Source organism: Phasianus colchicus, chromosome 2 (genome assembly GCF_987193195.1).
Source record: "Phasianus colchicus chromosome 2, bPhaCol1.hap1.1, whole genome shotgun sequence".
Lineage (NCBI taxonomy): Eukaryota > Metazoa > Chordata > Aves > Galliformes > Phasianidae > Phasianus > Phasianus colchicus.
Window position 1 is genome coordinate 76048703 of NC_143437.1, and position 127277 is coordinate 76175979.

At 40.6% G+C, this 127277-nt stretch overlaps 5 protein-coding genes across 9 annotated transcripts in view; 2 read left to right on the forward strand and 3 right to left on the reverse strand.

Moving 5' to 3' along the window:
- The window catches only part of AKIRIN2 (akirin 2), a 16404-nt gene extending 3818 nt beyond the window's left edge, over window positions 1-12586 (forward strand). Inside the window, exons 2-5 of the mRNA XM_031610897.2 lie at window positions 7405-7548; window positions 8025-8174; window positions 11829-11900; window positions 12214-12586. Coding sequence (XP_031466757.1) covers window positions 7405-7548; window positions 8025-8174; window positions 11829-11900; window positions 12214-12224 — 377 coding nt within the window. The 3' untranslated portion in view covers window positions 12225-12586. The remainder of the gene's footprint in view (window positions 1-7404; window positions 7549-8024; window positions 8175-11828; window positions 11901-12213) is intronic.
- Window positions 12587-17348: 4762 nt separating this feature from the next.
- Window positions 17349-55306, reverse strand: ORC3 (origin recognition complex subunit 3). Of its 3 annotated transcripts, none has more exons than XM_031610894.2 (20): window positions 55191-55306; window positions 52870-52924; window positions 50151-50248; window positions 46530-46674; window positions 45118-45222; window positions 44301-44455; window positions 42844-42977; window positions 40942-41101; window positions 40031-40144; window positions 38192-38325; window positions 37661-37724; window positions 33067-33183; window positions 32126-32205; window positions 28139-28272; window positions 25157-25236; window positions 24574-24671; window positions 23417-23558; window positions 19791-19907; window positions 18600-18679; window positions 17349-17496 (listed from the first exon to the last, which is right to left on the reverse strand). In XM_031610894.2, exons 1-20 carry the CDS (start codon window positions 55212-55214, stop codon window positions 17391-17393), a joined length of 2142 nt encoding a protein of 713 aa, XP_031466754.2. In that variant the 5' UTR covers window positions 55215-55306; the 3' UTR covers window positions 17349-17390. The 3 variants fall into 3 exon arrangements, with proteins under 3 accessions (XP_031466754.2, XP_031466753.2, XP_089992155.1); XM_031610893.2 differs by having other exon boundaries at window positions 25157-25239; XM_090136029.1 differs by lacking the exon at window positions 55191-55306 and adding an exon at window positions 53518-53588 and having other exon boundaries at window positions 25157-25239.
- Window positions 55307-55310: 4 nt separating this feature from the next.
- On the forward strand, window positions 55311-87244 carry RARS2 (arginyl-tRNA synthetase 2, mitochondrial). The gene is made up of 20 exons (XM_031610895.2): window positions 55311-55440; window positions 55556-55629; window positions 56196-56301; window positions 58822-58905; window positions 62154-62251; window positions 63477-63532; window positions 65042-65125; window positions 68707-68783; window positions 71617-71772; window positions 73319-73425; window positions 73976-74071; window positions 75359-75419; window positions 78143-78219; window positions 79186-79310; window positions 81538-81605; window positions 81705-81814; window positions 82822-82917; window positions 83983-84057; window positions 85813-85876; window positions 87055-87244. Exons 1-20 carry the CDS (start codon window positions 55402-55404, stop codon window positions 87139-87141), a joined length of 1740 nt encoding a protein of 579 aa, XP_031466755.2. The 5' UTR covers window positions 55311-55401; the 3' UTR covers window positions 87142-87244.
- A 198-nt stretch (window positions 87245-87442) lies between these two features.
- Window positions 87443-104322, reverse strand: SLC35A1 (solute carrier family 35 member A1). Its single transcript, XM_031610896.2, has 8 exons — window positions 104292-104322; window positions 102452-102629; window positions 95935-96094; window positions 95433-95585; window positions 94318-94384; window positions 90785-90961; window positions 90258-90392; window positions 87443-88957 (listed from the first exon to the last, which is right to left on the reverse strand). Exons 1-8 carry the CDS (start codon window positions 104305-104307, stop codon window positions 88827-88829), a joined length of 1017 nt encoding a protein of 338 aa, XP_031466756.1. The 5' UTR covers window positions 104308-104322; the 3' UTR covers window positions 87443-88826.
- Window positions 104323-104629: 307 nt separating this feature from the next.
- Window positions 104630-117765, reverse strand: CFAP206 (cilia and flagella associated protein 206). 3 transcript variants are annotated; one of them, XM_031611077.2, is made up of 13 exons: window positions 117638-117765; window positions 117368-117476; window positions 116862-116945; window positions 116474-116564; window positions 115224-115412; window positions 114827-114985; window positions 113582-113790; window positions 112667-112786; window positions 110483-110681; window positions 109901-110038; window positions 107723-107916; window positions 106664-106807; window positions 104630-105553 (listed from the first exon to the last, which is right to left on the reverse strand). In XM_031611077.2, the coding sequence occupies exons 2-13, from the start codon at window positions 117473-117475 to the stop codon at window positions 105323-105325; spliced, it is 1866 nt and encodes a 621-aa protein (XP_031466937.2). In that variant the 5' UTR covers window position 117476; window positions 117638-117765; the 3' UTR covers window positions 104630-105322. The 3 variants fall into 3 exon arrangements, with proteins under 3 accessions (XP_031466937.2, XP_031466939.2, XP_031466938.2); XM_031611079.2 differs by having other exon boundaries at window positions 117643-117717; XM_031611078.2 differs by lacking the exon at window positions 117638-117765 and having other exon boundaries at window positions 117368-117623.
- Between the last annotated feature and the right edge of the window lie 9512 nt (window positions 117766-127277).

Sequence of the window (127277 nt, forward strand, 5' to 3'; positions counted from 1 at the left end):
CTGTTAGATCACTTCCAGTTTCTCAATGAATTTGGCAGCCAAACTATAATTGTGGCTTCACCGTCTATATTTTCTGTGGAGTTGACCTTCCAATTACTTGAGCATACTTTGTGAGTGTGTTTGGTAATTCTGGATACTGTTGTTTGCATCTAGAATTATCTGCTTAAAAGCACATTCACGTAGGATACAGCTGCCTGATGTAAGGTGGCTCTAGCTCTGAGAAGTTTCCTACTGCTGAGACAGTACCTGAGAGTACTACTTGGTTGTCAGTTCTTGCTTGCAGTAAGGCTGATCTGTGTGTTCTGAGTAGCTCTATTGGTTAGAGCCCTACAACTGATGATGGCTGGAATGGCGGAGATGGGAAGGTAGTTAGAAACATCTGCAAGTCACCAGGCACACACTGTGCTGTGGCTGAAATATGGCCCAGCGGGTGGACTGTGTGAGAAGGGGCTGGAGAGCTGCATGGCTGCATGGGTCATGTGCTATGTGTGTTCCCTTTCCTCAGCCGTCCTCAGGGTGCTGTCTTGTTTTTAAGCTATTACATACATTTTTGAGTCTGGAAGGAAGAAGTGGCAGTGTTTCTTGTATTCTCTGCTGAATGAATTTTGCATTCTCTGCTGGAGAACCATTACTTGCAGTTTTACCTTGATGAAAGGTCACGTTTTGGGCAAGAGAATGTGGAATGTATTGCACTCTAGTCGTTTGCTGAATTCAAGGGCATGTCAGTGCTAGGAAGCCCACATGTCTGAATGCTTGAGGCTGAGGTCCCAGCAGGAGGTGCAGTCCAAAAAACCAACTGGCAGGGGCTGAGGGGGGTGTGTTGGCAGGGTCCTTGGCTATGGCATAGTAACTGAGAAAACAAACCCGATGGGTAGCTTTCTTCCACACTTCCATTTCAGAATCAGAGGATAAGCTGCAGCTAGAACTTAGCAGAATCCAAAAGAATGTTGTATTTAAAAATAGTTTGTGAAATCCCTTAAAAATCCCCAAGCAAACTGTGCAGTTCTTCTCTCCATCAGAAGACATCCGTGTACTCAGACATTCCCCCAGTGGTGTCGCAAACCAGAAATGGGAGTGGGTGGGGTTATGGAGAACAGCTTCACCTCGGGTCACTGGTTGGGATCCAAGCGGGGATAATGTCGAAAATCAGACGGCGTATGGAAACTATTGAATTGATGTGCTCTTTGGTAATGGGTATGCACAATTAGTATTTGCTGCTTCAGTGGCGGTCTGACGGCAAATGGCTGTAGTCAGAGATGGCAAACAGAGTCGGTTGTGAGACGCCGTCTTCTGAGAGATGAATAAATAGAAAACAGTTTAATTTCTTAAATATATGCTCTTCCCTTTCACAGAGTAATCTGAAAAATTGAGTCTAATTACCAAAAATGTTGAAAGTTATGCAAGAAAATGACTTTGACCTTTCTGAGTAGGAAGAGCTGCAAGTCTTCCCCGTAGGCTGTCCTCCTGTGACCTTTCGGTTGTCCTCTTGAGCAAACAGAGAGCCGCGTCTCTCCGCAAGCTCTGCTCGGGCTGCAGCCAAGGCCAGCTCTGCATTTCCAGCGCACAAAACGCAGTGGGTTTGGAATGCGTTGGTACCACCGCATCTCCTTCTGCCTAATTTCTGTTTTGTTAACTTTTATTGGCTTGTGTATTTATTGCTAAATTGCTTTGGCACGGTGCCAGGCTTCTTATTGTGCTCCAGTATGGCAGAAATCATTAGGATTTTAAAAACAAAACATTCCCAGCCCTTAAAAAAAATAGAACAAAACCCAGAAAAAGCGCATAATGACGGCATCTGGATGCTATAATTTAATCTGTATGAGAAGTTTCTGTATAGATTCCTGTGGTGACTATAAATATTAAATGCCTTTGGTCTTCGATGTCATAAAATATCGAAGCAAATTTTTTGTTTCAGTGGCAAGTCTGATAGATGCACTGTGACGTTTTTGTGTGTGCGAAGAGAAAGATCTAATTGCTGTATCTAATACATTTTGCATCGCTTGATTTATTTTTCATCACTCAACCCCTTGATCGGGAGCGCTGGGATTTCCTGAAAGAACACATTTGCAGAATGAGCTAATGCATGTATGAGCATCGGGCATGTCACGGGAGAAGCAGAACCTTCATCAGGCTGAGGCGTCAAGTAATTGAATCTCCTGAGGTAGCCAGTTCTGGGCTGCAGGATCCGTGACGAGCTGCTTCTGGAGCTGCAGGCACTGCTGCCAAGTGTCAGCGCCGTACCCTTCCTGCTTTCTGTCTTAGAGCCTGCTCCTCTGAGATGAGCGTGCTTTCCTAAAGTATACATTCTGTTACTGAAGTCTAATGCAGCATGCCTAATTAAGAAACTTAACTGGAGTGATTGATGTCTGTGACCAAAGCAAGAAGAGGAATATCTGGACCGTTTTAATTTGTCTTGTGTCTGTGGAGTCCCTGTTTATGTAGATTAAAAAAAAAAAAAAAACAACCAACAAATGGGGAATATTGTTAATCCATTGCTTTGCTGCAGTGCTGTCCTTTCCAGAGGAGATGCCAGCATCCTAACATTGATTTTGTGTGTCTGGAGAGATCCAAATTTGGACTGTGGTAACACCTTCAACTAAATGTTGAGTAAGGGTGAAAAGCCTGAACTAGAACAGTGGAACAGATTGGGCTCAAAAGGAGCTTCGAGCCATTGAGATGCGTGCTGCTGGCATCACGAGAGCACTCCATTGATTCACTTAGACAAAATCTCAGGTGTGGCTGAGGTTTGGATGCATATGTTGAATGGTGACATTGCAAACTGAAACCTGAACTATAGCTTCCATTTCAGGCCAGGAAAAAGTGCTACTCTGATTTCAGCCTATTGAGTCACCTTCCTACTTATTTTGCCAATGTTTCCTTCAGCTAAATGGGAGAAGTCGGGAACTGAGATGTGAAATTGCTGGTTTGAAAATCAAGCCAAAAAGAAAAATCCTTCAGGGGAAACAATCGGCATCTTCATGGTTGATAAGAGGTTATTAAAATGGAGAAAATAATTGCTTGCCTTGTTACCTTTTCAGATGGAACGACTGTTGCCCTTGTACGTAATTTCTAGGCAATTACAGGTCAGGATGAAGTAATTAGATGACAGAATGATGAAAAAGAACAATTTCTTGTCTCTTATCGTGAGTTGAAGGAAGTAGGCATCACTCCTTGGGAGTAAATATTTGGCTTTGTAATGCATTAGCGTGACATATCGTATTTCAGATCCCAGGCTTGAATTCTGGTTTGCCCCTTCAGGTTTCATTCTCTTAGTTGATTGTGAAAGCAACATTAAGTGTGTAATTCTGCTTCCCTCATCTTCCCTCATCTCAGATTCAGAAGGAGGACTGGGGTGAATGCTGTCCTTGCTTGATTGCAGTGTTAAACAAACAAATATATTTAACGTCATGATCGTAACAGCACTCTAGATGAAAAACAATCCATGCATGTCATTGTGTTCAGATCTATTCAGCTGACTCCCCCTCGTGCTGACAGCAGCCCCCTTTTCTATTCTTTATGCTGGCCTGGAACCTGGCCCTTTTAAATAAGGATGGAGAAGGGGACACGTGGCACATAGTCTGTGCCCAGCATCCATGGTCATTTCTGAATTGGAAATGTCACCTGAGAAGTCCTCATGCGTTGCAACATGGTGGCAGTGTGGGTTTTTCTTGCTACTGCCCCAGATGGAGCAGGCCCAGTTCTCATGCTCAGCACCTCAGCCTGGTGTTTCCTGGCAGCCAGCTGTGTGCCTCCAGATATATCTGCAGCCAATGGGAAGTGAAGTTAAAATGGAACAGAGGGTAGGCTGCAGAGAAAGATTGGTTGTATGGAACACACCACCTCTTACCATCGTACATAAGATTGCTGCCTGAAGTACAGTGTCTGCTTGAACTTTGGCACCAATAAAGATGGCAGCGAGTCCAATTTAAAATAGCTAACAAATTCTGATGTATGGGATTCGTGTTCTCACTTTATAGTCTTAGAGGCTTAGTTAATTTGGGTTTTCTTTAATGAGTACACCTCCAGATTCTAGATTTTAATGTCTGAAGTAATTCATTAAATGAAATAACTGCCATTGTCGGAAAAGGCAGTTTGGGCCTCCTTATTTAAGGAACACAAAAGGAACATGTCCTGTGTTTGACACCAGATGAACGCCCGTTTTAATTCAGTCGTCAGCTGCAGAGAGAATAGCTAGAGTTAATTGGAAGTGAAGGAAATTAAGAACTAACTTGAAAAGGCAAGAAGGCTTTCTGGAAGCAGAAGCATTATTAAAAATAAGGGATGTGAATAAATGTGCCTGTATTCCTTCAGTGAATTTGGATGCACTCCAGCTGTTTTATGCTTTCCTGAAAATAATACAGTAAGTTATCCCTTAATAGTTGAGTGAAATGTTTTTACAAAGAGGTGTCATTCAAATCAGATCCAGATCAGTCTTAATCAGGCGTTGGTTCAGTGACATCAAATTATCATTCAGGCTTGCATGTAAAACCAATCGTGAAGACAAGTGGTAGATTTTATGTTGCTGTATGTCAACTAAAATAGACCTACTCAGTCTTGGGTGCTGCCTGTTTAATTTCAGATATTCCAAGTCCAGTTACTCACTTGCAAAGTCATTGAATAGTTTGGTGCTGTGTTAAACGAGCGAGTTTCACTTATTAATCTTCATTTTACGAGTGGAGGGCATTAGGAGGTGAATCATTGGCACAGCCAGGTTGCGTGCTGCTGGCAGTGCAGTGTCGAGCACCCCCACCTGTGGGCCAGTTGTGTGCTCACCAACGCTGCTTCACATCTCCTGAATCAGTCTGTATGTAGGAATTCTGTTAGCCAGCACAGGCTAACTGCGTGCCCGAGTCTTCTGGCAGGACTTCAGGTTCCAGGCTTTTTTCTGTCTTCTTTTTCTTACCTGGTGGCAGTTTGCAATGCAGACAGTGCGCTGCTGTCGTTTCTGCTCCCTACTGTGTTTGTTTAGCTGCAGAGCTTTCCCTGAAGGTAGTGTTGCTGTGCAAGCTGTCAAAGGAGCTTTTATGGGAGGTGATGTTGCAGTAGATCTGTCCATAGCTTTTTTCTTATGATTTATGATTGTCAGAGCAATACTAGAAGACAGCAAATTAGAAGTAGATGAAGCTACTGTAATATTGATATATTTGTGTATTCCTTGGTGCATGGAACTTTACTTTCTGTTCCAGTTGTACTGTTTGTTCCCAGAGTCAGTACATGCTTATTTTTTCCCCTTTTATCTTGCTAGTGCTCCTTCTGTTCTGGTTGGGTTTTATGCATTCTCTCTGAGTATTTTCTGTGTAATTTGCAGACGTGGTTAGGGCTGGAAGAAATCTGCCTGATGGCTGTTGGTTTAAAACCGTTGATTGGAGTCTGTTCAGATTTTTTCTTAACATTTTTGAAGGTTAATCTGGTTTGAAAATATTGCTACGTATAGGTAATATTAAAGAGAGCTATAGAGAAGACTTAGCAAAGTTGTTATACTCCAAATTTGGCTGATATTTTTGCAGTTCATACAGAGTTTGTAAAGCAAAACGTGGCCAAGACCACGTAGTTGCAGTGGAGAATCCATATATATGGTTATGTTCACCAGGTAACATAAATACCTGGTATGTACCCTTACAGTCAGGTTTCTTAGAGCATAGATGGTGTTTCTTGGAGCTTTAGGACAGGTGTGACTTTATCAGCTAACTGGGTTCCCACTCAGAGGCGAGCAGTGTCCCTGGAGCCAGAACAGCACTTGATTCTGAGGAAGAGGATTGTTTTGCTGCCCTAGTGCTGTTGAGTTGAAATGTTGCAACACCACCTCCCAACATCTGGTACCGCACCTATGTGACAAGTTCTACCTGGGATTCTACTTCAGTTTGGAAGCCTGAGTCTTTAACCTGATTTGTATATTTCTGTACCTCAGTGGAGTATAGTTCGTAGTTTGTCCTACAACAGTAGGAATCCTCCAGCCTCCACCTTCCTCAGTTTCCTTAATTTCCCTACTGTGCTCCTTATATTATCTGCAGTTGCTGCTTCTTTGAACCAAGTTACCATAAGAACTGTACAAGCACTGTGGGCATAGGATTGAAAAGGTATAAATTGCAGAGCGCTCTTGGTCCAGGAGCAACATCCATACAAGCTCCTTGGAGAAGGTGCTGATACTTCTGTTGGCTGGAAGTGATTTCCTTGCCCGTGAATGGGAAGCCCCTAGATTGACTCGTGCAACTAAAAATCAGCCACCACCTCTGAACCAGAAATTGACAAATGTTTGCTTCTGCTTGATCTGGCACAGGCTTCAGCCACTTACTGAAACAGCTTTTTGCTGAAGTTAACTTGCTTCATATGGGTGCTTACTAGGAAATGTTCAATTGCAGTACCTCAAGAACATTTGGTTCACAAACACTGAAAACTGATGTAGAAGGTTTTATGGTGAACAGAAACAGGAAGGAACTGAGTTGGAGCTTTTTGCAACCCTGACACAATCAGAGCGACGTGTGTGTATGTGAGCCTTGAAAGGCCATCTCTGCCTTAAGTCTAGAAGCTTAATGTCGGGGAAGCAGACAGTTTAGGGAAACGCAGTTTTGTTTGGTTTATAAGTAGGTTTGAGCATTTAAAAGAATTGTTGTAGAAAGGGAGTCTTTGGAGTTCTCTTTGTTTGAAGGTCTCCTGGAGGAGTAGGGGGGAAGGAGTTTTCTCCAAAGGATGTCCATTTTGGGGCGGTGATGTTCCCGAGAGCTTTTTGTTGCGTGGAATTTCAGAGAGGAAGCGCCACAGGGTTGGTCATCTTGTTGCAGGGCTTGCTGTTTTCCTTGGGAGTTCTCATCTCAACAGAGATGAGATTATTAGAAGCACCTGCTATATTACCCAGTGCTGGTCAAATGCTGACTTACCTATTGCCATATTCTCTTAAGAGAGGCTATTGATCCATCCACGGGGTTTATTTGGATAGATCTGAGGCTGTGAAGTGTTGTGGAAGGCATTTGTTTTTGTCTGTTGGTTTCCATTTCTTGGAGGGTTTAAGCAGTAGCTGCTTTATGAATACTTGGTTAGAATTGCTTCCTTCTCTACTTTGCTGCTTAACTTAATTTTTATTTGTGTGTATCATCCAGTTTTTGGTTCTTACTTTTCAAAATTAGACTGTTTATTGTTGTTAGCTGTACCCCAGCACTGACACTTGACCTTAACAAATAATTTGCTCATATGTTTTCTTGTGAAAATGCTCTGGACTTAACGCTTCTCAGTTAGTTTCATTATTTGCTTTGTGTCCTGGGTATAATGTGTTACCATTTGGGGGGGACTTACGTGTTTAGTTGTTAGCATCTCTTGATCATCTACAGTTGATGCTCTAGTGGAAATAAAGTTAAGTGAAATGCTGAAATGTAATTTTAGGTTTAATTCTTTTTACTGTTTTTCTTCTAGAACAAATTCTGTACAACATAAAACAGGAGTACAAACGCATGCAAAAGAGGAGACACTTAGAAAATAGTTTCCAGCAGACAGATCCTTGTTGTTCTACTGATGCACAGCCACATGCATTTCTTCTTACTGGACCAGCTTTGCCAGGTAACCAGAGCATTCTGTGTAATTTTGATGTGTGTTCTCAGATTCTGAGGAAATCATTTTCCGTTGTTGCTGCCTGTGTTATTTCTCTCCAGTTTCTGTTTCTTTTCCAGGGGGGCAATAATAGCATTAATCTGGAAGTTTACCAGGTTTTCTTCTTTCCCTGCCACTGATCTTGTAATAGGCTGTTATAAAGCAGCTGTCTTTGCAAAAATACATTGTAGTTTTAATATAAAATAGAAGGTTGAGTTTGTAAATGGCAACTGTCATTTGTGCTACACTGTGTAATGCTCCTAGTTTTTGTTATAGATGTCCTCCTTTTACAGCTAAGATTCCCTTTAATTTGAAGTATTCAAGTGGCACAGAAGCTCTTTGTAAAATTCCTTTAATGTAAAAGATGTGAGGAAAACTGATTATAATACTGGTTCTGAATTCCTTGCAAGCAGGACGTGGGTTATGCCCCAATATTTTTGTCTTAGGTACTTCATCTGCAGCATCATCACCATTGAAAAAAGAACAGCCTCTGTTTACTCTCAGACAAGTTGGAATGATCTGTGAACGTTTGCTGAAAGAACGTGAAGAGAAAATCCGTGAAGAGTATGAAGAAATTTTGACCACAAAACTTGCAGGTATGTTAGTAGTTCAAAATAATGTGCTAGCATGAATTCAAAAGCTTTCTTTTTTCTTCTTCTCATTTTTGTATTATGCTGTGGTGTTCTTTTTCCTGAGCTAGTCTGATTAAGGAATGAGATTGCATACAGGGCAGATAAAGCTGTGTAGACTCTTTGATAAGATTTTCTGTTCTGCACTGTCTTGGAGAGAAACTGTGACTCCTGGGTATTACTAATCAATGGAAACAGAGGTTTTATTTCACACAGAACTTTCTCTCGCTGCCGTGTTGGAATTGATCATTTCCTCTTCATTTTTTTTTTGCCAGAAAGACTTTCTATTTTACTTCTTTAAAAGCTCTTTGTGAAGGATTTTTTTTTTCCTGCTTGGAAACTGACTTCCTTTTTTTGGAATTTGGCAAGAAGACACAGTACCTAAGACTTCCCTTTCTCTTCCCAGTACTTACATTGCACTGCTGCCAGCGGTGTTGGGTAGCTGCTTCCGTGTCAGTAATTTAGCTGCATTTCTGTTCCCCTGTGTTGAATTCTTGCATTTTCTACCAATCAGCCTTGTGTCAGCTTAGCTTTTGATAAGGATCTTGTTAATGCTAGCATTGTGAAAAGGACTTTTCTTCAGTTGTCAGTGTCTTCTACTTCTAAGTGCTTTGCTAATGTCTGAGGACCTAATTTTGGTGTGTTCAGAGGTAGGTGTCTTCACAATATGATGTGGTATCTAATGCGTAGTATGATTGTAATGAGCATTTCAGGTCACACTTTGGCAGTGAGTTTGCTTTTGAATACCTGTTGCTGTTGTGTCCCACCTGAAAACACATCAAATTAAAGTTAGCCAATCTCTGGATTCAGGAGCCAGCCCTTCTGTGGGCGTTGTCCATGCAAAATGTCACCAGGCTTGTGTCAGACTGCTGGGTTGCACATGACAGTGTTGTGTCTGCACCTGAGTCTGTGTTCATGTTCTGTGCTTTCTGATCTGCCATCCTGAAGTCTGTGTTTTTTTAATGTATAACTAGCCCTATATACTTAGTTTTCTTTGGACCTAATATTTCGTTTCTAGATTTTTCTTTTTTAACCTGATTCAGGCTGATTAATTGAAACTAGTCTTTTTTTTCTTCTAATTTATGTATGTTAGGAATGGAGTCCTTTCTTACATTCTTAAATGCATTTCAGTTAGCAGTGATGATGATAACCCACTGAAGACCAGATATGCTCGTTGATTTGTCTCAGACGGTCTTTGAGTCCAACTTGCAGTTCTTTACAGCAGGAACCTCTGGCACTGTGTGTTCTTGCATCAGACTGAAAGGGAACTTCTGGGAAGGGGAACAGTGCCTTCTCCTAGGGCCTGAGGGCAGCGTACAGTGAGATGAGATGAGGTTTATTTCCTCATAGGGTAATCTCCAGAAGAACTAGTTATTGCATCCCATATATCGTACCAGTAGTGAATTCTTAGTATTACACAGGAGTTGAGATAGAAGAATTGAGCATAATTCCTTCCACAGAAGACCACTTGCATCTTTCTGCTGACAGAGTGATTATATCCTTAACTCTGTACAGTGAGGTGAAAACTCATTCTTACAGACTAGTGAAATTAATGGAAATGTAACTGGAAATTGTGTAACAAATATTGACTTGCTTCTTTCAAGTGACTGAACGGAATGTTTGGATCTTGGATATTTTCTTCATTCCTTTCCTGAATCATGCTTTTCTTGGAGGTAGTTAGCCAGATACTGCCTTTTTTGTTTTCCTCTGCCATGTTCTTTGTGAGCGGAATTGCCTTTCATGCAGTGTGAGTGATGGAGTGATGAATGGAAAGCTGAGGTCTCTGTGATGCCCCGATTTCCCCTCCTGTCTCTGTTATTTGAAACCTCTGTGTTAGCATAAACTTGGGTTTGCAAAATCCTTTGCAGATTTGAGAACCAGGGGGAAAACTGCAAGGGGCTAAGTGAAACTTCAGCTTGAAAGTAGTTCTAGAACCTGCTTGTGAAAAAGAACTCTGTTACTGCAGTTTGAGTTATGTATTCATAGTAACAGTGCTTGTATTTGTGGCATTTAGCCATCTTTTGACTTGAAATAGCTAAAACTTGTCATAGGGGATTCCATTGGTGCAAGTATCTTTACAGGTGTTCATTTCAGTTTTCATCAGTTCACTATAGATCACTTTTACCTTCGGATTCCTTAACTTCCTTATGCTGAATGCCACAAACAGGGGTTTTTCAGTAAGTGTGGATTCTCAAAATTACCAAAACCAGATTTTTAACAGAGACGGTGCTACGAAGTGGCTGTGTGTGTGGACTTAAACCTGTGAAGAAGAAAGCTCGTAGCTTTGGTTCTGGACTTTAATACATTCTTTCAGGAAAAGTTCCAGTTGCTGTTGTTTTTGGAAATGGTTTCTGGGCATCAAAATCCTTCAGTCTGCTCTTTGTGTTATTTGTTGTTTGGCTAAGATCCTCACGTGGCTGCTGAAAAGCCATCGGTCAGAACTGCAGTGAAACAGAGGTTCTGCTTGTGGGCACAGGGGAACTGGCTGCCACGGTTCTGGGCCCGCTCGCTCAAGGATGAATGTCCTTAGATGGCCGGGCTTTGGGCTGCTGCTGCACTGCTTGCTGATTACTGATACGCTGTTTACTTCAAAGGTGAAGCTCCTCCCTGCAAGAGGATGGGGACTTTAATGGGGCAAACCTGTGGGACTAGGAACTACTCCAAATCTAACTGCATTTTTGGTTGAAGATTGCCTTCTTTGACCTTGCCCTTTTCTCAGAACACCCCACATTGCTGCACATGTATTTTTCCACAAGGGAGGAAGGGGAATGGAGAGGAGCGGCATCTGGTAGATATTACTCTCCTTGTTCAATTTCTTAGTTCTGAAAGGTGATATCCTGCTGATGAGTGCACTATTAATACTGAACAAAATATCGTGAATGTATGGATGTGTGCATAGAAATGATAGTAGTTCTGGGAAATAATGCTTAGTTCAAAGCCAAGTAAATACGTTTGATATCTCAGTTCCATTTCAGATCGCTCAGTGGCTCTTCTCATGAAGTTCAGAGTCAGCTGCATCTCCCCTGTTGTGGCTGCTTTTGTGACTAGAATTAGTCAAGCATTAGCCACTTCACATCTCATGCTTTTAGTTTGTCTGTGCTTTTTGATTTCCTGGCAGAAAGTATTTCTAACTCGTTAGCAAATCCTTTTCCCATACTTCTTTGTTTCCATATCATTAAATTAATTTTCTTGCATCTGGTAGTGATAAGAGCAGTGAGAAGTTACACTTCCAATGCTAGCACTGACCATAATACCATGTTTGCTTAACTACTTTGCCCCTGATAGGCATCTGTGAAACGGGTGCATTCAGTTACTTCAAAACATTCTGACACTTAGCAGGTACTAGGTATATTGAGATCTTTGTGTACATGTGATGCACTTATCTGGGAGAGTATTACTGCTTTTCTATGGGAAATCCTTTTAATTAACGGGACGTACTGCAGTGTTGTTCTTTGGAAATGGAGAAGAATGGCAGCTGTGAGCTGTGTGAAGGCACGTGAAATTACTCTTAGTGGATGTGTGTTTAATTGCTGTGATCTGTATGGTATGAAAAGTAGCCTTAAATATTTCTCAGCCTGAGTTAATCTTAATACTCATACTTGTAATGCTTTATGCTTGCAGAACAATACGACGCGTTTGTGAAGTTCACGCATGATCAAATCATGCGACGATATGGAGAACAGCCTGCCAGTTGTGAGTATCTATTTCTTCCGCTTCCTGCAGCAGCATTAGGTTACTGACCTTGCAGTAGCTTAAATGGCCATTGTTTGATGCTAGGCTTCAGCTAGGCCCTGAGGTAAAAATGCTTGATGTTGACAGTATGGAGAACCAAGGTTGAAAGGAAGATGTATGATAAAATGCAGCTCTCACTTAACACACGGAGCTGTCTCCCATTACACGCTGATTTTTGAAATAACTTTGGGTATTGCCATAGCAGATTTGCATAGACCCTGCTTTTGTTAACTTCGTTATTAATTCCTCTTTTTTTTTTTTTTCCTCTTTGCAGACGTTTCATGAATCACATTTTCTGCATATGTGGGCTGCCCTATCCACCCCGTTTTATTGTTGCAAGCTGTCCCAGTAATGACTTGCAGCAATGCCATATTTTTTCCCCCTGTGAACACAGGTTATTTCAAGCTTTTGTCAGTGGCAACCACTCTTATGCAGCAACTGGTTTTGGAGTGCTCCCTGATGTCAGTACCACCTGGATGTGGACCTTTGCTACCTGTAATAATACCAGTGGCCTCATTTGCTGTATCATTACAATTTGGCTTCTTATGTTAATAAGTTTGAAAAAGTAAAGGATTAAAGCTGATGTTCTAGAAGTTGCCCTTCACTGGTTGTGTAAATAAAAATGTAGAATGACACTTCTGACTGAAGTTAGTGTGGTTTTCATAACTGTGCACTACAACAAAGCTGTAATCACAGTTAAATTAGAATGTAATCCCAGGACAATTTTAAGCAAATAGCCCACAGTACTGCCTGTGAAATAGTGAAGGAGGGCATTTCTGTATTCCATGACTTTTTTGGGGGTTAAGAATGGGTTTATATGATTTCTCATTTTTGTAGTTTTTATTTATTCTCTCAGTCTTTAACAAATGTTTATTGCTGCAATTTTTCAGTGTATCATTGTTTTACTGCCCTTGTAGTACTGGAATTTAGTTGGAAGAATAAAACATTTACTTCTAATCTGTTTGTTTTTAATACGCAGGTGGAACTTTTGCCATATATGAATAAACTTAAATCTGAGTGTTTAAATGAAAACTTTATTCACCAGCAGCAGTGGGTGGGTCAGAATTTTTAGACAAGGAAAAAAGTGGATGCAAATGTTACATAAGTCTTCAGAGGCTGTGAAATGTGTTGGGTTGGATGCGGTCTGTAGTTACGGAGGCATGTTTGTTATACAACTGACAGTGCTGCTTTAACTGACTGCCGCTGACTCAACAGCTGTGCTCATCTTCCTTCAGTTTTGAATGACACATCAGAGGAGATGTGCTCACGAGATAGAGCGGCTGCTTGCACCACAAGCTGCAACTACCCAGGTGCTGGAAGAGCTGGAGGTGTGCAATCTCTGTGTGCTGGTCCAGGAGTTTGTTCTTAGATACGCTCAGCTGTTTCCAAACTGCTGTATCAGGGGTGGCTGCTCTTGTCTGTGCAATTCTGAGTCACTGTAAATGACTGAAATGTTGTTGCTACATGGTGATTCCAGATCTCTGTGCTATGGGTACAAGTATTGCTCATCACATTACTTGGATTATCTGTTTCTGGGACTCAGGAGCTTTTTTGAAGTAATCTCTTGGTTAAACTGTTCTCTGCATTAACTTACTGTCAGCCTCTGCTTAAGTGGAAGCCTGTATGCCTCCACTTCAAATTAATGGGGAAAAGTTGTAGTTGAAATGTAATTGCAACTTCAGCTGGTAGATCTACACAGTCATAGGGATCCAGAAAAGCTGTGTGAGTTCTGGCTCTATGAATTTTATTTCCTTTAGTAGTGACATAGGTGCAGAGCTATGCACAAAGCCGCAATATCTATTTTCTGCATGCTTTCCCAAAGCCTATTTGACTTTATCTGACCTCTAGAAAGAATATTTTCTTTTTAACTGTATTTCAGAATGGTCGAAATAAGAACTCTGTCACTTTTGGGTCTTCCATTGCTGAATGTAATAACAAAACTGTTGGGGGGCTGTCACTTCTGTTTTCTGTCTTGGGGTTCTCAGCCCCTTCCTTGCCGCTCCTCAGGTCTCCACGTGTTCACCTTGTCTAGGTGAGGAAAGCTATGGCTCCCAGATGACCAGCGCACAATTCCAGCAGCCTCATGCACCTCCTTTATCACCTGTGTTCCAAAGGTCCTTGCTCTGGCTTGATAGAAAACAGTATGTGCCTGAGAATTGGTGGTAGAATTAAAATAACAGCTGTTGTGATTGTGTCTCAGCTTATCTTAATTATCTTAACGTTCAGGACATTAAGAGCCATTAGAAACAAGAAGTGATGTCATACTAGCACCCAGTTATTCCTGTGCTGCCCCACATTCATGCATAGTAAACAGCCTGCTGGCAGAAGAATGCCACGCGGGTGCCTGTTCATCATAGCTGCGGTATGCTTCATCTGAGCCTGTTTGGAAAATAAGGTTGCATTCTTTGAAGTCTTTTTTTCTCCTGCTGCTTGGATGGGCTCCTTTCTCTAAGCTCAGTGATTGATAGCTGATGTGATGACTGTCACACAACAGGCTTGCAATAGGTAGCATGCTCATCGTTGGGAAAATGGTTGGCTGCTTTTTTACTATGGTTATGTGATGGGATCTGGTGGTGCTTAAAGGACACATCTGCTTTGGAGGCTTTTCAGAGGTGTTGTGGAGGGCTTAGAGATACATTAGAAAGGGGTAAGAGTAACTTTTTTTTTTCTTCCCTACTTGTATGTATCTGCAGTCTGAAAGCAAAGCAAATAGAAGGCTTTGCAGCGTTGAAGATCTTGGTTAACCTGTTTTTAAGATAGTGATGCTTAAAGTCTTTCCAGACAGATCCTTGTTACTGTAAAGTGAGAAAGCAGCATGCGCGTTCTGTGTGTTGATTTTTGTCTAGATAAGGAAGCACATAACCATAAAGATTCTTCAGCATTTTTCAAGGCTGAAAGGGAAGGAGATACATGCAGTCTTGTGCTGGTGCTCGAGACCTGCTATTTGTCTTACACAGCAGGACTGTTACCGCAGTGTGGGTAGGAGCTGTGCTGTGAAGCTCACTCTGGTCATGAGCTGGTTGTTGGGAAGGATTTACCTGTGTGATTCCACAACCGGTTTGTGCTCTCATTGTGAAGCGTTGCTCATGTCTTTGCAGAGAAGTAATTCTCAGATGAAAAATGTGAGGATGAACATTTGGCTTTGGCAGTGGTTTGTTCTGCCTTAGTGTTGCAATAGGATCTTTCACTGTTTACCTTCTCAAGTTTCTTGTGTTGGAAATCAGCAAAGAGGTTAGCATGGAACAGCAAAAACCTTCAAATGTTACAGCAGAGAAAAAAAGTAAATTCTTCCAACAGTGAATGTTCAGGGTTGAGGTTTCTACAGTATTGCTGAAAGCTCTGGGCATTGAATACAGTACGTGTCAGGTAAGGTAAGCAAGGATGAGTTCTGAGTATTCACAAGAAACAGTAGTAAAAATGTTGAGAGAAGAAAAATGCATTCTACATGGGCACATCATGTACTGTTAAAGATTGCTTCCCTTTATTACTAAATATTTGAGCTCTTTAGGTCTGAAAGTGAGCTGTTGGGGCCCAGTCTTGGGTTTGGCTACATAAGGTGGCAGGTTGCAGGCAGTGTGAGGTGCGCTTGGCTGCACGTCCTGCTGAGCAGTCAGATGTTGGGCTGTTCTGCTGCTCACTTCCAGTGTTCAAGTGTACTTGCAAGATAAATAGGTCAGGTTGAGAACACAAAATGCTTACACAGCATTCCACAACTACTGAAATTTCCTTTCTACGTGGAAATCTCACTAGTACAAAGGCCACAGAGCATGGCTGGTGCCCCCAGCTTGGGCTCTGAGTTGATTTGGCGGGAGAGAGCGAGGGAATTTCAATTGCTCCATGAGATCCTAGAAGTTCTTGCTTTGAGTTTTTGTTGAGGTGTTTCCCACATTGCAGGATTAGGATTATAAAGGCTGATGACTCCTGCTCAGCCATTTAATTTTTCTTGACACCATTCAGAACGTATGTACAGCAGGAAGCATTACTTGTGTCTCTGCAGTTAGAAAAACTCAAAAATATGTGGCTCTTGTTCTTTCTCAGGATACTTTAACATAAACTATTTCCCAGGAGCGGATAGAAGTTAAGTAAGTTCTAGGTTTTTGTGACAGGACTTACCTAAATAGAGTAGATCAGTTGATACCTGAACAGTGCCATGTGCCCCAGGTACAGGGCATGCCTGTGGGCACCCTCCCCAGTGGGCCTCTGTATAGTGCTCATCCACTCTTGCACAGCTGTATTTTACTCATGTGATTCAAACTTCAGAGCTCTGTGCTATTGTTCCCAATTGCTGTGAGAATGAAGAAGGCTGAAGTACAGTGCAGCCAAAGGGGAAGCATCAGGATTCCAGTGACAGCTGAATGTCAGCACCCAGTGCAGCACTTACATACCTCCAGCCAAAGGAAAGCAGAGGCACTCAGCTGAGAGTCTGGAAGGTGTTCTTTGGTGAAATAGTCTTTTGCAATAAGCTGAGTAATTACCATTCAGCTTAGCACAGTCTAAATTTTTCTAACAATGCAGCCCTTTGCTAGGTGATAAAGGCTGAGCTGAAGGCTCCTCTCATACAGCTGAACTCCTGCAGCCTGGGGACCAGTTTATCATGCATAGCAGACATTCACCCTGCATTCACCCTGTTCTGAAGGAAAAAGCAGCTTTTTCCTTGTTCAATTGGAAGAGTTTTTCCATGATTGGAAAATGGGACAATGACATCAACATGAACACATTTGCTGCCCAAATTTGAGTGAGTAGAGTTAAAGCTTGACATGTAAGATGTGCAGCATAGCTGGTGCATGGCAAAGAAAAAAGGGGTCACTTGGGCAGTGCCAGGGCTCCTGCTCAGATGTCACAAATTCCTGACAGCAAATCAGCTAGTGCTGGTCAGCTTGCTTTTCTTTGCAGAGAACAAACACCTGTATTCTCATAATTCCATCCCTTCCTCTTCTTCCTGATCAAGTTCTTCAAGGTGCTATGATGACTTCTGGGTTGAAGGACACAGAGCAGCTGCTGAGGGTGGGAGCTTGGTGTCTTTTTTTTTAATGTACTGAGTTTAAATGTATAGTTCAGGGATCTGGAATGCATTTTATAATGATGATTCAATTACTATCAGATCATGAGCAAGTTAATGCTGCTGCTTCATCACTGCTGCAGCTGACACATCCACTGTTCTCATTTTGGCTTGGTAGCCTGAATTATATCAGTATAGCATTAACTATCATACATCAAAGATGATTAAAAGGAGTGCAACGCTGCAGTACTTGGATCATGAGCAGTACATTACAGTATGGAGGCAGCAGTTTAAAAACAAAATGGTTACTGAAGTTCCTCCGAGCACTCAGAACACAACTCAGCATTCAGTCATCCCCAACATTGACTCAATTACACAAAGACTGGTTTAGTGGGAGCACAGCCATTGCACCAGGTTACAAAGAACAGCTTTATTAAGGTTGTGGTGGCACATTAACAGCCTCCCCAGGTCAGCCGTGCCACGTGATCAGTTTTCTGCTTGCTGGGCTTTATGAAGCCCAGGAGTTCCAGTTCAGAAACAGCTCGAATAAAACGAGCGCTGGACATGTCTGTAAAGGAAGCTCTTCTTATGGCAGTAATTGACAGAGAAACCATTATGTTACAGAGAGAAAGACTTCTAAGTGACAGTATGCATGTATGACACAAAACATTGTATTGGACGCTAAAAGTGTTGGAAATGAGGACAGAGCACTGCCAGCCTATAGAAGCACAAATATTCAACCAGTATTTCTTCTTGCCACCTGAATACAATGTGATAACAAAGGAAGAGTTCCTTTTCACGCTGCTAAGAAAAGCATAAAACCTACAAAGATATTAATTCTCTCAGAAGAATGTCCCTTGACAAGAAAAGGGGAAGATAAGTAATTATAGATTTTTTTTTGGTGGTTTCATAAAAGAGAATCAGCTTTTCTTTACTCGCTATTCCTTATATCCTCACTGCATCATTCCTGACACAGCTATATGACTGTGAGATAAACAGAACTTAGTTTTGTGTGAACTACCTGAAGGAAGGACAGGTGTAGCATTACAGCATATGTATGTTCTCCCTGTAGTTAGATCTCCTCTTATACAACTGTTCATCCCTGTGGCAGCACTACTTGCAACCAGCAGTTTTGGTTCTAATGCTCATTCTTCAGATATTCTGCAGTCTTTGCTTCAGAATCAGGACTAAGTGAGAAACAGAATGAACGTTTCACATGAACTAAAATTCCCAGCTTTGAGGTACAGAGTTTCTGCAGAGATAATACTGTGTAAGCATTTCCTTTGCTACTGCTTCCATTTTCCTCATAACAACCTGCCATCTCTTCACCTCCCCTCCAGGGCATCTTCTCCTCAGTAATGCTCTCCCCGCACATGCAGATGTACCAACTCTCAGATGATTTAACTCAATAGAGTAGCTTCATCTTGTAAGGTCTGTTGCTTCCCTTTCAGATCCAAAATGCTCCATCGGTCAAAAGCTGCTCTTACCTCACAGCCTCCAGCCCAGGTACCTCAGGTGATCCATTTCTGTGACATTTTCATTACATTAAGACTGCCTAAATTAGTTGTCTTGTTTTTTTCCTGCAGCTGCATTTCAAAAATCTTACACTAATCCTGTAAGCGGTTGAAAGCCAAATTTGAGACAGAAATGAGAAAGGATACTGTATAACATCATCCACCTGGTCTGAGGAAGCTACATCTGCAGTCGGTCCCTCAGCTGCCGTCACCACAGTGGAGAAAGCCTAGAAAGGGAAAAGCAGCACAGAGCTAACCAACAGCTCATCAACAGATAGAGCTTCATTTAAAAGAATGAGCTTTGAGCTAAGCACTGGTCACTTGGGAGGAATGAGATCTTGGAATAGTAGCTCCATAAGAATGTCATCTTTACAGCAATCCAAACAGCAAGTGAGGTTACATGTTACCATCACAGAAATACAGAAGGAAAGAATGTCACCCCATGAACTCACATGCTTATATTTTAAATTCTAGTTCCTGTCCTGTTCTGAGTAAAAAAAAAAATACAGAAAACAAGACAGTTTAAACAATCTGGAAAGATTAACTTGGCTGTAGAGAGATCTATAAAAGTCAGTGACACGAGGAGGCTTGATAGGGAGCTGATGTCTGCATCCTCTTCAAATACCCAAACAAGGCAGCAGCAAATGAAGCAAGCACATTCAGAACATGGAAAAGGAATGGTGTGGGCCTGTGGGCTGCAGGTGCCCACAAGATATGGTTGCTAAAAACGCATGGAAACCAGTTGGACTTCCAGAATACAGAGAAACACTGGAAATAAGGTTGTAAGGGAGTAATAGAGAATATATAATTTATGCACATTCTCTTTTTATATTTTCCAGTTTGGGTATGAAACAGGGTTTCGAGCTTGAAGCTTTGGTCTTCCCTCGCATAAGCATTCTGCCCCCAGAGCACACACTTCAATGGCAGCACTTGCTCATTTCCATGAAAATATCCCAAAATACTTCAAGAGGGGAAAAGGTAGCTTTGTGAATTATAACATCTCATCTGCACCAAACATAAAAGAAAGCAGAAGAATTTCCTCACAGAGTAATAATGCTGGAAATGAAAGATTCACAGTAGGCAGAGGACCTGCCCATAGCAGAGGGGCTGAAACTAGGTGATCTTTATGGTCCTTTTCAACCCAGGCCATTCTATGATTCTATGAAAACTCTCCAGGCCAGTGACCTGGAGACTGTGTGTTCTTGCACAGGGGAAAACTGAGGCATTCAGTGAGCTCAGCTGTCAAACGAGGCATTAAACAAGAGCAGATGAGCAGCAGAAAGGTAAATCAGCAGAATACTGCAAGCAGGCACAGGCACAGTTTGCACTGTTACATACCTCTAACCAATCCACAAGGTTAATCAATCTGCCACACTCCAAATGAAGCTTGTAGGCAATGCATATGTCAGGGGCTTTGTTAGAAATGCTTCCTCCATCACTTTTCAGTGCTTCACTCTGATGAAAACCAAAGACAGTGATTTTGGTCAGTCTTTAATCTTCAACAATCTCTAGTGCTAACTACAACATTATTTCAGGAAACGCACATGGTGGGTATTTTAACCAAATGTTTGCTGCTTATGTGTTCAGTGAGAAGTTGATGGTGGAAAGAAGAAAAAACAGGAAAAAAAGAAACATTAAAACAAGCCCCCTCCCCCCGAGCTACTCCTTCATTCTCTGTTTGAACGCTTATCTGATCTGGCTTTTCTTATTTTTCTTCCTAGTTCTGTTCATGTACCCCAGAGACATGGCCTGCTCTATGGATTCAGGGAGAGAAACGTGTCACTTTTTAGCTCAGACTTTTACCATGTAGTAATTAAAAAGGTGTCACATCTCCCCCCATGCCCACTCCAGAAAGAAAAGAGAAAGTCATAACACAGATCACACAGACTAAAAAGCAAAATTGCTTTCCTCATCTCAGAGCTTTATCTTTGAAATGTCACAGTCATTTCTCTCTGGCTTTAAACTCAAGACCTATAAAAGCAGAAGTTTGATGTCTCACAAACTGTTCTGTATGTCGGGAAATCCAGGTCATCAGCACTGAACCATTTATAAGTAAAAGAGCCACTTGAGCTAGAAGAAAAAGTCTGTGCATGGCTGCAGGATATTTCATCTCAGTTGGTAATTTTTGTTCAATTTTTAGTTTCACATACAGTAAGAAGCCAACTCCCTTAATAAAACAATTACTGATTATTCCTTTCCCAGAAATTTTTTGTTAAAATGCTTTTATACACTAATAAAACATGGCAGCAAATATGCCAGAGTTGGGAAGTCCGTACAGCCCTAGCAAGGATCCCGTCATAAATCAAAGCTTTTCAAGATAGGAAAGGCAGCTGGGCAAAAACCACAGCTTTGCTCAAGAATCTCCAGTTTACATTTTACACATCAGAGTTCTGCAATTTTTGAGACTCAGATTGCGTATGGATTCCAATTTTTCTGAGGCATTTCACAATGATCAGAATATCTAACAATTTCCCAGTTTATTTTGTTTTATTTTACAGAGAACACAAAAGCTGCTGACGTTAGCTAAGATGGCATCCAAATAAATCCAACGCTGCAGCTAAAACCTCAAAATGCGACGGTACAGTGCAGTTCAGAAGTATGCTGCTCTAGTTCCCAACACTGCTGTGTTACCAACTGGCACAGCAAAGCTCCACTTCGAGGCGACCTGAAGGCTCAGCAGTGCCCAGAGGGGCAGCTCTGCACCTCCTTTCCCCTCCGCTACCTCTCCCAACTCTGCCTTCCCACCACTCACCCCTTGTGCTGACTCTGGCACTGCTGGACACTTTGCATTCATTTTCTAATCTTGCACAAATGCCCGCTGTTAGGGCTTTTGTTTTGTTTTCAATACCAGCTTGATAGCTGGTAAAAACCCTAAGTGGCTTAGCAAAGCACCCAGCAAGCATTACAGCAAATCTGTGGGGAAGAAAGACCCTGAGGTGTCCCTGCAGGGCACCACCAGAACAACAAGCAGGAAGCTGCTCAAAGAGGAGCAGTCAGCTGTGAACCCTGCTATGGAGCTCAGAGGTGCTGCTTCAGAAAGTGAAGACCATCAGATGGGAACAACCCAGCTCACTCTTGGGGTTTTCTCATGTTGTTCTGGGGGACCCCGCCCCAGAACATCCAGACAGAACATCCTCACCTTTGCTCTGGATACAGCATTGTCACATTTCATAAAGTGCAAATGCTTGTATTCCCTTTTCCTGTACAAGTGTTTAATTGCAACTCAAGGATTTCTGTTTTAAGTAGGGCTTCTTCCTTGAGATCAAGGTGAAAAATTGTCCTTTTCGCACCAGGTCAAGAACAAAACTTCCAAGATCATCTAAACACTAGAATTATCCAAAAATGACATTTTCTTGTGCTGATATAATTCTAAGCAGTGAGCTGCTGATACTCCAAGTTACAACTTGCTGGATTTTCAAGGGATCAATGAAAACAGAATGACACTTGATTTTGTGCGTGCTTCTTCTCAGAATAAATCTGACCTCTGGTTCACATTTAGCGAAATAAATCACTGGACTGGACTCCTGTAAGAAATGCATCACATCGTTAATCATTTGCTGGTACTCCAGTGAAGCAGATCCTTTTCTGTCCTGGCCTTCTGGTAGGAACAGCTCTAAAGAACTTCGCTGTGGTCACATCCCAGGAAAGAACAAGCCATGTGGAAGTTGTGAATACAATTCAGAAAAATAGTTCCCGTGACTCACACGGATTAAAATGCTAAGCAAGGCACTTGGTGAATAGTGCTGCTACTAGAAACTATACCAAAACTTTCACAATTTCCTCAAACGTCAAAAACATGTTAAAGTACATCAAAGAATGAAGTGCAGGACAATAGAGAACTTTACATCTTGTCAATTCATCAAAGAGAATACTTATTAAACACATTAGTAGCCAGATTTTGCTAGCTCTCCTAATCATTACATGTTTTAGAGAACCATTACTGACGTTTATATTCAAGGTCTCTTTTAGGGTAAGCCCACTTGCTACCAGCTTCACCAAAAAGGTCTTCAAGGTGATTTTAGTAAGACTCTGCACACAGCAAAACTGACAACTCTTTTTCAGAAAGAAGTGCAGTGCCAACAAACCCAAAGCAAACTGTGCTGTAGATTTAAAAGATTGATCTTTTTCTTTTTGGTTTCTGATAATTAAGTGTTGACTTCAACTTAAGAAACAAATAAGCACCTGGATACAGATAAAACAGTGTCGTCTTTAACTTTTTAAGAGGAACGTCAGGACATGAGGATAACTCTGTGTATCATCTCCAATCAAGGATAAAACAGATAAATAAACATTTACTCCTTCTCCAAATCCTGTGCTATTCCTTCCATCGTGTGAATTTGATGTAAGAAAGAAGAGGGAAAAGGGCTTTTTTTCTCCTCTAGATAAAGGTCAGCTTAACTAACAGAATCCATAACAATCCTTTTCTTGGGCTCAGAGTAGACAGGATATCAATTTACAGCAAATATTAAAGTAAACGTAAAACAAAACAAACTCAATTAAATCCACTTTGTAATTTTCATCACATCTATTGTAAATTTCCTCAGTACACTGAGCAGAGCCTGTGCCTTACAGCACATCTGCAAGTCTATGCAGTGAGGACTATGACCAACCCTGCAAAGGACTCCCTCTGGAAAAAGCCATAGACACTATTTTTCCCCCCATGGATGCAGTCCTCCTATTCAGAACAACTATAAAAGAGAAGATGATAACTAGAACAGGCTTTGGAAAACAGCTTTCCCATATAAAACTCTTTCCATAATCTGCTTCTTTATTTCAGCCAGACAGATTCCCCAGCTCGTAGCGAAGCTCCCAGTTGCTTATCATTGCTGACGCGTTGGCCCTCTACAAAACAGCTGGCCGTGTGCCAAACTACATGAAACAGCAAAACTAAGTCTTTAACATCATCCTCGTGTACAGTCTTGAGAAAGTATTCCAGTACTGCAAACAACCCCCTTGTTTCTTACCTTCAGGTAAGAGTACGGGTTATTCAAAGCTGTGTGCAGTGCAATCCTTGGGGCAGCATTCAAGTGCTCACGGAGAACACTGGCTGTGTTGAAATACACAATCTCATGCAGAGTCTTGTGGTCTGCTGGAACAAGGTAACGTCTGAAAAAACAACATGAGGTATGGGGCGAGGAGGTGAGAAATGAGCTTTACCTTAAGGGAAAACAGAACTCTACTGCAGTCGGAGACTACAATAATGTATTATGACCAATACTGACAGATCTCAAAAAACAAGATGAATGGAGACAAAATGAATTTCAAAGCAAAGAATGATTATCAACTCTACATCATATAATCAAAGAATCACCAAGGATGGAAAAGACCTCTAAGATCCTCCAGTGCAACCATCCCCCTACCACCAATACTTCCCACTACACCATGTCCCTCAGTACAACATCTAAAGGTTTCTTGATCTAATGAATTTAGTCTAATGGTTTTAATTTAGAATTCTAGCTGGGCCAGAGATAAATTCAAAAACAAGGGCATAAATGCTACCACCAGTCATGTAACTCTACTCCACAGATCTTACTTATCCATCCTGATGAGTCTTTGCCCAACTCTACCTTCAAATATGAAGTTCTTTTTCTTTTTTCTTGGCTCATTCATACTTCTATTAGCTTCTCTATTCCCACCCATGCCACCACACACTTTCAGCCCACAACTTCCCTTTACTAAAGCTATACAGTAATAAGTGCCTTCATCTCTTAGCCCAGGTCTTTCAAATTTTCTGATACCTTACTGCCTCCAAGATTCTATTTGCTATGCCTTCCTTGCTAAACAGTTCCCAAAATGGCATCTATGGAGTTTCATGAACAGATCAGCAAAAATTAGAATGAAAACTCCTGGCTTAATTTTCATCATGTACACCCAGTCCTCCCCTCAACTTTATTCTCCAAAATAAGTTTCTCAGTTCATGTGCCAATTACTTTTACTAATCTACTGAAAATAAATGGTTGGAAGAGTGCTCATGAAAGAAAGTTGGGGGGGGGAAAGCTTCATACCACAGGGACCAAGAGACAATTTTGACAAGACTTATTCCCATGCTAACTTGTTAGCAAAATTTCTCTTTTAGCATATAGTGCAAACCAATGCAGAAATATCAAACAGGAAAGCTCACCTTACAAGACTGTCTATATAGTCAACAACTTCAAAACGAAGCATTTCAAACTTGGTCAGTTTCTTAGACCGCCTTGATTCCTTCAACTCCAACAAAGTCTTTAAAAAAAAGCAGAGCATAAAACTACATGGGAGGTAGTTACTCTCTGGAGAACACAATCCATGTGTTGAACGTGTATAATTAATTTTTGCTGGCATGTCTTCATCGATGATGTTAAGAAATGTGATCGTACAGTTATGTTTATTTAGGCCAGTGTATCCAGTTCTCAAACTGGTAGGAGTTACGAAAATTCTTCAAGGCCTGAAGCTTGAAGAAATGTGGGTTAGGCAGAAGCATAATTTACAAGTCAAATACAAAGGTATCTCCTAATTTGCATATTAAGACAGATATTTTCTATCATTTTCTACACATCAGGTAGTCCTGACACACACAGTTGGTATTATTACTTCATTTTTCAGAAGAATTACTTATACACAACCTTTCCTCAGAGCTCCAGCAAGCAGGAAAGACATAACCATGGACAAATACATCTAAATAAACATTCAGTTAAAGAACTAGTGAGTAAAGTCAATGCAGGCCTAACCTTCTGAAGATTATAAAGATTTGTCTTCTTCTGGAGCTCTTTTTGTGGCGATACAGACTCATCTCGTTCTTGGTAAGTTTCTGCTACGGGAATAAAACTCATGTTTATTATGTGGAGGTAAACTCTTCCTCCATACCTATATTAACCTCCTAACCCAAGCAATTTGAGAAGCGTTCAGAATTACCTGTTCACAGACCTAACACAGGCAGCTTTTGAGTCTTGCCCTTGTAAGAAATTGTTAAAAAGCAGGCAGCAGTGCAGCTTGCCCAAGAGTTATGAAGTGAAGCAATGCGTTCCTGAGAAAAGATCCAGCACAAGCCTTGCACATCACTTGAAATCCACTTAGGTCATTCTAGGTCATAATCTCAGCATTTGTAAACTGGATAGATTAGTGCAATATCGATGCTTAATGAACATTCAAGAAGTTATACACTGCATTTCTTTTCCTTTACATTTACAACAAATACCAAATAGGAAATAAGCCCACCCACTAAATGTAAAAACAGCAACCAGAGTAGCAAACTGAAAGCCTGCTTATGTATTTCACTGTCCAGATCTACTTTCATCTTAATTTATAAGCAAATTTTATTTTCATAGTCATATAGTTAATTGATCAATTCCATCATTAATTAGGGTGGTTTTTTTTTAGGTTGAAAGCAAACAAGCAAAACCTCTGACAGAACAATCAAGGCCACACTGAACAATAAAGGTTACATCCTAATCATAATGTAACTAGCCTTCTTGCCTTACTCATGGACAAAGATGTTACCAAGACAGAGATTTCCACCTACCAATCACAGGTAAAGCTCCCATCAGCAATAACAATCATTGTATACAAAGCTTGTTGATGACCTACATAGAATGAATTGGTGTTTTCTAGTGCCCTGCAGAAAGGTGTCAACAAAATCATTACTGCAGTTTCCCTCAGAAAAGGTCTAATAGAAAACAAAAAAATTATCTTCTACAGTTGGCGCTTCAAAACACACCAGTAAAGAGAGCAGGATTGCAGACTGCTGTCTAGTTTCAATGTTACAGAATCCAATCCAATAAATATCTTGCAGTGCTGATTATAGCAATTCTTAGTTCTTGAGAAAAAAAAAAGCTGGCTAGCTGTCTAAAACTAACTAATGACTTCAATTTTTATTGAAAGCTATTAAAATGTTCTGGTCCGCAATATCAAATAACTGTACTCTAAAGAATTGATCATTAAAATGCATATTTAAAAGAAACATCATCTTTTCTTCCTCCAGTTCAATGTTAACAGCACGTGTATGCATATCCATGCATTTCTCAGTACATTCTTTCTTGTGAAAAAGTTAAAAAAGAAAAAAAAAAGTGATGTTATCAGCCCCATTAGAAAATTGCTATCAGAGCAATTCCAAAGCCGAAAGGCTTTTAAAAGACCCCCTTATCAATGAATGGCAAAAAATGTATTATTTTGGAATTTTGGGATAAATAAAATTTTATCTGATGTTTGTATTTTTAATTAATCCTTCTGTCAAAATAGACCCAACATAAAGGTATTTTCTTTCCTCAAGATTCAAGTTTTGATTTCTTCCAATTCATTAGGCAGTCTTGGAAAGAACGAGAAAGAACAAGAAAACCATTCGGAATCATTTGGAACCATGCTTTCACTGGGGCTTTGAGGGAGATCCAGGTACATAACATTTTTTGAAAGATCAGCTAAAGATCAGCATGACCACAGAAACTTACAGGAAGTCACCTAACTCAGCAACCTACTACTCATTTAAGGCTTATTTTAATTTCCCCCTCTCACTTCATAGCTTAAATCCTCTTTGAAAGCAAACTAAGATAATTCATGGACTCGTTAGATCTTTCTTGTTTTAAAAATTTCTTCAAATCATCATCTAAAATAAATACTGACTTTTCATCTCACAGTTCCATGTGTTGCTGTATTCTCATTTGTTTCATCTTGTTTTTCTGTATCCCCCCCAAGGTAAAAATCCAACTATTTGACTGAATATTTCTGGAAATTTTACATTTTAAAGTGCTTTAATTTTAATTTTCCAAACTAGATCAACCATTAGGATTTCCAGTGTAGTTCAGGATCTTCAGTGCCAGCATCTTCAGTGAAACACACATTTATTTTTAAAGCAATCACCTTGTTCCTGTACCACAGCCCTGACATTGCTGCATCTTTCCACAATTACAAGGTACAGAAAAAGAAAAAAAAAAACCACAATTTTTCTTCTAACCAAGCCAAGCTTAGCCTACTTGTCCAAACAGAGTGTTGCAGCTCCTACTGACAATGACCTCCATTTAAGACACATAGAAGAGGTAAGATGGTAGCCACTTTATATTCAAAAGAGAAACAGGAGCGAGCACTTCTTTACAGTTCAAAGAAAAGAACCAAATTCCAATTCCAGACAAATGCTGGAATACATCAGTTCCTGTTTCTGATGGAATATGGCACTTTTTGTTAACTTGTCTCTGAAAGATGGAAAACTGCTGTTCATTCGCATTCCTAGTTTCCATAATGTCCCCCTACCAGGAGTAACCAGCTAGAGGGGGCAAGATAAGTTACAGTATGTCAACACTGGTCTAGTTTTCATGTGAATCCAACCGAAGGTTAGTGCAATAACTTTATATACATTTGGACTGAATACCACGTCAGAAGGAAATCTGCTTCTGTTTATCTTTCAAAAACTGTTTTGTTAAATATTTTTAGTAATTGCAACATCTGGTAAAATGTTCAGAATACACATGACAGATTTAGTGAGTAATGTTTGCTGATCTGTCCAATTTCTTATCTTACATCACTCTTCTGCCTTAGAAAAGCATGAACCGCAAACCAATAAAGCATATAAACATGTCCTAATTGTGTCTTGTATTTAAAAACAATCTTGAAATATCTGACAACTTGATGCAATGAGAGAATATGACCAGGAAAAATACCATTTGTCCAATTATAGAACAGTTTCAGTTTAATCTGCAAGGGAACGTATGACGATGCACACCCACCTTCTAGTTTCTGAAACTGGGTCAAGAACTCCTTCAGCCTCTCTACTATCTCATCAAACTCCCTTCCAGGAGATGACACAAGAATTTCCACACACTTTTGAAGCATGGTTACCAAATCAGACTTATTCAACATCCTAAAAGACACAATTAAGGAGACAGAATGATGAAACATCTTTCAATGTTCTTAACTGAAAAAAAAAAAAAAAAAAAAAAAGTTAAAAATAAGTAGAAAAAAAATCCTTTTAAAAGAGAAAACCTCCATAAAGACAAGTTCTTTCCTTTTTTGACATTAAGAGAGATCAAACAAATGCAAAGAAACAAACAAAATTGCTTTGGACAGATGTACTTACCATTTTTCTACAGGACTGATGAGGAAACTTCTTTCTAATACTCTACACAAAAAAACCTCAGTGGATATATAGTTATAAGTTTTGAGAATCTGTAATTTTTGAAACTATGAACCCCATTACAAAAATATAGTAGGGTTTAAAACTGATTCCAAAGAAGATGGTATATTATGAAATCAGAATGCCTTAGTTTTAGCTGGGACAGGGCAATATACATTCATCCATGCAAGGAGTAGATTACTCTCTGTGATTCAAAATGAGAACTAAACTGGAATTACTGCTTTCTGTATTTAATTGGTACCACCCAACCACTCCTAGAATCACAGAATCATTTAGGTTGAAAGGGACCTCTTGAAGTCATCTAGTCCAAGTTTCAGCCTAGTATTTACTTAGCTTTATTTATATATTAGGGCATTTTATAAACGTCACCAAGCACTTCTCAGTTTCACAATCTTCATTCAAAAGATAAAAAAGCAAGTCCTTGCAAATATCCATAAATGAGCTCCAGAATTAAGTCACCGCATCCAACCAGTACCTTTACACGTGCATGGCTCTTTTTTCATGTGGTGCAAGAGATTCCAATTGCCAAACACCACAGTTCTGAATAATCACACATTTGTAATAGCTATTTTTTCTGAGAGCTCTACTCAGCCTATTCGTATGGTTTTGCTTCCTCTTTATGAAGTACAAAACAAAGATGTTAACAGTTAAAGGACTCCAGAAGACAGAAAAGACATGGATACATGAAAAAAGGATGACAACAAGTCCATGAAATGGTGGCCATCAGTGTGTCAGGTAGTGAGTCTCCATGTGAGTTAGCTAAACATTGTCTAACAGGGATTTAAGGAGGCGTTCAGATGAGGCTGAAGTAGCTTTGTCAATGTCTGAAAGGGAAAATGGAATTCAAGCTCAAGTTTCTGATTAGCACTTGTTGTTTATCTGATTTATGGTTATGGATTTTTGCGAGGCAACAGCTGCTTTTACATACATTCATTCTGTACAGAAAAACAGCAGGAACTAACAAAAGGAAGGCGACCTTGACCACACAAAGGGTACACAAAACATCTACTGTTTTTCAGAGAATAATGGATGAACAAGGTGGCCTTGTTCCAGGCATGAGAAAACATTGCAAAAGTTAAAGAAGTAAAATGACGAGAGGATGACAAGATGTATAAATATGCAAATGGAAAATATGTTCTTTTCCATTCATTTATATTAGTATTTTTTTTCCAAGTTCTAGAAGTATCCCAGACATGAGAACCTAGAGAAGAACTTGTTTACAAAGCTAATAAGGCTAGGAGGCCCAAACAACAAGCAAAAGTATTGTTACTGCACACTGGGAAACAGTAATAGATCTTTTCCAGCCTTTTGGACCTGAGACTTCTGCAAGGTATTCCAGGGATCAGAAAATCTCACATCATCCAGATACATCCAATAAATAGCTCTTATTACTCAGACATGTATATGTCACATGTCATATGAAAGAAAAGAAAGGAAGCCAGGATGAAACCCAGAGAAACTCTTTCAGAATGCTGAAGGGAGGATTGCCTGAAGAACTGATAAGACAGGTGAACAACACAGTGATGTAAAATGGCCGGACTGTGATAAGCAGCATGTGACCAATGACATCAGCGATCAGCAGCCAAAAACACAGTACAGTATCCAGACAGATGGAAGACTGTCCTTAAAATGTTTTGCCACCTAAATTTTGACCAGAAGCCCAAGCCAGTTAGCTCTCCATAATCAGTGAAGAGAGACATGCTCCTACATCTCTCGATTCTCTCTCTTCTTACTGGACTGATTAGCTGTTAAACCTCACATTCTCTCCCTCTCTTCTCTAATTTTAACTTCTTTAACACGAGGTAAAAAAAAAAAAAAGATGACTCCAGAAAATGTTGAAAAAGAAGAATGGAAGGGTGAGCGCAAGGAATATCAATGTGATACAGCCCCTAGGAAAGCAGAGAGATTAAAGAACAGTCAATACATTCCACAGTGAAGCAAAGGGGGAAAAGAAAAGAAAACTCAGTGGAAGGGCAAAGATCACATTTTGCCACTTCCTTCTGAAACACTGCAGCAAGATCCCATGCAGAAATATCAGAGACAGTAAATATTTGTTAAAAGGGACAAGGGAGATAAAGAAAAAGCTGAAAAATATAATATAATCCCAGTCAGACTTTCAAATGTTAAAAGGAACTCACATTGAAGAAGTTAGAAAAAATGATGGAATTTCTGGATTTAAAACAATAAACAAAAAAATCAAGCAAAAAAAAAACAAAAAAAAACCAACAACAAAAAACATCCATCATCTATGAAAGCAATAACCCTGATTACTGATATTTCTATTCTACTCTGATCAGTGTTATTTCTAACAGAAATTCCATGTAGTGGTTGCCAGGTTTAGAGAAAAAAAACGAGAAATGAACAAAAAAAGAATAAAGAGGGAATAAGCCAGAATCTGATGGCAGCATCACCCAGAAAGCAAATGAATTCAGAGTGGAGGTAAGCAAATTAAACATAGGAGGAAAAAAAAGGAGAGGTAAAAATGGCCGAGTCACTGGATATTACAGAACAGACAGAACTGAAAAGCGCAGTGACACATTTGTGACAAAGGGCAGATAAGCGATTAAACACCATCAAGAGAGTCAGAAAAGAATTGACTGCAGACATGACAACTCAAGCAAGCAATCCTTCCAATGGGATGAGGGTAAAAATACAGCAAAGTGGTGCTGTGGGAAAATGCAGTGTGGTAAGGGGACAGTATGGAGAGAATGGTACATGAGCCCAGTGATCCTCTACACACCACAGACCTGGCTTTTCTATTCAACTTCCTTGTTAAGACATTAAACCTCACAATGGCAGAGACTCTCAACATGGAAGTTACGGTAACAGTGTTGTATCAGCTCCTTGAGCAACATAAATAATGTATTGTTTGAATGAATGCACTTATCAGGAAACAGGTACTCGACAGAAGAAAGCTTAAAAGTCTGTGTTGCAGCATGGCAATTTAAAGGTTTTCCATTATGGAAATTGTCTTAGATGACTTTTCAATTTTAAACACTGATAGACAATACAAACACAGCTCTCCTGAAGTTCAGTAACAATTAGCACAATCCCTGTACAAACTCAAAGAGAAGTTTATAGGGAAAAAAAAAAAAAAAAAAAAGGACAGCAAAATAAGAAATAAAGGCCACAGTTGCCATTTGGAACAGATTCTGATTTTTCAGATTTTTCAGAATGGATCACAGTTTAGGCCAACTGAAACTAATAACTTGGTTGATCCACAGTTAATAAAAAAGTTTTCAAAAATATAGCATAACAACACGTTCACTGAAGGAATACTGAAAGAGTATCTAACAATTATACAGCTGATGATCTCATTTACATAAATACTTCTCAATGTCTTCAGCATATTTACACTGGGCATAAGAAATATTAGATTCTGGCTGAGTTTCATAGGAAACAGTAGGAATACAAAATGAAGAAAGCAGTCAATTGTACTTGCAGACAATCCTACCATCTGCAGATCTTCAACACAGGTAGCAGCTTTAAGTTCCAAAATAACAGACAACTGATATTCTACATGTGTACAGTGGTATTAAACAGAATAAAAAAGGGATAAAAAGAAGGATTAAAAAGTCACCTTGCTAACTGAAGTGATGACTCATACTCCTCTGTCTCCCACACTCGGTTTTCCAAACATGCACAGTGCAGTTCCCTGATCTGTTATGCAGAAAGCGAGGAAAGAATAAAACGCTTTTACAAGCAGAGCACTGAAGAACTCTTACAACAAGCTTTTTAAAGAAACATGTAATTCCTTTAGAGCTCCTTTCTCAAATACACAGAATGACTGCGGCATAAATCGAGAGCTTTCAGTACCTTATACAACTAATTTCCCTGCATTGCTGGAGTCTGTGTGCTGCTCTGTACCAGGTTTAAAACAACCAGCTGAAGGTAACTGCACAGATCAGTGCAGAGGGACTAACTAAACAACTCTTAAATCTCAAATACTGAGATTCCTCAATTTTGTAGTTAGGGATGGACTCTAAAAACAGCAGATTGAGAACAGATAAACACACATGCACAGAATATGTTGTTCTTTTAGTGGAAGAAGGAGTTGCTTACTGTGAGAATCACTGACATTAGAGCAATATGGCTATTAGGAGCAATTATCATTGTTCCCTTACTATCATTTTATTTTACACAGAAAATTGCTAAAACTCAGCTACTCAGATTCCCAAAATGAGACTATTTGACTCTTCTAGGTGGTAGAAGAGTATACACTGTTTGCACTTCATACAGAGAATTTGAGGTGTGGGAAAAATCAACTTGCCAATTCATTTGCTGATCTGTACATTTGCCTCCTTCTACAAACACATTCCTGCTGACTGACGAGCTATCATCCCTGCCAGCAGAGAAACCACATGCTGTTCCTCTCTTCCCATGGCAAGAAAGCATCTGTCTCCGTTAGAGAAGTAGGGGGCAAAACAGCAGAACAGTAAATAAAATGAATAAATACTAATTCAGATGTCCTACTGGGAAATCAATCAAATGTTTGATTGAAACAGAGTAAGAGTACTTCACCTGCTTGCCCAAAGGATACTTTGGAAGAGAAGACGTGAAAACATGAAGACATCTCAGAATGGGAAAATAATTTTCATGGTAAACATTCAAGTCCTCTAGCAGCTTCCGCACTGCTTCCTACAGTGACAGAATAATGAAACAATTAGGAGTCATTCTGACATTAGTTTGTTTAAAACCTTCACAAAGTTCTTAAAATGACTCTGAGGTTTTGATGCTCTGGTGTTCTGTGACTTAAATCCTCAATTTTCACTTAAGATTTATGTAAAAATGATTTATTTTAACAGTTCACTGCAATCACACCGCGTATTTTAAACTTTTTTCTTCCATCTCACTGGAGAGTTGTTATTGATTAGCATAAGTATCATTTTCAACAATATTTAACTGTTGTGATATGTCCTAAAACCAAGACAATAGATGTAATAGGTACTGAGAAATTACACAGCTACATTTATTCAAGTCTTTATTAATTGCTTTATTTTTTATCACAAGCACTTTTAAAACTCTCTTGCATCTATGGGTGGCTCCTGCTTTTATTACGGAGATATACATAAAAGGATCAGATCACTGAAAAGTATTCTAGAGCTGCGGCTCCTATGTGCTTTTAATTCAACTTGTTTATTTATGGATTCAGGTTTTCAGAAACAAGAAAAAACAAGCAAACAGAAAATCACGTATCAGGAAAAAGAAATTAGGAACTGCTGCTAGGGAATTTCCCAGCTCGCACCTCATCATCACTGGCTTCCATGGAAGAATCTGTAATGCTTCTGGAACATCCCACTAGAAATTTCTGCTGGCTGTATTTAAGCATTTTAGGCTCACTACAAATAAGTTTATGACTGAGAAGATCTTCTCTCCCCTGATTGTAGTTAAAGGTCAAAACAGAATAACAGAATTTTCTACATTTTTACTGCCCTTTTACTCAGCTCTGAGAGAGCAACTCTAAATAGAAAAAATAATAAATGAAACAAAACAAACCACTGAAGTTCTCTAAAGTTAAGCTACAGATCAGATTAAAAATAAAAATGAATCCTTCTCTGCAGGCAATATAAGGCAAACTAATACGTGGAAAATGCAAGTATCATACTGCAGGCTGAAATCAACAAAGACTTGGTGTTGTAAAGAATTTTATGAAATTAAGAAAACCTTTGAGATTATAAAAACCATTAAGACGTTTCTCCTTGTGGACTTATCATTTAAAATTTAAATGTCACTAGTTTAACAATTACTAAAATGACTTCGAAGACCCTAAGATATGGGACTTCAAAGGCCCTTCCTTGTGGAAGGAAGGGATGCCATTCAGAGGAAACTCAACAGACTTGAAAGATTGGCCCAGATGAACCTAACGAAGTTCAGCACAGAAAAGTGCAAGGTTTTGCACTTGGGCCAGAGGAATCCCAGCCATCCATACAGACTGGAAGGAGCGATCCCTTGAGAGCAGCCCTGCAGAGAAGAACCTCAGGATCCTGATAGATGAAAAGCTTAACATGAGCCAGCAGTGTGCTCTTGCAGCTTGGAAAGCAAATGGTATCCTGGGCTCCATCAGAAGAGGGGTGGCCAGCAGGGACAGGGACGTGATTGTCCCCCTCTACTCTGCTCTTGTGAGGCCCCATCTGGAGTACTGCGTTCAGGTCTGGAGCCCCCAGTACAAGAAAGACAGGAAGATGTTGGAGAGGGTCCAGAGGAGGGCCACAATGATGATGAGGGGGCTGGAGCACCTCCCCTATGAAGACAGGCCGAGGGAGCTGGGCTGCAGGGTGACCTAATTGCAGTCTTTTGGTACCTAAAGGGAGCCTATAAACAGGAGGGGAGTCAACTCTTTGAATGGATAGATAACAGCAGGACAAGGGGAAACAGTTTTAAGTTGAGGGAGGGAAGATTTAGGTTGGATGTCAGGGGGAAATTCTTTACAGAGAGAGTGGTGAGGTACTGGAACAGGCTGCCCAGAGAGATTGTGGATGCCCCGTCCCTGGAGGTGTTCAAGGCCAGATTGGATGGGGCCCTGGGCAGCCTGGTCTAGTATTAAATGGGGAGGTTGGTGGCCCTGCCTGTGGCAGGGGGTTGGAGATTCATGATCCTTGAGGTCCCTTCCAACCCTGGCCATTCTGTGATTCTGTGAAGATGGACGCTGCTAGGTTTGTATTTTAATGCTAAGAAGAATCATTTAAAAAGAGTAATCATCACCACAAAAAAACTGGGATGTTGCTACATCAATCTTACTCCCCCAAACTGAGAGCATTCTAGCATTTGTATTTCCCCTATCAGGTTTCTCAGATCAAGATTGATGCAGTTACATAAATGGAAATGCAGTTTGTATTTTGCCAAATAACAGAGTGGGAAGGCATATTCTGTTTCTCTCCTTTCTGTTTTAGTAGATTGAAGACATGATTAGAAGATGATGCAACATTATTTCAATAAATACAGATGAACTCACTTACATAATTTCAAATGAAATTTGTCAAAAAAACTTTCAGACAAGGTCAAAATCAATTAAGATGAAGAGAAAATGCATTTAAATCCTAATTACTCTAAATAAGTGGAACTCCTCCCATAGATTAAAAACAAAAAAAAACAAAAAAAAACAAAAAAGGACCAACACAGATGCCAGATAGCAACTGAGAAAGGATACTGCAAATTTAGTTGGTAAGATTGAATGGCAGGTTTACCTGGTCCCAGAAGCGAGCCGTAAATTTTTTAAGAAGTACTACTACCATAACATCCTTTAAAGTATTTCCCAAGTTAGGAACGGTACTGTAGGTCAGGAAGGCATACAGAAGAAATAGCAGCTCATTAATGCTGAAGTGGGGCATTTTCTCCACAACCAGGTAACGCTGCCAGCTTGGCAATGCAATCATACTCCTACTGCTATTGCAGAGATCACAACTATGCCTTATGGTAAGATTTATCAGAAGCATCAGATGCACACAGACACAAGAGTCCTGGCGGTTTCTTTTCCAGACTTTCAGGGTAGGGATGGGCTTATGAAATAAGGAGTGTATTGTACTTATTAAACCTACTGATGAATATTCAACTTTTAAAGCAGCAGCCCATTAAGCAGTGTTTAAACAAAGAAGCAGTCACTGCCGCTCATTCCCACTCCTTCCTTCCTTCCTGCTGTTTTAACAGAAGCATTTATGCACCTGCAGAGAGAACAGGTTGAGGAAATTATTCTGCAGAAACAAGCCAGCAGAAAAACTCCATGGCTTTTTGGTTTTGGTCAGGTTATTTAAGTTGGATTGTTTCTCTGATCACATTTATACCACAGCCATGCAAGCTGCTGTGCTGGCACATCTGCTGAGGTGTGAATAAACAGCAAGGGAGCAGCAGTTGCTGAAGCTATTTTTGACTTTGAAAACCATAGATCAGAAAGTCACACATAAATCATCTCTAGCCTTGACTACTAGAATTGCATTGCACTCACAAATTTGCCTGTTCTCTTCCAAACATTAACAACAGTCTTCTCTCCTGGAGAAGAGGAGGCTCAGAGGAAACCTCATTGCACTCTGCAACTTCCTGAAGAGAGGTTGGGATGAGGAGGGGTTTGGCCTCTTTTCCCAGGCAACAAATAGGACCTGAGGAAATGGCCACAAGCTGCTCCAGGGGAGACTGAAATTAGACATAAAGAAAAACTTTTTCTCTCAGAGAGTGGTCAGGCACTGGAATGGCTGCCCAGGGAGGTGGTGGAGTTGCTGTCCCTGGCAGTGCTCAAGAGGCGTCTGGATGAGGAGGTACGAGATATGGTTTAGTGCTTGTGGTAGCAATGGTAGTGGGAGGGCTGGATGATCTTGCAGGTCACTTCCAACCTTGTGATTCTATGATTCTATGAGCATTCTTCAAATTTGAGAAGTCCTTACAGACCAGGAAGACCTGCAGGGATACATGAATAGCTTTGTCTCTGGCCATACCATTTGCCTGACAGGTTGCTACACTTCAGGAAGTTGAGAGAAATGCTTTATCCTGAACGATGCATGCACTGGGAGAGATTCAGCTGATGATAATTACAAACAGATCTTTCTTTTAGAGGATGATGAACTCTTAAAATGCTCACAATAGCAGCTTGACCTCAATCACCTGACAAACTTTTAGATAAACAACATAAATTAAGATTTACATCCTGCACAACATGTAGTGTGGATGTGTGCCTTAGGACTTGGTCTGCCCTACTGGGTGCAATCAGAGACTGCTCAGAGGGTACAGAGGATTAAAAGCTTAAGAAATAACCTTCAAGATTAGTTACTCATTCTTTAAACACTTCACTGACTTTCCAAGAAATTCAGTCTGAGTAAGCATTGTAAGACAAAATCATAAATAAGCCTTTTAAGCTTCCTTCTAGGCAGTTTTATTTCTACATATAGCTAAAAGCTGATGCAAGAAAACCTGTGTAGCTTTGTATAAAAGTACCTGGCAAGCCCAGAGGTTTGGAACTTTGACCCCTGGATCCTAATTCTCCACCACTGGACGTGAAGCAGAGTATGTACTGTATGAAAGATGTTACAGGAATCATACATCTTAGTTGTGTAATTTATTATCCTCCACATAAGTTAATATATTGTTGGAAAATTATCTGTGCTACCCAAAGACAGTTTTAAGATTTTACCTTTAAGGAACTGTCTGCTGTCAGCAGTGCAATCTGTTTCTCTGAGACTTGACTTTCCACATACCTGATGGCAATGAAAAACAGGAACACAAAAATTACAATGTAGATTGAGCTTAAAAAGCTGTAAGATTAAAAAATTAAAAGCATTTATGCTGCCCTAAGGATTTACTTGAAAAGATTCAAAAAGGGACAGTCAGATCCAGCCAGTTGAAAGGCCACAAGAAAACCCTAGAGATTATGTTCCATGTCAGCTTAACAAGTCGAAGAGTGATTTATGGTTGCTTGTATTAATAGCTTGTTTCGGTATTAAGGACAAGAGGGAAAAACAGAGTACAAACCACAGAAGCTGTACTCTCTATACCAGAAAACTAAGGCTTCCAGAAATTACTGAGCACCATTCTCCTTTTGATAGATTTCTTTCTTTACACAAATGCACCAATAGCCCACGGTTTTCACACTTTACAGATTCCTTTCATTGTTCTCAAAGCTGACTGAACATAAGACTGTTCAAAAATTTATTTCACCTCTTACCTTCTAAAAGAGGGCAGTCTTCGAACGTTTTCACACTGATTATGTGATAAAGAATTTACTCTCCTCTTTGCTTCTTCCAGCTGGCAACACAGTATACTAAGAGGATTGGAATGGAAGTGCTCCACAATACAGAGCTGAAAAAGAAAGCAAGAACCAGCAATGATAAAAAAAATTCATCCTTCCTGCTATGTCTACTTTTCAAAGCATTCTTATCACTACGGTGTATACAGTACACAATGGCAGTAATGGCATTCCTTTAAAAAAAATTCATTACCGTTTGTAAACATTCCACAAGTCACGTCACTGCACTACACCGATTACAGAGCTTTAAATGCAGTCATGTAACTACCTTTTTTGCTCTATCTGCTATTCAAATTCAGTATCTCATCGTTTCCCCTCCTAGATCACCGTAACTACAGTTTGTCAAACACTTTCTATTCATTTATGCAAATTACTGCATTCTTTAGCTTACATATTCAGCTCCAATGTTCATAAATGTGTATATATTAAGACATGTAAATCAATTAGAGTATACAAGTAAACTTAGCACGTCCTCATTTCAATTTCTGTTTCATGCACACAAAAATACACCGCTAAGTTCTTACTATGCACAAATACAAATTCTCTGACACTGATCTTAGCTGTCTTAAATATTCCTTCTACCAGGGCCTTACAAAATCACAGCACGTGTTGATCGCATGTAGTCTTAAAAACAGACAGAAAACCTCACTAAAAATATTTAGGGCAATAACCATCAAAGGGAAGAGACACTTCCTGTCAGATATGTTAGTGTTACTCCTAGACATAACTGGGACCATGGTGATCCCTTGTGAACATCACTTAGGAAATCTGATCTGAAATTGCTTCCTTGATATTTTCTTGAGTACTTCAATGCACAAGGACACAGCCATACCCTGAGGACTAGGGTTTGTATTTCCACATCAGGCCAATGGGGAATCCTTAAATCCTGGCAACTCTTTCATCAAATAAGAGAAGCTGAATCTTAAAAATCAAAGAACCCTAGACACTCTAAATGCATATGATTTGAAAATATCAAGTTTTACTGGCACCAAGCAAAAAGAAACAAAATCCAGAGTTCTCAGAGAAGCCCACAAGGAATAAAAGCTACATTGAGACTCAGACGTGGAAATACCTCTATATACAAAGACAAGCCAAAAAAACCCATAGCCCGTATAATTTAAAACTATTATTATTATTTTAATAAACTTTACCAAGTCTTCCACTTTGTCTCCTGAGAGGGCAAATATAACTCCTGAATTGCTGCACAGCTGATCACAAGAATCACCTACTTTGAAGGAAGAAGCAAGTGACTCTATAGCTCCTATTTCTCTGAAAACCTAAGTGAATGCAGAAATTGCTCCAGGAGGACTTCTAGCATAGAGTGGGGAAGAGACGCTGCTGTAGCTGACTCATGACAAATCCAGCCCAAGAAGATCAAAGCAGCAACCTGACACCCAGTTGGAGGGTAGTGCCAAGGGTGTTTGAAGCTACAACTTAAACTACAACAAAAGAGAGGTGTTTCTACCCACTGTGGCAGGTCACACTAAATACATCTTTTAAATACAACTTTTTGTGGCAGAATGAGCTGTCTTATAAATGCTTGCTTACACCCAGTCCTGTAAGCTTTTGTTTGACACTCTGGCAGAGAAACACCCACCTGTTCACAGAACCAAGCTGTTTTCAAAGGGCATTTTTTTTCATCCACATCAATGACAGCAAGAATAGGAACCAGAAATATCTTTCAGTGTCTAGTAATCATGAATGAATCACACTTCATTTTCACTACCCATAATGCGAGTTCCTGTTACCATCGCCTACCTGAAATCCTTTGATAAAATTCTGGACAGAAAAATCATGGTAGAGGAATATGTTGATGAGAACCTGCAGAACTTTCTCACTCAGTTTAAGTGGAAACTGGGTTGTTAGAAGTACCTAAAGGGGACAAAAAGACATAAAAATTCTTTCCTGAATTCAACCCAGCAAAATTTATATTCACAATTCAATACAACTCTCAGCAAGCATTAGCATTTGACTAAATGAGATGCTGAATACGCTGCCAACTTCTAAAAACATATCTGCAAGGACAAACACACATGTAAAGACTGTCTTTCTGTTCATTATTTCACCATATTTTTCTAAGTTCCTTTTACTAATTAATGTGCAATGTTTCAGTTAGTTTTAGCTTAACATTATTTTTGTATTATTTTTTAAATTACAAACAACGGAAAGCAGATTGCTGTAACAACTGGGGATACTACTATTTTCAGCACATAAAACAGCAACTTTAGAAATCCTGACCAAAAGAGTACACGCAAGATCACATAAGTAGAGTGCTTATTTGAACTGACCACTTGGACAACTCTATTAACTTTTTACAGACTGTGGAATTCAAGCTGAACTGAGTTTTTCTGTTTTTAGGGCTATCCTTATCTAAACAAAGTGAAACTCGGATCAAAGCACTACTGTTCCCTAAAGAGGTGGGAAGGTCAAAGTAATAGCCCAAGCAAGTATGCACAGATGCCAGTTTAAATCAAAAATGAAAGCAGGTGTGTCTCAACTTAGGGAGGAAGCTCTTAGTACAAATAAGCTACTCTGCAGTTATGGATAGAAATATCCAAAATTCACATCTCTCAGGAACAGATTCCATTTCAAAAGCTTTAGACAAAGTTGTATGCATATGTTCACTGTGCTTGAATACGTACATTCTTCCTATTCAGAAAGGGAATTACCTTGTCAATTATAGTAGATAGGTGGTCCTTACAGGAAAGGGACTGGAAAAGCTCTATGCACAGCAGAGAGGAAACAGAGTGAGGAAGTAAGCTGTGGATAATCATTGGAGATGTAGCGATTCCAAAAATCAGTACAAGAGGAAATTCACCAATATGCTGACTATGGGAAGGAGGGGAGAAAAAACAACAACTTAACAGTCACATTACAGAAACTCATGAAATAAACACATTATGTTCCTACCACAGCACTGACCTCATATGACTTAGCTGCAATAAAGAAAAAAAACAGAAGTTTTGATGTGCAGTACAAGGAGAAAAAACACAAAAGGAAGCTACTTAAAGCCCTAAAACAAAAAACAAAATTAAATTATATTTTAGGATTCAAATTTCAGGAAGCAGCATAAAAAGCATCTTTTCCATTTCAGTATTGTACCGACCCATTCAGAGAACTAAATGTTAGCACTTAATTTTTTTTGCAGAGAAATAAAGAAAAATGAGAAGAGACTTTGAGCAGCCAACAGTCTCAAGAACATCTACAGATTTTACAGTATTTAATAACTGAACAATACAGTTGAAATCCCTCTGAAGTTCTATGTTCCCATTGCACTTGAAAAAGAATTTCAGCCTCTCCAGATTCAATCTTCCTCTTCAGATGGTTTTTTTTGGTATACCCTGTTAGCCCAGTCCCTGTTAGGACTGAGAGCTGCATTCACTGGGAACAGCATACAACTATTCATACCAAATACAATATTTGCAGTATTATTTTATCATTATATTCCTTTTTTTAATTGGAGTTTCAAGGGAACACAAATGCTGCTATCTTAAATCACTTCCAGGTTAAATTTGACAATTTATTCATTTTTTTATTGTCTTTTACTATAGCCACTTATTGACCTTAGTGTTTCAGCTGACACCCCCACAACCACCTCCTTGCTATAAACTTAAATACAAAAACAAAACTTTACATATTACTGCCCACTATTTGCAACCTAAAAGAATTTCAACAGCGAGAGAAATTTAATATTGTGATTAACAAATCAGAAGACTCTCTTATTTACCCACTTCACCTTAATTATTAAACTGACATGTTTAAGACAAATGCTGAGAATAAATCTGAGTTCTACAATTCACCCAAAGATCTTTTTAAAAGTATTGTGTAACTCTTTCCAGCTTTCATTTTATTCCTCTTCTCTTCTGCTTTAATCAAGCCAACTCCTAGTCATAAAAACAGCTGTGAAATTTTTTGAAACATGGTCTGTTTTAAAAGTCTATGTGCAACTAGTAGGCTGTGACAGACAAACTTCACTTCATCTGCACCCCACATGCTCATAATGAGGTATTTATCCTTGCCACAAAAAGCAAAATAGAGCACAGCACTTAAGAAACAATTAAACCTCATTTCCCACTGCCTTTCAGCCAATTATTTCGAGATAATTGTGATTTCTGATTTTACTTCTTGAAACGTTCCCCAGAGAACCCATCTGCCAGATTTGAAGTAGAAAACAATTTTATTGTGGGTCTCACAGCAAGTGAACTTGCATAGCCTTGTTTAGAGGTGACATCAGACGTGCATGCTGTAACTGCATTAACTCTACAACTGTGGCTCTGATCCTGCTGTAACTGCACTTTCAGCCAGGGTGCTCTTTTTGGAGAACTGTGGGGCTAATTATTGCAATGCAGGAGATGATTTTAAGGAAAACAGCACTAAGAAAGGGCAAAAGCACAGATGCACCTGAAGTAGTCTGTCACTGACAGCTCAATCAGCACTTCAAATAAGCAGCATCAAAATCTGCTCCAACTGCTACCAGCGGGGGCTGGTGATATTCCCTCATTTTTACACTTCTGATCAGCTGCAAATAGAAAACGAGTAACGGAGTGGAAGAGCAAAACTCATGACATTACCTGCTGATAACCACAAAGTCCTGAAGTACTTTCGTGGTGAAACTTTCCATGTCTTTGAAGATAACAACAACTGGAGGAGACTGCCAGTGTCTGGAAGATGTTCTTTTTTTGCCTGGAGTCTCAGAATCTGTTCTCTTTAAAGTCATTGGTTGCACATTAATAAACAGAAGGCAAACAAATAAAAAAGACTGAATCCCACATCTACAGTAATGTAATGTTCCAAAGTGACACAACCGACTTTTTTGATACAACTGTATTTATTAGAAGCATCAATAACTCCAATTTTCCTTCCTTCTGTTATGCAGAGCAGGAAAGGCAAAGAATATACAAACTAAGGAGAAACAATGGAACTGGGGCTGTTTAGTCTGGGGAAAAGGAGGCTGAGGGGAGATCTCTTTGCTCTCTCCAAATACATGAAAGGTGCTTACTCTGAGAGGGGAGTTGGTCTCTTCTCACTGGTGACAGGATGTGGGGAAATGGCCTTAAGTTGCGTCAGGGTAAGTTTAGGTTGGATATCAGGAAAAACTTCTTTATAGAAAGTGTTGTTAAGCCCTGGATTAGGCTCCCCAGGGAGATGGTTGAGTCACCATCCCTGGATGTGTTTAAAAACCATTTGGATGTGGTGCTCAGGAACATGATTTAGCAGAGAGTTGTTAGTTAGGGTAGTATGGTTAGGTTGTGGTTGGACTTGATGATCTGTAAGGTCTTTTCCAACCTGAACTATTCTATGATTCTATGATTCTATATGCCATTAAAGACAAAGACAATTCTGGGGCACAGAATCAGTAATGCTCTGCTGAGACGGTGGAACATTTTAGCTGGGGACATGGAAGCTGCCCATTCTCTATATATTTATACAGCAAAAAAAGAGTGTTCAGTCATGAAACTTTTACTTAACACGCTGCTCATAAAAATCACTTCTAGCTTTCATTCAAGACAGAAAAAAAAAAGCTTGAATAAAACATAAATAGCTTTATTAAATTCAAGGATAAAAAACATTTAGAAAGTTGTTTGTCATTGCTTTTCACTGTAGTATGGGTTGCAGATGACACAGTGCCACACCGGGCAGTGTGGTGTCTTTCCCCTAGAGGGCTATTCTCTCTTGAAGTTTTATTTTAATAAACATCCCAGCACTTCTGGGAGTAAAGCACCTAGCATGAAGTTGATATTGCATTTTAAGCTTCTGGCTCCCAAGTAAACATATTATAAAATAGCAGTATACCTATTTTTTTCCAGAATTCTGACATTCACGCCTCATCAGCAATGAACTCTGCATCTGTTACACATATTACAGACTTATATCGAATCTCCTCAATCTCAGCTGTTTCTTAGCATTAGATGAAAAGTTTACCTTCTGCATTTTTTCACTACTGCATATAATTTTGAGGTATTCAGTTTCCTTCTTTTAACGAATATAAAGGTCAGACATTTTTGTAAATGACACAAAAAAATCCTACCTTTGTTGCACTCTCATACCAGTTGATAAGAGAAGTCATCGAACAACGTACTCTAGTACGAGAAACCTGTTCATAGTCCTCCTCTTCTGATGAGCCCACATCTATACAGCAGTTCATCAGCTGTCCCAACAGCTTCTGCATCAGATTTTTTATGCCTTCACATTTTTTTAGAAATACGATAAAGACATTTGGTTAGTGGCCTACATCCTTAGCACTTCCTCAACTCATGCTCTAAGAAACTCCCCAATGTTTTATTTTTGACTTTTCTACCTAAACAGCAATAATTCACACTAAGATGTGGCCCCTTTCTTAAACTTCACACCTGCTGTCAGAATGACCTAAAAAAAATAAGCTAGAAGGCCACCAATAGATGTGGGGATACTGCCATGTGTTATTTAAATCTTTTCATTTAAATAATATTTTATATTCAAATAAGGAGCGGGACAGATTTGTTTCTACCCATTTCTTTGCTGCAATAATGTGAGTGTAAGCATTTAAAAGTGGAATGCATCTATACATCAACTGCTCAAACCAGAGGAAAGCCAACCTACAGTATTACCATGCACTACGCTAAGCAGCATGCTCTCAACATTCATGCTACAACTAAACAGCATTTCAATCTTCACTGTCTGAAACAGAACTAGACATCTTAAAGCACAGTAGGAATTCCTGCTGTATTATCATGGGATTGAACAAATCTTTTGAAGGTGTTCAAAATCTCTCCATCTCAATATTCTTACATCTGGGACTAAAACTAGAATTACTAATTAATTGACAGATTATTCAGATGAAGAAGCAAAGCTGTTGCAGTATTTACCTGGGCAATCTTTGGCTTCCAGCAACGCTATGTAAGGAGTGACATTATTCCGAAGGACTTCTGAGAGACTTCTAAAGGTGAAGTCGTGATCTGTAACATTCACACCTAAAAGAAAGATGATTTAAGTGCATATTTCCTGTGACTTGTGACCATGGTGACTGAATGATAAACTGCACTGCAGATCAAAAATAACCAGGAGATAACACAAATATTCAAGAAAGGAATGAAAAGCATCACTTCATCTGTGAGGACAGATGAAAAAACAGCACAAGACTGAACAAACATATTAATACCAGTCAGCTGAAAGGAACAGAGAGCTGTAAAGATGCCTAATGGAGAATTTTTCCTTACTTTTAATGAAAGATTTCTCAAAGCTGCAAACCTGCAGGGAATAGGATTGGTTTTCTAATTTCCCTGCCACTCATAACCTCAAAGACATCCACAGGCAACTAATCCCACAGATAAAAAGATGAAATTCACTTTCTCTAGGAGAGCAGCAATGCAGACCCCCGAGACCTGAATCCACACGGGATTTATGCAAGTAGGGAAATTGCTGTGAGTTTTTATGAACTACTGTCTGAATTAATTATGACCTACTCAACATTTACTGCCTTTGTTAACATCTTTAGACAAAAAAAAAGGATAGGGGAAGGGGACGGGGAAGGGGAGTCTCCAGAGGGCAAATCATAGCTTCTTTTCCACAGAAATATTCAGAGAAGGAACTTCTCACTTCCTCCTAGTTCCAAAAGCAGACTAAGCTTCCATTCTTTGTTAGTGTTGATATGATACATCTGTGGCACAGGTTTATGAACCAACAAAAACATTATCAGGTTGCCCTGAACCAGGTTTAGGTTTACAGTTACAACCATTTGAAAGGGGAAAAAAAAACAATGACTTCAGAACCTCACTAACTTCAGTCATAAGGCCTTCGGCTATTTTTCTCACCCTCTGCTCCTTTTCCAAGATAAAGATGCTGCTTTCCTACATGTAGAGATGCTCTGCAACAGTCAATTCATTAACATATATCAGAAATACAGAAGCTGCATAATTCCGTGCTACAGGGATTAGTCATAGAAACCACCAAGGAAATTAGTGCCAGATATGGGATAGAATCAAAGCATCTCTATTGCATCATGAAAAAAACCCAAATCACGACTGGTTGCCTAAGATGAACCTCCAAGGAAGAAGCAGATTTATTGCACTAAGGTACTAAGCATACAGACAAAAATGGAAGCAGGTCAACTCTTGCTTCCTTCTCCCAGCGCAATCTCTTCTGTTAACATTCCTGAAGCTGACCTGGCCTGCACTGATTGCTGTAAATAAGTGAAATGATTCTCTTTGATCTCTGTATCAATGTCAAGGCTCTGTAAGAGTGCAGATGGACATAACAGAATGCATCTTTAAGAAGTTACCTAAGACAAGAGCCGCAGTAGGGATTTCTCTGGACTTCGTCCGCCACGTCCATTCTGTTGTCTTCTCTTGGAATGCAGAATGAGACCGCCTCAAAAAACTCACTAGGTTATCAAATAACTGTTCATTCAATTCTTCCTCTATTTGCTGTAAGGAGACAAAAAGAATTTAATCTATACAAATGTGGAAACACCAGAATATCCTTATTTTCCTACCCTTTTCCTGTATCAGTTTGCTCCTGAAAACTCCAGTGTTACATCTGGAGTAGCACTAGTGGTTTTTTCTTAGGAACAAGAAGTGACACACACAGCTGTGAACTTGATTTCAAACGAAGTCACAAAGGTTGGCTCAAGCTGAGGAAGCTACTAAGACAGGCAAAACCACATCTCCAGGATGCTGCACACCATGCCTGCACAAAACCCTGAGTTCCATTTCAACTACAGACAAGAGTTCCTGGTGCACTCCTTGTAAAGGGCTGATAAACTGGTAAGAGAGTACACAAAAGCCTTTTCATCCTCTACTTATTCAAAAATATTCTGACCTTTTTGATATTGACTGTCTGCCTCAGCTCATACCAGATAAATTATATGGTAACTGAGGGGAAATTGCAGCATGACATTTTAAAAAGATGAGTTCGTGCCATCAGCTTTATAACAGCGTCACACTAATTCCTATGTTACCATAGATCCCACAACAATCCTCAGAGCATCATCTTTCATATCCAACACACCATGAGCTTCTGATTGTTACTGCCCAGGTTTTCACTGAGCCAATCTAACAAGATTCTGAGTCCTCACGTTGCATGGTTACAGTTTCTATTATTTCTCCTACTGCACACTGTGAAGATGGAATTCAGACTGCCATAGTACTACATATTTACATAGCTTTCTTAAATCCATAGGGTTTTGTTTTGCTTTTTGTCAAAATAACTTTGTTATTTGCACTATTCTGGTAATTTCCACTAAGTATATTAGTCTGCTCTGCATCTCAGGCAACCAGCTCATTTACTTGCATGACACTGCTTACTCTGGAAAATTCGAAAACAAGATGAAAAATTGAACTGGAAGTTCAATCACTATTACAATACTAACCAGAGACTGAAAACCTTTATTTGCACCTTACAGCTCTAAAATAACCATGTTACAGCCCTGCACTTGGGATTTGTGTTTCTAATGTGGATCCTTGAAGTACGCCTGAAATTTGTCACCTTTGAAGAAGTGAATGTTTCTGAAAGCCCTTGATGTATAACAACATTTGCAAGACACTGTTAAAAGCAGTGGTTAAAATCAAGACAGCCTGCAACACTGGAACAGAAGAGGTCAAAAATACACATTCCATAAATCTAAAAGGGAGTACAGTGCTTTTACCAGCTTTTTGTGATGTGAGAAGCCTAAAAGGATGTCAGCACCAAATGCCACCACTGCAGCCCAGTTTATGATAGACACAAAGGCTGAGGGCTGCTCAACAAAGTACTTGGAGGTATTCCCAGGTATCCTCTGCAGTATTCAATACCTCCATTAGAAACCAGAGAACTGGAAAAACACCAGCACAAGCACAGAGCCTCCCAACAAATCATTCAGGTAGCAGTACCCTGGCAAAAACTTTGGTCAATTTCCTGCTAGGCTTCCATAGCACACTAGAATCCCCAGAATATAAGTCCACACCAGCTATCCAAAATTCTACCATGGATAAGGTTTACTACACCAGAGTTACTGAAGAAATAAAATCTCGACTGGGTAAAACTCTTAGCTACCTCGTCTGACTTCACAAGTGATGCTACATAGAGCAGCAGCTCACAGAATGGCCAGGGTTGGAAAGGACCTCAAGGATCACGAAACTCCAAACCCCTGCCACATGCAGGGCCACCAACCTCCACATTCAATACTAGACCAGGCTGCCCAGGGCCCCAACCAATCTGGCCTTGAACACCTCCAGGGATGGGGCATCCACAACCTCTCTGGGCAGCCTGTTCCAGCACCTCACCACCCTCATAGTAAAGAGAGAGAAATTTAACTCACACTGAACATCTTCCAAACTGAATTATCACAATTATCCATATAGAAACAATTATCACCTCCAAGTTTTTCAAGAGTGGGATAAAAGGATAGTAATTCAGAACTCAGTGGGAAACATTACAGAGACCTCAGAAGCTTGATGAATAACATTTTATGTATAGCAGCAAAAATAACTGCAGGCAATCTGCCTTTTGGTTAATCAAACTAATCAAACTAAGGCAAAGCCCACATCAATTTGTCAGCTTAGGATGAAGTGTCTTCTACCAGGAAGAGAAAGAAAAGAAAGAGACACTCTTTCATAGATAACAATGGTAGGAGATTTGGGACTTGAAATAATTATGATTTTTCAGATGGCTCTGTGCTTCTACATATTTAAGGGAAGCTTTTTACCATGATGGCCATTCTGAGGCATATCTTTACAGAGCACTAGGAAAAAATCCTCACTGACCTGAAAACCCTGCAGCCACCTTTGCTACCTAGAAGCACTGTTTCAAAACCCTTGACAACACTGTGTCAAACAAAGAAGACTTAAGAAAAGGTCTTCCAGAAGGGGCTACAGCATGTTTTTTCCCCTGTAATTCCACTGTGCAACTGACAAGGCAGTTTCTTTCTGCTAGTGCTGGTGGCTAACCTGTCAAGCTGAAGCAGATGGCAGGTAGATGCCAAATACACCTCCAGAAGCCTCTGTGTATGCTCTGTAATAAGCACTGTGACATTGTGCACTGCTCTGCACACTGTGGTTAGTTACAGTTTGAAAAGGGTGCTGACTAGTCAAAGCAAGGTGGATTGTGGAACAGCAGACAGAGAACTAGAGGAATTTATGAGTTTAGCCTAAGGGTCTAAATTGTAAGCTTCATCCAGCTGGCTACTACTGTATATCCCAAAACAAACTTTGGGAAAAAAAACCCTCAACGTTCAGTGCCCAATAGTAGGCAGAGGAATATGGAATTCTTGCCCAGAATCCTTGACATCAAATAGAGGAGGAAATCCCTGCTGTACGGAAGCAATTATTAATACTCTAATACAAGCCAGCTGGCTATTCAAACACAACAGCATGCCATCTAACACACAATTAGGAGGCCACAGTTCAGTATGAAATTAACTCCCATCCCCACCAGACAAACCCACTGACATAGTCCATAGTAATTTAATAGACTAAGTGTACAGCTGTGTTGTTCAATATATGACACCCATACAGTTATATTCACATAAATCCATTGTGAATCTTGAGCTGCTGGGCTCTGTAACACTCAGGACACAAGGAGCTTAAAATCCTTAGGGGGCTGACAAGCACACAACTGAATTGGCGGTAGGAAAAAAAAAAAAACAAAATTACGCCAGGAATTAATAAGTTCAATTAGTAAAAACAGAAACTTAGAAGAAGCAGCTTGAAGCCTCAAAAGCATGTAGTGCTGATCAGAAGTAATGTGTAATTGATGTATTTTCTATATTTATTATATCCTGTGTCTATATTTCTGGCTCTTTTATTGTTTTAATAAATTGTTTATTCAAGCATGAAAAAAATATAAAAATAAAAAAACAAAAAAAGAAGTAAGCAGAACTGTCATTAATGCAAAATGCTGATTTCATATCAGGTGCAAGACTCACCTCTGTTTCTGATTTGACCTGTTTCTGTAATGACTGGCAAGTAGCAAACCGTAGCTCACTGTCCTCCAAATCACTGTTTCCTTCTCTGAAATAGTCAGCTAGAAAGTAAACACAAGCGCAGATGAGATTATCAAGGCAAAACATTCTTTGCTGAGAAGAAAACAAAGGACTCAACTGAAGCAAGAATATCTTTTTATATATAAATACATACAAATATATAAACATGTAAGGGAGCTTAGCTGGTTATCTTAGCTAGTTAACTAACTGCTGGTATCTTGCTGAATGAGGGAAGAAATAGGCAGAATGTACTGCCCAACTATAGAGGCAAAAGTAGAAGAGGCTTCCACCTCAAGTCCCAGATACCTAAAGGCTGAAGTAAAGCAAAAAGCTGTTATTGTTATTTTACAAAATAAATAAATAAATAAAGTCTTTCCCTTCTTTCAGAAAATTTTGTGGGTCAGCTTCCCCCTTTAAATATTCTACCTTCCATCACTACTGCAGTCAGATATGAAGCACAAACGCTTGCAAAAATACGTCAAAGATCCTTTCTGCTCTCCCACGATAACTCAGTTAATACCAATTTCCAAAATACAGCAGAATACTGGGAAAGAACTGTTAGGTTACACGAAATATAGATTATTATCATTATTTTTAATCCATAACCTTAACTAACATAACTATGCCAACATAACCTTTAAGCTCAAACCAGACCTCATCTCCAAATTGCCTCTCATTTCTGTACATGCTGCTTATAGAAAGGAGAAACAAAATGTCCAAGATTGATCTAGAAGACCTTCAAGCCTTCAGAAATCAGATCCTTTTTTGGTAAGTGTCTTGGCACATTTCTGAAATGCATCTGGTTCCCCAGGTGCTCCTCTGCTTCACAAATCTGAGTACAGAAACTCTCCACCAGCTGCCAGCAAGAAAGGCAGAGCCAAAAATATAATCTGAGATTGAATAGAAACTAGTAAAACTGAGTGACATCCCTCTTGGCAATTTTTTTTTCTACCACCTTCACATAGTCTACATTTCCCTTAAAAATGAAAGAAATAAAGTAAAATAGGGCCCATCCCACTCTCAGCATCTATTTACAAGCTTGGTGCAGCCTTTAAGGCTTCTCTAGCACTACTTGGAAGAACACAAAGACTGAAGGTGAAGTAAGCAGTCTATTATCTTTAATATTGTCTTATAGTGAAAGGTAAGTTTCTTTCTAAAGATGTTTAAATAAAATTTTACAAGGTCCATTTCCCATCATTCAGCAGAGCATCAGCTGTGGTCTGATCTCTAAAGAACCATGTGATGAGCATATCCAATCTTCAAAATAATTAAAAGCCCAATGATGAATGAGATTGATGCCTAATCCTCCATTTTCCTAGGCTCCCCTAAACTAACAGCTGATTTACATCCCTAAGAAAAATGACTTCAATACACAACACACTTTGATAGCAGAAGCCTTATTCTTTTGAAGAGAATCTAGCCACCGTGTTTTTGTTATTATGCCAAAGCTTAATATTCTTTCTGTACTACCAAAACTCAAATTATAGGTGCAAACATGTAAAAAAGGCCAAACACGTGCAAGGTCAAAGATTATTATCAACCACAATTGAAACTTCACATTTTACAAGCTTCGGTTTCCAAATTCATCACATGCACAGCTAAGCTATGTGTTCTCATCAACAGCTGTTAGTGGCACAGCAGCTCACTTCTGCTTCTCTCTTAGGTCAAATTCATTTTTTGGTGACAAAGTATGTGCTAACTGGAACATGTTTAGGAGGATTTACCCAAGTATTACAAATCTTGCAAAAACAGAAACCTCATATTCCATAAATCATAAAATTCCAATGTGGTTTTGAGTGCATAGGTCTGGGTTGTTAGTGTATTCACCTCGCAATGACTTGGAATGAGAGACTGGATTATATTCCTCTACCTCTCATTTCATGAGGCACAGGTGTGCCAACCCTTGTAGAAAAAAAATAACTTGGGATTAATTTTGAAGCAGGTGTTGTTTTAAGTCCCTCTGGTAATAAACGAACCTGTGGTGATTTCCAGAAGTCTGCCCATACTATTTTCCCTTCCTTTTTTTTTAATACACAAATTGTCACACTCCTTGACAGCTCTGGTGCTGCCAGGAAAGATCAAAAAGCTTTGAATCCAGGAATAAGAACAGCAATTTCCCTGAGCCACTCTTCAACAACTTATTTACGGTTCCAATAAGACTCAATCCCATTCAGTCTTTCACAAGTGACAAGAGACTTTATATAAACACATTTTGGGTTGGAGAAAAATACAAGAAAGTACATGGGATGTCCACATGTGGCTTTTGCTTAAGGTTATTGAGGAAAAGAAATAAACTACTGACAATAGTATAAGAACTACAAATGGAATGAATTTCTGAATCCCATAGCTTTAAGCGGCCCATTTGTAGTCTTCAGTCATTTCTCAGTCAGGAAATAATTTGAGGTAGCATAGAAATGAGTTCCCTTGTTAAAAAAAAAAAAAAAAAGAGCAAAGATAAAGCTAGCTATACAATCTTGGTGGCTCAAGATGAAAAACAAATTACATTAATCAACTACTTGCTTGGGTATGTCTGAAGAAGTGAATTTTCACCAATATTGACATCAAGGAGCAATTCACATAGCCATGAAAGAATTCAACCAGGACAGAAGCTTCCAGGATTAACCCCCTCAAAGCACAACAACATATACCAAAGCGTACTAACCTGTTGTTCGAGACACCTTTCTCCTCTTGGGACTTGGTTTAAAAACAAAGCAGCCCTGGAGAATAGCAAGAAAAATAAAAACTTCAAAATCAGCATCAATCTGACTCCTGAGGCCACTTTGCTCCCTGCTAACCTTAGTGCTTCACTAAACCAACAAGTAGAAATGAACTGCCAGCATCCTATGGATACCAATTTGTTTATTGTACTTTATTTTCCTGTTTCAAGATGGAAAAGCAGTGGATGCAGTATCCCAGTCTCTCTGTGAGGAACCTGTTCACCTTTCAATTACGTTCTTCAACTCATCCAACAGGTAGAGCAGCAAGAAAGGAATCCTCGAACTTCTCATGCACCTTCATTCAATAAGCTTAAAAATAAGATGAAATGATTCTACAGGGACATATCAATGGAGTTTTCCCATTAAAGGTTCAGTTAGAAATAAAATAAAGCAAGAGGCTGGGATGAATGGAGGTGATCCAGAATAATGCAGTCACTTACAGAAGCCAATGATACCTCTCATCTACAGAGGCCAAGTTCATCCCAATTCAGAAAAGATCACAGAATCATAAAATCACAGAATGGCTTGGGTTAGAAGGGATCTTAAAGTCCACCCAGTTCCAACCCCCTGCCATGAGCAGAGTCATCACCCACCAGCTCAGGCTGCCCAGGGCTCCATCCAACCTGGTCTTGAATGCCTCCAGGGATGGGGCACCACAGTTTCTCTGGACAGCTTGTGCCGGTATCTCACTACCCTCTGAGTAAAGACTTTCTTAGAATTATAGAATCCTTAGAGTTGGACAAGACCTTTAAAGGTCATCTAGTCCAACTCCCTTGCAATGAGCAGGGACATCACAATTAGATCAGGTTGCCAAGGTTCTGGTCCAGCCTCGCCTTGAAAGTCTCTAGGGATGGGGCATCCACCACATCTCTGGGTAACCTGTTCCAGTGCCTCACCACCCTCACTGTAAGACTTTTTCCTTACATCCAACCAAAATCCACTCAACTATTTCTTCCTAATATCTAACCTAAATCTCCCCTCTTTTAGTTTAAAACCATTCCCCCTTGCCTTGTCACTATCAGTGTAAAAAGTTGGTGTCTACCGATTATCGTGAAATCATTGAATGGTTTGGAGTGGAAGAGACCTTTAAGATTATCCAGTTCTGACTCCACTGCTACAGGCAGAGACACCTCCCATTATAAGCTCCCAAGTACTAGAAGACCATAGTGAGGTCTCCCCTCACTATTCCCCAACTCTGTGAGGTTACTGTGCTAGAGCAAGAGTGAAAAAAAACCACAGATGTTCAAGGTCTACAAACAGACTGATCCAATTGTTTATTTCCCAACAGAGACACTTGCATAAACAAAGACCACTGAACTCAACCAGAGATAGTTCAGCCAATGGTAAAAGAGTGATCAAGTAAAAGTAAAGCTTGAATGACGTTCAATATTGCTCACAGATGCTAGTCTGTTGGGTGACACTGGACATGTTATTTCTGTTCTGATCCAAATATGAACTCTAACACCAATACCTATACTGGCCTCTGAAAAACAGTCCTAGGAATCATAGAACTGCTTGAGTTGGAAGGGGTTCTTAAAGGCCATTTAGTCCAACTGCCCTGCAAGGAACATGGACATCCACAGCCAGATCAGGTTGCTCTGAATCTGGCTTGGCCTTGAATGTCTCCAAGGATGGGGCATTCATCACATCTCCAGGCAACCTGCTCCAGTGCCTCAACACTCTGATTGTAAAAACTTCTATATCCAATCTAAATCCTCCCTCTTTTAGTTTGAAACCACCTCCCCTTGTTCAATCACCACAGACCCCGCTGAAGAGCCTGTCCCCTTCTTTCTCATAGCCTCCCCTCAGATGCTGGAAGGCTGCTCTCTGAATGCTTTACAAGTGTTGTATTTCCAAACATCACTCAGCGTAGCAGAGCCCAGTATGTAAGATGGCCAAGTGCTACGTGGAAGATGTAGGACACAATGGACATAGGACCCTTCACTACTCATATACATAAAAGCAACAGCTGGTTTGAAAGGGAAATCCTCTTGCTCCGGGTTAAATACGAGCTTGGTCTGGAAGCAGCTCCCTTCGCTCCCGACAGCAGTAACTGCACGGTACTGAAGGCTCCCGTCGCACATCGCAGCTCAGCGGGAAACACGGGAAAAAGGCGCTATGCGATCACCGCCCCACCACAGGAAGTACCAGACTCGAGGCTGCAGCGCTGCAGCCCGGCTCCCCTCAGCCGCCCTCCGCCCGTACGTAGCCCTCCGCCGTCGGAGCGCGGCCGGCGGGAAAACAACGTCATTCCTCCCGCCCTCACCTTGGAGAGGGAGCGCGTGCTCATCTCGCCAGCCCCGCGCTAACGGACGGACGGCACCAGCAGGAGGGGCGGCAGCGCCCGGCGCTGACCCTCGGCGCATGCGCAGTAGGGGAGCGGCCAAGCCACCGCCTCTCGCGGAAAGGCGGGCGGCCCTCGGCGGGCGGAGCGGTGGGTCAAGGGGCGGTGCTGACCTCCCGCCTGTGGCGGCGCCATGGCGGCCTGCGCCTTTCGCAGGAGCATCGCCCGCCAGGTAGGCTGCCGCCGTAGCTGGGCGGTGGGGAGACTGCGCGCAGCGCTTCGTGGCTGCAGGGAGCGGGGTTTTTCTGGCGTCACAAAAGCTTTTTGTGCTTTTATTTTAAATGCAGCTCTCTGAAGTTTTGGATTTGCCACCGGAGAACTTAATAAAGTCCATCTCTGCGGTTCCTGTCTCCAGAAAACGGTAGTGTGTGCGATTAGCCCTGCCGTGCTGATCTCTGTTGTGCTTGTCGGTGCGAGGCTTTAACGGGTCTTACGGGAGAAAAAGAAACGCAGAAAGCCCTGAGCTAACGTACCAGCCCAACTATACGATGCCCAAATCCAATTAAACCACTATTGTTTTTTGTTTTTCAAGCAAGTTGCAATGTTTGCTTTAACATAGGCGATGCTTGAATGGCAAATGTTTCATATGAATGACCTCGGGGTGAAGTTATTGTGGGTTTTTTGCTTCATGACACGCTTGAGAGGTGTAATGGTAATAGCAGGTAAATGGCAACTACTCATGAGCATCGCCTTTGTTATTCTGAACTGGTAATCTTGGTGTATGTATTTGAGCACTGTATTAGTTAGAACGAAGGTCATACTGAGCCCTCAGATGTATTTTTCTGACCATGGTGTGTTCTCACATCTCTGTGACTGGGTTATGCTTGCCAACTGGACTTGCCGTACTCCGTGTCAGCTTGGATTTGTCAAATCTCCTCATCGTTTCAATATATTTCTTCCCCAATTTTCGTATGTTCTTTTCTTCAGGCATAATGCTGATTTCCAGCTTTCCATTGCTTCCATAGAAGAAGGCAGTTCTAGTGATTATGTGGCACAAGATCTTCAGCTTCGAGCTCAGAAGCTAGCTGAGAAGGTATGCTACCTTTAACAGGCCAGACTTCCAATCCCTTGTTGCTTGAGATTGAGGTTTGCTCAGAAGGGAAGTGTCTGTGTGGCCATTCCAGGCCATGGGAGATGTCAGTAGCTGAGACATTGAGAGTAACTACAGTATAAAAAAGAAGCAGCAGGTACACAAAACAAGATATCCAGAAGTGATTCAAGCCTTGAAGAAACAAAAGAGACAGGGAAGAAGATAAAAGTCTTTGAGGAGTTGGTGTGCATCATGTTGGAAGTGGGATCAGAAAGGTGATTCTAGGGTTTGAACAAGATCCTTCACAATCTACAAAGATGTGGCTGATGCCAGTGAACAGGAACGTGAACTAAGCAGTAGCAAAGTTAGTTGCAAAGTGGCACTAGCAAGAAAATAAAAGAGCAAAAGAGATTTAGAAAGAACAAGTTTTAGAAGCAGTCAGTAGGGTTGCTGTTTGATCAGGAGTTAACAAGGATGAATCAAACAATTGCAATATTATTGAGATGCTGAACTGTTTCTTTGTTTCGTTCTTCACTGCTGAGATGTTAAAGAGCTCCATACCTTAGAACCATTTTTGTAATAGGTGAATATTCTGACTTAGAGCAAGAGTTGGTGTTGCCCAGACAGATGTACCACCGAAAGTTTTGAACCAGCATTAAGATGATCTGGAATCACAGAGTAATCCTAGTTTGAAAGGGTTTCAGGAAGAGTTACCTGTAAGTTGCTGGCAGTTTTTGGATGAAGTTGCTCAGAAGTTTTGAAATCCACTCAGGTTTTATAAGCATCCAGGGATTTGACAGCCTCTGCGGGCATTCTGTCCAAGTGACTAGCATCATGGCAACAACTCTTTTGCAAGTGTCTTGTTTGTCACTTTAAAAACAGCCTGGTTCCCAATGATTAGAGAGTTGTAGATGTGTCTTCTTCCCTTATTGTTTGTGGCTCAATAAATAAATCTTGGCCACAAAGTTTTGTGTTTAGAGGGAGAAATGGTTGTAACTGCAAAAAGGAACAGACCATCAATATAAGCCTCCAAATTGTGCACACTGTGCTGGTTAACTGAAAGACATCAATGATATTTTTTTCCTAGAATGTTTTTTGTTGTGTAGTGGATAAAGGCAATGCATTTATTATCATTTCTTTAGACTGATCACATCATCACTCCACAAAGAAGATGAACAGTGTAGAAATAAACCAAATAGAACTGTTATGTGCAAAACTAGCATTGGAATAGAGAAATGTACGCAGTGATGAGTTTTTGTTGTGATAAGTAGTTGATAGTGCCTCAAGGTTCAATAGTATGGCCTTAGTGTCTTAAGGGGAAATAGGTCACAGCATTTGAAATGTGGATATTTAGGTTAGAACGGGTGAGACTAAAACAGTTCTTGTTGACTAAAGTAGCCTAAATAATGCAATGTGATGCTAAATGGAGCATAATATGCTCTGATATGCTGAGAATTGCCTGTCAGAATTTAGGCAAAATATTTATTGGCTTTTGATTTTTATCTGTGGATTTTTGCTTCATCTCTGAACTGTTAGTTCTTTGCTGAGGGGAAACTTTTTTCATTATCATTATTATTATTTGAGTGCCTCTACATAGCATAAAGGCACTATGACCCAAGTCTCAGACATGAGGAGGTCTGGTTACTGTAGAACTATATCATACTTGGAGGAAAGGTTCTTAAAGCTATGGAGAGGTCAAGTGAGCACTCAAAACTAAAGAGAGATGAAAAACACTGGAATACTAAATGACAGCTTATATAGAAAACGTTTAGCAGAGCAAACAGTATGGAGCAAGTGCAGTGGGAATTTTTGTCTGCCTCTTAATGTTGGTAAAAAGGACCTTCAGTAAAATGTAAAGGTGGGAAATTCTGAGTCAATCCAAGAAATATTTATTCATGTAGCTCATAAATAAACAGTAGAATTTGTTATTGTTGGAGCTTGTAAAGGTTAAAGAACTTAGATCCTAACTGTGATTGCATCTCCTGTTTAAGTCATGTTCTAAACACAAAAGCTATAAAAGAAGTATAATTTCTTCCTTGTGCTGATGTGCTTCAGTCAGAATTAATAACTTGCCTGTCTTTCTCATAGGCATTAACCAATTTGTGTGTGATTGGTTATTTTATTGTTAGTTATTGTAGGAAATTTCTTGGCTCCCAGATGTAGCTAGTTTAGTAAGGAAGAGACCCAAACTCAACCTGTAAAGAAGCAAAATTTGTTTAAAGAGGAGGTTGCTCACAGTCAAAATAAAACACAAACTGGGCACAAGCAAGGACTGAAAATAAATGTGTGATGTTTCACACTGAGTTTTGCATTGAATAGTCAAAGCTAGTAAGCATGGATTAGAAATAATCAAATCATTCTTTATCAGGGGGATTGATTCAATCAACCACTTATAGTTGCTTTCAATCAGATAAATAAAGTTAGCTTAATCTAGTGTGGATATTAAATTTTGAATGGATTGAATTTAAATTTCCCTGTTTACCTGTTTTCATGGGGAGTGACTGTTTTATCTTGTTCTTACAGCTAAAATGTGATGCTGTAGTGAGTGAAATCAGCACTGGTCCAGGAACAGTGAACTTCACAATAAACAGGGAATTGCTAGCTAAGGTGAGTACAATATTTCATGCATGTTAAGGTAAAAATAAGTTCCTGAATATAAAATACTCAGTTTTAGATATTTTCTATGTAGAACTGCTTGTTTTTCATAGATTTTCTCCAGGGATCCCTGATGTTGTTCCATTATGTAGGTCTAGAATTCAGAAAGAGGGTTACAGAGGTGTATCTTTTTGAGGAAACAGTGTATCTATCCTTTGTGATAACCACATTCTTTTCTTTCTTCCCTGTTTCTGCCATGTGCTTTGAGTTTCTGAGTTCAAGATTTTGATCTTGCATATAAAGAGTCTTGCTTAAGATAGAAAGGATGATAAAAAAGATATCTGAAATAACAATATTTGACTACAGATCTACTGTTAGAACAACAACAAAAAGGAAGATGTGTTTCTCAAAGGCCAATGTCTGACTGAAACTGAAAGCTTAATTTGTTAAACCAGTAATTTAGCATGCTCAATCTATAAGAGCAGTGTTTCAGTTGCACTCAGTCTGGATTATTTGCAAGAGCTTCATAAGGACAGGTGGCACTGTTAGACTGGGACTGGCTGGCACTGTTGGACTGGGAAGTGAATGAAAGCATTGCTAAGCCAGTTGAACTAACTTGGGAAGCAAGCTCCATTGTTGTTCTTCGGGGTCTTAATCTAAGCAGTTCTTGTGGAAACAACACTGTGGTCTTAGAAAATAAGCTTTCTGAGTAGGAAATCAGATCTTACCTAATACTCATGAAGCTCCCTTCCTATCAGGACTTCCACTGAATCACTTGAGTTTGTAGCTGTCTTTTACTGAGTGATAAGTCTGTTCTTGTGAATTGCTAATGCTTAGGCATTCCTATTAATCAGTTGCTTTATTTGTTACCAAAGACATCTCTTGAGATTTTCATCAGCTGTCTGTAATCCATCACGATCAGAACATAACAGCTGACTATTTGCTGAAAGAACGGTGTTGGTGTTGAATTTTATTCCTGGGCAGGGTTTGACAAGATGCTGTGTCCGTAGGTGGATTCTTGTCAGTATAATGGTTCAAGCAAAACTACATGTCTGGCACAGTTGAGTTTTGTTGGAAAAAATGTGGAAGTAGAACACAAAGTTTTACATTATATCACTAAGGAGATATGACTAAACTGTGGCTTTCACTAATAAGGAAAACATATATACTGTAAATTTGATATTTGTGTGTGTCTAGCTCACCTTATGTGTCATAATGACCACTGCATTAAAGATTTCTCTACAAGCACAGTTCACTTATTCTACTTTGATTTCTATCGCCAAACAGTTTTAAGATGACCTCAGGGGTGGGTAAAAAAACAACAACTTTCCACTGAATGGAATGAGATTTCTACTTGAGTTCAGATTGTTAGAGGCCTGTATTATCTCCAGGAAGTTTGTACAGTATTTAGAGCTTTGTTTATTAGGTTTTGGAGTGTACTGGCTTCTCTGTGACTAACTTAAGTATATGGGGTGCATGCAGGTACTTAACTGGCTGCATGAATGCATTGCTGATAGTATAGTTAACGCTGGATTCGTCTTTCCACAAACTGCTTCCAAGCTGTTGAAGAACTATTTTAAGGAATTTTAGGCAGTGTCCATACTTTCAAAGTAGGTATGCTTTTGTACAGATGCTTTCTAGTATATTTACAGGCTTGCAAGTAGGGAAAGGGGTGAAGGGGTGTTTTGACACAGGAGGACTAAATAGGTGGCTTGTTTTGGCACTCGAGGAATAGAAAAGTGGGATGGCTTTTGGTGCCTAGAAAAATCTAGCAGTTTTAGTAGAATGTGAGTGTATTAATTTTTTTATTATTTAATCCTTGTGGACTTAAGTGATTTGTAGTTCTGAGGAGGTTTGAATTCCTGCAAGTCTCCTGTTTTTTCTCTTTCCCTGTTCTGTGTGCATATTCTCCTCCAACACAAAAAGAGAAGATTATTAGGCAGATGTTATTTCTAAAAAATAATAACGAAATACAGTGAGCATTGATGGTAAAGTAATTAGAAAAAAATAGGTGGGTGTATTAATCTGCTTTATGTACTAGAACAAAAAAATGGAAGCAGCTTAAATTTATATTAGTGAATTTAGAAGTAGCTATGTCTCTTCTAGTTTTGCCTCTCATAAATTCCTGGCTGATATCTTTGTATCCTATTGTTATTAAGAATGATCAGACAATTAGGTACCCACTCAGGCTGTTGTTTCAGTCTACCAGCAGTGAGCTGACGAAGAGGGTTTTGCAGTAACTGTCTTGTCTCTTAGATGGGCTTTAGTGGAAATCATGAAGGCAGGGACTCTTGGACTTCTGTCTCAGATTTCCTAAAGAGTAATAAAGGTGTGTGCTGTTCAGGTAACCTGCATAAGCAGGTGTTCATGCTGTTACAGCATGAACAGATTTTTTTGCAGGCCTTCAGTCACAAGTAGTTTGTGAGAGATCTGATGCATCCCAGTGGGTTCGTTGGGCCTATGTGATCAGGCCATGCTGTGCTCAGTGGGTATTCTCTGCATTCACACGTTGGCAAAAACTTTAGGACAAGACTTTTCTAGAAATTTCACACAAATGGCCAAATTCCTTGAAGTGTGCCTTGGTAGGATTTATTCATGTGAGGAGGGCACTTTGAGGGCTCTCGAAGGTTTGCTGTATGGCTTCTGTTATTTATTCAAGAACGAAAAAACAAACAAAAACCCAGCCCTTCTGAGAACGTTTGAGTACATAAAGATATACATTCTCTTGTTAAGTCTACTGCTCAGAAGTTTTACACAGTACATTTTATTTAAAATGTGTTATGTGAATTAGGTATGGCAGGGATCCTGGTCAGAGAAATTCAGACTCCTATTTATGTGGGAACTCCTTTGTTTATATTAGCACCCTGTTCTACCCACCTCTTTAACTGACTTGACTTTTCTGCCTACCAGTTACTTCTGCGTGATTCTCTTGCCCTTTCATGTTGTCTGACTAAACCAGTGATTTTAGTAAGACCTACACTTTCTGCTTTTAAGTTTTTACCCAAATCAATGCAGATTTAAACTAAAATCTCTGCTTACAATTTCTCTGATGTTCTTAACTGATCAGATTCAGCTTTACAAATTTAATGGGATTTCCATCCGCTACGATATCTTGTTTGCTTGGCAGATCAGCCATCTAATTGCTAAATTAGAAAAAAAGGCTGTGGGATCAGACTTCTGTGTGGTTGGTAAAGTTTTCCTGATTGCGTTTTCTCTTGTTGAAACTTATTTTCCTTCTTTTTGTCTTCCCTCTGCTTTAGACTGTTCTGCAGCAGGTGCTGAAAGATGGCACACAATATGGAACAAAAAGTGAACTTTTCTCTACCGTGCCTAAACAAAAGGCAGTGGTTGAGTTCGGGTAAGCACATACTGAGTCCTTTAGGAAAAAACTGCTCTGACAATTGCTATTCATTGCCGTGATGTATGATGCCTGTGAAATTAATCTATGTTTATGGTATTGTATTCAGCTGTGTTTAGTTCTCTGACACATGTGCCAAGTAGAATATGTTTTATCTAGGGGATTGAGGGCTTTTTTTTTTCTACCTAGAGTATATTTTTGGTGCTTGAAAAGGTCATTCTTCTTTCTCATTTAGCGTATGGCAGCAGTCAGTTTTTAAGTAGGTTTCTTCTATCTTGTCATCAAGAAACATCTGAATTTTCAACCAGCAACACCCACCCTTGGACTTCAGTTTCCTAACCTGTTACTTAGCTTTCCTTAATGTATTAATTCCTGCCTCACCAGAGTAGCAAGGCTTCTGTCTTGATAAATCTTCCAGATTTCTGGCCAGTGAAATTTTGTTTGTGGCCATCTGCTCATGGAAATAGATGTGTCTGACTTGGATATCCTTATGCATTAAAAAAAAAAAAATTGTGTTCACTTAGACTTGTTTTATAGGCTTCCTTAGTCAGAAAGTCAGCATTTACCTTGAATTTGGAACGTGAATGTTAGAGCTGAGCTTCCATTTTGTCTTAGAGGACAAACAGTTGTGGGCACACTATTTCTTTTTGTTGATAAGAAACTACAACCTATAAAGGGCTAGCTTAACTGTTTTGTAGTACTTTCCATGTAAATGCTTAAGACAAACTAATAATATGCCACTATTAGAAGCTTAAATTGAACTGAAATACAAGAGAGAAGCTGAACAAAACATTTATTCACATTGTAAAGCAGTGTTGGAAGTTTTTTCAGCATAAAGATATGCCATTTCCCAGTGTTGGTAGAAGTTGTGGTTTAATATACTGATTCTTGTATGCAAATTCCCCTGTTCCAGTATCAGATTTGTCTCTAATAACAATGTGAAGAGAATGACTCGTATGCCCAAAACATGTAAAATGTGGGAAGATGGGCTAAGTCCTTTGTCACTCCCACAGTTGGAATTTAGGGGGCTTTGCTGGTTTTTACTGTAACGCTGATTGCTAACATTTGATAGAGAGATGTGCTGTCTGGAACAGAAGCTAATCAGAGAATTATGAGGGAAAACTGTGGGTTTGTTACAGTTTGGCAGTACGAATGAATCGAGTTCTTTTGGCAATGTGGCAGTCTTGTACACTGAACAAACGTTATTTGTGAAAATTTGTTACAGCTCCCCTAATATTGCCAAAAAGTTTCACATAGGACACTTGCGTTCAACAATCATAGGTGAGTATGCATCTCTGTGTGTCCAAAAAGGGCTGCTTTGTCTTTGTGATTCACTTGACAGGGGATTGCTGCTACCCTTTCACTCCTCTTGTGGACTGGCTGTGTCAGGCTCTGCTTGCTAATTAAAAGCCTTTTACTCATTATGCAGTGAGGAAGGAGCGTGGTATGTTGCTGGCAGATTTATTAAGTCACACATAATATAGTTTTATGCCTTCAAACATTAAATGGAGTAGTTCAAAATCATTTCACAAAGACACCCAGTGCAGTTTCCACTGAGGTGTTATGAATGTCATTTGAATTTTAAATGTCTGATTTGCACTGGACTGCAGAGCAGTCATATAGTTATGTCTCAGTGGCTGTCTTGGAAAACATTTGCTTTTATATGTTAATTACTTGATGCTGGTATTGCTAACACAATTGCTGCCACTTGTAATGGAACAATTAATTTGTTTATTGTGCAGTACTCTAACAGCATATAGAAAAAACATCACTTTTCTCTTTTTATTTTTTCCTCACAGTGAAATCTTTAGATTAGCAGAAGACCCTACAGAATCTGTAAAGCTAATAACGTATTATTTTTAATAATGTAGCATGTATAATAATTAGCTATGTAAAATTAACAATTCTGCCTCTCCATTAGCTGGTAGTTGAGTGTTGTATTTTGGGCTCTTTGTTTCACTTCTGGGCCCTTTCGTATAGAAAAAAAATATATTAAAAAATTAAAAAATGTTCTGTAGATTGATGTTTGTCCCAGAAAGAGAATGAAGTGCCTGCAGGGAATGGAATGGCAAGAGGTTGCACAGTACAGCATGATGTTCCTGTAACAGAAGACAACAAAACTTTCTGCATCCTTTTTGTATCAGTGTAGTGATTAAAAGGTACTCTTGAAGCACAGGGGAATAGAGAAAGGAATACACATATTTCTTTGTAATTTGGTAATGTAACAAAGCTCAGGAGAGAGATTAAGCATTTTTGTTGCAGTAACAATTAGAAGGAAAGTGTGCTTATTTGATTCTGAGTTTGGACCATATTAGAGTCATAATGTGTTAGGTGTAGGGCTCAGTACTGCTCAACAACTTAGTGGTCTCTGTGTAACTTCACAATAAACAGCAGTTTGTGAATTTCAGTACTTGCTTAATCTACTGTGAGGTTACCTGGCTGTGAAAGTGGAGTTATGCATGCTGCCATGTATATGTGAATATGCAAGAAGCCCTTAAAAAGTGTTTTTCACGTCCATGCACTTTGTAATATGTGCAAACAACAGTGGTACAAACATCCATATCTGTATGAGACATTTCATAGCATCTTTTGAATGCAAAGTCTTTTTTTATTTTTTTTCTTGCTTAAAAGATTATTGCTTGAAGTTTTGAAGATTTTAGTCATGTCTGTGGAGCAGTCCATCTGATTGTATTGGAAAGGGAAAGCAAGTCATACAAAAACAGAAAATTGATCTAGAGAATCATAGAATATGTACAGTTCTGAATAACACCAATTTTGATTCCTTACCAGGAAATTTTATAGCAAATCTCAAAGTTGCACTGGGACATGAAGTAACAAGAATAAATTACCTTGGTGACTGGGGCATGCAGTTCGGTATGTTTTCAGATTTGCTTCTCTTATTCCCTTGTATAACACGGTCAAGGTTTTTGACTTCAATTTTTGCAAGCACATTGGATTCATCCTGGGCTCATAAAGGTTCATAAAAAGCATTATTGTGTTCACATGCATATAATATGCATATCTCCTTAAAATATTAACAAAACCTAGTCTGACTCATTGTCAGTGTGACCTATTCAACTGCTCAAGAAATAGGGGAGGATATTCACCCTACAGTTCCTCCTTGCCTCAGTAGTTCCTCTCACACAACTTATGTGTTATTTGGCATTTGTTTTTAAAGCACAGGGTAAATATTTTGTGTGTGCTGATCATACTCCTGGAGCCCCAGCAGCTGAATGGGCTGCTGTTCCTGCCTGCAGACAAAATGCATGTGCATTGCCATGTCTTCTACATGTCTGTGATACTGCCTTCCTTACTCATATTTTGCATGTGGAAGAGTAAACTTGTTAACTTGCCTATGTTCTTATGCCATTCCTGTGTACATAACAATAGTTGTTGGGTTTTTTTAAGTATTCTTGTATTTAGTTGTCTTTGTGTGTGCAGTAGCATTGTCTTTATCTTTTGTTGTTGCTCCCTCTCGAAACAAGCTTGTTATTCCTAGAGAACAACTGGCTTGCACAGTAGCTGCATTTTGACAGGTTAAGACCTGAAGTGTTTTTATTAGTAAAGACATCCCAGTACTTTCCCCAAAATATTCAGTTTTCTTTAAAAATGTAGCAAAAGAGAAGTGTGTGGGTGGAGAATATGGAAGTGAATAGACCCTTGAAAGCCATTGATCTTGCAAGTTCGATACATGTTCCTACATCCTCTGAAATGTCAATCAGATACAAACATTGAGAAATCCTCTCGTGTGCAGCCCTACATGTTGATAGCTACTCTCTGACTGGAGTTCATTTCTGTCTGAATACTAGATCTGTTAGTATTGCTGTCATATGGCAGTTGATCTGTGGGAATCACAGTGCTGTTGGTTTCTGTTAAATTTATCTGCATTCTCTCCTTTTCTGAGGAGGCACACATGCACTTCAAGGCTGATTTTGTCAGATTTTTAGGCATTTAAAAAAAGGCAGCCACGCTCACTTCCTTGTTCTTGAAAACTGGGTTGGCCAAGGAAACCGTAGAGCTGTCACACAGCTTTTTTGCACTGGGGTCTGAGAACAGTGTCAATATGTACAAGTTTTTCTTTGAATGGCAAACAAAAAGTGAAGCTCATTCAGCCCTTCTGCTGCCCCTTTGGTTGAGCTGATACAATTGCTTGTGGGCGTTTCAGTGAATCAACTTTGTGAATAAAACTGGGTTTTTTAACCTAGGAGGTTAATCTAGGAGAAATATCCCACCTGTACTCCATTTATGCATTCGGGTTCAGCAGTATAGGTAACATACCTAAAAGGTATTCAGTTCTACCCATTCTACCTCTAGAGTAAATTCCTGAGGTCGAGACAGCTTAGAATGTTGTTATGGCTGTGAGAGCAGTAATGGAACGTTTTTTTTCCTTTGTAAAATTATTTCCTCCACAGCTTTTCTGTCGCGGTCCTACTTCTGCTCAAGCACTGTTTTATAGTAGAGTTTCACTTCACTCAGTATGTATTTCATAGGAATTGAATGCAGAAGGAGTTAACCTAAAATTAAAGAAATTTCATCATTGCATATTTCTTCCACTTTTGCCCCTTAGACATATTTTTTATCACCAGCTCTTGTATAAGGAATGTGGCAATGGCAATTATGCAATGAAATGCAATGTAGGTAAAGGGCTTCTCAACTGACCTCATTCATTCTGTCTTTGAAGATACTAAATTCTACTCACATGTCTAAATACCAGTAATGTTATGTATTTTAGTGCAAACTTTCCAGAAAGTATCAAGTTGATAATGTGTGTTACTTACATATATACATACCTGTTGCCCAGACCACAGCTGTGAAAATCGTACTTTGACAAAGTGATTTCAGCTGTAGCTTTCTAAAGGGCTGCTCCCTTCTTTATTTGGGCTGGCTCAGCTCAAATACATGACAGGTTTTATATCAAACAATGTAGTCATGCTTCACAAAATTATAGCATAGGAATATTAGTATAATGGTCCTTCCCCAGAAGCAGTGCTATAATTAACAATCTGTCAGCGTTTCTATTACAACTTCTATCATCAAAGGCTTTAAAAAATAATAATTGAAAATGAATTTTGCTGAAACATGGCAAAGCAGTCCTCAAGCTTCGGGCAGTTTTGGGGCAGGTTTCTTAAGGTAACCAATCTTAGGCAATCTGTCTATCCATCTTCCTGACGGCCTGCTGCTAACAAATTCTGAGCACGTTGGTCAACCTGAACCAGATCTGAAGAAAATGTCTCAGAGAACAAATTTTTTTCAGTTTTGTGACAGTTGACAGCCAAGTAAGTGTAGAATACAATGTTGTGCCCTCAGGGAGAGACAGTTAACTTCTGTGCTTAGCCTGTCAGCTAACCAGTCAGCACATCAAAGTCAAAATCAGACCCAGCATGTGCTGCATCTTACCAGTAATTGGCACATGTAAGGAGGGCAGGATGACAGAAACCTATGGAAGGTGTTTGAGCTGAACAAAAAGTGTAAGTCTTGCTAGGGGCTTGCAGTATGAATTCAGCATCGAAGAGTGGAGTAGGTACTTTAATGTCCGTAGGAAACCAACTTGTAGTTGCTCATAAAACTGTCCTTAAAGAAACTCCCTTTCAGTAGGATCTGACTCATTTTGTTTCCTAGACTCTAGCTTGTTTTTCTTATCTAAATCTGCCACGGCTCGGTGTTTCCAAGAGGGAAGTTTTTGAGATAGTACTGTTTGTTTAGCTGCAGAGAGTTTTTCAAAGGGGCGCCTGCGTGCCCATTCCTCAGCTGCTGGCTTTACATCAGTCCAGGATCTTGTTAGCTCAGGGGGGAGAGACAACTTGAAAAGCACCCTCAGATAATCTAAGAGGCAACAGGGTTTGTGTTGCTGGATTAGTGAATGAGTTAATGAGCCCTTTTGACATAGACAATAAGATTGGGATTTGAATTTCTTGCCCTTTCAGATGGCTTTCGGAAAGTGCTGAAGCCAAATCAGATATGTGAAAGCAAGCTGCACATTCTCAGCATTCAGAAAAAAAGTTCCCTTGAAAGTATTGCATGAGTGGTATGTGAAATACCATGTTGTGTCCCAGTTTCTATTGTCCTTGAAATGATAATACCACTAAGGGAGGAAGCCAGACAAGGAGTTCTGAGCATGTTCTGTCCCTGGACAGTTTCCTGTATGTGGCTTCTAATTTTCAGCTAGTTGCTGCGCAGCATCTAATTTTGTCTACAGATCTAGAAACAAATTCCATTTTTGAGGAATTGAAGAAATCAACATGGTATTTCATACTAGTTTCTAGCTGTTACAGTTTTTTTTCATGCAGTGATATAACAAGCTATGCTTTCATTTTGCTTTTAGAGCATACTCTGTTATATTGCTAAAATAGTAAGGAATTTGTTTTATTATATATAGTGTTAAGACTTGCTTGTGAAAACAACAAAGCAATACACTCTGAGCTCTTGTCTAACTCTACATTTAATTGTTGTTCAAGGCTTACTAGGTGTGGGTTTCCAACAGTTTGGTGACAAAGAAAAGCTGAAATCCAGTCCTTTACAGCACCTTTTTGAGGTAAGTTCAGAGAAGACCATCTAGGGACTTCAGAGAGCGATCCATTTAACTTTGCTATCAGTTTTGCACAGTGATGTGTCTGCAGGGTCATCGTGGATTCACGTAACTCATGTTGGGTTTGAAGTACTTTGTTGAGAGATGAGTGGCCATGTCAGCAGAGACATGTTTCATCAGCTGGAAAAACACACCACCTAAGGGGGAATAATTGAACGGATGGTTAGCTTGCATTGACTGCTACTGCCATACACAGCTTGACTGCTGTCACTGTCCACCTACCTAACTGGCACAGATGACCACCAAGCTTGGCTTTGGCAATGCTTTAGAAATGGAAGTCTGACATCTGATGCTGTAGTATACTGTTTAGCAAAGTGGTATTCAGTTACACTGAAAAGTGATAAATATGCTGTGAAAATGTTTTTGTTGCTTTACTGTCTGAGCTGGATGTGGAAACTGTGTCCAACGCTGGTGTTTGGACACTGTGTCACAAGATAACTCTTTTACACGTACCTCTTTACTGGCAAAGGAACAAAACATGATTGAATGCCTAGATACAGTACTATGGAATACACATTAGGCAGGTTGTTTATATAGTTGGATAGCTGCTTCTGAGGTTGCTGGCTTTTTTGATATACATGCTGTTCACCTGTTTCCTCATGGAGTTGTAGAATATCCCAAGTTGGAAGAGATCCACAAGGATCGTTGAGTCCAGTGCCTGGATCCATTCAGGACTGTCCAAAATTCCTACCTGTGAAGTAGGACAACTTCAGAAATGCAGAAAAACTTAATTTTGGAAACCTAGGGAACCTTGAAGTGTCAGTTTAACCTAGGTGCTTCTGAAATTAATGAGTTCTTAGCATGAGTATGCTTTAGAGCTGTAGGACTGATTTCAAGACAGAAGTAGTTGTAGTCTTTTGATTATGCATTGCTGTATATAACTTAATTTTCATTTATAATTTTAGTCTTCTTAGGATTTAAAATGTACCTACTTGAGTTTTGTAGTAAAGCTTTAAAATATAATCTATTGCAGCAGCATGTAGGCTTTATGGTCTTAAAATTACTTTTAAATTTAGTGAACAGTATTCAGTTGAGCTATAAAAGAGACTAAAGCAGTTGTTGTTTGAGTCTAAGTTGCGGTTTCTCGAATATTCCTTATAACTTCCTTAGCTGGGTTTCCAATTTACATTAGATTCAGAGATATGTTTCAAAGTGGTAATGTTCTGCTGTTGTGTGAAACTAACCTCTCCTGTAGTTAATTAAAAGGAAAAGTCCATGACAGTTTCTGTATAAATGAATGTGTGGATAAATGTGTATTTCCAAATAGCATACCTTCCATTTTGGTTAAGTCAGGTGCAGATATGCTTTTAACATTATTTTTGTTTTATAGCATCACAGATGGGCAAGGGGTTAGAGTGCACAGCTACTGTTTGGGGCAGAAGGAGAATTGTTCATGGAAAGGGTTGAATTTTCCTTTTACTTTGTTCCCTTTTTTTGTGCCAGAACTAAGCAAACATTAATCTTTGAGGCTTGTCAGCAGTACTTTAAAAAATCTTGAGACATAAAAAGAAGGGGAAAAGTTCAAGGGTTTTGCTGTGGAAGCTTGTTTTTATAGGCTGAAGCCATTCAAGCAAGATATTCTTGCAGGAGTGAAGTTTGTATTATCAGGATTGCGTTGATTTGGGGATGTAAGCTCTCTTACAAATGCTTACAAGTTAATCAGCGTTGAACTATTTGGATCTAAATAAACAGTGTAGCCACTAATTACTTTAATTATTTTCACATAATACTTTAACTTTTAAAAATCTTTTATGTGGTCTTTCAGAATGTTACATGCAGAAAGAATCACTGGTCAACCATTTGGCCTTTAGATATAAAGGAATTTGCTTATGAACAAGGAGCCAGTTTTGGTGTACCTAGGTAAGATCAGCTAATAGAACAGTTAGTAATGCTTGTGGCAAACTGGCTGCGTATGTGTGCCCAGTCAGGTGTAGACATTCATATGCTTGATTTCAGCCACAGATAAAACATGTTAGTATGGGTACAGAGTACTGCAAGTAATCTGAGTGTAGTGAAGCACTGGCACAGGCTGCCCAAAGAACCTGTGGGTACCCTGTCCTTGGAGGAATGGTTGGATGAGGCCCTGCATGGTCTGATTTAGTGGTTGGTAGCCCTGCCCATGGCAGGGGGATTGGAACTAGATGATCTCTAAGGTCCCCTCCAATCTAAGCCATTCTATGGATTCTAAGTATGTGAGGTTTGGATCACAACTGGGTTTTATTTGTTTTGGGAGATCTGTTGTTTGCTGGTTTGGTTTTAGTTTTTGTGGGTTTTTTGTTTGGTTAGTTTGTTTTTGTTGTAGGGTTTGGGGTTTTTTTCTTTGCTTTTGTACAACATTGGGTGTACAAAATCCATCTAGGGTGATGCTTTGACTGCCATCTCATTTTTAGGCAGTGCAGTTGTGTGAAGTATCTACTTTGTGCTTCTCTGAACAAGAGTCTCTGATTTAAAGGTCTCTGATGGTTTCCCTTTCATGCAAATGATTTCTTCTGTATTTCACCATTGCACTTCTTTCAAGGTTAGGAAGACGATGGTAGCAACAACAGAGGAGAAGTAGGAGATTACTCTTATTTCAAGATAAGCTGCACGCTTTCCTGCTGACGTTTAGATTATTCATTCATGCTTTAAATAAGAAATCTATTTCTTTAACGCAGCTTTAAAATTTTTAAGATTAAAAATGTCACCTTTAAATCTGTTCTGTATTATTCTTGTAGAACTTTGATTATTTTTATTTGAGGAAAGGATTATACTTCAATGTTTTTGTGCCATTTTATTTTAGGTGTATGTGCAGATTAACAAAGCAGCAGCAGATGAAAACACAAAAAAGCTGGCCAAGGATTTCTTTAGAAAGCTGGAGGAGCATGATGAGCAGGCATTGTCACTTTGGAAAGAATTTAGAGACTTCAGTATTAAAGAATACACCCGAATTTATAAGGTACAAACAATCCATGCTTTTTCTGTGTGTTGGTAAAATGGTCTTCCATCTGTTGATCCATCTATCTAATTGTCAGTGTACACAGCACCTTTTCATCCAAGAGATTGTGACTTAAGAAAGGAGGCTGCTATAATGTTGTGAATTCATTGCCTTTCTGGTAAACTTTAGTGTTGTGGGGAAGATATTTCTAAATATGCCAGGTTATGCTCCCTTCTGTTTCGAAAAAGCACAGTAGTTGATTTAACACCCATGTAGAAAGTCACTTTAGTTGCTGGCAGCTGATACAGATTTTGTTAAATGGAGTCCACGTACTTGGCCTTTTGACCAATTCTCCTTTTTTAGAAGCCCTAAATTTGAGATTATGGTGCTGAGCAACAATGCAAATCAGCGTTAGCTAAATGCTGCTCAGTTTTGTTTTGTTTGTTGTCAGCAACAACCTACTCAATTTAAGCTTCCATGTTATAAATTTACTGGGTGATAATACTGTTCTCACTTTTCTGACCTGATATTGTAATGCATGCAGAGTTGTGTATGTCACAGGTTAAATTGACTGAAGTAAACGAAAGCAGCAGAGATTACAATAGTAATCAGCACATAGAGCTCAACTAGCATACAGCCATCTGTTGTATACTGTAACTTCAAGAATGGAACCAGTTGCCCAGTGTTTGGTGGGAGAAGTTTGTGCTATTGACCACGAAATCATTATTATGAATTTGTGAAACAAATGTCACTGAACCCAATCTCTTTTTTGGTATTAATGGTGTATAATCTTGGCCCAGAACCAACTGAATTCATCCAAAAATTAGCTACTAGATTCATGCCAAGTATTCTAAATTAACATGTCCTAAGTAAGGCACAGTGTTGATAATTCTAGTGGAAACCTGACCTGTTAGGGTAGGTGGAGTATTGGGCTGTGTGTGCCACTTCATCATGATGGTATGGTCATGTATTGCTGATGACATTACAGCCAGGTCTCACACTCACCATCCCTTTTTAAACAATTACATACCTAGAAGATGAACGGTCAGCTTTTGTTGTCCCCAAACCTTTTCTGTTATACTGATACTTTATGCTCCATTTTGGCAGTTAGTCAGCTAATCTTTACCAGCTGTACTTTGAGCCTTTCTTGTGTGTGTAGCAAAGTCTATGAGCAGCTTCTGCTTTCTTTTCCTTCTTTTAGTGTCCTTCTAAAACTGGGTTGGTGTCAAGGCCAGGTAACTTCTTTTCAGTCCACTTGTTTCACCTCCAGCATAGTAAATAATGGCATACCTCAGAATTTCCATACCCATCACTCTTTCCAGTTTACTCCTAATATCTTGTGAACATTATATCCAAATTTGTATTTAGCTCCAGGAGGTTAATTCTAATGCAGAAATCAAATCAAAATCTAAGCATCTTTTAACACTGAAGTGACATTTTTTTTTTAATAAAATCCATCTTAGTTCTATATCTGACCTATGGCACAGACCTATCATTGGACTTAATTGGAAGAAATTATCTCAGTCTAACTGTGTTTCTCTTCTTTTATATTCTTGGAACCCTTCAGCGTCTAGGAGTGCACTTTGATGAGTATTCTGGAGAATCATTTTATGAAGAGAAATCCCGGGAAGTTCTAAAGATGTTGGAGGATAAAGGGCTCCTTCAGAAAACAACGTATGACCTGGTTATTCAGCCTATTGATGTGCTTTTTTTTAACATTTCAGTTATATTTCATGTAACATGACTGACATGTGTATATAACCTAAAGAAAATTGTTTCTTTACGTGTTTCCATTAGCTATTCTAGTAGAAAACAACAGAATTTGTGCAATCATAGTGAAACTTGTTTGCCTTTTCTTCTGACACAGAAGGCTGGCCATAACAAATTAGGTACAATGACAGTGGTCAACTCTTAATGGGCTTTTAGGCTGTTGATTAATTTGGTAACCACATGTGCCAATTAATATGCAGAGTCGGGTAAGATTCTTTCCTTAATGCACTGCCTGGCTGAAATGGGAGGGAAATCATATTCACAGAATGCACCAGAACATGGCTAGGTGTTTTTTTTGACTTCAGCAGTAGTAACAATGAACTTAGGGGAATGGTCATTGGTAAGACTTCAAGTCATGGGGTCCTGTGACAAGAGGCCTCTTTCTGTCTTACCTGAGGTTACTTGTATTTTGGACTGAGATTGCAGTTCTTTAGCCTTCTCTCTTAAATTGCAGAAAAGGGACCGGAGTTGTGGATCTTTCAGAAAAGAAAGACCTCTCATCTCTTTCCACGGTCATTCGTAGTGATGGGACATCTCTTTATATAACAAGGCAAGTAATCTGTTTGTGTTTATAAGGATTGGTTTGGCCAACAAGACTTTGTGTATATACATTTGTAACTGATGGTGCAGATTTTGTAGCTTTTTATTTCTGGGGTGGAACACTTGACTATGGGTAATTGTAACTGGAATTAGCAATATAACTATGATGGGATGAAAATAGCGTGTGAAAACTGGTTTTGAATACTTTTTCTTGCCTTAACAGTCTGTTAATAAATCTCTTCCTTCCCTAAGTAGTAACACTTTCTCCAGCTGCTAACTTCAAAAACAAAGCTGAGAACTCTTCTAAAAAAACAATTGGCAAATAATGAAGGTTTTAGAAAAACCTTTTCTGTTTACTTACAGTGTGATGCAGAAGAAAATGGTTTGATGGTGGTTCTTCTACTCAGTGAGCCACCAGCACTGTACCATCAGTTTCATCACTGTTTTTCACCCTTCTTTCTCCAAATTCCTTGTGGGTATTTTGATATGCAAGACTTGATAACTCCTAATACCTATAGGAAGCTAACTTCCTTGGGTGCCTCACCATTGGAGACATGCACATACCTGACTCCAAGAGCACTTCACCTCCATGATGAGTAATTCAACTTGATATTCATTATCAATCACATGTGGACATACAGGCATTTTCTCCAGTCTCTTCAGTTGCTGGCATCATAGTGACCAGAATGACTTGAAGTTCTCAATTTCAGTGACTGACACTTAGGCTTCCAAACACATACATGCACATAGGAGAGAGAGCCCCATCTCCCAGGGAAGTTAGAAATTGAGTTTAATGAGAAGGGGACAACTAGGTACAGGGTGTGGTCTACTGGCCAGCAGTGTTTATAAGTAACCTGCCTCTTTTGTCTTTTTTTCCCTCTTTTTCTGCCTTTGATTCCTCCCCTCAACATCTCATAAATCTTGTGGAAGTGCAAAATGCTGTTCTTTCTGTCTCATGTATCTCATGTCCCCTCAGCATTAGAACCTGGAACCTAACACTGAGCACTGGCTTAGTTTTCCAGAATAGGGTTGTTCTTTTTGTGTCTTCCAGCAGACTGATCTTCCTGTAGGCAGAAACCAGTTTTATTCTGCCCAAAAAACTGTCTTCACTGTGATTATCTTAGCTAGTGGTTTAAAAGATAATTTGAAGCACCTCTATTTCGTGTGAAATATGCACACACTCTAATATGGTATTCCTCCTCCCCTTGACAAGAGTAGATAATTTCCCTAAGTGGCAAAAAATGAGATATGTTTAATTTTAGTGGAATTCCCAATAGTTTCTCACTATCTCTTTCAGAGACCTTGCTGCTGCCATAGACCGAATGAATAAGTATAACTGGGATACTATGATTTATGTGGTAAGTAATTCTAGATTCACTGAATACTTTGAGCCTGACTCCAGCAATCTGGGGGCCTCTTGCTCCCAGATCTGACTGGCATTGAGTGTTTTTGGCAGTGACAGAAACAGGCTTCAGTGCCCAGAGACTGTGCTGCAGCGTGGCAGTAGTTCTTGGTTCTGTTTCAGTTCATGACCCACGGAATGGCTGAAAAATCAGTTCTGGTGCTGTTCTCTGTTTGAAAAATTAATTGCAATTTGCTTTAAAGCAACTTTTTCCTCAGTTGACATTGTATTTTCTATATAAACGTTGTAATTAATATTTCTAAAGCTGTTAGTGTTATAAGGGGTGATAATATTATAAATGAGTGTTCTGAAATCTGTATTTACTCTGAGTCCTCATATATTATCTGTGATGTAAATTTTTATAGCTTTGAACAGTGCCTTCATTTTTTTATGTTAGAAATTTCTCACAAAGTACTGTTTAATCAGCCTGGACCATGCAGTTGTGGATAGAGATCGGTTTTATATTTCTGCACTTGATTGTTTTGCTTTTTAACAATTCCAGCTGTATCAGTAATGAATAGCAGGATTTTCTTCTCAATTGTGTGAAGCTTTTTCTGCTTTAGAACTACAAGGATGTAGCACATGACGCTTTTCTGAAAATCATGTTCTGTTATTTGAAGTCAATTAATGACCTGTGGAAAGAATCTGCAGATTTCTGGCACGTGGTAGTGCCCATGTATCTTTTATGGCACAGCTTTTTCAAAGCCAGTTCAACACAAATACCATGATCCAAAGGAGAGATCAGTAAGCACAACATTAAATACCCAGGTAGTGCAACTTTCAGTTGAGTCACATGCCTCCTTTTATTTTTCAGCCTTCAGGAAGTTTCTACTGAATTGACATTCCAGTGTGTGATCATAGAGCATGTGATCATAGTTGTCTATTTTATGTTGATCGGTTGGTTTGTTGGAGGTGGTGGTGGGTTTACTGCCTCTGTTTGGCCAGTACATTCTAGATCACTGACATCAGAGATCAGCATGGCCATGAAAGTGCAATGCATTAGGAGTTAGGGAAGCTTCCAGCTAGTTCATGTGGCAGGTAATTATCTCTATAAGTACTCGGTAGCGTAGGTGCCAAGGGAGAAGGAACTGTGAGAAGGAAAATTAGTGGGTATTTTGCACAGATCAGAATGTGGGCTGAATGTTAAGCTAATGGAGTGAGCTAATGTGCACGCTCCATTAGATTAATATGTATGGAAACAGCAGTCTTCCTGGTTCCTCATAGCTCAATCATAATAACTGTATTTTTATTTCCCTAAGATCAGCTTGTTTTTAAGTCTTAATGCTGTAAATCAGCGAATGCACTGATTTATATTAAAATAAGCCTACTTAGTTCATATAAATGCAGTGATATGAGTATAATGTCCAAAACATTCTAAAAAAACATGACACTTGTTAAGAAGATGTGATGATTTCAGCTGAATGTTGCACTAAAATCAGGAGATGAAAACCTTTTTATATGTGAAAAATTAAATATAATTCCCATTGTCTGCAAACTTTGCCCATGTTGTAAGGGGCTTACTGTTGTAAATGGAAAACAAAACTTGTTTCTGTCATAGAATGTAAAGGTTCTCATAAAACAGGAGAATAATCAATTTCAGACAAGGCTGTTTTCCCAGAGGAAACAGCTGGGCAACATTGACCAGTGCAGTGAGCTGTCCTGAATCTAAACTTTGTGAAGTTTGTTGTGAGATCTTTTAGATCTTTAGGCTTTGCTACAGGTACACAGAGCTCTTCCAAATGTGAGGTGCATGGAAGAGCTTGAAAGGATGTGTGTGAAACACTGACCACCACTGTCTGTTCATTAGCCTTGCCTGTGAATCAGCATAGGGGAGAGGAGATGCACAGGAGTCTAGAAGGTTATGAGGAACTGTGAAAGAGGAGGCTTTACGCAGTGGCAGAGTTAAGAAAAAACGCATATAAGCACTTTGCTGCTCACTCCCTGTCTTGGAATACCAGACAAATAAAGAAGTTATTTGTTGCTTGTTATTTGATTAACACAGCAGTATATTCAGCCTTATTTTTTAGGGAGGAAAACTCCTAGCAACATAATCAAATCAACTGATGGGAGAAAATGAATGTTGTAGCAACAGTTGTGGTTGAAGTACCTGTGAAGATAATTGTTAGATAGAAGAAAAACTTCAGCAGAGACAACCTTGAGTCATAGGAGAGAGAAACGGAAGAGAGCATAGATGCATCATTAATATTGAAAATAGGACAATTTATGCTTTTCTTATTTATTTCTTAAATATATACCCAACTTACATTGTAAAGCTTCACAAGTTGTTCTGGAGACAGTAAAGGGTTGCCTTTTGGCTTTCCCAAAGAGCCATGTTAGTCTGTGTAAGTGGAGCGTTGACATACGTGCCATTCTGTTGGTTATACCACTGACAGACTCTAAGAAGTGTTCTCTTTCTTAGCCAAAGCAGCCTCAAAGTTTGGTGATGTAAAACATGGGAACATCTCAAGAACAGCGAGGCTCTCAGCTGCATTCTGAAGGCATTTTGCCTGGTGGGCAGCTAATGTGAAACTAGGAAACATCGAGGTTCTAATCTGTCTTCCCAGGTCTTAATTCTGCTTGTGGTGACTTACTGGCACAGCATCTATGGTGCTATTTGTTTGCATTAGAAGCTTATCTCACCTGAAGCGTTTTCTAATGTGCACTAATTCTATTCCTTAGACAGATAGAAACCAAAGTAGTCACTTTCAACACTTGTTCCAAATACTGAAGCTCATGGGTTATGACTGGGTAGAAAGGTATGTATTCATGAATTTTAGTTATGGTTTTTTTTTTAAGGGGGAGGGAGTGGAAGAATGAGTATATGTATCACCAGGTATTTAGGATGCAAAACCCAGTAGCTTTGGCAGCCACTGAGTGGGTTTTATTGATATAAAAATGAGAGAAGGGGAAACAGTCCTTCAGAGACATGGCACAGCTTCTGGGATGTTGTGTGATCACATATTAAATGATTATTTCTCGAACTGTGATATTTTAGGAGGCATCTGAATCATGCTTCAGGCTTGCAATATCTGCTGCAGGGAAATATATCCCCACCATTATTCATTTTCATTACCAGTCTTGTTAGCAATCTGAGCAAAGGTCAATAACGGATCTGCAAACTAAATCATATTCCTTTCTGACAGACTGCATGTCTTTTGTAGTTAAATATAGGATTTTAGCTTTCAGAAATATTAGTCTGCCTTCTCTCACAGTCCTTAGAGTTCTACTAAAATTACCTCGGGATATGAATCCAGAATAATGCTTGGGATTATTTTGAGCAGAAGCAGTGAATGTTTTATTATTAGCAATGATTAATTATGCTTTTAGTTTAACGTGACCACACCAGAATTATGATGACTCCCTTTCTAATCTTATTAGCAGATTTGTGTTGCCACAGTAATGTGATCTATCTGCATCCTGCCTCTCCCCAGTTTATTGCACTGAGCACTCTGTATGAAAGCTAGTAGCAAGAGAGGTTCCCACAGAGCACACAAATGAGCAGGTTATCACAGTTCTCCTCATAGTTTTCTCATTAAATAAGGCATACAGAGTTTTGATTGCCAAAATGAGAGTTACTGATGATGTCATCAAGCTTCCCATATTGGAGCACTGTTTATTCAGCTGTTACTGCTGCTTCCTGGTCAGAATCTAGCTCTAAACAAACACCAGATATATCTGTTGACTGAAATGTGATTTTTAGGTCCTGGTGCTTTTCAATGCAGGTGCCAGCATGTGTCTTTTGGGCTAGTCCAAGGGATGAAGACTCGGAAAGGAGAAGTTGTTTTCCTGGAAGACGTTTTAGATGAAGTTCGATCAAGGATGTTAGAAAACATGGCTTCTGCAAAAAGTTAGCTACTTCAGGTCCTATTCATTTCTTTTGATGTTCTGTGTTGATCTAAAACCTGTCATCTCTTCTGCCTTTTACTTTTCCCTGAATCAGAATAATCATAGAATGGCCTGGGTTGAAAACATCACAACAACTATCTAGTTTCAACCCCTGCTATGTGCAGGGTCGCCAACCACCAGACCAGGCTGCCCAGAGCCACATCCAGCCTGGCCTTGAATGCCTCCAGGGATGGGGCATCCACAACCTCCTTGGGCAACCTGTTCCAGTGCATCACCACCCTCTGGGTGAAAAACTTCCTAGTGATATGCTCTAATCTGTGTTTTTCCTATCTACTGTAATTCAAACATATTAAAATAATTATTTGCAACTTTATGAATCTCCATTAATTACAGATTTGCAAATAAATTTTAACATTTGGTGAAATTATTTCATCATGCTCTTGCACTGAGAAGTACTTGCCACTGGGGAACAACTGTTGTGGTTTTTTTTCTGGATGATCAGACAGTTCAATAGCAGAGTTGGAACTGGAGTTCAGGGGACAATATAGATTTCAGTCCAATGATTTGTAGCTCTGACAGTCTCCTCAGGCACAACTGACTCCACCTTGTCCACAGTTGCTGCTTGCCATCCTCCCAGCCTCATGTTTCCAAAGTCCCCAGGAGGCTGCTGATCTGCAGCAGTCTGCTGAAGGGGACATTTTCCTGCTCTGGCTGTGTCTCCAGAGCTCTTTCATTTTGAAGCAGTAGCGATTCAAGCAGTTCCTGGGGAAATGCCGCCCTCCTCTTGTGCCTTCTGGAGTTGCACAGTAAATTAAATCAATCAGCTTGAACGTGCATCTTTCTTGCTCTGCCTTCTCTTCTTTTGTAATCCAGATAATTTTGCCTGAAAGGCAGACAAGGAGAAGGGAGGCAGGCAGAATGATAGATAGTCATCCTTCTATTGTTCAAAGCAGTTTTCCTGCAGGGAGCAATGGAGCTTAGAGCTTCAGTTTAAAGGTCAGTATTATTGTTGAGTGTAAAACCAACTTATTTTTGTGTGGGACTGAACTGAAATGACAGAGGTCCAGGCCCCCTGCTCCATTACACAAGCAGTAAAAGGAGCAGCTGAAAGGAAGTGATGCGTTCAAGTGGCTCTGTAGAATTTCCCAGAACTTATCTGTTAGATCCTAAATCCTACCTGTGCTTATAAAAATAAATAAATAAATAATAAAAAAAATTCCTCGCATCTGAATTCCTGCCCTACTTTTCCTTACTGAATTAGATATCATAAATCCCTGACTCTTAGGAATGTTTTCAGTGTTAGAAAAGTGTCTGGGTACACACTGGAAGGCACTACAGATTAGTTTGTGTACCAAGGTGCCTGACTGTTTCAGAAAGATTGCAGGAGCTGGGCATCTAACAGCCAATGCTAGCTTTAAAAATAAATTCCTGTATGGAATTAGAGCTGGTTAGTTACGTACCTTCATGAAGACTCTCTTTGCTATTAGCTGCACATAGGTCTTCTGCTATTTAAGTTTCCGTTATCAGCATCATTCTTCCTTCTACTCATCTCAAAAAGTAAATAAACCTTTGTGGAGGATGTTTGGATTAAGAAGCACTTAAACAGACTGAACCATATGCAGTCTGTACTAGTTGACCCTGCTTGAGCAGGGAGGTTGGACTAGACAGTCTCAGGAGGTCCCTCCTAATCTAAGTGATTCTGTGATTGCATCTGCAATCAATCCTGTGGCTTAAAAGGGAAATCTGAGCACTCAGCTCAGCTTCTCTGAGTATAGTTAGTTTAGATTTCTACAGTGAATGGCACGAATCTCCCTAAATGTGCATCCGAGTGCTCTGTTAGCCACTGGAGCAATTTCTTTGATTGTTTAAGCTTCCCTTGGAGTCTTTAAACAAAACCTGAACTCCTCTGTCATTCTCTTTGTAATTCAGACAGCCTTTAAGATCACAAAAAGGAATTCATTGTAGTCTAGGCTTGTGTAATGAACCCTTCTGACCTTAAAATCTATATTAAACATATTAGGAGAAGTGGGGGAAAATGCATGTCTGGACCAGCTCTTAATTTGAAGAAAGATTTCTATCTTGGCCTTCTTGCTGTATACATCATGACAGTTTCGATTTTGCTAGTTCACAGTTTTGAAAGATCTCATGTTTTATTGGCATTTCCAAACCCAAGCAAGGGAGTTCTTATACCATTATGGACTTAAATCTTTTTCTCTGTTCCTTTTCAGCAACCAAAGAGGTAGAAGACCCTGTGGAAACAGCAGAGAAGGTTGGTCTAGCAGCACTAATAATCCAGGTGAGTCTGAGTTACCTTCAGGCATATTTGCATCTTCTGTGCACAATCGCAGATTGTGATGGAGAGCTGTATCTAGGTAACATTAAGTTATTGTTCCAGGACTTCCGAGGCCTCCTCTCATCTGATTATCAATTCAGCTGGGATCGAGCTCTTCAAAGTCGTGGAGATACAGGCGTGTTCTTGCAGTACACCCACGCCAGACTCCACAGGTAAAAGGAACCTGTGTGCAGAAGTACAATCTGACAATAATTTTAACCTGGCTACTTTGTTAGTAGTAGCATTAGGTAATAGTGTTGAGTCCTTCCCTAAATAAGTAACGAGTTCATTCTTTCAGCAGAGGTGTGAGTTAACAATAGGAATCACCAAGCTTTCCCGGAAGAGCAAGCCAGTTAAAGTTACACTTCCATCTCATTTCTACAGAGCTGAGCTAAACTGTTTGTTCTAGCTATGGTGGCTCTGTAGTTGGTTTCAGTGATGAAGAATGGTGGTGAGAGAATGAAGGGAACTGGTGCAAAATGCCTGTACTTGTGAAGTATACCAAGTTATAGAACTTAAGCCTGTTTGGGGGCCACCACTGCAGCTGGTGGTTCTGGCATTCTGGTATATTTTCCCACTGTTGGTAACTGAGTTTAAAAGTAGCCCCTCTCTTTCTTGACTCTGGTCAAACATCCAAAGTGTTTTTAATATTTTTTTTTTTAAGAATTTCAGAGGAGTCCAGTTTGAGTGTTTTCATCAATTACAGTGTTCCTTCAGAGCATTTTTAATGCAGATATGTCTTCATAAGAGCATGTAAGATATCTGCCTGGATTAGACCAAAGTTCCATACAACCTGGTATTCCTTCTGAGGCGATGGTAGCCCAAGTGGTATTTAGGGAGCCCAGTTCCTTTCTCTAGTCTCTTCCTCCTATACTCCCTTATCACCCATACTTGTAATAGAGCTGGTGACTGTCTCCCTAGTACTTTTAGCATCAGATTCTCAACCTGTTCTCCATGTCTCTAATCCCCTTTTAAACTGGTTTATACTGAACATCTAGCACAAACTTTATATTATTTTTTATCTTGAATTGAAGTTATGTAGGCTTTCTTAATGTTTCATTCAGCTTGAGCAAAACATACCTACCTTTCTTCTCCAAAATATAAATTACTGTTTTTCTCACTTGCTTTTTGCTAACAAGGAATTTTTATCTAACATTTGGTTTTGATTCTTGTATTTTAGTTTAGAACGGATGCATGGGAATGAGCCAGTAACTGATATTAATGTGGCAAGCTTGCAAGAGCCAGATGCAATCTCTGTTCTTCAGCATCTTCTCAGGTTTGTCCAGATTTCTTTCTAAATACCATTTCCTTTAAAATAAACTTTTGGATTTGTCTCCAGTCTGTTGAGAACACACACAGCCACTTTTCCCTTTTAATTGTGCAATTTTGGGGAATGGCTTCTCTGTGAAATAATGATTGCAACAATAGCCCTCTAGGTGAGACCAGTGGTGTCTTACTTATCCACTGCAATTATATTTTTCAGAAAACTCATGGGTATTTCTTTGGGTTTTATCAGATTCATGCATGGCTGTCCATCACATATGTAACAGCTGACATGGTGCTCTTGTTGACATGAGCAACCAGCCCTCATCAGAGCTTGCTTTGCAGTTCCCCCTCAACTTAAAGGAAGAAGATCTCAGGGAAGTGGCATGGGCATGATGGGGGATGGGCTTGATAGCTAAGCACAGAACAGGAAGCGTGCTGTCTGCTTTGAAATCATTCTCAGAGGCGTGGGTAACTTCATACAGGTTGTGAGAAGGAGATTGTACACATATAGACTTGAAATAAAACGGTGGATCTCTATCAGTCTGCCTCTATTTTCCAGTTGAATACTGTCTTACATAAGTTTATTTTCTTCCAGGATTATGTAAACCCAATTTGTTTTTCTCTTTTCTAATGCTACAAAATTCCCTTTAGCTACTTAGAATTTTAAGTTGCATTTATTAAAGGCAGCATCTAAGGGACTATTTTGACTGCCTTGGTTATTTAATACATGTTTTTTGCTGCTAGGAACTTGCAATTACCGTTGAAATGTAAAACCAGACATAATGTTCCAGGGGCAAATATAGCTTTTGTGTTCTCTTTGCTATTAGCGTTTCTTTCTGAGCTCTGCAATCTGCAGTGTTTGTTTGCGTGATGAGCAGAAGCAATCTCTCTCCAACAAGAAGTAACTGAGGAAGAAATAAACAATTGTGTGTTAATTACATAGCTTACGCCTGTTTCAGAAGACTATTCCTGTTAATTCTGTGTTTGTTCTGATTTAAGCACATCTGATAAGCCTTATAGCCCAGTAAATTTTCCTACCACTTTAACGCCAAGCACTTATTTTCTTTTTCTGCAGGTATGATGAGGTCCTGTACAGATCTTCTCAGGATCTGCAACCCAAGCACATAGTCAGCTACCTTCTCACACTTAGGTAAGGCAATTGCTGATACCAGCATCCTTCTTTGGTAAGTGGTGCCTGCTTCCCCTAGCTGGCTTTGCAGCTCTCATATCCACACTGTGTTGAAGAGAAAAATAGAGGAAAGATTGTGTAAATTTGTGGGATAGTCTCTCTTGAGGTGAAAAGATATAAAGAAGGATAACAAATGATATCACAAGTAGTGGAGATGAAGGATGGAGACAGCTAAAAAGGAATCAGGAGTCTCCTGAAAAATGGCTTCCAAGGAGAATCATTTGACTGTAACCCAGTGCCAGGAACCAAAATCGTGCCAGACTGACTATATCGTTGAGAGGAGATTTGAGCTAGTAATATGCTCATAAATCTCAAAACTTTAGCTATGAGATTTTTGTCCAAAAAACTTTAAACCACTGATCTCAGATGATGCACTGAGTTGGACAAAGCACATGTAATAGCTGTAAGTCACACTGGGGATGCAGTCTCCATGGGGGGGTTCCCCACGGGGAGCTGTGTGACTGAACAGGATGGTGGAACACCAACATAGAATTGCTGGAGGAAGTTGTAGAGCCTGTGCGTGGGGGAGATCTACATAAGTTAGAAAAAAAGTGTATAAAGAGATGCATAATGTTTTTACTCTTCTGTAATCTGCTTGGTAGTGTATGATGTACATGCTAACTATTTTAAGGCTACTTGGGTGTTGCATTCTGTTGTTGTTTTTTACTTGGTAGACATATTTCCATCTGAATAAGTTTGAAATTATTGTCTTAACTTTTACAGAATGGCTCAAGTTAAACTAGGAAAATGTTTGATATATCTTGTTCAGATACAATACTGTAAATTAACCATTCATTATGCTTAAACATGCAAATGAATGAGTCTCAGAGAATAGACTTGTATTGGCAAAAGAGAACAGTTAGGTGAAAGGACAGAATAAAAAAGTACTGACATGGAATGTTCTGCCCTCATGAGGTCTCATCTGGAATCTGCATCCAGGTCTGGGGCTCACAGCTCAGGAAAGATATGGAGAATTTGGAACAGGACTGGAGGAGGGCCACAAAGCACCTCTTCTATGAAGACAGGCTGAGTGAAATGGGCTTGTTCAGCCTGGAGAAGAGAAGGCTCAGGGGAGACCTGATAGTGGTCTTCCAATACTTAATGGAAACTTGTAAGCAGGAGGGAAATTTACTTTTTACAGGGATAGGTATTGATAGAACAAGGGGGAATTATTTTTAACTAAAAGAGGGGAGACTTAGATTACATGTTAGGGGGAACTTTTCCAATGAGAGAGGGGTGAGGTGCTGGCACAGGCTGCCCAGAAAAGCTGTGGATGCTCTGTCCCTGGAGGTGTTCATGAGCAGCCTGAATGGGACTCTGGGCAGCCTGATCTAGTGGATGGCAATCTTGCCCATGGCAGCAGGGGTGGAAGCAGATCTTTGAGGTCCTTTCCAACCCAAGCCATTCTACAATTCTATGAATTGCGTACCTTAGCAGTGACAAGGCAGGCCATGTGGCTTCCAAGGATCTTTCCAGACCTTTTTTGTTGGGGGTGGGGAACAAAATTTTTACAAGCACTGAGTTGTTTATGGTGTGCCCTGACAACATGCAGGCTCCAGAAAACCACGGCCTCCCTCAGCAGGGATGAAACAGGCTATCAGAAGGAAGTCTGTAGTACACTGCACTTATGGGTTTTCTAGTTCTGCTGCTTTCTGTAGCCTGTAGCACTGCTCTTATAGAAAGATGTGCTCCTTCTCACTTTGCTTTCCATTTCAGCCATCTTGCAGCTGTGGCACATCGAACTCTTCCTGTGAAAGGCAGCACACCTGCACTAGCCCAGGTATGGCTCAGCATTGGCACATAGCAGGAGGGCAGCCCAGGAATGATTCCCTAGGACTTTGCTCTGCTGTGTAACCAGTTGGCACAGCATGTACCTCCAGACTGCCCTGCAGGGTGACACCACTCTGGGATGGCAGAAGTTGCTGTTTGTGGCTGTACCTTGCAGAAAGGGCTGCTTCAAAACAGAGCAGTCCAAAAAGAACATTGCTCCAAACCAAAACAATTCCTCTTCCTTCTCATCGCTTCTCATTCTGAACTTTTGAAGTAAATATTTAAATATTTAACTTGTTAATTTCTGACAGTTTCCATTAGCACATATGTGGGAAGAGAATGAAGAGGTAATAGAACTTTTCTCCTCCCTCTTGCCACCTACATATCCCAAGTTGTCTATATTGCCATTCTAACCAAAGCAGCGAGGCTGACAACTGCTGATTTTGGTAGGAAGTCACATTCAAGTGCAGAGGTGTGTTGTGGGAGAGAACATTACTGTGGGCTTCATGAAGCTGTAGTCCATAGCTCAGCTTCGTTGCTGTAGGTATTCTTGCCTTCAAAGATGGTTCTATGCATTCTTGTAGAACACTAAGATGGTTCAAACTGCAAGGAACATTTCAGATCCGTATCTTGTGAGAAGTCTTTCTCAATATCCTAGTGTGCTACCTTTTGAGAGCTTTTCTTTTTTCTTTAGCAAAGTTTTGGAACAAGCTCTTCCCAAATATCCAGTCATGGAACAGCTAAGCAGAAACTTACAGGGCAATGAAATTTTCAGAGCAGCCTCAAGCTGACAGCCTCTAATCCACATTTAATAAGAGGAGCGATATCAGCAGGGTCCTCTGTCTGTAACAGCTGTGCCATCATGTTGCATGAACGTTTTGCACTTACAGTAATCATTAGCTCTTCTGTGGGCATCCCCTCTGGTCTCTCTGCCATGAGATTGTGGTGTTTCTTTTGTTGTGGTCCTTATCTATGAATGGCATGATTAGCTTGGGCTGGACACTGCTGACAAAAATGTCCCTTTGACACTATCAGCAGCTCATGTGAATTCTGCCAGTGCTGGTGTTGCTCAGTGCTCAGATGGTGTGCATTCTTACCTTTTAAAAGGCTGCTGCTGCCGGCTGTGTCCTGTTCTGCAGCATCCTGTTCTGCAGCAAACACAAGCTAACTGTTGCTCTTGTTTTGCAGGCAAGGCTCTGTCTCTTTCAAGCCACACGCTCCGTTCTAGCCAATGGAATGAAGCTTCTTGGCATTACACCTGTAACTCGAATGTAATGAGGCTGTATGTGACTTCACATCTCTTAGTAAAAGGTTATTTTTCAAGAGAATACTCTCCAGTGAGTCACTGCTAATATTGTTGGGTGTCTGTATTGCAGAAGAGCACATATACTACAACCATTTGAGGGAGGCAGTGGTTGTCATAAGTAATTTTTTCCATACAATAGTAGCAGAGTATTTAAGACAGTAGGGTGTAGTAGTTCCCATAAAAGACAACTGTTCTGTATTTGCCTTTGTACATATAATGCATCCTTTTAGTAGAGGAAGTGATATTACACTGTACTGCCCTAAGCAATGGAAGTTCTCTCCTTCTGCAGTTGCCACTGTGTGCTTAAGCTTCATGGTAGGAGGGATGCAGCTGCACCAGGGATTGTAATAGACCCAATTAATCACACGTGTCAGACATTTTTCATGTTGTATTGCATTCCCCCTTCATCAGCCAGGACAGCCAAATCTGTCCACTCCTGTTCCTCTGTTACACTCACCTAATGACTGAGGTGGAGATGGGTGGAGAGGAAACATCAGTGCTCCCTCTTCACAGTGAGAGGGAATAAAAGTGCTGCTTGGCAGTGCCAGAGCATAGTGTGGCTGCAGGGAGCTGGAACATCACACCAAAATCAGTGCAGCTGGCTGCTCCAGCCTCTGAAGTGCCAGGCAGCACCCACTGCTACCAAAGGGGCTGACATACCTGAGTGGCACTTTAGTGCTGTGCTCTGTCCCAAATGCACAGAACAGTCAGCAGAAGGCAGAGAGGAACATCCTCTCTCCCTGGAACAGAATTAAAGTATCTTGGTTATTGCTGTGTTGAATGTGCCCCACACTGAAGTAAAACTCAGCCAGTTAGCTTAGGTCTGAAGGAATTTAAACGAGATTTGATCAGATTTTTGCCTTCACTTTCAATTTCAACAAGTGCCCGAAAATCAGTTTTCCCTAAACATAGCTAACATTTTCAGGAAGGGTTGAGCAGAGTGAGGCATCACGGAGGGTTGGAATGATACAGTTGGCACTCTTCAATTAAATCAAAGCATAACATGCACTACAGGAAACTGTTTTCAAGCACCACTTTGTTATGCAAAAAGAGTTTGGAGAAAAAGTGCACAGATCATCTTCTAGTCTGACACCTCATACTCAACTGCATAAAAGAAAAAAGCATTACAAATCATCCTAAGAACACCAGTGAAGTACTTTGTTCATATGATACATATTACCTAGAAGAGAAACCTCTCCTGTGATTAATCAGAGCTGCCAAATGGTTTAAGAAAAAATGCTGGCAGTAATTGCTCTTTTTAGAAGGTTTTTTTTTTTGAAGTTTTACAGCATTTTTTTCCCTCACAGGGCAAAGAAAGTTCATCAAATACACTGAAAGAACCAATTTTCCTCCATTATATACATTATATACAATTGAGTGTTCAGTTCCTTCATTCTGCTTTCCTTGTAAATGGAACTCCTCATTGTCCGACACGAATGAAGAACGCCTTCAATAAGACACCCATCCAGCTCCCAGCAGTAACAAAGCCTCAGTACCAACTGCTGGTAACTTCACACGTGAAAAAGAAAGAACTTTTCTGTTTTTAATCTATCCCCTTAAACCATTTCAAAATGAGCTTAAGGCTAATTTAAAAAATTCAGTTTTTATGTTTTTAAAGTCCTTTTTGTTTTCTTGTCTGTCCATTACAGGGACATTACACAGCAACAAGTCTCTCTTTTGAACTTTTAGTCTCTGAGGGCTGGATTTTTGTGGTGTCTTGTCGAGGTAATCCATAGAGGTAAATAGAAACGCACACCAGGAGAGCACCCAGGGTAAAGGTAACAGCTGAAAAGAGACAAAACAGTTTAAGTAAACACCTCTGTGTAAGAAGAAACTTTCAGAAGACTGAGCTCTGTAAATTATGATGTCTGAATGACAGTCTCAAGGTTACACAGAACTCATCAGGACAATACGTTTTTTTTAATTCACAGGACTTAAAATCACACTTACTGAAAACTCTCAAGTATTCACAATACCCCACAACATTTCAGTTACTTCATATCAGCAAGAATGGGGACGTGATCAGAAAAGCAAGGGTGAAACACCTCTTGCAGTTCCAGGTGCAATCTGACAGGCTTACATTACCATAAACTTAAAAACATGGTGTTTTTATGTAGCCAGGAATAACACTTTGTCTGTGTTTTCAAATCTTGACCCACTTGAGAAATACCATTAATGAGGCTTTCACAGAAAGACCAGCAGTCCAGGTTTGGTTTGTGCCCAAACAACAGAAAAGTGTTCAGCCCAGGTGAGTTCTTAAACTAGCTGCTTTTCAGCACCTGATTTAAGGTGCTCTTTTTCAGTCAGCAGTGGTTTTTGCATGCAAACCTTCCTTAAATTCCACCTCATTAATACCAAAAAAGTGTTTTTTCCACCATTGTACCATACCAGCACTAGATTATGATTATTATAGGAAAACTGAAAAAAACACATAGTGAAAGACTAATCAGGAGTCACCAGCTGCATTATCAGACACAGAATTCCTTTGTGGCTGTTGGACAGCCCGAAGCAATTTGCTGTTTCCTCTCACAGATATTCACCACCTAAGTCACGACCCCAGGCACTGTTTGATGTGCTCTCACACACCACTGGGCACAGCAAAGGGGAAGGGAGAAGCTGATGCAGCAGCACGTGTAACTTAACAGGATATGGTAAAACCTGTGCTGAAATAGGTAAGGAATTAATTTGAGACTGGCTGTAAGAAAATCAGCAAAAAAAGGATAACTTCTTATCAGCAGCTTATAAATAGCTGTATCGATATGCAAACCAAACTGTATCAGAAAGTGATTCATGAACAAAGCTGGGTAAAGCAGCAAGGCGCTTAAACAGGAATGAACCTTTCCCTGTGAAATTATGGGATGCCTCAGAAAGAGAAAACCACAAATGCAAGATCATCGGGTACCTTATGCAACACAACACAGATTGTGTATTAACACATAGCAGTCCTGGAGAAGACCAAGTTAAAAACAGGAAAATTCAGAAGAGTTAAATACGTAAGAATGATTGCTTCAGTGTGAACTGCGTACAGTCTGCTAACAAGGCAGTGAGCACATGCAGTCAAATCAAATGGCAAAAAGACACTCACTTATCTGGAGACCAAAGAGGATGACTGAGGCCACAGTAGAAAGAACAATGGCTGCTGCTGCAGAAAAGCCTTTCATTATGTTATCTGTGTACTTCACAACAATCGAAGTGTAGAGGCCACCCACACTGGCAAGAACTGGAAAGCAGACAACATGTTTCTATTACTAGAGGTGTGGTAGTTTACCCTTAAAGAGATTTGTTTTATTCAGGTCCATGCTTAGCCTACATCAACCTAACTGGTAAGTTAACATGGAGCAAAATGGCATACCTACAATGGCATCTTGATCAGATGTGACTCAACTAAAGATGCTCTGCTTACTGCTCACTTAATTTAGACTGTTCTTTCAGCACTTTTAAATTGAACAAGAAAACAGAATTCTCTTGAAAATCATTTAAAAATAAATCCCTCAAAATATAGTAAGAAACAGTGGGTCAGACTGAATTTGTAGGTTCATACAATCAGATGTACCATAAGCTAAAATACAACAACAAAACAATGTAATGCCCCTATACCCACCGGGTACTTACAGATGACAAGCCAGACAAAGCAGGTATAGCCATAGAAAAACCCCTTCTCAAGAACTTGGGCTCCATCTGACATGTACACATAAACCAAAGTCACCACGATCCCCGATAAGTACATCTGAATATTCCTCACCCACAGGGAAGTATCTGAACTCTTCAGTACTTTCTCAAAATAAACTCCTAAAAAAAAGAAAAAAAAATCAGTAAGATCAGTGAAGCATCAACCTCAGGTGATTCACAGTTGAGTGTTTCAGAGCCAGATAAGACCATTGGAATCATCTCCTCTTACAGACCTTTCCATTTCACAGAAGTTCCCAATGCAGAAGTTCCAACAGCACGTCCTGTTAATACACGTCTTCCATGGCAGGACCATTTAATTGTGTATAAAACATGAAAAATAGATTCTGTTTCTCTTTACAGTTGCTTCAATTGTTGATGAGCTCCACTGCATTTCATTTTGGCACCTGGTGGTGTTATATCCCCAGGACAGTATTTATGGATTCTAGCATGGCATAGGATGATTTTTACCCCCATTGGGATAGTTAGCAATACCAAAAAAAACCCCAAAACCACCAAAAAAACCCAAACAAACAAACAACAAACAAAAAAACCTCAAAACACCACACATACAAACACCAAACAAATGCAACCATCAGCAACAAAACTAGCCACCCACAAAAAGGAACTCTGCTACCCTGCTACCCCGGTGCATCTCAGCACAGAGACTTGAGAATTCCTCTGGAAACCCTGAGTTTAGAGTGCAGATGTTCTGAAACCACAGCTTCAAAAATTACAACAACAAACCAAAATCTACCTATGCTTTCTGCTAATTGGAACTACAGACTGGTTTTGAGGAAATTGAGTTCATGGGAATCTAAAGCTCTTTGTCACAGTGCCACACTCATCACCATTACCTTCCCTTACTCTCTGTATTGCTGAAAATCCACATCTACTTCTCCATTTTTCAAGAGGTGCATGTCTGACTAAGAGGCCTCCATCTGACAGGTCATTGCTAGCAGCCTCTCACCACTGCTCCCATACCAGGGCTGTGCTCATCTCTGAAACTTCCTTTGCATCCCATGGACAACCATTTGCAGGACTCAGATGACTTCCTGAAGTGGGTCCAACTAGTTAAATGTTTACTGACCACTAATGCTGCCCAAGATCCATCACATGATACAAAAAACATACATGAAAGCAACAAAGCACAAAGAGCAGACCTATAGGTTAGATGCCCTGGACATACACTCTCCCTCCTGAAATGACAGAGTTGGCCTCAAAGAACATCTTGCTACTCTTTAACTCATGGAAAATACAATTCAGAATTTAATACAGTATAGTGAGACTGTATGGTTAATAAATAACCTAGAACAGATTTATTTCAGGTGTTTAAGAAAAGCAACCACTTAAATACTCTATCTGAGTTTTTCCCAAGTTTAAGCAAGAAGACAAACAAATAACTAGTCTTGTTTATGATGGCAGCACTTAAAATAACCCAGAATATCTACCTTGAGTTTGCTGCCTGCTGAGAACACCCACAGAGCATAACCACATATAATTAGTTTACCAGAAATTTGGCTGAGCACGAACCATATTTTGTCACATTTTATAAACTAAGAAAATAGAAAGTAAGCCAGTGTCAGATCACTACAGTAGCTGAGATGTAGGAAAGAATGAGTGCTGTCTAGGAGAAATTATTCCTCAGTAATGTTTCACGTCAGTGGTGCTGATACGTATTTGTGCATGTGTCAAAACTTTCACTAGCATTGTCAGGTCCCTGAATGCTTGGAAACTGTCACAGGATCAAAAGTTTGAAGAAACTTCTCTCCATCTCTGAGGGAAAAAACAACAACTTTTTGGGCTTTGCTGGAATAAAACATTCAGCATGTTAAGTCCAGAAACTGAAGGTTTAATGCCAAAATGACTTAACTATATTATGGGTGGAGGAAGGAAGAAGAGGTGAGGAATCTGAATAGGACATGTGTTGTTGCCAAGGGCAAAAGGAGCTGCATGGATGAAATCCTCTGTCTTTCTTGCTGCTGGAAAGCTACAGCTGTCAGTGAGGAAAACACCCAGCTGCAATCCTTTTGCAGGAGAAAAAAGCCACACATCTCTAAATCCTTAAGAGTAGCCTTCACCAGCCTTTCAAAAGGTCTGAATGTGGGGAGGCACAGCTGTCCACCCACCTCATCAGAGAAACTTAGAGTGTGTTAGAAGGCTTTGAATGCTTCACTGTGATTGCCCATCTCCTGGCTTGGGAACATCTCTGGAAATTAATACGCTTTGAATCTTCCAGATAAAGTTGTCTGAGCTCTACCAAGTCTTATTTACTATTTCTAATTCAAAATTTCCATTTCAGTGAAAAGACACCAAACAAGAATCAAGCCCTCCTCCTCTTCCCCTTTGCCAGCTAGAATGAGTTCAATGAGAGACAAGCATGTCTGCACAGCACAAAACTATTCTTGCATGATTATATGGCAGTGAAGAAGTTTTCTTATAGAGGGAGAGCTAAGCATCCAATCTACAGCCAGGAAAATATGCACCTCTGAGGCAAGTTTCAAATAGAATTGCACTACTCTGAGTAGAAATGTGGTTTGAAAATAAAGTAACATAACAAAAGTATTTAGTTTATCCAGGCCTCCTGCTACTCATCTTCCATTCTGCCTTACTTGTGCTTCATCTCAGTCAAATTTATTCCCTACAACTACAGCAATCTGTATTTGAAGGCTGAGCTTACAGACAAATTTAGTAAGAAGCTCAGTTCCTCTTAAAAAAAAAAGCAAGTTTTTCATCTGATCACCACAGCAGAGCTGTTCACTGTAAAACCAGGTTTATAATGCTGATTATTAGTTGTACCAACTAAGTCATTATAGAGCTCCCCTTCATAATATTCTAAGCATTTGAAAGGCTCTTTTGCTTGCAAAGCAGCCTTCTAAGTTGCATCACATAAAACCAATAGCACATGCTCCTAGCCATTTGTTTCTGCAACTGGAGTAATCACATAACAATCCTGGTTTGTAAGTAATGCAAGTACTGCAAGGTAATTACAGGAGGGAATAAAGAGGGAATACAAGAGGGAATAAAGTTCTTTTTTATCTTATAACCAGCAAAGATAGCTTACAGTGTAGAGTACAGTAGAATAGAACAGTTGGCCACTTCAGAGATAACTGAAAGCTAAAGAACATTAACAAGGGTATTATCCAAAAGTCTCTGGAACAATGACAGCCATGGAGCATGAAGCACCTTGCTGGGAAGCCTGTTCCAGTGTCTGGTCACCATCACAGCAAAGGAATTTTTCCTACTGCCCATTCTGACCCCCCCCACCCCCATCTCTGGTGTGGGTTTGTGCCATTCCTGTGTTCTTTCAACACAGAATTTGCACTGTGCGAATGATGCCATTCCCGACTGTCCTATTGATGTAAAATGTACATAACAGAGAACATTCTGGTTTAAATTATTATATCATATATCAATATATTATATAATGAATTATCCAGTCACATCTATAAGAACTGCAAGTGGAAATAATACTTTACCTGCAAATCCTGAACACAGTACAGCAATAGTTATGGCTCCAAACCCTAGCCATGGATTCTGCTCCACCTGCAACAACAACCATTATTTTAAAAAGGATGGAACACTTCAGTAATCTACAATAATCCATTCCAGAGCTATTTCATTAAGTACAGCAAAACTGCTTGTATTGATTACAGTACAAGATGTATCTGACTAGCCTGAGCTGCCCTCCATATTAGCTTGATGTAACCGTGGCACGTTCACAGTGGAGCTTCATTTTCCACGTGTACTTTCACAACCCTGGCAGTGCTCAGAGGCATGGTTAATTGGCTGCGCCCAGACTTTACAACAGCACACATTGCCCTTCCCACTAATGCTGATGGTGAACTAAGACCTACAAAACAGAAGACACTTGTTTCTTCCTCTGAGAGATTAGCTCAGTGCCCTGCAGGGTGTGTTAAATAACATGCCCACACCCAAAAGGCACTGGGGTTTCACTCCTAACTCCATGAGGGCTTTGATTCCAAGCTCTCTGCTCCAACAATTACAATGCTGCTAGGGCTAAGTGCTGCAAACAGCATTGCTCAGATATTCCTCTGATGGTGCACTGCCATTACACAGATTACGATGATGGTAACTTACACTAATTGTAGCAATTGCTTGCCTTTCCAACAAGCAAGACTGGACCAGTACCACAAGCTTGTCTGCACTGGTCCACAGCAAATGATCAAACTAGTGTTTAAGTTCTGGAGGAGGTGGCTGGAAAGAGGAACTGGATACTGGTGGGTGGAATGTAACAGACACCGCTTTGATCACAGAATGGCCAGGGTTGGAAGGGACCTCAAGGATCATGAATCTCCAACCCCCTGTCACATGCAGGGCCACCAACCTTCCCATTTAATACAGACCAGGCTGCCCAGGGCCCCATCCAATCTGGCCTTGAACACCTCCAGGGACGGGGCATCCACAACCTCTCTGGGCAGCCTGTTCCAGCACCTCACCACTCTCTCTGTAAAGAATTTCCCCCTGACATCCAACTTAAATCTAAATTGATTCCAAGATGATGTAAGGTAACATACAAAGCATAAAAGGCAGTTTATTCTTTATCGTGAAATGGCAAAACGTCAGCTTTTACCTGCACTTTGGTAGCCTGAGCAGGCTTCCACTGAACAAGAATAACGCCGCCACACAGCATGAAGACAGAGAACCACTGCAGTTTGCTAAGGGTTCGGTTCAGCATGAGGACTGTGCATAACGCCGTGCAGGGGATCTTCAACTGGTACGTCACCTACAGATGGGAAGACAGCATACAGCATTTGGTTTCATAAGCTCCTCAAAAGCAAGACAATGCAACAGGAACCACAAAATGACATTTTATATTTGTTGATTCCCCACAGATCCATGGGGTTTTGTACTGTTTCCACCGACAACAATGTGAACTGGAAGTGACTCCAGCAATGAGTGGGTTGGCACTGCAGCAGCGCGCTCTGAATGCAGCACAGCAGCAGTCAGCTTTTAGTTTAGCCTTTTTAAGGCTGAACACAGCTCCGGGTGCCAGGCAGACAGACAGCTCACACGCACGCCTCATGACACTGAAATGGATTTGTAGAGCAGCTGCTTATGACAATGTGCATTACCTGGTAGACTGCTGCATCCAGGTTGCTAAGAGCCACAAAAGCCATATTGTTTTGGAGAGCGTACACCAAAGATGGAACACTTAATTTTAGCAATTCCTTGGGACTTCCAAAGACATTTTCTTTTAAAGATGTTATTAACCTTGCCAGACTTCCCGATTCTCTGCAAAAGGAATAAGAGTATAACTGAGGGCCATCGTAGGCAGATACCTGAAAACAGAAATCAAACCAAGAAATCTGTCGGGAAGACGGAGCAAAACATGTTAGGTTATCATAGAATGGCCTGGGTTGAAAAAGACCAGAATGATCATTCAGTTCCAACCCCCTTGCTATGTGCAGGGTTGCCAACCACCAGACCAGGCTGCCCAGAGCCACATCCAGCCTGGCCTTGAATGCCTCCAGGGATGGGGCATCCACAACCTCCTTGGGCAACCTGTTCCAGTGCGTCACCACCCTCTGTGTGAAAAACCTCCTCCTAACATCTAAAAAAAACCTCCCCTGTCTCAGTTTAAAACCATTCCCCCTTGTCCTATCACTATCCAACCCTTGTAAACAGTTGTAAAGGTTATCTACAAGAATAAAACTAGTAAAAGTGAAGACTCCATTTTGAAATCAGGTTAAATGCATTAAACGTGTAACATCCTGCACAACAGCCACTGTAAGCAGTGGAACAAATATCTAAGTATACGGGCAGTGGGACAAAAGGCTGAGACCCCTTTCTGGGAGCTCTATTAATATGTGTGTGTCATGTCACATGTCTGCAGTTTTCCAGATCCACTTTAAAATGGACCTCACTATACAGGAAAAAAAGAAAGAAAAAAAAAGGATTATACCCTTCCTTGTGCTCTGTAGTGAAGCACTTCTCACACCTCAGCCAGCCTTGGTCTCCTTTCCTCACTTGAGCTGAGAGAGCAGCAAAAGCTGCACCCACCCACAGCTGCGACCTGACCAGGCAGGGCAAGGCATGCAGTTCCCTACTGCCCTGCAGGCAACAGGAAAGAAAGAGTCACATTTTGTGGCTGCCCCTTTCTGCAGCTTGTTCCTCAGCCTGTTGGAAGGCTGCCCTCTGCATCACTACATCTTCCTTATCAGCTGCACAAGAGCATGACTTTTCCTTCTTCCTTGTCACTGCAGCTCACTGCCTCCAGTTCTCAGCTCTCCCAAGCCCCACACTTCCTGTTTGCTCCCATTTTCTTCTCCCATTTGCCACGGACAAATACCAACATCCAATATCACTTCACTTCTGCTCTACCCCAACTATACCACAGACTATTCAATGTGAATCCTTGTACAGCTTTTAAATTTAATGCTCCTTTTGCCTCCCTTACACACACATATGAACAAATCCCCAGTTTCACTCATATTCCAAATTCTTTCTTCCCACACACATTCATCCTCTACCTGCTTCAAACTCAAACTATGTAAAATCTGTGTGTTCCAGGTTCATGATTTCATGGAATCACAGAATGGCTGGGGTTGGAAGGCATCTTAAAGCCTGCCCAGTTCCAACCCCCTGCCATGGGCAGGGCTGCCCCCCACCAGCTCAGGCTGCCCAGGGCCCCATCCAACCTGGCCTTGAGTGCCTCCAGAAATGGGGCACCTACAGCTTCTCTGGACAGCTGTGCCAGTACCTCACTGCCCTCTTAATCTCCCCTCTTTTAGTCTAAAGCCACTCCCCCTTTTCCTGTCACTATCTGACCACGTAAAACATTGATTTCCCTTCTGTTCATAAGCTTCCCTCAAGTACTGGAAGGCTGCAATGAGGTCTCGCCTTCTCTTCTCCAAGCCGAACCAGCCCAGCTCCCTCAACCTTTCCTTATAGGAGAGGTGCTCCAGCCCTCTGATCATCTTTCCCCCCAGACCTGCTCCAACAGCTCTACATCTTTCTTATTTTTCTTATGTTTGTTCCTTCATCAGCCACCTTATTCCTGCATATTCTCCATTCCTGAAGAACCTGACTGTTCCTGGCGTTAAAGGGAAAAAAAAAATATATGGATTTATGTCAATGAGAATAGGCTGGAACATTTCTTATACAGGCAGCTGCAAGGGATTCTTTTCTCATTCTCCCGTAACAGAGGAGCTGCAAAAACCAGCACCAGGGTAGTACAGTTTCCAAATAGAGGTGAGCACAACTTTGTACACTCCCACTTCGTACAAGCGAGGTCTCTTGCAAAGCTCCTTCCTAACTGAATGGGAAACTTTGCTTGGGACAGACTTGCTGACACTGAGCATGGCACAAAGCTGTCTTTTGCAAGGCCACAGGGACAACCACTGACAGAAAGATTTACAGGCAAGCAGTACTTCAAGTCTGCAGTACCAAGATGGAAAGAGTACATGCCAGTGCAACATGTTTAATTGCATTAGATAAGGAACTGCATGAAACATTATGAGTCATCAACATTATAAGCAGAATTGTTGGTTTATTTATTCTCTAGTGTATGTACAATATTGCCTGGCACTAGGAGATAAGAAAACTCAAAGCCCCTGGTATCAACCCAAGTACAGCCAGACTGACATGCTGCTGTTCCAGATATCTAGTTCAAAAGAACCGTATTTGAAAGGCTGTGGCAGCCTGGTAAAGTTCCCACTGATTGGAAAAGGAGAAACATAACCCCTGCTTTCAAAAAGGGGGAAAAAAAGAAGATCCAGGGAACTACAGCTCAGTCAATCTCAGCTCTATGCCTGGTAAGATCATGGAGCAGATCATTGTGAAGGGTCCTCCTAAGGCACATGGAAAAAAAAAGATGAGGTGATTGGTAGTAACCAATAAGTCATGCTGTTGGTGCAAGTCCATAGCTGGACTTGTGCAAAGCATTTGGCACTGTCCCACATGACATCCTGATAGCCAAATTAGAGAAAAATGAACTTGATGGATGGACCGCTCACTGGATAAGGAATTGCTGGGATGGTCACACTCAGAGTTGCAGTCAACAGCTCAATGTCCAAGTGGGGACCAGCAATGAGCGGCATTCCACAGGGATCGGTGTTGGCACCGGTGTTATTTGACATCTTTGAAGGTGACAGGGACAATGAGATCGAGTGCATCTTCAGCAAGTTTGCAGACAACACCAAGCTAAGTGGTGCAGTTGACACACTAGAGAGAAGGGATGCCATCCAGAGGGACCTGAATAGAGAGGTTGGCCCATGCCAACTTCATGAAGTTCAACAAGGCCAAATGCGAGGTCCTGCAGCTGGGTCACAGCAATCCCAAGCACAGATACAGGTTGGGTAGAGAAACCCTGAGGTTGGGAGCAGCCCTGAGGAGAAAGATCTGGGGCTGGTGGTTGATGAAAGATTCAACATGAGCCAACAATGTGTGCTTGTAGCCCAGAAGACCAACTCCATCCTGGGTTGCATCAAGAGAAGTGTGACCAGCATGTCAAGGGAGGTGATTCTGCACCACTACTCTACTCTCATGAGACCCCACATGGAGTACTGCATCCTGTTCTGGGGCCCCCAAAACAAGGACATTTTGCTGTTGTAGCAGATCCAGAGAATGGCCATGAAGATGATCAAAGGGCTGGAGCACCTCCCCTATGAGGACAGGCTGAGAGAGTTGGGGCTCTTCAGCATGGAGAAGAGAAGGTTCTGAGGAGACCTTAGAGCTGCCTTCCAGTACTTGAAGGGGGCCTACAGGAAAGCTGGGGAGGGACTTTTTGTAAGGGCATGTAGCAACAGGACAAGAGGAAATGGCTTTAAACTGGAAGAGGGTAGATTTAGACTATATATTAGGAAGAAATTCTTTACTGTGAGAGTGGTGAGACAATGGAACAGGTTGCCCAGTGAGGTTGTGGATGTCTCCTCCCTAGAAGCAATCAAGGCCAGGCTGGACATGGCTTTGAGCAACCTGGTCTAGTGGGAATTGTGCCTGTCTATAGCAAGGGTTGGAACTACATGATCTTACAGGTCCCTTCCAACCCAAACCATTCTATGATACCATAATTAGCACACCCACATATATATGGAGTTCCACTCTGTAAGACTAAGAAGTCGGAAAATATCATATAGTAATGACTTCTATTAATTGATACCAAGATAGGTGGTTGAACAAGAAAATAACATTTAAACGACACCTGCCTCTGTCCCCAACTATATTCAGAAAGTTAGCTGAGCATGAGTTCCAAGACTAACCACAGCAGCAAGAGCTACTTATATCCACTTGGACTTCTGGCATGGAACTTCAGCAGTGAAGAACAGATGCCCAGTAAGCAGCTCTTTTTTTTCCACTGCAGTTTTTGAGAACAAGAAGTACTATATTATAGCTCATCTTTGGGGTGGGTTTGCTTTCTGGAGCATGTCCTAACCAAGAATCTCTGACTCAAAGTATAAAAAGGCCACGTGGGAAGAGATTTAACCACAACAGCAACAACAAAAATGAATTTAAAAAAAGCTTTTTCTATGTATCACTCATAATGCAAAACAAAGTGCCAAAAGATGTATGTTGCAAAATAAATAAAATTAAAAAACGATCCAGCTTGATTTCAGTATTCTAGACATCTATCTACATTTGACTTTAAAAATGTAGTCTGTTTTCTACAGAGGTCTGAACAGTTAATGGATGCTAACAGAAATTAGTTCTGCATTAAGAATACTCAGTTATTAAAAAAAAAAAGTTAAAACTATTGTTTGCAAATGAGCTCTTCCTTACCCATTACTAAGAAATTATGTACCACCCAAGAATGTGGTCAACATAATTACCAAATGGCCAGCTGGACTTGAAATAAACACGAGGAGTCTTTTCCCATAACAATACAGTTGAGTAAATAATTACACAGCTTAAACCATCGTAACCCTCCCTTCTGAAAGACAATGCTATGAATTCATTCATTCAATATGTTTTGCAGGAGAAACCCAAAAAGTAAACACAGCAAAAGTGTAGCATGAGAACGTGTAAGAAAACAAACTCTGGAGCCGGAACAAAGCAAGAGTCACACTCCAGTATCCTGTGTACTGTGGTTGTTAGGCTGGATGTTTCAAAAAGAGAAGGGAGTGGAATGTACCCAACTGAACAGGGTGATTTAAGTGGCTATTAAACTACAAAAAGCACCTTGCCTTGAAGGAGACAAATTGGTTAGAACTCTAAGCCTGGAGGAGGCCATCAGGCAGGCACTGCAGGAAGCCATGCTGGAACTGTTCAACATATTTGTAAGTGGTCTAAAAGGGGAGATGACCAGGATATTGCTGACTATACGACATTATACATGGTATGCAAAAGAGAACTTCCAGTAGCTGCTGAAGGGTTTCTCACTGCACCAAGCAGAATTCACCAGCTCTTTTGCTATGTGAGAACCAGTTTGGTTATGTGGACAACAAAGGATGATGTCCAGACCAGCCAGCAAGTAAGTAAGATGTCCCACCAAGAAAATGTGAGCAAAGCCTGATGAACACTGGTGGTGGTGCTGTTCATTATCTCCCTCTCTTAATCATGGAGAAAAAAAAATAAAAAATAGCCGACCAGATCAAAATAGGTATCTTAACTTTCAAAAAGCTTGGTCGGTAACATTAATCCCATTTTAAATGGCAAATAAAACTCAGTTATCAAAAAAAGAGAAAGAATCCTAAGAGATGACATCCTCAAAACAGAGCAATAATCTTGAAAGTCACTATTGGCACTTAGAGAAAAGATGCGAGCAGCTCTCCTGCACCTCAGCCCACAGCTCAGCTGTGTTCCAAGGGTTCTTCAGAAAGGAACTGACACCAAGCCAGGGAGCACCTCTGCTCCTCTGCATTGTGCCACAGCACATTCACACCTTGAATGCTGCATGCAGCTCTGGATCTTGGTTCCAGGGATGTAGTAATACTGGAAAAGCTGTCAGGAAGAGTACTAGCATGATCACATATAAAGCAAACTAAGGCTCACTGGCTTAGAAGATACGAGTGAAGAAAAAACAATATAGACATGAAAACAAAAATGGCAAACACAAAGAGAGAAAGATTAGTCATGATGTCTTTCAACATAGGATGACAGAATATAGTGAAATTACTAGGGAAAGTGTTCATAAAATAACTACTTTTCCCATTTACTGTGTAATGATATTGCAGAACTCATCTCACAGGCACAACGGGATGAGCAGGTGGTATTACAGAAGGCCCACTGGTCACTGTAGTCTTTTACCTTTGACTCCCTGTATTAGCAGAGAGACAAGACGTCCCAGCTTGGGAAAATCTATGAGTAGGAACACGACAATTTTACATAACTCAGTATTCCATGGCTCAGTCACGCTATACCAAAATTCTACAAGACTCAGATTGTTGCAGATAACCCATGCTGACATGCTGAACCTACTCCAAAGCACACAAATACAGAAAATATGCAGACAGGACACACCTGAATAGCATGCTGTTTACAAAGAACCTGAAGCTAAGGAGGACTCAAGCCCTGCCCCACACTAAGAGGACTTTGCAGTGTGACCACCTATAATGCACTCAGATACAGCTTCACCTCAGCAACTGAGACGTGAGGTGAGGTGAGCAGAAGGGGTTGGTTTTCCACATACACCATTGGCATTCCCACACTCACCTAGCCAAAATACCCATGCTGAGGAACAGCTTGATGACTTCAGTGATGCACACAGCTGTAGTTGAAAAGTAGAGCTCTGCCCCCACCGTCCTGGTGTAGCGCAGTGCCACGGTGTATGTGGCAGCAACCAGGGTCATCACTGTGAGGCAGTACAGCTTGAACAGCAGGCTGACATTTTCTGAAAGGAAACAAAGACAACACCTCAGCATGCCTCTCACTTTAATTTAAGAATGGAAATGGGGCATCCTACAGCTGAAGAACTGTACCAAAGTCTACTGCAGCAGCGTACATGTTGTGAAGTGCTTCATGTATGAAGTCTAAGATCAATTTTAAAGTCTTTTCTCAGACTCCCACATGTCTGACAAAAAGATGTCCTCCTACCCTAATAATAACCCTTTGTTCTAGCATAACTAATCATAATTTATCTAAGTCTTCCTGTGCTCTCTTGCCCTTCAGCTACACTCATGCCAAACATCACGCTGTGTCCTGTTTGGGGGTCAGGCACCAACAGTGCTGCAGATTGGTAAAAACAAAGAGAGGGAAGTGCTCAGCATCAGCAAAGCAGGAAATGCATCTCAAAAACCTGACGGCAGCATTCTCTTCTGTCTTACTTTCCACCAAAGTCAGTAGGAGGTATTTCCTCAGAATGGAGACAGGACTTCATACAAAAGGCTTTCTTGGAAAATCACTCACTGTAGAAAACAAGATGTTCTGTCCATTCAGCTAAGTTCAGCCATGCAAGGACTACTTATTACCTGTGGCCAGATGATGCCAGTTTTTACGGTGTCAGAGAACGGCAGAGAAAACAGAGCCGGCTCCAAATGGGGTTTCTCTGTGTGAAAGTATCACCTCCAACACAAGAAATCTTGCAAATGTGGTGCGACTGCGGAAGCGTTTTGCAAATGAGCACGTTATTCCCTGCTCTGTATGGCATCGTGGGGGCGATGGCCTTTCTGCAGCATCTGTTAGGCATTATCCATCGCATTCTGGATATCCTACAGAAACGTGGCTTAATTGGTGTAAGTTTACGTTCCCTCGCTGACCAGCTGAGCCATGGGATAGGCTGGGAGCAGCTTTGTAATGGCTCTGTTCACATAGCGAGGGGATGAACTGCCGAACCCACCACAGCCAACGCTGTGATTCATTCCTCCTTTTGCATAACACTTCCACGAGGTACAGTTAATGCCTCCCGCAACCGCTTAAATCAGCCGCTTCCTTACAGATACGATCTCCCCAGCGTCAGTAACCACGTCTGGAAGGCAGAGCGATTAGAGAGGGGAGGGACGGGCTGAGGGCTGACCGCACGTCACCCGCGCGGCCCCAGGCAGCGCAGCCGCGCTCCTCCGAAACGGCGCCGACACCGACGGCTGGACTCTCTGCATTTCAAGCTTTGTACGTCTCTAGAATCTAAACCCACGCAGCAGTGAACTAACGCTAAACGCAGCGTTTCCCTATCAACGCCGCTCTAAAAAATAACAGTTTGCGAACCCTCGTTGAAACCAAGCGTAGCGAGACGCCGTGAGCTGACGGCGCCGGGCAGCCCCACGTTTCCCCAGCAGGGCGCTCCGGCACGGCACAGCTCCCACACGGCCGGGCCGGGCCGGGCCGTCCCTCAGCCGAACCCCGAGGCTCTGGCGAGGCCGCTGCCTCTCCCCCGGCTCCGGGAAAGCGCCGAGCGGAGCCGCGCCGCCCGCCTGAGCGCGCCCGGCCCTCCCGCGCTCCTCCTCGCCGAGACGCGGGTCGCGCTGCGGGTCGCGCTTCGTCTCGCGAGGGCGGGGTTGGCCCCCTCCTCCTTCCCCTCTCCCCCCCTCCGAGCCGCGGTACCCCGCAGCACGCTCACCCTTCGGAGGCGACATGGTGCCGGCAGGAAGAGCCGCCGGGCAGCAGCCGCCCGCCGCGCCCCGCCGCTCCTCCCATTCACCATAGAGAGCCGCGCGGCCGCCTAGAGCGCCCCGCCCCTCCGCTTTCTACCATAGAGGCGGAGGCTCCGCTCGGGCAGAACGTCCACCGGCGGGGACGGCGACACCCGGTAGCGGCGGGCGGGAGGAGTCAGCGCCGCGAGGGGAGCAGCAGCCGCGTGCCGTGCGAGGCTCTGCCGCCCCGCTCCCCGCGCTGCTGCCTGCCGCTTTTACATTGTACAGATGTGCGACATGAAGCAATGAAGTACAGCTAAAAACCTTTTCCCGTTGGGTTTTAGTTTCTTTTTAAACACAAGCGATGCAGAGCTTTTCAAAAAAGATGCCCCAAGCTGCTATTGTGTCCTGTGTGCCCACCTGCACACCTCTCAGCTGATGTCAGCCCACAGAAATTACCAGACACCTCAGAGCATCCCACAGAGCTCCAGCTCCTTGCATGTGCCTACACTCATGAGGACATATGCCACAGAAGGACATCCACGAACATCCCAAGGATATAGGGAGATCCCATTTTGCTGGTCTTACCTCTTAAGGCTCTTAGGACAGCGTTTCAGCAAGCAATCATCGTATTCAAATGTCAAGAAAATCCCAGAACCACGTAACACATTTAAATGTTGGTTTAAGTTAAAGTCTTCTGGCACATCTTGATTCAAAATTGCTTTTTTCTCTGTGTGTTTCAGGATTCATTTCTATCACTTAATGCCATCCTACTAGGAGGCCCCAGCAGATAAGTCAGCTCCTGCAATCAAAAGACACAGGATATCCAAGGCCAGGCTGGATGGGGCTGTGAGCAGCCTGGTCTAGAGGGAGGTGTCCCTGCCTATAGCAGGGGGCTGGAAATAGATGATCTTAAAGGTCCCTTCCAACCCAAACCATTCTATGATTTTTCTGTAACTCAATAATACTGAGATTCTTATATATAATTAATATATTTCCTTAAGTCTCTCCTTTTCTCTTAGGCTTTATCTACTGGTCTTGTTAAGTCCACTTTGACCATTTCAGTAGTAGCAGATGATCCTCCTCGGAGACCAGCCAAGAAAATCTGTGGTCTGGGTACACTGCTTGAGCTGTCACGCTTTGTTTGGGTGCTGACATCTTTGGGCAGGTACACTTGGGTGGAGTTCTCCCTTCTCAGATGGCTGAGATCAGTCTGCATGGCGTGAGTTAATTTGCGACGCAAATTGGTCTAAAGAGACAAAAAGAATCAAATTAAGCAAAATTTTGTTGGGACATTTTAGCACTGCTGTTATACGTAGGCAGTACACATTCTGCATTTGTAACACCTGTGGGCATCACAGATCTGTAACATTGCACATTTCACTCAAAATTTATTGGAATTAACTCTTGAGACTAATGGAATGTGTGAACAGCACTGTGTGCACAATTTTAAGTCAGCCTCTTGCAGGTTTTGTGTTTTCTTTGGTAATTGTGCCTTATGTGATGAGGTTTGGTGGTTGGTATCACAGATTACCAAATAAAAAGGAAAAAAAAAACAAAACTTCTTTCAAGACATTACTTGCTAGCCCCTTGGCAAGAGGCAAAAGATAATGTTATTTATCTGATGCAGTAGTTGGCAACCCTGTCCATGGCAGGAGGGTTTGGAATTAGATGATCTTTAAGATCCCCTCCAACCTAAGCCATTCTATGATTCCATGATTTTATGATTATGATGGCAATAAGAAAGCCACGTTTAATCATAGCAACTGTTGTAGATACAATGACAAAACCTCTTCTTATGAAGTGCTGAAATTACAAAATCAGCTGGTAGCAAAATGTATGCTCCTTCTTCTATGTCACCAATGGTGTATAACACTGTAAATCATATGATGTTGTCACTGAAACACAGCAAATGCAGTCTCACACTGTGGGATTCAGACCCCAACATAAGTAAGGGGTGAGAAAGTTCCCAAAGTCCAGTCCTGTTGATGGAGCCTGAAGTGAAAGACAGCAGAGGTGGAGACCTGGAATTTGGTCTTCCCATCAGGAATCCAAACACTCTCCAAAACTCCACTAGCTAGATCTCTTGTGACTGCAGAGGAAACTGAAGCACCTAGGTGTAGAAAATCTACAGCCTAATCTTATGTCTTCTAAGAAAGTAATATTTTAACACTTCAAGTTTTCTGGCTAGATGCTGATACTAAACTGAGTACTTTGTCTCTCAACAGGTCAAACCAATGAGCTACAAATTTGCTTGTAAGCTCTTTGTGCTCAACTATTAGAAAACACACACCATTGCTTATGTTAAACTGCTGAATACATCTTAACATCTGTGCACTGATAATAACAAAATACAAACCAATTTTATAGCTTTTCTTCTCAGTTCCCACTCATTCCATTCATAGGATTTCACAATAGTTGGAGGCAAGATATGAGTATCAGTTTGAGTACCACTGTCACATTTTGTGACTGGTTTCATTGGAAGTTTGTCTGCACTTCTTAACTGGATGGAAATAAAAACAACAAGCAAGTCATTAGTGAGAAGGATAAAGGCGTTTAAGTAAGATAGCAAAAAGAAACCTGCAAACCTGTACATTGCAAGTAGGTAATGATTTTTACATTCAACAATATTTTTGATCCTATGACTCCACTAAAAAGAAAAGAAACTGTTCAAGAACTGCATGGATGTGGTACTGAGGGACACAGTCAGTGGGCATGGTGAGGGTGGGCTGACAGTTGCACTAGGTGATCTTAGAGGTCTTTTCCAACCTTTCTAATTCTGTGATTCTCTGCCAGAGGTGGGATATGAACCACCAAGGGTCAGTTCAAGACTGTGTTCTTTACATTGCTAGGGATTTCGAATTCATGATGCAACACAGACAAAGTTTAACACAGCCAATCAAGCCCTTGGATTTCACACGGTAGAACTATCACATTCATTATGGTAGATCATAGTCCCTTTTCATTGTGTAAAATATTCCACAGTCTCTGTCCCATATATCACTACATCCTCAACCAACACATACAAATGAAATTCTGAGTGAAAGCTCTAGTTAATACGGTATCTGGCATATCTTCAATTGCATTTACTTTCTGTTCCTTTAAGCTAATTTTGCAAAAATGAGAAAAAGAAACATCAGACACAAGATTTTCCTTGGCTAAGGACAAACAGCTCTTTTTACCACTACCACAATCCTGCAACTCCACACATTCTCCTGGTAAGAGACAAGGTGAGAATGTTAAGGGAAGATGTTTCTTATCTACACCATGAAGATCTGGAAGAGATGGACCAACAGGCATCCTGTGTGATAGGCAGATTATTCTTCTGGGTATCACCCCTGTTCTTTTTATGTTCTAGAAACAACAGATAAACCAGCAATCCAACAGTTGTTCAGCAAGAGGCATGGGCAATGAGTACCCGCATATGTGGAGCAAGGTATCCAAACTGATGATGAAGGTTGAGCAGCTGAATTAGCTCTGCGTGTTCTTTTGCTTTTTCTACATTCAGTTGAATGAACTTATCTGGATCTTGAGCAAAAATGTATGCAGATTCTTTGGAACTGAAAACATAACATCTGTCCTTGTGCTTCAGAATGCCAATAGCAGGATTTCCTAAGGAAAAACAAAACCAAAACACTATGATATGCAATCCAAAAGGTAATTTTAATCAAGGTCATACATTTTCCTCAAATCAGCTTCACTTATTTTTTCTTTTTTTTTTCTGAAATCAGAATAAATCTCTGGAAGAAAATTTTTAAATACAGAAAAGTAAATTTCTTTAGGTCATCACAACTGCTTTTGATCACTTTCCAACCACTATGCCTTAGTCTAGACTAGTAGTTGTGCCTGTGAGAAAAACAATGGATGAAACACGTTATAGCAAAGGTGTAAAAAACACTGCCCATACCCAGAAATGTTTCCCCTAAAATCTCCAGATCAGCAGTCCCTTTATACCAAGGGACCCAACACTGAAATTAAGCAAAGAAGCAGAAGAAGCAGCCAAGAAGCTGGACAATAAAGTAAAAAAGGAAAATAAATGTCAATCACAGCCAAATAACTTATCAAAGAAAATACAAATTGAGCTCAGCTACAGTGAATGGCTCTGCTTTGGCTGTCTTTGTTTAGGAAAGGCTAGAATCACCTCAGACAGTGCTCTGAAGATATTAAATGGCAATCAAAAAAAGCATGAATAACATCAGGAATTATTCGGATACAGAAGGGGAGAAAAAAACAGTAGAAGCCTACATCTCTTATACTACATTTTGTTCCAATTCATTAAAAAATATAAATTAAGTGAAGTGAGCTGGAAGTGATCCAAGGCTTGGGATAGTTTCCACAGAGGTAGAGTTAAAGAAAGAGGTATCCTCACAGCACTGAGAACAAGCAACTGATAAGAAATAACATGATATGAGATTGTAATACCTGTAGAACATTAGATGTAAAATCACTACTTGCTAATTTTTCTAATAGGAAAACAACCTTTGATGAAATTACCAAGCTGGAGCTTAAAACCTTCTCTAAAAGAGGTACTTTTCATACTACACATAATTATAATTGTAGGACTTAACGACAATAAGAATATCCCATGGCAAACTGTAAGTGGATTCAAAAAGCAATTAGATAAGTGAAAAATCTCTGTTGAGGATTATTTAACAGAAAAGTGCAGACACAACATTCATCTGAAGAAGTCCCATAATCTCTGACTGCTGAAACGGGGAAGAATATAATGAAAGAAGTACTGTTTCTACTTAATTACTCATGATCTTCAAGTGTCCATGACTGACCACATCCAGCAATCTGTATGTATCTACAAGGCTGGAGAGACCTTCAGTCCAACCCAGGACAGCTGTTCTCACATGCAGCACTAAGTAAGTGTTTAAATATGTTTACACCACCATTAAATTATGTATTTGTTTATACTGCCAAGAAATTGCCATATTTTCCTCCCAGTCTCCTGTAGGTTTAAAATAGTCCATATGGATAGGTTCTATAAAACACAAGGAGACAGAAAATATGAACTGGTGGAGTAGCTGAAATGAGACTTGCTTTCAAGACAAGTGACCTTAGACAGACCAAATAAAATCCAACCATTAGCTGACCACTAAGTGCAATTTTGTATTATTGTCAGAGAAAACTTTTGGTACTTTGTATCTACTGTTTGAATAACTATCCATTGTTTAAGGCATGGATGTGTGTGTTTGCAACAAAGAGAAACAGTATTCTGTCTCTGACAATTTTCCAATGACTCTATAAAAACACATTGACAACAATAAACAAACCTGCATTCAGCTGCAATGTAGATTATATAGAAGGACAAATAGCAAAGAGGAAACATTCATCCATCTCATCTTGGCTTTGCTTCTGGTTGCTTGTGCCTACCATCCCTGAAGCCTTCCTACCTTCTATTTTGGGCATTTTATCTGGATATTTCTTAAAGAATATTTCTTTAACGGGGGAAATCATCCAGGAGTGAAAATTACAAAAAATGCAGAACTCTAGCTCTGAAAGAAGAGGACAGTTCCAGAATATGTCTTCACATTTCCCCTAGTACTTGTGTACATATAAAGTAAGGAGAACATCTAACTGCAGTGCATACCTGGAAGGGTGAGGCCTTTTACACCAATTGCATGTGCACAGAAACCGTGGTACTGGATTAACAATTCATCAAAATTAGTGGTAGTCTCTGGAAAAAGCCATTCCTGGTTCTTGAAGTCAGAAACATTCACTCTTGTCCCTATGGTTTAACATGGGAAAGATTTCAGTAACAAGACATCTGATGTTTCAAATACAATAAAGCTACAGGCTGAGCTGATTACTATTATCTTCACAGTGGGATATGCAGAGCCAAGATCCCAAAATCCCAAAATTTAAGACCTACCTCTGAAGGGATCCCAAGGAATCAGCCCTGAATGACTGAAAAATCAGTACTGGGGGATCCTGCTTCAAAAGCATTAGTTTTATTTGAAAACAGAACTGCAAAAGGATGGTAATATCAAGTGCTCCTATTTCGTTTTCACCCACTCACATACAATGCATTTCCTTGAATATAACTTGGTTTATGAGGGGTATCATCTTTACAAAAAATAATTTTGGCAAACAAAAACAAAAACGAAAACCCACCACCACCTCAATAATCTTGAGAAACGAAGGAAAACAAAACGGTAATAACTTTCAGTACCCATGGTTTCTCTTATCCTCTCCTTATCAGTTTTCACAGTCACCCCTTCCAGAAGAGATGTTAGCAGTTCCTCAGGAAAAAGCTGTGACTGGGTTTCCAAGAACTGCTGCAGAGAGTTAGTCATATTTGTGAGGAAACTTAGCAGAAGTATCTCATCCTGAAACCTGGACCATAGGTTAAAAGCTGCAACAAAAAGAGGCTAGGGAAAAGAAAAAAAAAAGATTGTTACCTGAAATCCAGAATCATTTTGTATCTGCAACACAACATGTATGCTATGCACAACAATTCATGATTTCAACAAAGCTGACCTGATGTACAAGGCTTTCAGCACTCAGAAACTCTGGGGGAAGCTCTGGGTTTTGAAAATGGAACTGCCACCTCAGTGTCAAGCACCTACATGTGGCCACAGGCCAGAATGGTACTCTTCTAGTGATTGGCAATCCTGCACATAGCAGGGGGGTTGAAACTAGATGATCATTATGGTCCTTTTCAACCCAGGCCATTCTATGATTCTATGATTCTACTATTCACTCTGAAGTCTTTTCCAAACAGATTACTCCAAGACCATATCTGGAACTGAGAGCTCCACTGACACTGCAGATTTGTAACAGGAAATGAGTTATACAGGAATAGGAAGAACCAGATGAACCACACCAACTAAACTAGCAAATGAAATAACCTCCCAGCTCCTATCATCAAAGGATCTGTCTTTGTCATTCTGCTTCCAGAGTGACTTAGTGCCACAGTGGCCAAGCTATGGTGTGTATCAGACAAATGGTGTGCAAGCCTCTTCAGATGGGTACGGCGTTCCAAACAAAATTGGAAGCTGCCATTCCCAGCAGCAACTCTCACGTCCACATGTACTCACATATAGAAGAAGCTTTTCAGCTTGAAGTATAAATATTTACTTCAATTATGTGTTTGGTAACATCTAAACATGCAGTTTTTATGAGAAAATTTTTGACCTATCCCAGATGGATGCTAACACCATTGTATTTCATGCATGTTACCAGCATTATTACATGAACGGTCAAAAGAGTTGGGTCTGGAATCTGTCAGCATCACAGCATGGTGAGAATGTTAAGGTTACAGAACTGGAAGAAATGAAAGGAAAGGAAGCAAGGATCAAAACCATTCTTTCTATAACAAACTAGAATAAAAAGAATATTAATAAAATCTACTGTCTTCTGAAATAAAGGTTTACTACAAATAGAGTCCTTGTTCTGTAATTTTAACTGGCAGAATATCCTGCTTCTCCACATTCCCTCAGGATTCAGCTTCTCAGCAACTAGCCAAAGGCAACAAAATCTGTTTTGTAACAAGGAAATCTCCATCTGCAAACATCTGAAATCAAATCACATTACATATTCTGCCCTCAGCAGAGGAGAAGAAACAACTAACCAACTTGAAGAGAAGAAATCTGGGAAGCAGACAGGAGGAGACAGCTTCTGAGGAGAAGGGCAGTGTGTATTCAGAAAGGTTGAACTCAGGTCGGTGAACTGAATCTTCACAGACTTCTTCCGTCACCAGGGAAGGGACATGATTTTCCAGAAGTCTCAGAGCCTAAACTGGGCTTCCTCCTCTCACCCACCCCTGAGGAAAGACTACCCATCTCTTTCCTCTTTCTTTACCACTGTGTTAAAGTATGCACCAAGCACTTAAGCCTTGTGAAGATACAGGAGAAAAACTGATCTGAGCAACTTGATGAGCAGTGTAAATGTTCTCCAAATGAGAATGTCTGGCCTGTAAAATCACAAGCACACATACAGTGCCAGATCACACTGTTTCCACAAGTTTTCTGCTCAGAATAGGCACAAGGTGCATGGTATTCCTCCTTTCCCCCTCTACATTAGACTTTATTTTGCTTTCTAATTACTTATTCTGAAGGATGAGATATTGAAACAACACAGGAAAACATTGCTGTAATCCTAAAAATACTGACAAATGACTCGAGACACAGCAAAATAGTATTTAATTTCTTCCCCCCATTTTGTACCTTGCTCTCCTTTTACCTTGAGATCAAGTCCCATAGTTTAGCTGCCTGCCCAAAAACCACTCAGAGTGCTTTTATAAGCTGCAGCTTTTTTCTTAAACTAGGCAAAACCACTCCTACAAAGTATTTAGCAATGTTTTCATAATTTTTTAATAATTAAAGCCAAATAGGTTTTCCTTTCAAATACTTACAAAAGCTTCTTTGGTATCTACAGAAACCTTATTCTGAATGGTGCTTTTTAACTGCTCCATTGTTGCTGTAAATTCCACGTTCAACTTTTCAATTTCTTGACCACTTGTAATTGTGTCAGACTGGAAGAAGAACGTACTTCAGGTAAGAAGTATGATAGTAAAAAAAAAGTATTTAGTAACAAAAAAATTACTAAATGAAATATTTTCTTAAGCTTTATGACATAAAGGATAGGCTAATAGAAAAAAACCAAACAGTTTTCAAAAGGCAAATAAAACTATCTTCATAAGTGTAACAAGTTTCAGGAATTTAAATTGTGTTCTTGAGACTTTGGATGACAAGTCCAAAGTGCTGGGGATGTCTACAGCCTAAAACTGAGATGATGTATGAACTGAACAGGCATAATTTTTCTTTCATCTTTCTTTTGGGTGACAGCTTTTAGTAGATGAAAATCTTCTTGACCCACATCTTCTTCATTTAAGTTCAGGTCATCTGGCTTTTCTTACTACGTATCTGATGGCAGAATCCCACTTTCTCCAGTCATCTGTGCAGTGTCTGAGCAGACTGAGTCTCAGAACACAAACATGGCAAATGTCCTACATTTGCAGTCCTTTGGTGAAAAAAAAGACACATCCTCCCCAGGAAAGGAAACCTCCAGAAATGAAATAGAATCACAGTGACACTGCAACAAACAATTAATGCACGTTGCCTTTTACCTGAAAGCAGCAAAACCCAGCATGTTTGGTACTGAGCTCAGCATGACAGGTTATGTAGGTTCTCCTATACTGAGAATCATCTGATTTTTATTAGTTCTGATTTCTTTCATTTTGATTTTTTTCCAGTCCTGTACAAGAAGGTAACTTGGATACCCTCTATTGCAATAAAACCCTGCGGGGTAAAACAAGGTGGTATCTCACCAGAAGGATGCAAAGAAAGGCCTCGTACTGCCTCACATTGAACAGTGCTTCTTTCAGTTTTAAAGAACTAAGCTGCCTGTATCTGTTCTGGTCTTCATGCATGGATTCCAGCAGAGCAGTGTAATGGTGGGCTAGCACATGGCAAGCATTAAGATGGTCTTCAATAGATTGTGTGGCTGCTGGGATAGCTTCGTTCAGAATGGCTGGCACTGTTTATACAGAACAAACACAAGATACATACATATAAAGAGTGCTTGAAAACATGAGCAAATGGTTACAGTGCAATATTAGAGCCAAGCAGTACTCCATTTAAATACTGAACTCTAGCCTTACATTCCCAAATGTTTGCATACTAGATTCAACCACTGTATCTTACAATAAAGTCAGAATTACAGTTGTGGCAATACAACAGTCGAGGACTGTGCAGAGTCTTGCTTTACAGTAGATGCACTTCAGTAGTGCACGCTGACAGGTTTCCTCATTTGCAAAATACCAATAACAAAGGTAAATCTTGCCCTGTTCCAAATACACGTTTTCAAAAATTCCGAGATGCCTACTGATGTTTTTTTACACATGAAACAAGTAGGAAGTTTCAAAATGCAAAAGAGAACATATTAAGAACATGTTAAGAATCTGAAGAAGTAACTCTAAATTGCTGGAATTCAGATATTGCCCAAGCAACTTTTCTTTAAGTGTAATTCTCATTACTCTTACTCAACAGAAAATTTTAATTGGATCAACAGTGCCCTTTCAAGATCTTAATTAACTGCTTTTTAAGGCAAAAGTTACACATTTAATTCACTCAATGGCAAGAGATCTAAGAGCAAGTTTTTCTGAGGTAAATTAGTGCATGAAGTTAATATGTGTAATCCTTGAGGCACTGCTTGCTCAGAGATGTGGTGGATGTCCCAGTCCTGGAGACTTTCAAGGTCAGGCTGGAGTAGGCTCTGGGCAACCTGATCTAGCTATGCATGTCCCTTTTCATTGCAGGGGAGATGACCTTTAAAGGTCCCTTCCAACTCTAAAGATTCTATGATTCTATGAATCTAAACCAACAGGATTCTCTCTTAACAACAGAGTAGTAGCTTGCATGGAAACCTATAATCAAATACTAAATTTGTTCTTTTCCTTCAGCTTTACAGATCCTGGGTAAAACTGTTTATCTAGTGAGATGGGGTATAACTGGAGGTACTCTGGTGAGGAAGGTCAGGAACTGACAACCCAAATGCATACTTGTATACTTACAGTCATCGATGCCTTTTCCTCCTTTCCCACATTCCTTGTTGTACAACCGAATTCCTGTGACTAGCATGGTGAGATTTTTTAGCTGTTGCTCTTTATCCTTCTTACTGAGTGATAGGAAAGAAACCAGAGCTGTCTGGGGGAATATACTCTGCAGTGCAGCTGGAAGGTGAGAGAATAGGGAAAAAAAGTGATTAAACTTGCAAAAATATCCTCTCCTGAACAACAGCTACAGGAAGCAGAAATTCATGGCAAATGTAGACATCAAAGCTGAGCAGTGACAGTTTGGGCAGTACACAATCATGACAATTTAGCACATCTATTTCTAAAGATCAACAAAAAGGTGACAGTTTATTCTTCAATAAGAGAAGTCCAATTTCACAAGAGAGCTTTTACAGACCTATGACCTCTCTGACAACCTCAATGTCTGTTGGGGATCCCAGACCAGAGCTCAGCAGCACGTAGCTAACGATCCTTTGATACACATGCTTCATTTCCTCTTGCGTGCGGGGACGACTATCCGTGATGTCCCTGAGCAGAGGAGCCAACCTGCCCTCCAGAACACGACGATGCTCTCTGAGTAATTCAGCTACAAAAAGAAGGACAGTTAGAAAGCACTGCCTGTATTCTTTGGAATTTGACTTACGCAGACAGGACAATTCATAACCACAACCAATTTAAGGTTTCTGAAGCCGTGATATGTGAAAGACATGTACAAGGTATCATGCTCTTCTATTTAACTGCAGTGAAGTTAAATATTAGCAAAACTAGCAAGATTAGCATCAGTAGAGGCCAGATGGTTCAGGGTAACTTAAAGCAGCAATTCTGCCTTACTAGAATCCGTGAGTGCAGTAGGACACCTAACACACACACACACATTTCATACACACTTGAAGTGACATGACCAAATCTGAACATCACGCAGGATCTCACAAGTCATTTTACTGGACTTACTGAGCTTACTGCATCTAGAAGACTTTGGAACAGCTTCCCAGTTTTGCTTGTTTTTGTTTTTACTACATGCTAAGAAGAAAATACTTCCATGACAGTCCCCATCTCCTGGAAATATTTACTTCTTGTCTACTCTTATTTCATTTTCTGTGTCCCAGCCAACCCTCACCATCCCTCTGAGATAAGACATTCATTACAGCAGAGACATCTCTCCATCTCACTTTTCTTCCACTTCCACACTCCCTTGCTGAGACCATATAAAGTTATATATATATAAAATATCACTGATTAGACCAAAGCAGACTTGGTTAAAACCACAGTTGTTGAAGCTTGTTCATAGCTCTCGTTTATGGATATTGATAGACCATCAGTTTCTCTTTCAGATACACCAATGAATTTCCATGTGGTGGTTCTCTATCAGATACACAGGTGCAGCCTGAGCTTTGTTTGCTGAAACACACTCACTCCTATATAATACATTTCTCCAGGGCTTGTTATTTTACTTTAGCACCAGCATTCATTTAAGAAGGAATCATTATTACCCCTGCACATAGCAGGGGCGTTGAAACTAGATGATCATCGTGGTCCTTTTCAATCCAGGCAATTCTACAATTCTCTGATCTATGATTCTATAGGGAGAGGTGAAAGTCTAAAGTCAGAATGAACTGCTTCTATTAAATATTATTATATTGAAATTACCTCTGTTTGCATAGTTCAAGTCAAAGTAAACTTGCATCTTAATCGTGCTCAGGGATGGGTTTGTTGTGTCAAGCAGCCTGGAAACACAGAGCTAAGGAGAGAGACACAGAGGTGAGCTCTTTTGAAATAGCTGGGAAACTTCTCAACTGCTCACAATTGCGTGACAGGTTCTGAAACGCTGCAGAGCAGTTTCCTCCATTCCCTAGACACACAACAAATTCTATTTATCAACCTGAGTGAACACATAAGCTTCAGCTGCAGAGCTATGGTAGAAACTGTCGTTAAAGTTCTGAAAATGTTTGTATCAAAGTAAAATGACATTATAATTACTGCATATAATGATGCAGTCTCAGCAAAGCACTGACACTCACCATCCTGTCGGAATTACCTGGATAAGATTTTGCACATCTTTTTTTGTAAGGATCTGATCCACATCAAAGTCATTTCTTGGATCTAGAACAACGGCTTTCACCTAGAAATGGCCAAAAGAAAGCTTTCAATTTATATCACAGCATCTACTCCATGCAAATAACCTCCTAAGTTGTGAAAAACCTCCTCTGCTGTCAATGTTTCTTTATCTTTGAGAGGAAATAATTAAAACTGAGTCTTTTAACATTTATTTTGGTTCTCCTCGTGATTTATCAACAGTTCATGTTCCTGTCATTGCTATTCTTTGCCACAAGCCAGACTTGGTGCCCACGGCCTTTTCAGGGCCTCACGTTCTCACACAGAGTTTCAGAGGGATGAAACACCCTCCCTCTAGACCAGGTTGCTCACAACCCCTGATTTTTGTCCTTGCTTCGCCTCGGTGACAGGAGGGGAAATCTTTGCCTCAGGTAAAACCGGACACGGCGCACCACGGTAGCCCTGCCAGCAGGCGGGAATCGCTCTTACCATGAAAGCCACCACCGATTCGGAGACGGGGTGGCCGCGGGCGGCACACTGCTGCCCCGCTTGGCGGATGATGTGCCGTAGGAGCCCTCCGGACGGATCCCACGACATTCTGGTCAAAGCCACCCCGGCGGCCCGAGGAAGAAAAATGAAAGCCGGTTAGAAGAAAGCCACCGGGCTTTTGCTCCATCCTCCGGCGGCTGACCCTAACCCAGCCGCCTCCTCGAGCCGTTCTTGCGGTCACGTCCCATTCCCCGCTTCCCCCGCGCTCACCTCACCTCAGCCGGCCCGACCCAGCGGCGGCAACCGGCGAGCGCGGGCTGGAAGCGGGCGCTGCCCCGCCTGTTGCCGTGGCGACCGAACCGCGAGCACGGGTAGCGCGCGTGCGCGTTTGCAGCTGCAACGCTGCGCGCTTCTGTAGCTCGGCATCCACGCGTGCATGCTACCCGTGGGTTCGCTCTGGTAGCATAACGAACGTTTCTTAGTGTGCCGTCCGCATTCCTGTTTTAGAAACCTAGCCCCTTGGATTTAGTGTGAGGTTGTTCCAAAAGTAAATGCTTCCCACTTGCTTTCATGGAATCTGCAGCAGATACGACGAACACAATAACGCTGTTTGACGGAGCAAGTTCTCAGCTACAAAACAGTATTTTTCAACAGTCACCACCACTAGCTGTGCATTTTCACCAGTGATGAACAGGAGCCTGCATACCGCGCTCAAAAACATCTGCACCAGTAGAGGGGACCCACTGCTGCTTAAACACACCACCCACCGCCTCACTGTGCTCATAGCCACTGCTTGGCCTCCATAACATCCGCTTCCGATGTCATGCGCCAACATAATTAAACGGGAGGCATTACTTTCGGAGCGGCCCTGCGATAGCAAGACCTTCACCAAGAGAGATAGCAAATCCACAGGAGTGTTTCTCCATGTACAGCAGAATGGGGAGCTGTTGTGGCCCTTCCTCACACACACATCTCTGCTCAGGGTGCCGGAGTTCCCTCAGCCAGTGCCCAGTCCATAGTGGCCATGGGGCAGCACGTGTCCCTCAGGGGCTGGCACTCAGCAGCCTCAGTCTGCCCCAGGGCCTGGTGGCTGGAGTGCATTTGGGGTGCTCCTGGAGCACTCTTTCTTCTTTAATTTCACTTGGAAGGAAGGAAGAGGAAGGCAATTACACATTTGCTGAGTAAAAACGTGGTCTCAGGGGAGGTTCACATCCTTTGTTTGACCATAAATATTCAGTTACCTTGTTAGTGATCCACCTGAGGTCCCAAAGTTGCACGTTCAAAATATCTGGATTTCTCCCCTCGAATTAGTGTTAAGTTTTCATCAGCATTTCTGCAAACGGAGGCCTGATTTATCCGGTATTCTTGCAACTAGAATCAATGGCCCTCATTTTCTCCTCAAAAATCACTGCACAGATTAGAGTCACAGAATCAGTAAGGTTGAAAAAGACCGCTAAGGTCAGCTAGTCCGACCACTGACCCACCCCCACCGTGCCCACTAACCGTGTCCCTCACTGCCACATCCACACGGTTCTTGAACGTCTCCAGGGTCAGTCATCCCCATGCCAGTGCAGCACTCCCTCTGAGAAGCTTTCTGAGAAGCACCTCAGAGCCTGCTGCATACTGAAGGTGGAGACACTCTTCCCTCTAGTGGTGTGTCTGAGATATTTGCACACCCAGCGAAGAGACTGTTGGTTTTATGCTGCAGGGATTTTAAACGTTACTTTGAAGAGCCATTAAAAGCATCACCATCACTTTTAAATCACTGTGGATTACAGTTGAACACCAGGAAGCACTCATTTAGTACTTCCATTCAGTGCTAGTGACAGGACAAGAGGAAATGGTTTTAAACTGGAAGAGGGTAGACTTAGACTACATATTAGGAAGAAATTCTTTATTTTGAGAGTGGTGAGACACTGGAACAGGTTGCCCAGTGAGGCTGTGGATGTCCCCTCCTTGGAAGCAATCAAGGCCAGGCTGGATCAGGCTTTGAGCAACCTGGTCTAATGGGAAGTGTCCCTGCCTATAACAGAGGGATGGAACTACATGACCTTAAATGTTTCTTCAAACCCAAGTCATTCTGTAATTCTACAATTTACTGTGCAGGTGACAGAGTGCTGGCACAGGCTGCCCAGAGAGGTTCTGATAGGTAAGTGGCAGGGAAACAGCCATTTCAGGCTCACTGGGGAAATGTGCAGATTCATGTGTAAGGGGATCATAGGTGACATCTAGAGCACTATTTAAACTGTTGTTAAAGGCCAGAGCCTCCCTATTAGAATATAGTAAAGGATCATTGGACTGCTCTTCTGTTTCTTCCTTCCAGCTCCATCCTTTGGCTGTACCTACCCTTATTTCCAACTGTACCATGCTCATGAATTGGGAACTTGGGTCCTGTGATTCAAATATCTCCAAGACACTTGAAGCAATATTTTGTTGGCCAAAGTTTACTTTGGCTTTCAACTTGGAAATATATATTTTTTTCTCCAGACTTCATTTGCAGATAGCACAGCACAACAGGTTTTGCCCTTGATTTGAACATTTCTGGAAAAAACAAACAAACAAACCATGGTATTGTAGAAACCCAGTTAACAAATAACTTGTTGGCCTGGGTCCTTTGACCAGCACAATGGATGCACTGTATTTGCCAGGTTACAGAGAGGGGTGGGGAGGAGAGTTATTTGTCCTTCAAACCTTTAGAGAGAAGGGAGTGGAGAGATTCCAGACATAGCATCACTGAGTGCCTCAGCTGGAAACTCCAGTGGTAGATGTGCTGTTCAGCTGCGTTCAGGAGAATTGCTACTCAAGGCTCCTCAGTAGCATTAACATTTGGTCAAAGGCATAAATAAAAATAATACACATCAAGAGCTTTTTCCGTTAATCATTCCTCTTTAAAAAAATTGCTGAAAATTAGACCTGGGACTCATCAGACACTACTTGGTGTAGATCACGTAGTTCCCATGTATACCTCCTGTTTCAAAAGAGCTGCAGTTTGGCTAGAAGCACACACTGGTATTTCATGGGTCACTTAGCTGTTAACTACTCTTTATGTCTGCGCAGCTGATAAAAAATCAGTAACTTAAATCTTTTCACAAGACTACCTTCTCACGCAGTGCTGAGCCCCACATCCCATCAGTATGCAAAAAGCAGAAAAACTGTGATACAGTAATTTACCCACAAGCTGAAGCATAAGAAACTGCTGCTGGGCTGCGCCCTGTTTGATAGGGCTTTCTTCTCCTGCTATAGGAACCTCTTTCAAAGTTATGGAAACATAACTATCCGGTGTGTAGATGAAAAAGGGAATCTTATAGGAAATATTTTGCTATGGCTCTGACCCCATTAGAAGAGAAGTGTACTAATGATGAGAGTGTAATTATGCCAGAGTTTGAAAGATGACTTCTCACTTAGCTCACTCTTTTCCTACTAGTGACATGTCACTGCTGTACAAAGGTTCTGTCAAAATGGAAGGGAAAGCTCAGTGAGTCAGGCTTGGAGGGAAAGAGGACTGTTATCCACACTCCCCCAGAAACAGAGATCTCCCTGCAGTGTTTCCCCCAGATGAGCTGGGAACCTACCCACCAAATGCACTTGCAGTTTGTGTACAAATTTGCAAATCCTTCTTGAAAATTCTGACCTGTGCTGCACACAGGCAGTTCTACTCCCAGTGCAGCTTCTCTCTTCTACAGCAGCTATTAAAGCCTAAGATCCTGCAGATTTGTGTTGAATACTTGAATAACTCTTTAAAGGTCTATGCCTGTTTGCAGCAATCTTCAGAAGAAATGCTAAGGAATGGGGGAAAAAAAGCGATATTTTAACATCATGGGATGCCTGGTAGCTGTTAGAGAACCACAGGACAGCTGAGTTAGCACCTCTTACTTTTTACAATTAAAAATGGATTCTAAGGCTTCCATAGATACACAGTACTGGCCAGATGTGATTGTTTTTTTCAGTCTCATATGTCAGGTAATCCTGTTAGCAGACATGAGAACAATATTTAGATAGAAAATACTGTGAGGAGATAGGAATCCAATCTCTGAAATTACAAGTAGAGAAAACATCTGATAAAGAAGTAATTTAGTGAAATTGTTCAGCCATAGAAATAGAATATGACAGAAAAGGACTTTGGAATAGACATTAAGTCCATTTTGGTGAAACAAAGAAAGGAATACTTTTCCCTGGCATGCACACATATTTCAGAAGGATTGTTGGTTTTGCTTTGAATCAGAGGCATATGTCTTACAAGAAATTCTGAAAATCCTTTGCTTGAGACACTTTATGATGCTGACTCCCTCTGACCTATTCATCTCCTTCCCATCACCAGGAGACAGCTGAAGGGAAATGAGATCTTACCTGTGATTCACTGGAAACTATAACCTGAAGACAGTTTAGCATTTAAATATAACTATGAAACTTCAGGTTTCACAACTTCTTTTCAAAGTTCAGTTAGGAATAGGATTAATTAAAATTCAAGTAGCCTCCGGGATGAGGTTTGAAAGACAATACACATTGACATGAGTGCATTTTACAAAGAACTCAGCATCTGACCTCTGCCAGCATCAGGCTTATACATTTCTAGAAATGGGCACCAGAGCAAAGCAAAGATTTTCATGCCAGTTCCAAGGTTGGTAGTTACACTCATTGTGATTCTATGCTCTCATTGGTATTAGAGGTAGCTAATTCCTAAGCTTTTTGGACAACCCTGAATGTGAAAAGTGCTCTCAGAAGAACTCAGGAATGATGTTTTGCTGAAAGATCACTGGGCATTTCCCTGACCTCTTGTTTATGCTGGATAACGAACATCTAAATGGCTAAGTAAATACAGAATATCAAAATAAAGCATATATGTTTACAGACTGCTAAGATGTGTTCTCTCTACATCAGACTCCAGAAGTACCTGAAAAACCCCCACAGTGTGAAACTTACCTAAAAGCTTGGGTTAATAGCTACCTCTCAACGGGCACATTTAGCAGTAAACCTGTTCATGTCCCAGTCAAGTAGAACCTGCCCAAGACACACCTTAAAATATGAGCAGCAGATCAAACATCTGTGTGATACCAGTTGGAATAACAGAGTACTCAGGGCATGCAGGCATGAAATAGCCTCTTGCTTTGTTCCTGCACGGTAGCCTTAATTCTAATAAAGACAGACATTCCTAGCACCCATATCTGTGGCTACATCATCTGGAGCTGAGGCAGTCATGAGACTATGTTGATTGTAAAAAATTCCGTACTCTGATAGCTCAGAGCAGGCTTGCAATGAGCTGCAAGAGGGGCTTCAGACCAGTATGTGAAGGTTAAAGCTCTTTCCATGTCCCATGGAAGTCTGGGTCTGGCTGGAGGCTTGCAGATCAAGAAAATGTGCTTCCTTCTTATCTGTACTAACAGCTGCAGAGTGAACGCTCCCACCATTTGGAGCTGAGAAGAGAAAAATACAACAGGTATGAGAAATAGTCTCATATGGGGGTGAAATAGGGCTAAAAGATAATTTTACATGCGTATGGTGTTTTCTCCCCTATACATGTATGTTGCATGCACACAGTGACATTACAAGATGGTCGCTTCCAGAGGAAGGGAGAAGAAACTGAGGCCAAATATTATGCAAGAAGTTCCTGCCTCCTGCACACATCAAAGAACATGGCCTTTATACTCTTGCCAGTCCTTCTAAAAGTCTCAGCCACTTCTTCAGTCTGCAGTCATCAGATTAAATATGATAGCTTGAAAAGGAAGTACACTATGGCTAGTATCATGCCTGCAAAGCTTTTCATAGGAAAGATGACTCCACGTGTTGTAAGAATTGTTCACAGGAAGGTGCTGTGAAAACGTAAGCATGAGGAGTTCTGGGAGATTTGCAGCAGCACCAGGAATGCTACTCGCAGTAACAAATTTATCTCAGACACCCCTTTATGCTATAAATTGGTTTTACCAAAACACTTGCTGTCCAGGAGGTTTGCCAGGAACAGTTTGAATCCAAGGAAAAGCCAACATGCAGCACCAGCTGCTGCCCCCCTGGTGGGGTCCCACTGGGTCTCAATCTTTCTCCAGGAGTTAGACAGCAACACATCCCTCAGGTTTTGCAGCCTCCTTCCTGTGCCAGAAGTTGGGTGAGAATTGATCAGTAGAACTGAGCAGAAGCAAAGGTCTTTTCGTCACAAATAAGGCTGCAAGGCAATTAAAATTAGATGTATACTGATTTTATGTTCAGGATTACAGTATCTAAAAGCTGTATTTTTTTTAATAGAGGTGAAAAAAGAGATATGCAGCTTTAGTATTCTAATAGGAAAAATAAGAAAGAAAAAGAAAGCAGCAGAACCTTTAGAAACAGCTTGTAGAGTGGAAACCGTACTGCTCACTTACAAATGAGCCCAGTTCTTTCCAGCAGTCTTTCAGCACTATGAATGCCCTTTTCCTCTTCCATACTTCCGAGACCCCCTCCAAGTCACTTGACATACTGCTGCTTAACCAGAACCAAGCACAGGAACAGCTGAAGCTCAGGCTTTCAGGCTTTTACAGTATTAGAGGGCTTTTGTTCAGGAGAATCTTTGAATAGCACACATTCCAACATCTTAATCTTCAATTTAAAGCTACAAAGGCTGGGGGCATGTACTGAAAGATTTCTGCTGGTGTGTGCTGGAATCTCAGGTTATTTTCCGTCTGAATGGAATAAAAGAAAGTTTCACTGTCTCCTTGGCAGCTGTCCAGGAATCCTCTGGAGAGATTGTAGTGGTCCCGTGTCCCACTGTGAAAAGACTCCAGCTCCTCATTGTCCTCAGCAAAAGCTCTGCAGAGGATGGCCTCTGCGGGGCTCAGTCAGGGATTGGCAAACCCGTAAGGGCATGTGGCAGCTTGCACAGCACAGATACAGATTAAGGTCTCGGCCCATGCAGATGCATCTCTAATTGACCGGTAATAATGTCGGTGAATTAGAGTTCATGTCCCATTGGCGGCAGACTGGGTGGCTGGTGGTTTTGGTAACATTGCAAGGTTTTCAGCAGTCAGCCAGGAGCTCTCTGGTATGCTGCCAATGCAGCCACTTTTGGCAGCAGAACTAAAGGCATGAGAACTTTTCCTTGGCAGTAAAATTAGTTACTCTAAGCTTTCACTTGAAAAGCTCTGCTTACGGAACTGAACTGAGTATTGAAGCTTTTTCCATTGAGTCATGCTTTGAAACACACGGAAGGCACAGGAATTTTCTGCTCTTGCCTGTGGCAATTGGTTTCAACTAACATGGGCTGTAGGAAAAGAAACTATCAGGTCAAGTCATTACAGAGGTTAGACTCCTCTCATTAACAGTTTTCCAGACCATCTAGGAGACAGTCCAGGACAGGTCAGCAAGTCTTGACTAGAGTACTAATTCATAACCAAGAAATAGCTATTATTGAATGTATTTATATTCATGAATGTTAGTCCTTTTCCATTCTCAATTATCTATAGACAATTATCTACAGACAAATTAATTTGGTCCTGTGTGGAGACAGAAGTTGGACTCAATGATCCTTATGGGCCCCTTCCAACTCAAGGTATTCTATGACTCTATCATTTAAACTTAACAGCCACCAAATGGAATAGGTAACTAATATAAATTGGTTATAAGAATAATGGCTTAGCAATGATCAAACGCAGTGAGGAATGGGAGACACAGCTATTTTTTATGTCTTTGAACAGCCTCCTCTTCCCTATTACAATGGTGGAGTCAGTTGTCTTTACTTTCTGGTGCCATGTCATTAGCACAAGGCTGCAAGGCTTTAAGTATATTTATAGATCAAAGTCAAAAGCCAAACACATTTACAGTTTGTTTTATTTTCTGCTGTTGAATTTAAGAGTTGCCCTTTAAAGGAAGACATCTAGGGTTGTTAATTTAATGCTAGACTCATCCAGTTTATTACTGACAATTGTTCACTAATGTCATTTAGTTTCTTGTGGAGAAACAAGTTCTGTAAAGGAATAAAAAAAACCCAAACACTGAAATGGAGTCAGTCTCAGGGATGAAAGAGTTTAGGAAGAGCTTAACACAAACATCACTGCAGCATCCAGCTTCTTTAAATTCTGCACATGACTGACTATAATGCATAAAACATGCCAGCAAGCATTTACCTCATTCTCTGTTGAATCAGGAGCAAAGGTCCTGTTTCATTACAAATGATCTGCATAAATCTGTTTTGCCTAAACTCTCAGTTCCCCCCTTTAAAAAGAAAATCAGGTCTCTGATCCAGTTCATAACACCACAGCAGATAGCTGGGCCAAAATTTAGAAAAAAAAAGGGGGGGGGAGGATGGGAAGAACAATACAGTATTACCATCAGACACTTTGTTCTGTGAAAATATGACTTTACTTGAAGATAATGCTAATGTCTGTTTAGCAGGAGAGTGTACTCTTATCCCCTGATTCAGATATCACCTGATCTAGAAAGTGAAGGGGAGAAATCTGTTTTCAATATGTAGCTCCAAGTCCAAAGTAATTTTCCAGTTTTAATGAAGAAGCCTTCATTTTGTACAAGTGGGAGAGTCCATACTAAGAGCAATGCCCCAGACAGTCCTACTTTTATTGCTCCCTTGCAGCTCTTAGAAAAGCAAAGCCACCTGAGTTTCAGTGCTGGCTGAGACCCTAGCTTTGCTGGTGCTGGGAGTGTTTCAAGGCAGTTCAGTGGTCTGATGTGCCTGAGACACTGGCACCCCAGCTCTTTTGGGTTACTGAGTTTGCAGTCCTCAGAGATTCTCTGACACTTTCCTCTGGTCTTTGCCAGGAACTCTTCATGAAGGTACTCCTTTACAAGTACCATAAATTACAATTTTATTTTTCTAGGATTGCTTATCTTTGGATAACTTGTATGCATTTTCAACCATGACAGCTCCCACTATAGCTTGGCAAGAACGTCCACGACTTTCTGATATGGATTTGTCACACTTCCTTTGCTGGAATACAAGGTGAGAAGCATAGATTATTCATTTCTAATACATATCTTGCACCTATCTGTGTTATTGTAAAGACTCTGGGGTAATTTCAGCCATAGAATCCCTTAAATGTGCTGTGAGATAGTGCCCAAAAATAAAAGCGTTCCTTTTTTAGCAAGGTAGACAAGAACTGAGAAAACATTGGCTTTGAGATCATCTTTACTCAAGATCTTCTGCATTATGATTTGGTTCTACTGGCAAATAAACTAGAGAAAAGACACAAAGAAGCATTATAATTTCATGTGCCAATGCCTTTCCAGTGTTGTATCTTCCTCCTCCTCAAACACAAAAACTACAGAATGCTCTTTTCTTGTGTATTACATTTCATGGTTAAATTTGACTTAAAGCAAAATTGGCTTCATGTTCACGCTCACAACCATATCCTTCCAAGCAAGAAAAAGGTGATAACAAGGTGGTCTGCCAAGATTCACTGTGATGACACAGAGAAGAGAGGATACTGCCTATCGAGTCCTCACCTCATCTCCTAGGTTAAAAACCAGCTTAAGGAGAAAGGGAATGAGGCACAAGCAGAGCATTATTGCATTTACATTCATGTTTGACTGGAACCATCTAAAAACACTTCTGTTTGAATTAATGTACTACCAGCGCCTGCTGAATACTGTCAAGCTAAGCTCTGAATTGAGAAAAAACAGCTATGGAGACATTATAGCTAGCTGACCTGAGTCAGCAAGTGCTGGAATCTTGATGTGTAGCCAGCGAAAGCAGCAGGTCAGGAAAAGCAAGTAGCTGTCAGAAATATTAGACCTTAGAGGAAAACCTTCAAGAAATGCTGCCCAGGGATATTTATAGCTATATCTGTAAACAAAGACTTGTGTAGATCGCTTACGAAGTCAGCCTGGGAACATAAAACAATAGGTCATATATGGAACAATATTTTTGGAGTCCACTCCCTAGCCTTTTTCTCACAACAGTCAGCTGTAAAAGTTTAATGTAATTGAACGCTCT

Coding starts and splice junctions, on each gene's coding strand:
- ORC3 (XM_031610893.2), bottom strand. CDS start 55,214: ATGAGCACGCGCTCCCTCTCCAAG. Junction 50,249..52,869: donor AAAGGTGTCTCGAACAACAG/GTTAGTACGCTT, acceptor TTTACTTTCTAG/CTGACTATTTCAGAGAAGGA. Junction 41,102..42,843: donor GACTTTGTGGTTATCAGCAG/GTAATGTCATGA, acceptor TCCTTCCCATAG/TCAGCATATTGGTGAATTTC.
- RARS2 (XM_031610895.2), top strand. CDS start 55,402: ATGGCGGCCTGCGCCTTTCGCAGGAGCATCGCCCGCCAG. Junction 79,311..81,537: donor AAACATGGCTTCTGCAAAAA/GTTAGCTACTTC, acceptor GTTCCTTTTCAG/CAACCAAAGAGGTAGAAGAC. Junction 82,918..83,982: donor GTTCTTCAGCATCTTCTCAG/GTTTGTCCAGAT, acceptor CTTTTTCTGCAG/GTATGATGAGGTCCTGTACA.
- SLC35A1 (XM_031610896.2), bottom strand. Junction 95,586..95,934: donor TGGATGCAGCAGTCTACCAG/GTAATGCACATT, acceptor TCCCATCTGTAG/GTGACGTACCAGTTGAAGAT. Junction 90,962..94,317: donor ACTGTGTTCAGGATTTGCAG/GTAAAGTATTAT, acceptor TCTTTTTTTTAG/GAGTTTATTTTGAGAAAGTA.
- CFAP206 (XM_031611077.2), bottom strand. CDS start 117,475: ATGTCGTGGGATCCGTCCGGAGGGCTCCTACGGCACATCATCCGCCAA. Junction 112,787..113,581: donor CCTTTCTTTGCATCCTTCTG/GTGAGATACCAC, acceptor TTCTTCTTCCAG/TCTGACACAATTACAAGTGG. Junction 110,682..112,666: donor TAGATACCAAAGAAGCTTTT/GTAAGTATTTGA, acceptor TCTTTTCCCTAG/CCTCTTTTTGTTGCAGCTTT.